Raw genomic sequence first — 144179 nt, forward strand, 5'->3', positions numbered from 1 at the left:
TGTTTGCTTGGCTAGCTGCATTTTGATTGTTGCTTCCTTTTGGAAACATTTCATTTTGATCTGGCTGTTCAATACCTTCTACAGCGTCTTCTGACCTCAACTGTGCTCATGCACTGCTAAACTAGTTGATCTTAGCATCCAAACAATTGTTTAGCAGAACAAAACTTACGCGTTACCCAGATTTGTAAATAAAGAGAAACCTTTAGCGACATGTATGTTTGTGTGTGTGCAAACAGAAGTTTAGCCTTAGTTTTGTAATTGCTAAATCATTCTTCACATACATCTTGTATCATGACTGCATTACCCAAGGAACTACTATTAGCCTGATAAAGTTATCACTTAGTTCTGTGGTGTTACTTTCAAAGTCTTAATGACAACATCAAAAATCATTTGACATAGAAAGCAAACTTTGATAAAAACAAAAACAACAAACGAATTAATTTTTGTCGACTTAACTGAGTTATTCTTACTACAATTTTTTGGACACTCTTTGGTTGATCACTCGCTATTACGGGTTCGTAAATATTAAATAATGTCAAAGTGGCGGTCAAATAGAGGTAGTATTCAATTAAAGGGTAGCACTCTATTTTTCAACATATCTCCTATGTTGGTGGTCAAACAGAGGTGGCGCGCAAATAAAAATAGCGTTCAAATAGAGGTTTTACAGTAATCAAAAAATGAAAACAAAGGTAACACAGAAAATTTAAGAGAAACGTGCCAAACCATGACAACAGTTCCATAATTATTTGGGTCGCTGTATAACTACATGTTGCTAGTAAATGTAACAGATTATTGGTCATCCTTATGCATATGCATAATGCTGATGAAGGCTGATATAATTACAGACAGACGACTTATTAACTTTATTCTAGGTTACTATTCTTATTCATCTTTATGATTTTCATAAACTTAAAATTAACTTGACCTTGACCTTAAATACATCTGTATGACAATAGCAAATATTTTGTATGCAACAGCTAACAGTTTAACAACAATAAAAACTAATTACACTGATCAACTCAGTAGATGCACACCACTCATGTTTATTTAAAATATAAATGTAGGAACAATACATTTCATAAACAATAAAGGTGAGTACTAACACATGTAGATATATAGGGTCCGTTCATATGTAAGTTGATGCCAACATACAGTGTTGAGTTTGACAGATAATCATGTAGTACAGATTAAGGTACAGAGTCATCAGAGAAGGTTATTTGATAATCTACTAACTACTTAATGATGAACATGATAAGTTTATCAGTGGTAATAACATGCCATACAAAGATTCTGTTCCCATAAACCACTGACCTCTTAGCAAATGTTAAATACATGATAATCAGTAAAAGCAGAATATCTAAAAATCTCATGAAGTTTAGTCTGTTTAAACTGTTTTGATAACTAACTCGGTTTGACATACCATATTAGACTCAAGTCAACAAAACCAATTTTAATGTTTTAAGATTATCCAAAAGAGGTAGTTTGGTAGCGCCTTAAGAAACCTTGATAATAACTTAACTGGTTTTCTTATGAACTAAAACCGTTTACATTTATGTAGCTTTCCTTCGATGTGGTGTTAAAATTTCATAAAAATGTAAAAAGGATAAACCATGTGGACTCAATGCTGAATTGTCTAATCATACTAGTAATTATTTCTCACATCTGTTGTTGACAATTTCTTTGTAGAGCCACTTGAACACAAATGGGAAAAAAACTTGTTGCACGACTTGAATATTAGTTCAGAGTCTTTATGGTTGTTTCTATTATACCTGTTTCACATTATTATAGCACTGACCTCAAGTTAAAATATTCAACAGTTCACACACAAAATATCATATGGCAATATGCCTCAGCTTGTTAACATGTCGACCATAAATCATCCTTTTTACAATTGAACTTGTTGACTTGAGCCTAATTTGATGAGATAAGTCACAAAAGAGTTGTTTGAAGTTATCAAAGAGGTTTTCTCATAGCTACTAAAATTTTTAGCGAGTTGGAAAACCTGGAAAGAGATACAGCTTCCTCCTATGAGTGAATGTGCATATCGCTGATGGAACATTTCCACCTAGTGTGTAGTTTGCCGAGCTAAGACTGACTTGCCGTACCCTTTCCTGTATCTATAAACATCATTAAGAAACTCTCAATCAGAGAACTTATCATATAAAGATGATATGTTGTCGATGTATTGCAAATTTAGACATACTCTTACTATAGAAAAATTATACAATCTGTTTAAAAATACAGATTCTTTAACTAATCTTCACATAGCAACAATTCACTTTATAAGCAATCAGATTATGCATCTTGTCAAAGGAAGATGCAGTGTCCTGTAAAGCCCTTGATTATAGTCAGCGGTCATCTCCTGACTACCTTTTTAAAATAGTCAATGTAACCTCAACAAGTGTCAACTTTACTATGTATCATCTGCTAATATATTAGTCACCACTTACATGTAATACAAAGAAATAATATATACTTACTATTTTGAATAGGCTCTCTACATCTCTGTGACATGAGTGCTTGTAGAAAGTGGCCACTAAAACTCTGATGAACCAGGATCCATGAGTATTGGATTTAATTGATGTGTATGCTGTAATATAAATGTAAAATGAACAATCTTAGCACCAAAATCAGACATAATTTTGAGAGGGATAACACATGCATTTTCAGAGAAACAAATTAAAATATTTGTTGTGTGACAGAGTGTTGTTGTGCTACCATAAACAGTCTTTGAGCTAGTAATCTACAAAACACTGAAATAGTTTACAACTCTTTGTTAAAAACTGAATATAGATTAGAAGCCTATAGAGAGCACTTGAACAGCTACTAGCTTTTGACCATGATAATACTCCAGCAAAAATTGTTGTCTGAAAAAAGTAGATTGAATGATAAAGTTATTTATAAATTGAGTCCGACTAACCCATCTTTAATGAGCTGGTGATCTCAGCTGTAAGTCACTGTAGTATAATTACCATAGTATGTACATCATGTCTGAGTACTAACCTTCACAGCTAGACTTCATAATAAGGAAGTCATCTACATTGAGAACAACAGGATGATCTGAAGGAGGTTCATCATCATCTGGCTTGAGGCAAAAAGGAATTTCTGTGATCTCCATTGCAGCAGGCACTGACGGAATGGAGGAAGAGGCCAAATGTTGACCATGGAACTCTGCAGCATTTGGAATGCGACTGATCTCTGAATTAGAAAGTTCTTTCAAGTCACCAAAGTCAGTCCGTCCTATAATAAATATGTGAGAAGAGCAGATGTATACAACCCTGCTGACTAATATAATCTATTACGCTCTGTACATCAAGGATTTATCTTAGATTTTTTTAAATTCATCTGTAGATGTTATAAAAAATCAGAAAAAACTGCAATTAGTACATTTTAAAATATTAAATAATAGACTAAATTATTACTTAGACTGCTGCATGTACCAAATGACAACTAGGATAGTAAGTACTTACCCTACAAGGTTAGTAGAGAAGTGCTAGTGGTCTGATGTACAAGGAAAGAGTTATAATAAACTAGTGAATCTTATGAATGTTAAGTGTAAATTGTATATTAGTAGAGAATAAACACTGCAAAGTGTTTTAGAGTGGTACAAGATGTCAGCAAGCGCTCACTCTGGGTGAAGTCAGATGAAAAGTGCTGAATAACATTGAGTACAAATTATATTTGTTGAGTATATTTTAAGATGCTGTATATAACCAAAGTCTGAATGTATAACATCTCATGAGCTGTATTAAATTCAGTTAGAGTATACAGTAATATATGGAAGGTTTTGTTTAATCAGAACAATATATATTATAAGATCATAAACTAATATGCAACTTTGTATCAAAGGAGGTCTGAAACTCAAAAGTTCCAAACATCTCTAAAGTCTCAAAAAGCAGTTAGCTTAAAATTCCAGCAAAATTTCCTTAAAATGATTTTTGTTAAGTTTTGCGGTTGTCTGAAATTGCAAGGCGTTCTAATTAAATGCTACTTCAATGGACAAAACCTAAGGGAAGCGTTCTTGCTCTTGATAATGCACTTACACGTATACATTTAAAATGACAGTTAAGGTGGTAGAATGGGATCAAGTGATGTTTTAGACATACAGTAAATTAAGCGTTTTCTACTTATTAGGATAAGCCAATGAATGACTCATGTAACCTGAAGAAATACAAACTTATTTAGAAAAAATAACAAATACATAATTTTATGCTTATTTAAATAAGTGTTTATATGGCTGCATAACCAACATGAATCTTATAAGCAGGACAAAATGTTGATACAAATATATGAGAAAAAACTGACGGTTCCGTACAGATAGGAATGTGCAACCAAGTTTACATGGTCACCAGCCTACTACTTCTGAAACAAAGTATAATTTGGTACATGTACTTGAACAAATATATTAATAGTATTTGATGAAACACATATACCACATTATAACCTTGTTTCAGAAGGAATGTTCTAGACTAACAAGGCAAGTTGTGTGGAAACTATACACAATGTATGTAAGTAAAGCTTCTGACACACATCAACATCCCTTTTACCAACCTCCTGAGCAGGCTTGTACAATGATGAGCTTGGGTTTACCAGCCATTGCAGGAAATCTCCTTGGAGACAAGCTGTCTCTGATAGATACCAATGAGAACTTTTTACCATGGCTGTCTAGCAGCATGTCTCTTTCAGTTCCATGGCTCATAATGATAAGTATAAACATTCCGAGTCTCTTGTGCTCTTCTCTGCTTGTTTCCTCTTGTATCTCTCTTAGTATTTCCTTTTACCGGGTTTAAAAAAGCACTTGATGAATTAAAATGATTTTTGTTTTCATTTCATATTAATTTTTTGCTTTAAAAGTATAGAAGTTTTGAAGTGCGAAAAACAAACAGATGAGTATTTTAAAAATTATAACAAAAAAATCCATTAAAAATCCAAGAATGCAAAAATAGTTTAAAAGGAGACGATCTGAGGTTATTTTATACGTATACATTGTATTGTTTTTAGCCTAGACTAGAATATTTGAATAAGGCAATAATTTAACATGGACAATAGAATATTGAGATACAGTACTAATCTAACCTAGACAATAGAATATAGGGATACAGTAATAGTCTAACCTAGACTATAGAATATTGAGATACAGTACTAATCTAACCTAGACAATAGAATATTGGGATACAGTAATAGTCTAACCTAGATTTTGGAATATTTAGTTACAGTAGTAGTCTAACCTAGACTATAGAATATTGAGATACAGTGTTAGTCTAACCTAGACTATAGAATATTGAGATACAGTGTTAGTCTAACCTAGACTATAGAATATTGAGATACAGTACTAGTCTAACCTAGACTAGGGAATATTCAGAAAAAAGTACTAGTCCAACCTAGACTATGGAATATTGAGATACAGTACTAGTCTAACCTAGACTATGGAAAATTGAGATACAGTACTAGTCTAACCTAGACAATGGAATATTGAGATTCAGTACTAGTCTAACCTAGACTATGAAATGTTGAGATAATGTACTAGTCTAACCTAGACTATGGAATATTTAGATACAGTACTACTCTAACCTAGACTATGGAATATTCAGTGACTAGTACATGAATACAACAGTGAATAGTCTAACATATATTATCAGCTAAGTCAGAACTACTAACTACCTCAAAGCTCAAGTCAGTCAGCTCTTTCTGGGTCTTTGCAACATCAAATTTTAGGTCTTTCATCAGCCTCTCCAGGTTTGCATAATCTACTTCAGACCCATGCCTTGTATCATCTGAGTGCTGGAATGTTTTGATATTAAAAATAAGGGCCCTCCCTCTCACTCCCCCACTCATTTCGTAGACCTAAAATCAATTAAGAAATAGAGTAAGCTGTGATTAATGATTGATAATAGCAATTTGCATACAATTGCATGTGTACAGCTGTACCTGGTTTATTACCGGAAAAAACAGAATATAGTAGTTAGAGCTGATGTATGGGTTCTTATTTATTAAACTTAAAACAGCTACCTTCACGCTGAAGACAGCTGAGTACTTGAGACACAAATATAGGAGTCATTTTTCCTTTGATGACAAGCTATGGACAAACTATAGGGCACATAAAAGACCGTAGTAGTTTGTACATCCTTAAATAGAATCAATCAGCAGTTTGAACTCTACTAATATTTACCTACTACATGATTATCGATGTCATAAACACTAAACTGATGGTTGGTATAGTTAGTAAGTTGTGCCTATGTAATAACAACAACAAAGGGTAATCTGTGTTGGTTTTACAAAATAATTGATCAAAATGCAACAATAATAGCGATGGTGAGCTATAGAATGTAAATATTAGAATATAAAATGCCTTTCCTTCATCTACTCTACACGAATCTACTCATGATAAGAATTTATATTTTATGATTTTCATTATTCACCTAGATTCTTTAAATTATCAGCCGCATATTTTACACATTAATGAACAACCAATCATAGTTGTTGTAAAGTTTGCAAAACACAAAATCTACAAAAATAATCCAGTTCTTAGGATGTATACGTACAGCACTTATTATCGCTTGCCATAAAAAATGACTGTAGAACAACTTGATTGACCTGTTTACAAAGACAATAAAACAGCTGCCTTTTCTCACGAGTCGCCAAACATTTAATGAGTTTTCCAGGCCTTTACACTTGCCATGGTGGTCGGTCAATAAACATTTTTTACTCATTTCACCTATAAACTGTCATCAGACATTATTTCGAAAGAACTACACAAAAGACTGTCTGACACCTGGCTCGATCAAGTCAGTTGCGTGTGTGCCATTGACAAACAAACATTATTCTAACGATATTACGGACAAGAAACTTATATGTATATTCTGGAGTATGGCAGAGGTATGTTTTGTGTTCACTTGTATTTTATCTAATATTTCTGGTTATAACATTTAATATTATGTGATTTACGTAACATTTTCTGATTCAGACAGCAATTTTGCTTTAAAGATTGTGAATCAATTTGTTTTTTAAAAACCTTTCAGGTTTCACGGTCGGTTGGAAATAAAGTCACAGTCAACAAAGATCTAACCACCGTTGTACTTTGGGAAGTACTCTAAATACAAATATACACACACGCATGATAAATAACTTCTAAAGTTCAAAGAACTTTATAGTGAAACCTTAAGCATACAACATACTGAGGTGTTCACATCATACAATTCTACGGAGCCTAAGTGCTAATCTACGGTCAATAACCTTCATAGAAACTCATCACGGAAGTTATCAAAATACGGAGCCTAAGTGCTATTTATGGACAATAACCCTCATCTAAAGCCACGGAAGTTATTGAATTCAATACTAAGCCTCAAACAAAACGTCTCGAAGTCTGAAGATTGTGTTTTGCTACACAACTGGTGACAATCGACGAACCGAGTTTGCGTTATAAATACGGACATCATCTGTCAACAAATCAAGGATAAGGAACAGACAGTTGATATAGATTTGGTTACGCAATACTTCACTCACGTTAATCATCAGCACTGCAAGACATCATAACACTTCGAGGTCGAAAGCCTGTCGCTTAGAAAGACTAACCCACACAACAAACATTGCTCGTCACTGTTCACAAATAACAAGCCAAGCAAAAGCGTACCTATTAGCCATCAAGCCGCATATCAGATAGTCAGCAACGAGGAAGTCATCACATTGCATCAGTCAGCTAAGTATACGTACTGTGTTGAAAGGTTTGCTTACTCAATCTAACTGACATTTCCTTGCTCAACCTAGTGTGCGCTATAAACACTATTATAGTAAAGTAAATTTGGAGTTGTCACACATTTTGGATTTTTTCTTTTGCAAACAGTTGTTATCATAATTTTGTTTAAAAATCAAACTGTGTTGTAAAACTGAACCGCGATCGAGCCAATTCAGCCAGACAGCTTTAGTGGTTTAAATAATTGTACTCATATTAAGATTGTAGCAACAATAAGGGTAAAAAGGCCTAAACAAAATTAATAGCAATTATCAGTGATTTAAATTGGTCATCATGGAAAGCGAAAGCCTTGAGCTAAATTCAAATTCCGATTTGAGCGAAAGTAGAGTAGAGGAAGAGCAGCTACAGTTAGATGAGGTAACTGAATCAAACAACCCTAGAACACAACGAGCGCTCGCAAGGAGTCAAAAACTGACTGAGCGCACTATTTTACAACTAGGCAGTGATTTTATCAATGAAATAAGTAGACAGTCTGAGAGTATGATAGATTTCCTAGACAAGTTCACACAAGCTGTTGAAAATGCCACCCATGTCATTGATATACCTGCTGTTGATGCCTTTGTTCACAACCTTGATTTGAAAGTCAAAGATATAGGCAATTTATATAATAAAATTATTGAAACAAATGAAAATGAGAAGAGCCCCACCCATGAACAACTCTTAAATGAATTTCAAGCGGATGTCAAGCCATTCAAAACCCAGATCCAGAAACAGTGCCAAGAAGAGAGTGAAATCCTAGCTGAAGAGAAGGCACTCGAAGATGCTAAAAGGAGAATGGAAGAAGAAATGCGAGCTTACACAGTGAAAAGACAAAATCTCCTGAGAAGGATGGAATCATCATCAGTAAGGGTAAATCGTTTGAGCAGTCCAAGTATCAGGGCTACAGCATCTTCAACTCCAAACACAGACAGATACGAATCGTCCTCAGCACCAAGTGCAATCGATAGCATCAACCTGAGGGTAGCGCAAGCCGAGCAACCACAAGCTCAACAACCACAAGTCGAGCAATCACAAGCCCAACAACCACAAGCCGAACAACCACAAACTGAGGAACCGCAAGTTGGAATTGGCACCCGCCACATCCTCAAAGCCTTCACCGACAACCTAGCAGAATCGTTCAATGCCAAAATGAACTCATTGACAGCTAGTGTGTCGAAGCCAAACAGGAAGTCCGTTGAACCGAGCATCTTTTCTGGCGATACCCTCGAATTTTCAGATTGGGAGGTAGATATGGATGCCTTCGTTTTCGAGGAAGGACTAACAGACAGGGAGGCCCTGCGATACCTGAAGAAATTTGTTGCAGGCGAAGCAAAAAAGGCCATAATCGGTTTATTGACATACAGTAGCGATAACTCCTATCAGGAAGCTCGTGAAAAACTGCGAGATCGATACAGTATGGAAGGCGGCATCGCAAGGATACTGTTGAAGAAGCTGGAAAACTGGCCAAACATACGCTCCGGAGACGGAAAGAAGATGAGAGAGTTCGGCGACTTCTTGGATCAAGTCAGAAGAAGCATGAGCTCCACAGAAGGCCTACAGATCCTCAACACTGAGCTATACAACGAACGCATTTGCCAAAAGCTACCCGACAGTGCCAAGTTCTCTTGGACGCAGAGAGTATGTAGAGCTAAGCGAATGAGGACAGGAAATTTGTCATTTTCTGATTTCACAGAGTTTGTTCTCGAGCAAGCGGACTGCTACATGAGCAACATCATGGCATCACAGAGTAAGGATCAAAAGCATGATCAGCCTAAAAGTAAGGGCAGATATGAAGAGAGGACAAACAGAAGGGCTGCATCATACCAAACTGAACGAACAAGAAGAGAACCATTTTGCTACTTCTGCAACGGCAACGACAAAGGACACTACACAAGGGATTGTAGAAAACTGGCTGAGAAATCACTAAAGGAAAGAAAAGACTTTGTACACAAGAAGGGATTGTGCTTCTCTTGTCTGAACGGTAAACATAGATCAAGCATCTGTAACCGCAAGCAGACATGTTCTAACTGCCATAGAATGCACCCGACTATGTTACATGATCCCGACTGGAAGCCCACAGAAAAATCGGACTCACTACGAAATTTCAGCCAACAACCTACTACCAGCAACCAAGGCAAAGAACAAACAAAAACTAAGACATGCAATTCAACTGGAGTCTACGGACAATCTAGCTTCAGTATGATGGTACCAGTATACGTATCCGCTGGAAACAATGAAAAACTAGTGTATGCCCTCCTCGATACATTGTCCGACATCACCTTCATTGACAAGCAAACCGCAATGGAGATTGGAGCAAGTGGCATCCCCGACACCCTAAACCTAGAAACCATGAACGCCATAAGCCGATCATCCACATTGAGGTATGAAAAACTGCAAATCAGAGGATACCTAACCGATGAAATCTCAACAATTGACGCAGTTGAACGACCAGAAATAAAGTGCCACTCAGACAACATACCGACAGATGAGAAGTGCCGCAAGATACCACATTTAAGATCCCTTGCAAGGCATCTCCCACCAAAGCTGGACATCCCGATCGGACTGATGATAGGTAAAGACAGTCCAGAAATCATCACACCACTCCTGACAAAAAGAGGAGAAGCTGGGGAGACATCAGCTTGTAAGACGATGTTTGGATGGACACTATGCGGGGGTAAACTCAAAACCAAACTGGCAACAAGTTTTAAGACGGACGCCACACTCTTTCCCATAGTGGAACAAGACTTTGAAGACCCTGGAGGTAAGCCCCTGTCACAACAAGACATGCAATTTCTTAAAATCCTTGACAAAGGAATTCACCAAGATCCGGACGGGAGCTACGTCATGCCTCTGCCCTTCAAGTCATCATCAACGCCAATACTGCCAAACTACAGGCATCAAGCAGAGCAGAGACTCGGACTGCTCAAAAACAAACTCTTGAAGGACTCAGCATATGAAGCAGACTATCGAAAATTTATGAACACACTATTCGAAAAGGGATTTGCGGAGGAAGTCCCAGTCTCAGAGATGGTAAGAGAAGATGGTAAGTGCTGGTATATACCACACTTTGGAGTGCTTCATCCAAAGAAAAGGAAATTACGTGTGGTCTTCGACGGGAGTGCAAAATACGCCAACACGTGCCTCAACCATCACCTTCTCACTGGCCCAGATCAGCTCAATGACTTACTTGGTATCTTATGCAGATTTCGCACAGGGAAGGTCGCAGTAACGTGTGATGTAGAATCCATGTTTTATAATTTTCGGGTAAGTCAAAATCATAGGAACTTCCTAAGATTCGTATGGTATAGCGATGACTTATCAACAGTGAAAACCTTTCGCATGAGAGTCCATATATTTGGCGCAACCTCTTCGCCTGGGGTAGCCACCTTTGGTCTGAGGCGTCTGGCTGAAGACAACATAGAAATATCTAAAAGTGCGGCAGAATTCCTCAAAGACAACTTTTACGTGGACGACGGAATATTCAGCGTGGATGACATCAGAACTGCCAAAGACCTGGTGAATTCAGCGAGGGAAATTTGCTCTAAAGGCAACCTTCGCCTACACAAGTATGTCAGTAATGAGCCCGCAGCTCTTGCCGATTTGCCAGAATCCGAGAAAGAGATGGAAGCTATCTCATTCAACAGCATCATGCCGACACAAAGAACACTTGGAGTTAGTTGGTGTCTACAGAGTGACCAGCTCTGCTTCACCAGCAATATCGACGCAAGACCACTCTCAAGACGCGGTATTCTCTCAACCGTAGCCCAGGTACATGATCCGATTGGTCTGGTTTCACCCTTTACCCTAATGGGAAAGAATGTGCTACAAGATGTCTGTCGCAAAGGACTTGACTGGGATGAACAGATCGATCTAGATACTACTTCGTCATGGGAAGCCTGGACGCGACAACTCGCCACTATTCATGATATTAGAGTTGACCGCTGCATAAAGCCAAAGGATTTTGGAACTATCAAACGAGCCGAACTTCATCACTTTGCGGACGCGAGTGAAGATGGTTATGGCGCATGCTCATACATCCGTCTTATCGATACCACAGATCGCATCCACTGCGCACTTGTCCTCTCAAAGGCTAGAGTGGCCCCCCTGAACCGAACGACCATACCTCGTATGGAGCTTCAAGGTGCGGTGCTAGCTACCAAGCTCCAAGGGAAACTGCATGAGGAACTGAGGATGCCAATAGACGGAGTGTTCTTCTGGACAGACAGCATGATCGTACTGGGCTATATCAGAAATGAAACATCAAGATTTTCTCCATTTGTAGCAAACAGAGCAACCCAAATTAGACACAGAACAAAGCCGGCACAATGGAACCACGTTCCTGGAATAGTCAATCCAGCTGATATGGCCTCCAGAGGTGCAACCATACATCAACTGACAAACTCTCACTGGTTTTCAGGCCCAGACTTCCTATGGAAGGAAAATCTTGACGACATCTTGCTCAATCAACCTACGCGCTTCAATGTTCCTGCATCAGATCCAGAACTGAGGAAAACTATTAGGGTAGATATGAACCAGGTTACCTACCCCATCAAAGTCGAAAACTTCTCAAAGTGGGACAATCTCATCAGGGCAACAGCACAACTACGTGCGGTCGCTAAACGAGCCAAGGACAAGCTGAAGCCAATCTGGAAACTTGAAAAAATGTCTAGAGAACATTCTCAAGATGCAGAGGCTCTTCTCATCAGGCTTGATCAACAAAAGTACTTCCATTCAGAAATACTGGACATCCAAGCACACGGAAAGGTAAGCAAGGGAAGTTGTCTCAGACAGCTGTCACCATACTTAGACGATCTAGGAATCCTAAGGATAGGCAGTAGAGCAAAATCCTCAACTATTCTCACAGACAAAGAGCTACGACCCGCAATCATACATAAGCGCAGTCACCTAGCCACAGTACTGATCAGACACTTCCACGAGAAGGTCCACCATCAAGGGAGGATCTTTACACAGTCTGCAATCAGACAATCGGGTTTCTACATTATAGGTGCACAAGGCCTCATCAAATTATTACTCAGAACCTGCGTAGGCTGCAAACGCCTAAGAGGTGCCCCCTTGCGTCAACAGATGGGATCCTTACCCAAAGAAAGAGTGGAACATAGCCCTCCATTCACCCATGTAGGGGTAGATACATTTGGACACTTCCTCGTCAAAGAAGGAAGGAAGGAGATGAAACGCTGGTGTATCATCTTCACCTGTATGTATTCCAGAGCGATCCACATCGAAGTCGTAAGTGACTTATCCACAGAGAGTTTCCTACAAGCGCTAAGGTGTCTTGAAAGCATACGAGGGCCTGTAGTTACAATTTTCTCCGATAACGGAACCAATTTCATGGGTTCTAAGACTATGCTTCAATCAAGAATAACTTTCAAGACAAACACTCCCGGTGCTAGCCACCAGGGCGGCGTATGGGAATGGGGAATAAGAATGATTAGGAATGTATTCAACCAAATGAAAGGCAGGTTTTCCGCGAGGATGGACACCGCCGGACTACGGACCGCCATGTACGAAATCTGCAGCATAATCAATGGGAAACCACTGACCTGTTCAAATCTGAACAATCCCGATGAAGGAGTTATAACCCCACATCATCTGATCACCATGAAGCCTGTGTCAGTACCTACACATCAGGAGATAGGTGAAGTGCCAGACGGCGAGGTATACGGAAAAAACATGTTTGAAAAGACGCAACGTTTCGCCGATGAGTTCTGGCGCCACTGGCAGGACTACCTGACAAAGGTAGAGACCCGACAAAAATGGAGAAATCTTAAAAACCAAAACCTTAAAGTGGGAGACGTTGTCGCAGTTGTTGATGAAAACACTTGGCGTAGTCAGTGGAAGGTGGGAGCCGTCGACTCCGTGAATACAGGTAGAGATGGGTTGGTCAGATCCGCTACTGTCAGAATCTCAAACCCAGAACAGATAACGCGTTCCGGCAAGCGGAAAGGGGAACCTAACATGCTTTACAGACCCATACAGAAACTACTGCTATTGGTTAGCATAAACTCCAAGTACTAACGTGCAGTGTCCTTAACCAAACGTATGTTATTCTCTTCCTGCATAAATATTATCATAGTAGTACCAAATATCAATTATTTAGGTATACACGAATACACTCAGTACAATTACATTATACTAGATTTAGATTTGTTAACTTCATAAAGAACTAGTAAATTTTTTAGAAAAATTTAGGTGGGAGAGTGTAAAGTTTGCAAAACACAAAATCTACAAAAATAATCCAGTTCTTAGGATGTATACGTACAGCACTTATTATCGCTTGCCATAAAAAATGACTGTAGAACAACTTGATTGACCTGTTTACAAAGACAATAAAACAGTTGCCTTTTCTCACGAGTCGCCAAACATTTAATGAGTTTTCCAGGCCTTTACACTTGCCATGGTGGTCGGTCAATAAACATTTTTTACTCATTTCACCTATAAACTGTCATCAGACATTATTTCGAAAGAACTACACAAAAGACTGTCTGACACCTGGCTCGATCAAGTCAGTTGCGTGTGTGCCATTGACAAACAAACATTATTCTAACGATATTACGGACAAGAAACTTATATGTATATTCTGGAGTATGGCAGAGGTATGTTTTGTGTTCACTTGTATTTTATCTAATATTTCTGGTTATAACATTTAATATTATGTGATTTACGTAACATTTTCTGATTCAGACAGCAATTTTGCTTTAAAGATTGTGAATCAATTTGTTTTTTAAAAACCTTTCAGGTTTCACGGTCGGTTGGAAATAAAGTCACAGTCAACAAAGATCTAACCACCGTTGTACTTTGGGAAGTACTCTAAATACAAATATACACACACGCATGATAAATAACTTCTAAAGTTCAAAGAACTTTATAGTTGTAATAATCATTATAGAGAATAATATATTCATATTTCTTCTGACAATAAATGCTCTCTTTTAGTGCTTATAAAAATTTATATTGAATATGATTATTGCTACTGGCCATCTGCCAGCTTCTGAAGAAATTACATTGAAGGCTCTAGAGAAGATGGCGGCAGATTTAAATAGTATGAAACAAGAGATGAGCATCACTGCTTGACACATTACCAGAATAGGAGTTGTACCCTCTTGAGGAATGTGAAGGTAACTGAGAGCATTCAAAGTGACAGCATTAAACATTTTCATTTCTCACTTTCCCTCTTGGAGATGAAGCTACAGAGCGGTCGACCTGCTACAACACACCCTTATATATGCCAGAGTACCTTGTTTACATCGTTGTAAAGAGCTTTCATTCTTATTCAGACTGAGCTACAGAGTGAAGTTTTTACAACACATCATTAAATATGCCTGAGTACCTTCTCTTCATTGTTGTAGAGATCTTTCACTCTCTTTTTATTGACACGACGTAGTCTCAAGATAATATCAGCAGATGATTTATGGTCACAATAACCTTCTTTTTCAACATCAGATAAATCACTGTCTTCATTTAAGGCTGTGAGTGGCACAGGAGAGACGCCTTCATCAACACCCAAATCTACCAACAACAGCCTAAAGTTAGTAAGGTTTGCATTTGAATTATCTGCTATATGAACAGCAGGAGCAACTGACAAGGGAGCAACTAGCAAGGGAGTAACTAGCAAAAAAAAGTTGTTTATTTACTTTGAAAATGTTCATATACTAATAAGGAATAGAATGTCTCATGTGACCTTTTAAGCTGTGCCTTTGCTCATCATCAGTAGAACTGGCCTGGAAAGGCTTTAATGTCTGCAGATATTTATCAAGCTTTGTTATTTCCTTGTCTGTGAGTTGGAAGCCTACAAGGAGAAATTGTGAGTATATAAAGTTAGTATTTTATTCTAACTTATATATAGAAAAGTTTTCGTAAATTAGTAATCTTAGAAAATACTTGAAGAAATCAATGAGAGTAATGAGTCTTACTTAGCAATGCATTGTTAATTACAGGGGGAATAACAGAATTAACGTAATGGAGCACCAGCAAATGTTAACAGAACTAATGTAACTGAGCACCAGGTGTGAGTTAACAAAAATAATGTAACTGTGCACTATTGTTGAATACGCAGAAAGAATGTAACTTACAATTAAAAACAACTTACATGGAAACCTCAACGGTGTTGGCACTTGCACTGGAGAAGGTGAATACCTTTTGCACAAGACTGGCTCTATTCCTGAAAACAAAGAAGGTTCAACTTTGATTTGTCCCCTGTTCAATTCAGGTGTGAGATTTAACCATTCAGGGTTAACCTGGCTGTCTGGCTGATGATCAGCAATGAAGAGGCAGTGAGAGCAGTAGATGCGGAAAGTTACAGAACAAGCCTTCCATGAGTGAGATAACTGATGAACGATGGCTTTTGTTGCATCAATCAGAAGTTGCCAGGATTTGCCAAGCTCTTGTGTTGTAGTTGCAATTTGCAGTGAGGTGACTCTTTTATGCAAATCATGCACAACATTTGTGACAATGTTTCCATGGCTGATGGTTACTCCATTCTTTTGAGCCGAGCTTTCATGAAGGGGGCTCTTGAGCAGATTCAAGACTGTAACGGATATCTGATGATGAACATAATTTGGTACAGCCAGACCTCCAAACATGATGTCTAACTTTAGCTTCAATGGACTTTCCATCTTGAACAAGCTCTTGATAGATTCACAAGCCAATGCTGGAACCAAATATTCTTTATAGGATAACTGCCCAATCGGACCATGCATCATCAAGAAAGAGCGCAGGAGCTCAACCGACACTGCCATTGAAAAGGGGGAGCTTTTGAGAAGATTATGCAGAAGGGCTTCAGCCAGAATGCCATCATGCAGCAGGCGGTGTATCATCTCTTCATACTCAAGCTTATGAATTGCTCTGCCGTTATGAGTGAAAGAAACAAACTTGGAGAGATGATTATCCCAATGCTGCTGTGAAGAATGATGAAACAACATGTTTATCATGGATGTGATTTCCGTAAACTTATGGAAAATAATATGAGAGAGAGCTTCAATATTTTCAAAAAAGAATACCCGACCAGCATTGTGCATGTACCGTAGGATAATCAGTGGTTCATCCACTGGAAACTCTGCTAGCACTGTTGAGACTTCCACATATGGTTGTTCAGAGCATTGTTGGATGAATAGCTCCACAGAATTCCACAGTTTTGGTAGTTCTATGATATGCTGTTTGCATCTATCATTCAGCTTTTCTTTAAGATGTTCAATATTAGATGTCTCATCTAGATCATTCCCAAACTCAAAGATATCACCCGTATCAAACAATGGCAGCTGCCTGTCCGAAAGATGCTGAATGTGTATCAGTGTTTTGGGAAAGAGACTCTCAAGTGAATTCTCTTCATCTGACAGCTTTCCTCTTATAGACTCGCATGTTGTTAGAAGATCTTCCCGTGCCTGACTAAGTTGATCACTTGAGAGCTCATCTGTGTGAGTGAGAACAAGAATCGGAGCACCGAGTTTAGGGGAAGCCAGGTATAGATGAGATAGCCAATCGAAACACACAGTTCTGCATGCTTCTTCTGACCCATCAGCTTGTGCCCTTTTCGCAAAATCTGCCACGTCGACAACTATGAGAGGAACACACCTCTCCTTGCTAAGAATATGATAAGCGAGATGATAAGCATGATTGCCACCGTAATCAAACAGCTTGATTTGTGTGTCCTCAAGAGGCAAATCTTCTACTTTGAAAACTCTCGTTGTCTCATCCTTTTCTGACCTTTCATTGCGAAATGTCAAGGTACGCTTGCCAGCTTTCAATGTTCTGAATAAGCTCGTCTTGCCAGACATCGTGTTTCCAATAACTGCTATGGGAACTTCTACTAACTTTACTGGTTTGTCAGCAGCGAAATCGACAAAGAACTTTTTGATAGCGGCGATTCCTTGTTGACAAACACTGTATGGAGGCTCCTTCAAGTTTTCACACCCTCCACAGTCAAGACGAATAAGACTCTTCATCTCTTGGACTGCACTCTCTATTTTTAAAAGATTATCATTGGAGCGCAGGTCTAGAAACTCTAGCTTTTCTAGCTTGTAGATCCATAATGGGAGAGACTGGATGTTGTTTTGAGATATTTTGAAGTCTCTCAAAGACTGAAGATTGTGGCATCTAAAATAGTAATTTAAGCATCTAAACTTGTATTATTTTCCTCTCAGTATTTGTTTATAAACAAAAATTATTTCATGAAATGATTGAAACTTGGAATGTATTATTTTAGACTTATATGTTATGACTATATGCTGATGAGTAGAAATCTGTGAAGTGATGCAATTTCACCAGATGTTTAGCAACAAAATAAAGTAACATCAAATGCCATATGTCTGTCTTTTACTTCAAATTTTGCAATTGAGATGCATTATAGCATGGCATCATCTTGTGGTGATACTTTTAGGAAGCTGAAAATAACTCGATGTAAGCCACTTTAAAACTTTAACGTTATATAAGATGAGGGTACACTAAACGCTTGACTAGACCTTGAGTCCACTAAACTTGGTTGGTGCAGTCCTAATAAAACTCAATCCAGAGAACCACTACAAAGTATTTATTTCAATGTAAACACAGTTTATTTTTTTTAGAAATGAACCAATCAGCATTTTAATGATTTTCTAAATTTGTTTTTTGTATTTAACAGTTTAAACTTAAATGATCAAAAAGTGTATTTACTAAAACAAGGCTAGTTGATACAGCATCAGTCAGACCTCTGTCTATATAACCAGAATTGTCTCTACTGTGTCATCGCCACCATTCTTCAATAGCAGTGAAAACTTCAACAACTTTACTAGTCTGTAGTGTTCGTACAATGAAAAGATAACTCCCTCTTTTGCAGCTAATTTTTTCATAAGCTGAAAGGAGCCTTTATTAAGTTAACCCGCTAGCCCGGAGCCTCCCACGACTTGTGCAGCTGATAACCATCAGATACTATAGCCAGACTGTTTGCCTTACAATAATTAGATAGCCACCATATGCTATGACCTGATTATCTGACAACCTTACTAATGGCAGAGGTCATGTTTAAAACCACTGAAAATGTTGTACACCTGACTTTATTGAACAGCTACAGTGAATAAAATATTTGTCAAATATAAAAATGGGTTAATAAATATAATAACAGACCTACCATAACTTAAACCTTTTTTTCATCTTTTTTAGTATTTTAACAGCACTTGACACGCATTTCCTTGTGAAAATTTGTAAGAAGCGCTAAAAAACTTAATCAACTTTAGAGCTGAAATAGAATTCATGTAGGTTGATAAAAGTTACATTTCTCACTGAAGATAAACTCAACTTATGATAACTTATAAAATCCTTTTATAGAATACCTAATAAAAACTCCACATTATTTAAAATGTCAAACTAGACACAAAATACTAAACAATTTTATCAGACTGGGAAAGCACAGAAAGTTGTGCACAGGACAGAGAAGTACTTAAAGTTGACGTAAAGCAAACTCAGTGCAACCCTAATTTAATAATTTATAAAAACTATATAATTAACTTTTATAAAACATGATGTAATACTCAAAGATGAATTTTATTGTCACACGCTCAGCCTAAATTGTTAAAAAGCTCAAACTATGTTAAAGCTGCATGTAGATATTTGAGAGTAGCAATAAAAATTAACCCTCTCTTTACCACACAGTTTACTCAAAAGAGTTGTCTGCTCTTAGTGATAGGTCACTGTGGTAACACTTGGGAAAGAAAACTTACAACTTAATTAACTGAATAGTCCGTTTTAACAGTTATCACTATGAACAGTCAGCATCAACATTACAATGCTACTATCATTCCTGAGACAAACTCAGAACCCTATCAAGTGAGTTTTATTAAGTTTGAGATGCATGTTTTCTACAAAGATTATTGTCAAAGATTCAAGAGACAGCGACAATGATATACATTTGTATGGAGTAAACGTGTCAGAGATTTCTCAAGTCACTTTCCTTGCACTTTAACTGTAGAAGGTTATCAAAAGTGACCTGTTTATCAAAAGTGACCTGTTTATCAAAAGTGACCTGTTTATCAAAAGTGACCTGTTTATCAAAAGCCAATTAAATATTGTCACGGCTTTTTTCTAAACATAAAATTTGATCATAGCGGATGTGATCACAATGCCTTTGCATTTAAACTGTTAATAAGTTGTTTGTAATGTTTGTAATTTTAGAGCTGAATATAGAATAGAACACTACAATACTACTATCATTCCTAAAACAACCTCAGAACCTTATCAAGTGAGTTTTATTAAGTTTGAGATGCATGTTTTCTATAAAGATTATTCCCAAAGATTCAGGAGACAGTGAAAATGATATAAACTTGTATGGAGTAAACGTGTTAGAGATTTATCAAGTCACTTTCCTTGAATTTTAACCAGAGAATGAAACCAGAGAATGAAACCAGAGAAGGTTACACAAAGTGACCTGTTTATCAAAAGCCACTTAAATATTGTCACAACTTATTTTCCAAATATAAAATTTGATCATAGCAGATGTGATCACAATACCTTTGCATTTAAACAGTTGATAAGTTGTTTATAATGAATATTAATTCAAATCTAGATTATTATTATTACTAAGAAACCCTTTTGTATCTTTAGTTGGCACCTTTAGTTTTATTAAACTACTAAACTGCTTCAAAAATCTAAGCTTCATAAGGGTTATAACTATAATTCTATATAAATCTATATATATATATATATATCTCAGTTTGTGTATTTGTTTATTCATCTGTAATTGTGATTGTCCAGTTATAACTATTGGTTTAGCCTTTGTTACGAGGCTATTTTTATGTCTATTATACTTGTCTCTGACAAGTATAATAGACAGGTACATATTCAATTGTACGGTGACAATTGAATCAACTTCAACTGCAGATCTTTTTAGATTTTACAAACATAATTTTCAATTTGGTTTTTAGTTTGTTAGAAGACAAAGTCATTAACCTTATCGTTGTACAGCGACTTAGACCTGCTTCCACAGACCAAATTGCTACAAGAAATTAAATATGGCATAGAAAATTTAGATATATATTTGTTAGCAGCACAGAACCAAACTTTACATTCGATCAGGTTAATGGAAAGGGTTTAGAAGCTGTGAATGGTGAGCGTGAGATAATCTTTTTCTTGGATGCTTCTGGTGGAACCGGTTAAACATTCTTGCTCAATCTCATGTTTGCTAAAGTCAGATCTGACCGACAAGTCGCACTGGCAGTCGCAGCTTCAGGTATAGCTGCTACATTGCGAGAAGATGGAAGAACGCCTCATTCCATGTTTAAACTACCATTAGATATAGGACGTCTGGATACTCCTGTTCGCAACGTCCGTAAAGGAACTGGATTGGCTCAACTACTACCAACCATAAAACTAATTGTTTGGAATGATTGCACTATGGTACATAAAGCAACATTGGAAGCTCTGGATTGCACATTTAAAAACCTTTATAACGGTGATAAAGTTATGGGTGGTGTATGTGTACTTCTTGCTGACAACTTTTGTCAAAACCTATCAGTCACACCCAAAGGAACTCTAGCTGATGAACTTAAAGGATGCTTAAATGATTCCTATATATGAAACCATTTAGAAGTGTATAAACTAACCACAGATATGAGGGCACATCTGCGAGGGGATGACTCGTCGGTGGAAATTTCTGCACAAATTTTAAATATCGGTGATGGAAAGCTATCAGTTAACAATGAGCTAATCACTCTTCCTGAAAATTGCGGATTAGTGGTAGACACGGAAGACAATATACTACAAAAGTGTACCCTTATACTCAGAAAAACTATTTTCAGCAGCAATGGCTGAAAGAAAGGGTATTTCTGGCACCTAAAAATGACCTGGTTGACCACATAAATCAACTACTTCTTCAAAAAGTTCCGGGAACAGCGACTAAATTCCTTAGCATAGAGTGTGTTGTTGAAGAGAATGACTCTGTCAATTATCCTACAGAATTCTTGAACTCTTTACAGCCTGCAAGTATGCCTCCTCATAATCTCTAGCTACGCGTTGCTGCCCCAGTAATGTAATACTTTTTCAAAATTTGGAATTACCTAAACTTTGTAATGGAACAAAAAAGATCATCAAAAATCTATCATAAAATCTTTTTTTTGTGCTACAGTGCTTACCGGATCTGTAATCAGGCAAAAGTTTTTTATCATAGAATACCACTGATTTCCACAAATGCCACAAAGGCCATTTCAACTTAAACGTATTCAATTTCCTGTTCGACTTTTATTTGCCTCGACTATCAACAAATTCCAAGGTCAAACACTAAAAACTGTCGGCATTCACATCCTAACACCTTCTTTTTCATACGCAGTTGTATGTTGCACTATCCCGAGTAGATGTTAAAAATGGTCTATACGTAGGTTCTCTTGCCTTTCGGTCAGACAAAAAACGTTGTTCACCCTTCAGTGATATACTAGCGCAATGCCAAGGAAATTTTCAAGGATATCTCCCACAGTATCAATAACCTGTTTCTGTTATTCATTCAATATATTCTTAATTTTGTTTTTTTCATTATGTGTATTGTAATTCTTTTAATTCATATTTTCTGCAATCATTATCGTAGAACAGACTTTATTTAGCCATTGCTTGCCAATTATTTCACTTTTAAACACCATTACTGTGAACTATTTCGATTTGCACAATCCCTTTCTCATAAAACTTTTTAGAGAATTAATATTATCATTGCCATGTAATAATTTTTGTGTACCACAATCAAACTTTTTAAATATGAAATATTTTATACTTCATTGGAGGTGTATATGCCTAATGGGAAACCTGCCATCTTAAAAATGGGTAATGCGCCATTTGTCTACCTCTTCGGTGGTGTGGAAGTGACTTATGTATGCAAATATTCAAATCCATAAATAAACAGCTTCATATAAGTTCAAGTACTGAATGTTGTATGTGTTACATAAAATTAATTTTCTGTGTAAAATCTTTTATTGCTCGAGCAACGCCGGGTACTCATCTAGTTATACTTTATATAATTATACACTGTACTAGAATTATACACTATACTAGAATTATACACAAGACTAGAATTATACACTGTACTATAGGATTATATATTTGGGGTGACAAAAGATTATACATATTACACCAGAAAGTTTAAAGATGATCTTAAAGTAGGTTATTAATTATTTTCTGAGAATGTTTGACAATTAATTGAATAAATATTAATGTGAAACCTTCAGAAGGTAAATTACATCGAAGTCCAGAAGTGAAAATTTTAGTATGATCCAGCGAATTAATGCAGGGGCGGAGAGAAATATATGAAGAAGTCACATATGAAAACCTATGATTATGGTAATTAAGCATATCCTGTCGGTAACTCTATTTTTTTGAATTTTAGTCCTTTTAACTAAATATTGATGAGTTTGGAGCGTAATGAAAAGAATGAAAAGATGAAGAAAACACAACAAGAGAAGAAATTAATGTGAATATTTAATGAAAGCATTTAAAGTAAGTATCTACCAAGATACTTATATTTAAAAACTTACAGCTGAGCTAGATTAGTTCCAAATATCATTTCATGACAGGAGAATCACGACACCTGATCATCAATGTACATACGTAGGAGGGATAAGGTAAGTGATACAATGATGTTTGGTATTGTATTATTTTTAATCTAACAAAATTATTGTTTGAAAAAATATATACATAAGTTTTGTCATGATAAAACAGGTGTGATGAAAAGAACGATGAATATATGAAGAAAGCACAAAAAGGAAATAAAGTGAACATTTAGTAAAAACATTCATAGTAAGTATTTACCAATAGACCTATAATTAGAAACTTATAATTGACCTAGAATAGTTCTAAACATTGTTTCATATCAGGAGCTCATTGTTTACAGAAGTAACTTACACCAGATTGTAAGTATAGGAGGGATGAGACAAGGGAAACAATCATGCCTGACACTGTTTTTTGTCTAATCTTACACAATTATTGCTTGAAGAAATATATACATAAGTTTAGTCATTATGATTCTCCATTTTTATCCATGAACATCAATTTGCTATACTATTTTATATATGGATCATATAACATAAATAGTTTATGACATTTATTTTTAAAGGTTGACTTGCAACAAAATTCACATTACAGTTATTTGGGATCAAAAAGTTCACCATGTCTTACTCTGTTGTGTTGTAATTGCAAAATATGTGGAAATGTTATTAAAGGCTCATAAAAGCTCAAAAACAAACAGTTAATGGCAGCTGTCACGAAAACACCGTAGATTGGAATCATTTTCCAAAACAGCGCACGTGTTCACAGCTGAACACAATAGCTTCAGTTTACACTTTCATGCAACCTCATTCGTCAAAATTAAATGCTTCACGCATTCAACAAAACCATGTATATTGACCTTATGCATATGTTTCATCGTCATTGTAATACTGTCACGTTGAGCACTGCTAGCGTAAAACATACAGTACAATTTCATTTAATTTCTCAACCTTAGCTCGAAAAAGTACATATCATTCTTTGATAAACATGACGAGCCTTTTGGTCACCTGTGATAGTTGAAAAATTGCTGCAAAAATTGTTCACGCTAATTGGGAGGAAGTATGGGTCACATGATCAGATTACGACTAGATGATTAGACCAGGCTGAAACGAAACTGTAAATAGCGAGCATCTTATATTTGTTACAGGCTTTCCGGTAGAACCCAGTGTTTGAGGTGAAATAGCGCTATATACGAGATGTTTTATGTTGAGCTTTTTATTGGCTTTTAATTTCATATGATAACATCATGTGTCAAAACCATAACCAAAATGTTGGAGAACGTCAGCGAAGTTTTGAGTTTCCAATCTACGAAGTTTTCGTGATGGCTGCGATTAACTGTTTGTTTTGGAGCTTTTAAGAACTTGTAATCACATTTCCACATATTTTGCACCTACATTATAGCAGAGTAAGACATAGTGAGCCTTCTGATACCAAATAACTGTAATGTGGATTTTGTTGCAAGAAAACCTTTAAGAAGCTAGAAAAAACGGCCAGCCCCCGGAAAGAGGCAGGAGCTTTCCACATAAAATGACGCCACCAAGCTCAAGCACAGGCAGCAGACAGGAGAAACATAGAGAAGAACAAGTGTGTAAATGCTCATACTTTGAACTGTTAACAATATATTATTTCAAATGTCTATATTCTAAACTCTGAAGTGACCGATTTTAAGTGTCAGTAAAAGGTCACTGCCAGTTTATTACAGTATGTATGAAATATATATATATATATATATATATATATATATATATATATATATATGAAACATAAAAATAACAAAAACACGACATGAATCGAAAACAACGGTCTGATAGTTTAATACTAGCAGCAGAATACCCCTGCTGACAGTTTGATGAAGAACAAACGCAGTCATGAGTGAGCACTAGTAGTAACATCAGCAGCCCACAAGTTCTCTCCCAGCTTCACTTTTATAACACTCAAAGACAAGTCATTAAAGTCTAATAGAGACTCATTAAATAGTTGTGCTGCAGTGAACAACATAGATCCTTTGACCTTTACTAGTTTCAAAGTAGTGGATTTTGAAAGTATTGCTTGATTTTAACCTGGTATACAATAGCTTTTATCAATTAACATATTTTAACCTGGTACAGTAGCTGATATCAATTATCATATTTTAATCTGGTACAGTAGCTGTTATCAGTTAATATATTTTAAAAATAAACATCTTTAAAAACTCTGATAAAACACAGCACGAACCGGAGTTCAAAAAGCATTTTTACAGGCAACATTTTTAATGAAGAAAATGGCCATCTGCAGATATCCATAAAATGGATATCTACAGATAGCCATTTCAGATAGACAAATACTATTAATTACTGATGCTTTTGGTCTAACTTTTAAAATAATTCTTAAAACTTTTTATTCTGTAATAGCTAAATATTTCCCAACTCTGTTTAGTCAGTATGACCCCAGAACTCTAATCTATAATTCATGTGAGAAAGAACAATGTATAGCACAGGTCAATCATTGTTGTTGGTGTTCTTGTATCTTCTCATATGGAGCTTCATCAAAAGTATGCATTGTAATTTACTGACTAATTTTGTATTATAGCTTTGAAATGACATGTTTTCATCATTTGTTATTCCTAAAAAGTTGTGTTCAACCTTTTGCAGTAATTGGCATTTTTCAATAAAAACTAAACCAATTGAATCAAGCAAAGTTTTTTGAGGGTTCTTAAAATTTTGCAAGTATTATTAGTTGGCCATGGAGGAAAAGACTACTTGCAGTTTATTGATGGAGCACGATTCACCAGATGATTAGCAAATATAATGAATAACGGTGGCCCATGATAGAGCATTGTGGAACACCAATTTTTGCGTCATTTAAGAATAAAAAAGTGTTATAGTTGTTACAAGATGTGTATGATTAGGCAAAAAGCTTGTGATTAAAATGCAAGTATGATTAGAAAAGTTGTAAACTTTGAGTTTGTTAATTAGAATTATGTAGTCAACTATATTGAAGGCTTTTGAAAAATCTAAAAACTGGCAGTGTGTAATTGTGCCACTATACAGTGAACTGTAAATTTTAAAGAATTTTGCTAATAGCTCATGTGGTGACGCACTTTTCACGAAATCCATACAGATTATAAACTAACAAGTTTAACTCTTCCATATATGTGTACACTTGTTTTACTATAATTTTTACCCAGCTCATAAAATATTCTCTAAAACTCATGAGCTATTGTGGTAGTTCAGAAAGTTCAATATTCTCATAAAACTCATGAGCTAATGTGGTAGTTAAGAAAGTTCAATATTCTCATAAAACTCATGAGCTGATGTGGTAGTTAATAAAGTTCAATATTCTCAAAAAACTCATGAGCTGATGTGGTAGTTAAGAAAGTTCAATATTCTCATAAAACTCATGAGCTGATGTGGTAGTTAATAAAGTTCAATATTCTCAAAACCCATGAGTTGATACGGTAACTAAAAAAGGTAAATATTCTCATAAACCACAGTCTGTTATGGTAGCTAGAAAAGGTCAATATTCTCATAGATCTCCTAGCTAGAAAGTAGCTAGAAAATGTCCATATTCCAAACAGTTCGTAAATTTTCTCGCTTTTTAACAAAAAATGAGATGAAATAATGGAGCTAAACTCATAACTCCAGTATCCCAATTCATGATGACAGATAGAAGGCAAGTTTTTAAAATCTGCTATTACTGTTGTATATACAGGCAACTCTTGCACGCCTGACTATGTTACAGGAACTTAGGCTAAGGAAGTCAGCTAGGTTTCAACAAGCAAAGCCTCTCACACAGACTTGCAGATTATGTAGCTCTATCAGCTTATTGAGAAAGCTAGGGAAGCTAAGTAATTATGGAAAAGGGTATATAAGAAGGATTTCTCTTTCCTGCTTCTAGCTAGTGAAAATGTGGTGAGCGATTATAAAAAATCACGTCGTAAGCAAACTTGGTTTGCAGAGGACAGTGATAGCGTTGCTAGTGTTTAGTGCTTGGATTGTCACGTGGACACTCGAGAGTGGTGTAAGGAAAAGTGATAGTGTTGACAGTGCGTAGTGCTCGAATTGTCACGTGGACTTTCAAGAGTGGTATAAGGAAAAGTGATACAATGTTCAGCGATTGTACTACAAGAACTAATTATTTATCCGTTTTATGAAGTGCTTGTGTGTTTCCCTTGCGAGGAGGAGGGTAAGTGTTTTGATTACTCTTCTGCAGTCATCGTGGTAGTGGCATTCGTTAATTTTGAACAATAGCCACATTCAGGTTGAACTTCAGAGAGTTTCCCAGGTTAGTTATTGACTCTAAGGATGCAGCTAATTCTTGTATGTATTGGCTATCAGGATTTAATCTATGTGTAGAATTTACCACTATGCAAATTGATAAGGCTGAAGGAGGTCAGGTCAACTGTAGCAGTCGCATTAAACTGCTTGCGCAATTGAGTGCTATAGGTAAGGGTGGCCATGAGGCTTTGCAGTCTGTAGGATTGAGTTTAGAGTCACATGACTCTACTTATGAGCAGGCTATAGAACACCTAAATATAACTGATGCTGGAGAGGAGACCGTATACGTTAGGAGTATAAAATTTGTTGCTTGTTCTAAAGCATGTAATGAAAATGAAAGGGATTATGTGTTAAGAGTTGATAAACTCGGCAGGAATTTAAACCTTGGTGGCAATGTTAACAGGAAAGATTTTGCTTTTGCGATAGATCTTAATGAACTCAGAGAGTCAATGCTACGTAGGCAATTGGTGTGGGAAAGGGATTTAGATTGGGGATGGTTATCGGACACTTTCTGACATGCAGTACTAAAAGATGCTAAGGCTAAAGCTAGTGGTATCGAGGTCTCAGAAGTAGCGGTCGTTGTTTCTAAGCAATCTGAAAATAAAACTAGAAGCACTCGTTGTTACTCTAGTGAAAGTGCAGAAGTTCATAGAATTTATCAGGAGGAGTGTAAAGACTATTTTGATAATAGGGCAAGGAATAGGTACCCTAAGGTTGGGTGAAAAACTTCCGGGCATAAGACGACTAGACATGAATGTAGAAGCCGACATGGAAATTCTAGTCGATTTCCTAGGTATTCTAGTGCTGATAGACATAATTGGCGCAATAGGTCTAAGAGTAAACTTTTACCTAAGAGTGATAAATGTTACAACTGGTAGTCGACAGCACCTACTTTGCAGTTGTCTTGCTGCTAGGTGCTTTACTTGCAATATGAAAAGCTATACTAGTATTGACTGTGCTAGGAAAGGTTCTGAAGACTCGCGGAGACAAGATCGTAACAGGTATTGCTTTGATAGAAGTAACAATAGCGAAAGTGACAGAAATATTGACTGAGGTTCAGGTAGAAAAAACAGGGACTACACATGTTCCTGTCATCTTAGTAGGAATGTGAGGATTTTTCCTCTACTACTAAATGACTAGATGATAAGATAGTAAGAACCTTAAAAGTAAATTATATTGGAGGTTGATTTTGTGCTGCTGGTCATTGTGCTGTGAATTTTGTGCCTATTACTGTTGGTCTATGTTGGCGTCTTTCAGATGATGCCAAGTTGAAAACTGGACAAATTGATCTGATAGAAAAGGTAAAGGTCCGGAGATGGGAAGGACAGGAAGAAAGGTCAATTAGGAAAGTTATCAATGAGGGGTGGTACCAGCTCAGAAGAAGCTGCTCCACAAACAAAGGTGCTTGGTCATAGCACCAGTTACGCAAAGGCAACTCAGGGTCTAGGATAGAGGAGTACAGGAAGGCAATGGCAGTCATAAAGGTTGACAAGCGCCACCCGGAGATCGGGAATGCGCAGGAATGCAAGGCTGCCTTGACGAACTTGGCTACCCTGTTGGACAAGGTTTTTAAGAACGCTAGACTGTGTGCTACCCACGCTAAGGTAAAGCCATATACAGACAACCAGCAGTCTGTCGAGGAAGAGGCCCACTTGGCTCCCCACACCTCAAAACAAAGAGAGGCAGAGGACGCTGTCTTGACAGCAACCTGTATTAGCCACGAGGCTAGCCATGCCGAAACAGGTGGCATGGTAGCCCAGGGAGAGACTTCTTAGACTAAAGCGGTGGAGGAGCAGAAGGCTCTGGTGAAAGATGAGCCAGGCTCTGAGAAAGAGTGTATGATTCATTCTTTTTATGATTCACCTGATCCGATGACATCGGTAAAAGAGGGTGCTCCCGATGCTTAGTCAAAGCATGGGAGCAGGTAAAGAGAGGGACATTTATGTACTCGGGATGTGTATGTTAGAGCTGAAGATGGCGGGTTAGGCTGGCGAGAGCTACTATGACCCAGAGAGTGAGTATGGGTGAAGATGACTCAATCCATACAGGTAAAGCCACTTTTGATTTTAGTATGGGTTAACATTTGGTAATACGAGTTAACACCTGGTTCACAGGCTACTCTCATGCTCATGTACAATTTTTAAGTTCCCGTTTAACACATTGGCAAGCTCATGATGATTCAGACTCTATTAGTGTACCAGAGGATAGTGTACACGCATTTCAGACACCAGGTCTAAAGCTTGTTGCATCCTAACATGATGGGTGGTAAAACCTATGTTTGAACCCCAATAGTAACAGTGGCTATCTTCAGGCTTCAAAAAATGAGGTGTTCTATCTGCAGGCGTCTCTTGTGCGCCTGACTATATTACAGGAACTTATGCTAATGAAGCCAGCTAGGCTTTAGAAAGCAAATTCTCTCACACAGGCTTGCAGGATTATGTAGTTTTCACAGCTTATTTAGAGACTTTAGGAATCTATGTAATTATGGAAAAGGGTATATGGGTCATGATCACAGAAACCATTGTTAAGTCGGGTGTGTAAGATTTGAAGTTGTTTAGATCAGCAAAAGCAGAAACTTCTCACTTATTTCGTCATTAAAAATTTGATTTCAGCTTAATTACAGCAGATTTTATGGTCAATAAACTGAATGAATGTTTACCATTAGTGCGAAAACATAGTTCTGAGAAAACTGGTGTTAAAGTTTGAGAAACGAAAACTAATGCACAACTTTGTTTACATTTCAAAACGTTATAACAACCAATATCAAGGAATTGTGATATTTATCTAGGTTTCTGTATTTAAATATAAAAAGTTATGGTGAATTTAAATATCAAAACGCGTTTCAACTGGCTGTCATGAAAATAGCTGCATATATTTTACAAAATGTGTTACTTATTCCTAATTTTGCAGATAATAAAACAGTGTGCTGTATCGTCAAATTTGGGCCAAAACATAATATCAACGACAGAATCTTTAAGAAAATAATAACAGTAACATATTGCACACCACCGAAACCTATAAACTTCTATCTTATAAAATCAAATAATTAATCTTATAACTGAATTTTTAAATAAGCTTACAAATTTTTATGAATTGAATAATCGATCTTATAATTATATCTTTTTGTTTTTGCTAAATGATTATTGAAAACTTATGTAAAATTCAACTTATTTGCATTATTCTTAATAAAGTATTGTTCAATTAAGCATATATATAACTTTATTCTGCCAGTCTCACAAACGCTGAGTGCATTTAATCAAAATAAAATCTGCTGGGAATAATTCTTTAGCCATGAGTATAAAAATTACTTTGCTCGCGCAACTTATTTATGTAATTTCCGATTGACCATTCTATCTTCATCATAACCACGCAGCAACAAGGCTAAAATTATTAATTAACTAGCATAAGTCACCTGTGATTTTGTAAATCATATTTTGTAACACTTCAGCTTCAAATGTACTTTCTATTTTCAAATAACGGCAAACTGTTTATTTAAAAAATATATATTGGTCAAATTAAAGTTGTGTCAACGTTAAAATGTTTAAACTGTTTGTAATAATGCTACCAACAAATTGTATTGCGTTAAAATTAAATCAAACCTTAAAATTCCAAAAAATATTTAATAAGTTTTCTCATTACCTAATTTCACCGACCATGTTAAAACCTGCTCTATACCAATATATAAGATATCAAGTGTTATTAGATTTTTGATAGTGCTATATAATAATTTCCACTGAACTCGTGAGTTTCTATTGCATCAGATGGTGACTAACAGAGAAATGGAGGTAAATGCATTTTGCGAATTAATAGAATAGCTCTACTAATCTATTGATATACCTCTCCGGGAGTTGTCTTATATTGCATGAGGACAAGTCTAGCAGTTCAAGTGAACTCAGCTCAGTGACAGCCTCAGGAACAACTTCAATGTTGATGTTGTCAGAAAGTGTCAAAACTCTCAGTGACTTCATATTCTCCAACCTGAAATAATATTAACATAATAATTTCCATTGAACTTGTGAGTTTTTATTGTATCAGATTTTGAATAACAGATGAATCAAGGCAGTTGCACTTCACGAATTAATTGCGTAGCTCTACTAATATATTGACATACTTATCTGGGAGTTGTCTTATATTGCACGAGGACATGTTTAGCACTTGAAGTGAACTCAGCTCAGTGACAGCCTCCGGAACCACTTCAATTTTGTTGTTGTCAGAAAGTCCCAATATTCTCAGTGACTTCATATTCCGCAACCTGAAATAATATTAATATAATACTTTTTACTGAACTCGTGAGTTTCTATTACATCAGATGTTGAATAACAGATGAATGGAGGTAGTTGCATTTCAAGAATTAATAGAGTAGCTCTACTAACATATTGGCATACCTATCTGGGAGTTGTCTTATATTGCATGAAGACATGCCTAGCATTTGCAGTGAGCTCAGCTCAGTGACAGCCTCAGGAAAAACTTCAATTTTCTTGTTGTCAGAAAGTCTCAATGTTCTTAGTGACTTCATATTCCGCAACCTGAAATAATAATTTTAACATAATTGTTTTAACTGAACTCGATTGTTTTTATTGCATCCGATGATGAATAACAGAGGAATTGAGGTAGTTGCATTTCACGAATTAATAGAGTAGCTCTACTAATGTATTGACATACCTCTCTGGGAGTTGTCTTATATTGCATGAAGACATGTCTAGCACTTCAAGTGAACTCAGCTCAGTGACAGCTTCAGGAAAAACTTCAATTTTCTTGTTGTCAGAAAGTTTCAATGTTCTTAGTGACTTCATATTCTCCAACCTGAAATAATAATATATTGAACATAATAATTTTTACCGACTTCGTGAGTTTGTATTGCATGAGATGTTGAATAACAGAGGAATAAAGGTAGTTGCATTTGACGAATTATTAGAGTAGCTCTAATAGTATATTGATATACCTCTCTGGGAGTTGTCTTATATTGCACGAGGACATGTTTAGCTCTTCAAGTGAACTCAGCTCAGTGACAGCTTCAGGAACAACTTGAATGATGTTGTGAGAAAGTTTCAATACTTTCAGTGACTTCATATTCCTTAAACTGAAATAATAATAATTTTAACATAACTAGAAATCCCCCTGTCATACAGCCCATGACCAAAGTGATAATGAAAAAGGAAAGGGTACTGCCGGTTGAGAAATGCTATATTAGCAGTCAAATGGCACTGCACTGCAATAAGAGAACTGCAATAGGAGAACTGCAATGGTAGCTGTAATGTACTGAATGTTATTATATACAACAAACAGCAACAATGAAAGGAAAAGATTATATGTTTATAATATATCTCCGCTGCAATAGGAGAAATGCAATATTGGAAGTAAAATGGCAAGCTGCTGTGTTATATACACACGCTGGGGGTGCTGTATATCATTGGTCATAGCAACCAATATTAATATGTTGTGATATTTATCTACATTTCTGTGTTTATATGTAAAATCTAAAAAATTATGCTGAATTTAAAAATCTACACAGAATTTAGCTGGTTTTCATAGAAATAGATATATATCTATAAAAAATCTATGCCTATTACTTAATTTTTAAGATATGAAAAACTGCTTTGCAGTACCGCGATATTGGGCACAGCCGGGGTATCATTAACAAAATCTTTAGAAAAATAATAACAGTAACATATCATCATTATCATTATCATCAAATATCATCATCATTTCCTTTACTTTTATCACTTTGGACATCAGTTGGAATACCAAAGTACTCATTATAAGTGTCGGAAATGTCAGAGTCCGGTAGAATCGGCAAAAAATTGATTACAGTTCAGCACTTCTACGTTAATATCAAAAACCTTAGGCAATTGGACAATGCCATAGACTGGTGAAAGGTGCACGTTTTTTTCATGAAATGCGCACAACTTAATGGTTCTACTCTTTGTCACGCGGCCTTATCGGCGTTCCGACGGTCGGTCTTAATTTTGATTAAAAAAGGCTTGTTAAGTTATTATTGCGATTTTAGGCCAAATTAATCTGTCTATTTATGTATAATCTAATCAGATTAAATAGTTTTATGATACTGCGTCAACTTTTCAAAGAATTTGCAACATATTTAATATGTTTATATGTGTTTTGTATCATTATTATACTTAAACGACTCTACACAAAAATGGTTAAAATATTTGATGGGATTTTGATACAAGGGTTTGGTAATGGCCGTTGATGGATAATTCTTTGAGAGTTGTGTGCGCATATGCATTCATCATGAAGCTCCTAAACAATCGCTTTGCTTGTGTTTGGTCGTGGGATCATTTTTACTGAGCTCGTGTGTTTGTATTGCATCAGATGTTGAATAACAAATGAATTGGGGTAGTTGCATTTCAAGAATTAAGAGAGTAGCTCCACTAATATATTGACATACTTTTCTGGGAGTTGTTGTATATGGCATGACGACATGTCTAGCTCTTCAAGTGATCTCAGCTCAGTGACAGCTTCAGAAACAACTTTAATGTAGTCGTTGCAAGAAAGTTTCAATACTCTCAGTGACTTCATATTCCCCAACCTGAAATAATATTAACATTATAATTTTTACTAAACTCATGAGTTTCTATCACATCGGATGTTGAATACCAAAGGAATGGAAGTAGTTGCATTTCAAGAATTAATAGAGTAGCCCTACTAATATATTGACATACGTATCTGGTAGTTGCGTTATCCCGCATGAGGACATGTCGAGCTCTTCAAGTGAATTCAGCATAGCGATAGTCCTAGGAACATTTTTAATGTTGTTGCGAGAAAGTTTCAATACTCTCAGTGACTTCATATTCCTCAACCTGAAATAATATTAACATTATAATTTTTACTAAACTCGTGAGTTTCTATTGTATCAGATGTTGAATAACAGAAGAATGGAAGTAGTTGCATTTCAAGAATTAATAGAGTAGCCCTACTAATATATTGACATACCTTCCTGGTAGTTGCGTTATCCCGCATGAGGACATGTCTAGCTCTTCAAGTGAACGCAGCTCAGTGACAGCCTCAGGAACAACTTCAAACGTGTTGCCAGAAATTTTCAGTATTTTCAATGATTCCATATTCCCCAACCTAAAATAATAGTAGTTTTAGCATAATATTTTTTACCGATCTCATGAGTTTCTTATGCATCAGATGTTAAATAACAGAGGAGTGGAGGTAGTTGCATTTCAAGAATTAATAGAGTAGCTCTATTAATATATTGACATGCCTCTCTGGGAGTTGTCTTATATGGCATGAGGACATGTCTAGCTCTTCAAGTGAACGCAGCTCAGTGACAGCTTCAGAAACAACTTCAATGTTGTTGCAAGAAAGTTTCAATATTCTCAGTGACTTCATATACCTCAACCTGAAATAATATTAACATTATAATTTTTACTAAACTCGTGAGTTTCTATTGCGTCAGATGTTGAATAACAGAAGAATGGAGGTAGTTGCATTTCACGAATTAATAGAGTAGCTCTATTAATCTATTGACATACCTCTCTGGTAGTTGTCTTATATGGCATGAGGACATGTCTAGCTCTTCAAGTGAACGCAGCTCAGTGACAGCTTCAGGAACAACTTCAATGTTGTTGCAAGAAAGTTTCAATATTCTCAGTGACTTCATATACCTCAACCTGAAATAATATTAACATTATAATTTTTACTAAACTCGTGAGTTTCTATTACATCAGATGTTGAATAACAGAAGAATGGAAGTAGTTGCATTTCAAGAATTAATAGAGTAGCTCTACTAATCTATTGACATACGTATCTGGTAGATGCGTTATCCCGCATGAGGACATGTCTAGCTCTTCAAGTGAACGCAGCTCAGTGACAGCCTCAGGAACAACTTCAATGTTGTTGCAAGAAAGTTTCAATATTCTCAGTGACTTCATATACCACCACCTGAAATAATATTAACATTATAATTTTTACTAAACTCGTGAGTTTCTATTACATCAGATGTTGAATAACAGAAGAATGGAAGTAGTTGCATTTCAAGAATTAATAGAGTAGCTCTACTAATCTATTGACATACCTATTTGGGAGATGCGTTATCCCGCATGAGGACATGTCTAGCTCTTCAAGTGAACGCAGCTCAGTGACAGCCTCAGGAACAACTTCAAACGTGTTGCCAGAAATTTTCAGTATTTTCAATGATTCCATATTCCCCAACCTAAAATAATAGTAGTTTTAGCATAATATTTTTTACTGATCTCATGAGTTTCTTATGCATCAGATGTTAAATAACAGAGGAGTGGAGGTAGTTGCATTTCAAGAATTAATAGACTAGCCCTACTAATATATTGACATACCTCTCTGGGAGTTGTCTTATATGGCATGAGGACATGTCTAGCTCTTCAAGTGAACTCAGCTCAGTGACAGCTTCAGGAACAACGCTAATCGTGTTGCCAAAAAGTTTCAATATTTTCAGTGACTTCATATTGCCCAACCTAAAATAAATTAGCATGAACAAGTACTTACTGAGTATAGTTTATCTTTATATTGAACTAGCTAGGGTCAGGACTTGAAAATGCCAAAACAACGGAGGAGTCATCCCCTTTTACAGACTCCTTTCCAGCCAGCAAATATGTGGTATAAATTCAGAAGAAGTGGGAGGTAGTGCAGGTTGCCCTTCAGCAGCGCTAGTTGGATATTCGGCAAAAAGGAGTGAGAAGAGCCACCTATGTATGCTCTAGGAGACTATGCATGGGTGTTGAACAATGGAAGAAGGAAGGGGACAACCCAAAGCTGCAAGGCAAGTTTTTGATGTCATATTAAATTCTGAGACACTTGTTCAACCACACATTTCGTAGAGTGGCAAGGACAGTCCTCCGTTCAGAATGAAAATCATCTCAAGCCAAATTGAGCATTCCAAGTAAATCTGAGTCAGCCTTCCGCTTCCGGAACCTAGATGGGGATCCAACATGAAATGAGCAAAGTTACCCAGCCCAGAACAGAATAATAAAATTATATCCAATCTGGTTAGCCCCTTGGCCTCCTACGATGCCTTCCAGCGTCGAGTCTACAAGAGAATCTAAGAGAAGAAAAAACAAATTGTCAGACTCTGAGGACGGGGTATTTCAAATCAACATTAAATTAACGAATCCTACAAAAAAATGCAGCCACTCGTCCCGATTCAAGTTCCACCTGTAAAAATAGTAAAAAGGAATAGCAACTCGTTGGCTACTGAACTAGAGAAAACAAGAGTTCAGTATCAATAGCTATTTGGTACCAGCCCCCCACAAATGTAGACAGAGTAGCAGATTCCAGCTTAATTACAGCAGATTTTATGGTCAATAAACTGAATGAATGTTTACCATTAGTGCAAAAACATAGTTCTGAGAAAACTGGTGTTAAAGTTTAAGAAACGAAAACTAATGCAAAATTTTGTTTACATTTCAAAACGTTATAACAACCAATATCAAGGAATTGTGATATTTATCTAAGTTTCTGCATTTAAATATAAAAAGCTATGGTGAATTCAAATATCAAAACGCGTTTCAACTGGCTGTCATGAAAATAGCTGCATATATTTTACAAAATGTGTTACTTATTCCTAATTTTGCAGATAATAAAAACAGTGTGGCTGTATCATCAAATTTGGGCCAAAACATAATATCGACGACAGAATCTTTAAGAAAATAATAACAGTAACATATTGCACACCATCGAAACCTATAAACTTCTATCTTATAAAATCAAATAATTAATCTTATAACTGAATTTTTAAATAAGCTTACAAATTTTTATGAATTGAATAATCGATCTTATAATTATATCTTTTTGTTTTTGCTAAATGATTATTGAAAACTTATGTAAAATTCAACTTATTTGCATTATTCTTAATAAAGTATTGTTCAATTAAGCATATATATAACTTTATTCTGCCAGTCTCACAAACGCTGAGTGCATTTAATCAAAATAAAATCTACTGGGAATAATTCTTTAGCCATGAGTATAAAAATTACTTTGCTCGCGCAACTTATTTATGTAATTTCCGATTGACCATTCTATCTTCATCATAACCACGCAGCAACAAGGCTAAAATTATTAATTAACTAGCATAAGTCACCTGTGATTTTGTAAATCATATTTTGTAACACTTCAGCTTCAAATGTACTTTCTATTTTCAAATAACGGCAAACTGTTTATTTAAAAAATATATATTGGTCAAATTAAAGTTGTGTCAACGTTAAAATATCTAAACTGTTTGTAATAATGCTACCAACAAATTGTATTGCGTTAAAATTAAGTCAAACCTTAAAATTCCAAAAAATATTTAATAAGTTTTCTCATTACCTAATTTCACCGACCATGTTAAAACCTGCTCTATACCAATATATAAGATATCAAGTGTTATTAGATTTTTGATAGTGCTATATAATAATTTCCACTGAACTTGTGAGTTTTTATTGCATCAGATGTTGACTAACAGAGGAATGGAGGTGGTTGCATTTCGCGAATTAATAGAATAGCTCTACTAATCTATTGATATACCTCTCCGGGAGTTGTCTTATATTGCATGAGGACAAGTCTAGCAGTTCAAGTGAACTCAGCTCAGTGACAGCCTCAGGAACAACTTCAATGTTGATGTTGTCAGAAAGTGTCAAAACTCTCAGTAACTTCATATTCCCCAACCTGAAATAATATTAATATAATAATTTCCATTGAACTTGTGAGTTTTTATTGTATCAGATTTTGAATAACAGATGAATCAAGGCAGTTGCACTTCACGAATTAATTGCGTAGCTCTACTAATATATTGACATACTTCTCTGGGAGTTGTCTTATATTGCACGAGGACATGTTTAACACTTGAAGTGAACTCAGCTCAGTGACAGCCTCCGGAACCACTTCAATTTTCTTGTTGTCAGAAAGTCCCAATATTCTCAGTGACTTCATATTCCGCAACCTGAAACAATATTAATATAATAATTTTTACTGAACTCGTGAGTTTCTATTGCATCAGATGTTGAATAACAGAGGAGTGGAGGTAGTTGCATTTCACGAAATATTAGAGTAACTCTACTAATGTATTGACATACTTATCTGGTAGTTGTCTTATATTGCATGAGGACATGTCTAGCACTTCAAGTGAACTCAGCTCAGTGACAGCTTCAGGAAAAACTTCAATATTCTTGTTGTCAGAAAGTCTCAATGTTTTCAGTGACTTCATATTCCCCAACCTGAAATAATAATTTTAACATAATAGTTTTAACTGAACTTGAGTGTTTTTATTGCGTCCGATGTTGAATAACAGAGGAATAGAGGTAGTTGCATTTCACGAAATAATAGAGTAACTCTACTAATGTATTGACATACTTTTCTGGTAGTTGTCTTATATTGCATGAGGACATGTCTAGCAGTTCAAGTGAACTCAGCTCAGTGACAGCTTCAGGAACAACTTGAATGATGTTGTGAGAAAGTTTCAATACTTTCAGTGACTTCATATTCCTTAAACTGAAATAATAATAATTTTAACATAACTAGAAATCCCCCTGTCATACAGCCCATGACCAAAGTGATAATGAAAAAGGAAAGGGTACTGCCGGTTGAGAAATGCTATATTAGCAGTCAAATGGCACTGCACTGCAATAAGAGAACTGCAATAGGAGAACTGCAATGGTAGCAGTAATGTACTGAATGTTATTATATACAACAAACAGCAACAATGAAAGGAAAAGATTATATGTTTATAATATATCTCCGCTGCAATAGGAGAAATGCAATATTGGAAGTAAAATGGCAAGCTGCTGTGTTATATACACACGCTGGGGGTGCTGTATATCATTGGTCATAGCAACCAATATCAATATGTTGTGATATTTATCTACATTTCTGTGTTTATATGTAAAATCTAAAAATTTATGCTGAATTTAAAAATCTACACAGAATTTAGCTGATTTTCATAGAAATAGATATATATCTATAAAAAATCTATGCCTATTACTTAATTTTTAAGATATGAAAAACTGCTTTGCAGTACCGCGATATTGGGCACAGCCGGGGTATCATTAACAAAATCTTTAGAAAAATAATAACAGTAACATATCATCATTATCATTATCATTATCATCAAATATCATCATCATTTCCTTTACTTTTATCACTTTGGACATCAGTTGGAAAACCAAAGTACTCATTATAAGTGTCGGAAATGTCAGAGTCCGGTAGAATCGGCAAAAAATTGATTACGTTTCAGCACTTCTACGTTAATACCAAAAACCTTAGGCAATTGGACAATGCCATAGACTGGTGAAAGGTGCCTGTTTTTTTCGTGAAATGCGCACAACTTAATGGTTCTACTCTTTGTCACGCGGCCTTATCGGCGTTTCGACGGTCGGTCTTAATTTTGATTAAAAAAGGCTTGTTAAGTTATTATTGCGATTTTAGGCCAAATTAATCTGTCTATTTATGTATAATCTAATCAGATTGAATACTTTTATGATACTGCGTCAACTTTTCAAAGAATTGGTAACATATTTAATATGTTTATATGTGTTTTGTATCATTATTATACTTAAACGACTCTACACAAAAATGGTTAAAATATTTGATGGGATTTTGATACAAGGGTTTGGTAATGGCCGTTGATGGATAATTCTTTGAGAGTTGTGTGCGCATATGCATTCATCATGAAGCTCCTAAACAATTGCTTTGCTCGTGTTTGGTCGTGGGATCATTTTTACTGAGCTCGTGTGTTTGTATTGCATCAGATGTTGAATAACAAATGAATTGGGGTGGTTGCATTTCAAGAATTAAGAGAGTAGCTCTACTAATATATTGACATACCTTTCTGGTAGTTGGTGTATATGGCATGACGACATGTCTAGCTCTTCAAGTGATCTCAGCTCAGTGACAGCTTCAGAAACAACCTTAATGTAATTGTTGCAAGAAAGTTTCAATACTCTCAGTGACTTCATATTCCTCAACCTGAAATAATATTAACATTATAATTTTTACTAAACTCGTGAGTTTCTATTGTATCAGATGTTGAATAACAGAAGAATGGAAGTAGTTGCATTTAAAGAATTAATAGAGTAGCCCTACTAATATATTGACATACGTATCTGGTAGATGCGTTATCCCACATGAGGACATGTCTAGCTCTTCAAGTGAACTCAGCTCAGTGACAGCTTCAGAAACAACTTCAAGGTTGTTGCAAGAAAGTTTCAATACTCTCAGTGACTTCATATTCCCCAACCTGAAATAATATTAACATTATAATTTTTACTAAACTCGTGAGTTTCTATTGTATCAGATGTTGAATACCAAAGGAATGGAAGTAGTTGCATTTCAAGAATTAATAGAGTAGCCCTACTAATATATTGACATACCTATCTGGTAGATGCGTTATCCCACATGAGGACATGTCTAGCTCTTCAAGTGAATTCAGCTCAGTGACAGCTTCAGAAACAACTTCAAGGTTGTTGCAAGAAAGTTTCAATACTCTCAGTGACTTCATATTCCCCAACCTGAAATAATATTAACATTATAATTTTTACTAAACTCGTGAGTTTCTATTGTATCAGATGTTGAATACCAAAGGAATGGAAGTAGTTGCATTTCAAGAATTAATAGAGTAGCCCTACTAATATATTGACATACGTATCTGGTAGATGCGTTATCCCGCATGAGGACATGTCGAGCTCTTCAAGTGAATTCAGCATAGCGATAGTCCTAGGAACATTTTTAATGTTGTTGCAAGAAAGTTTCAATACTCTCAGTGACTTCATATTCCCCAACCTGAAATAATATTAACATGATAATTTTTACTAAACTCGTGAGTTTCTATTGTATCAGATGTTGAATAACAGAAGAATGGAAGTAGTTGCATTTAAAGAATTAATAGAGTAGCCCTACTAATATATTGACATACCTATTTGGCTGATGCGTTATCCCGCATGAGGACATGTCAAGCTCTTCAAGTGAATTCAGCTCAGTGATAGTCCAAGGAACATTTTCAATGTTGTTGCAAGAAAGTTTCAATACTCTCAGTGACTTCATATTCCCCAACCTGAAATAATATTAACATGATAATTTTTACTAAACTCGTGAGTTTCTATTGTATCAGATGTTGAATAACAGAAGAATGGAGGTAGTTGCATTTCAAGAATTAATAGAGTAGCCCTACTAATATATTGACATACCTATTTGGCTGATGCGTTATCCCGCATGAGGACATGTCAAGCTCTTCAAGTGAATTCAGCTCAGTGATAGTCCAAGGAACATTTTCAATGTTGTTGCAAGAAAGTTTCAATACTCTCAGTGACTTCATATTCCCCAACCTGAAATAATATTAACATGATAATTTTTACTAAACTCGTGAGTTTCTATTACATCAGATGTTGAATAACAGAAGAATGGAGGTAGCTGCATTTCAAGAATTAATAGACTAGCCCTGCTAATCTATTGACATACCTCTGTGGGAGTTGTCTTATATTGCATGAGGACATGTCTAGCTCTTCAAGTGAACTCAGCTCAGTGACAGCTTCAGGAACAACGCTAATCGTGTTGCCAAGAAGTTTCAATTTTTTCAGTGACTTCATATTGCCCAACCTAAAATAAATTAGCATGAACAAGTACTTACTGAGTATAGTTCATCTTTATATTGAACTAGCTAGGGTCAGGACTTGAAAATGCCAAAACAACGGAGGAGTCATCCCCTTTTACAGACTCCTTTCCAGCCAGCAAATATGTGGTATAAATTCAGAAGAAGTGGGAGGTAGTGCAGGTTGCCCTTCAGCAGCGCTAGTTGAATATTCGGCAAAAAGGAGTGAGAAGAGCCACCTATGTATGCTCTAGGAGACTATGCGTGGGTGTTGAACAATGGAAGAAGGAAGGGGACAACCCAAAGCTGCAAGGCAAGTTTTTGATGTCATATTAAATTCTGAGACACTTGTTCAACCACACATTTCGTAGAGTGGCAAGGACAGTCCCCCGTTCAGAATGAAAATCATCTCAAGCCAAACTGAGCATTCCAAGTAAATCTGAGTCAGCCTTCCGCTTCCGGAACCTAGATGGGGGATCCAACATGAAATGAGCAAAGTTACCCAGCCCAGAACAGAATAATAAAATTATATCCAATCTGGTTAGCCCCTTGGCCTCCTACGATGCCTTCCAGCGTCGAGTCTACAAGAGAATCTAAGAGAAGAAAAAACAAATTGTCAGACTCTGAGGACGGGGTATTTCAAATCAACATTAAATTAACGAATCCTACAAAAAAATGCAGCCACTCGTCCCAATTCAAGTTCCACCTGTAAAAATAGTAAAAAGGAATAGCAACTCGTTGGCTACTAACTAGAGAAAACAAGAGTTCAGTATCAATAGCTATTTGGTACCAGCCCCCCACAAATGTAGACAGAGTAGCAGATTCCCTGCAAGAGTGGAAATGATGGTATGAAAGACGCAGCTACACCATGAGCCACCACAGATTTCACTTAATCAATCATTCTGCAACGTTTTTATGCGCTTGCTCTTGGCAGAATGCACAGAGAGACCAGGAACTGTGACATCAAACAAGCCAGTCTACAAAACAAGATAAACTATGGTTGTTTACTTGGTGGAAAACCCTGAGTGGAAGAGATTCATTGCTGATAGAAGATGGGACCAACAAACAAAAATAACCCCATGTAGCCCAACGCTCACAACGCAGGACCGTCTGCAGCGCAGCCAGAAATGCCAGCACTCGCCATCCAATGAACAAGCCAACAGCACACAATAGCCCCGACATTCCCACCACCAGGTTTCACTCCCTCAAAGCTCTGTCAACTAGGATACCCATTGGCAACGCCAACCTCTAGAACAATGACAGAACTGATAGGAAGGAGCTCAAATAGCCAGTCTCTGAGTGAGCAAATGAATAGACGAGGCAATTAAACAAATACATGTATTTCTACAACTGAGAGACGGTAATCAAAGAAACCCAAAGAGCCATGACTAGAGGCAAAATTGATACAAGGGAGAAATGGCTATTGCATAGGGAACTTTGGAAGCTGGAACATGGAGCCCGGCAGTTCAGAGCTTGGGCTTAATTGGCCCTTCTCCTGCTTTCGAATTAGAAACTGACGCTACCAATGGGGCAGTGCGTGGTGGAAGGTAGGCCAGTAAACACACCGATGACTGACTCAACTCATGTCAGCACCGCTCAACATTCAATCTGGATCTGACTAGAAAAGTGGTTGAGCCGAAGCCTTTGACAGACTGTATAAAAGCCAGGCATAGGCACAGAGACTCAGAGTTGTTTAGCGTCTTGTTGCTAATGCATGTTCTCTACTGTATTTCACGTGAAGCGAAATACATACTGTTTTGAAACATACTGCGTTGTTTCGACTAGCTTGGGTGCCAAGCTAGTAAGGCGCCCCACAGGCAACCTTTACAGGTAGCTAAATTTAACATCAACATGAGTGTGTTATAGTGCTGGGCACGAGTACTTCTTGGTCAACGGGTTTAGACCCGCTCCCTTCTGTTCGGGTTTTTCGAGTATCGGGTAGCTAGTAGTGCTAGGCTCGGGTATTTCTTTGCCTACGGGTTTTTCGGGTATCGGGTTTGTTGATATGGATTTTATGTTTAAATTTTCTAAACAGATATATCTTCAAATTTACAAAGCAATTATATTTCTTTTCATTTTATTTATCATTTTTCAGTTGTTATCGACTGACATTCGTACTCGCAGCGTTAACCGGTGGATTGTTAAACAGTCAAGATAGTCTGGGGCTACAGGGCATTTTCGTGTCAACAGGTGGCAGAAGATAGGGTCTATGGTAGCTTAATACTTAAGCATGTTCTATGTACCTCTCTGACTTTTTGTAGATGGTGCTCCAAATCTCATAAAAAACTACATTATCGGCTTTTTCCGTTAGTAAGGCGTGTTGGCTTAGTAAAACTTGGTTATAATGAATTATGTAATCCATAATAGCTAGCTGTGGTAATCAATTTAAACAGAGTTATTAAATTCTCACTGCTACTAGTATACTACCAACGCTGATGGCTGTTTCCAACAAGGCGATAGCAGAAACAGACTAAGGACCTGTGTTATCGGTGATAGCGAACACGTGCCGTATTAAAAAAGGCATAGATTTGTTTACGAAGCCGATTTGGCTAATTGCGCAAATAAAATTTGATGTACATGTAAGTATTTCTTCTCACTTTTTAATGACAAATAATCACTGCTTGATTACAATATTTCTAGTAGGTATAGTAAATAAGGTATGATATGTTTCATTCTATCTATTAAATTAAAAACTCGTTAAACCCCATTGTCATGCCTCCTTAGCAAAAATGACACAGAAATGCCCTGTAGTCCCAGACTAAGAGCGCAGGGTGCAATAGACCGAGTTTTTGTTAAAACTACCCGACGGATCCGTGTACCAAAGCCCGAACTTGAATGTCAAAACCCGAATCCGAAGGACCGGAATACCCGAAATTTCTATTACCCGATACTCGAGAGAAGATAAACCAGCGAGTTCAACGAGTATCACTACCCGTGCCCAGCACTAGTGTGTTATATTAAAGTATCAACAAAGTTTTTATGTAAAAAATCAGTTATATGCAAGGAACTAAATTAAGTAATAATAAATAAAATAATATTGTTTGTCACAATTCCTTTATGTTAAATACAGGTAAATTACAGGTTTAGACTAGGTAATACTGGAAACAGTGTGTAGGTAAAGAAAGTGACAAAGAATTTTTGCTCATAAAGCTAAAGTTTTGTTTAGCTTTATAAATAAATAACTTATTGTTATATCTATTTTTCAATTATATTATGCATATATAAGTGCACACATAAATGCATGTATATATAACTCAATAATAAATAATAGTTTGTTTTTTATTTAATTTTTGATAAAAATTTAATTTTTGTCATCATAATCAGCCTATCTAACTTGACTAGTTGCTGTCTTTCTTCCGCATCACTTTCACATTTACTCTAGGATATTAATAGATGAATTCAGAGTTTATAAACAATTAATTCAAAGATATCTGAATGTGTTTTGTACTATTCATTGTTTTTATTATAAAAAAACATCACCTTTGAAACTCATGATATTAAAATGAAAAAACTAGAAACACTGTATAACATAATTAAAACTACAAAGACGCTAAACAAGTGAAGAATCGTGCGCATACGGACTGACTTACAAAACTGCAATGTGGTGAGTAACCTTGATCAAGAAATTTTGGACACTGCTAAACTTGTCAAGTTAAATGCGCATTTCGAATCAAACATTTGCTCAAATTATATGTCATTTGTAAAAAAGTTAGGATGCAGAAGTGATCATAAATAAAGTTTTACTTGTATGCGGGAAAGTATTCATGTTTTATCCTTGCTCATGACAAAATTATACCTTTCTATTTGCGAAGTGTCAGATAGGCAAAAATGAGTGACACGAGGAGCTATGTCAGGTAGTGACAGGTGATTGTCTCCTCTAATATATAGGTGAGTTATATGATGTCCTTCCAAGTCTGCTCTAATCTCCCTCTCATCATCCACTCTCTTTATAGTAAGCGTATTAAGTTCACCCTTCCACTCTGGCTGACCAGAATGTCTGTAACCTACTGTAGTAGCTAAAAGTAATAATAGAAACAATGGTAATAGATCTAATATATATAGGTGAGTTATTTGATGTCCTTCCAAGTCTGCTCTAATCTCCCTCTCATCATGCACTATCTTTATAGTAAGCTTACCAAGTTCACCCTTCCACTCTGGCTGACCAGAATGTCTGTAACCTACTGTAGTAGCTAAAAGTAATAACATAAATAATTATAATAATATAAAGTGCATATAATTAAATGTCTAGCAATCACATTGTAAATTAAAACTTATGAGTAGTGGCACAAAATAAGGGCACAAAATGGTTGACACAGAATTTAAAAGTTCAGGCTATTACATATTACAATATTTCATTTGAAGAATGCTCTAATGACTCCGTTTATTTTCCACATGCACGGCATTAACTAGTCAGTACATAATAAGTTAATACTAGTTAGTACATAATATTATTAACTTGATAGCCGTAAAATATTGGACCAATCTCATGCTAGTAGACATTGGTGACAGCAACTTAACCAATTAATGGAGATACAGTTCTATACAGAAACAGAATATAATGTAGCCTTTGAATAAATCTTGCGGTCCAATTTAGGTCTGTAGCCTATTTGTTGTTATTCGTTTGTTATTGTTTGTTCCATAATAATAATTGTTTTGTTTTTGGTGACTCAGGAATGTTTGTTGCCACAGGGAACTGGTAAAAGGTTAATCAATTAACCAAGATACATACTGGTTACGGTTTGACTACACTAGCTGATTAAATTGAACATTTTAGTAACTAACAAAGCTGACTGCTCTAGTATCAACATGTGTAAAGGAATGTGTTGGACTACACGTCAGTAAATAATAAACTGACACTTATGTGATTGACCAAAGGAGTGTTAGGAAGGCTACAGGGTGTCCATTTACTGTTTATAAAACACTTTAAAATAAAAACTTACATGATTAAACAATAACAACAACCAATAAAAACTCACTAGTAGATTGAATGTTTAATTGAATGTTATTGAATTTAATCAATGAACTTTAAGTATGTATGTGGTGTGTGGTGTGTGGTATGTTGTGTGTGGTGTAAGGTGTGTGGTGTGTGGTGAGTGGTGTGTGATATGTGGTGTGGTGTGTGGTATGTGGTGTGTGGTGCAGGTGCGTGCGTGTGTGTGTATGTTATTTCATCAGTTATTAGAAATATAACACTAAACCAAAAATAAAATATATAGTTATAATATTGATTAAGTTAAACAAAATAAATGAAAGCTTAGTTCTTACTTGTAAATGTGTGATAAGGCCCACATGTACAGAAACTCTGCAGCTAGTCGAGACGCTGGGCCCACAAGAATTGGCAAACTCAAACAGAAGGTCTGAATTAATCTAGGCCTAACAAATGGCTTTTAACATTAACTCCTAAACTATTAAATGCAGAGGTTTTGGCGCAAGTCTATTAGAAAAACTGTTTCATTGTGATGGTACTCTGCATTCGATTGCTTTCTGACCCGAAGCAGTATAAAATATCGGTAAGGATAGATTGGTTTTGAAAAAAATCTGGTGCTATATCATGGTGTCATTTGGTGGTTAACAGATTTTCATTACAAACAAAGTGTTTTGTCTTAATCAAAAATAGAACAGTGCAAATAAATTGCTCTAATTTTATTACCATCGCAAAGGGTGATTGTCCATAATAAATTAACATGCTGACAAACTTTAAATAGAGACATGAATATCCAGCAAGGGTGACATAGCCTTCACCTATCATTGTTCAAGGTATTTGTGCATGTGATGCATCTTTTAGGGGTATAGGTATGTGTGGCCTAAGTTCTGTAGTCTACTGTCGTGTGCATGTGGGTAGACAAGACCTTAGAAAGTATTTCAGATGTATAGAGTGTCACATATGTTTATACTAGTTAATGTCCGGAGTTGCATGGGTATTAAAAGTCAGCTTATAAACAGTGAGAGGTAATGTAGGTGACTTTCAGTTCCCATTAGCCTGGCACATTGCCGATGGCCAATTTTAGTAAGCTAGTTACTAAATTTATTATTACGGTTACTAATGAAAGCGAGAGAGCAAGCTGTAACGACTTGCGTAACACAAGTAATATATGTAGCAACATATATTACCCAATGTATCCATCAATCTCATGTAGCTTAAATAACAAAAGACTTTTTCATTGCTCGTGCAATGCAAGGCATCCAGCTAGTATGCATATCTATATATACTTCTCAAAGTATGTCATCATCATATATCTGGATTCCGGCTATAAATATTGCTATGGCGCATGTTGATTATTTTACCAATGTAGCCTGTCTTGACAAACTGTTGTTTTTGCAGAGTTGTCCCCCATCGAGCGGGCGAGCAACACAACAGCTTGCCACGAGACGTACTGCACCTGATGCATCAGCTGCACTGAAAGGGAGTTGTTCTTTTCTGTCTATGCGGCTTGGCTGCAATGATATGGCTATCGCTCTATTGGTAATCATAACGGATTTCAATCTTTGCTGGGCCACAAAGTAAACCAGGACAGAGTCTCTACAGACCCCGACAAGGTGAAGGCAGTCACGGAATGGCCAAGCCCGCGCAGAGTGAAAGAACTCCATGGATTCCTCGAGACGGTCGGCTACTACCAACAATATATCCCGAAGTTTGCCATTATAGCGCATCCCTTGCACCAACTGACTGCAGAAGAAGAGCCCTGGAGATGGACAGAAAGGGAACAGATTGCCTTCAATGCACTGAAAGATAGCATTAGCATCGCCTCGATCTTGGGCTAGCCGGATCCCCGGAGGCAGTACATCCTGGACACAGATGCCAGCGGATGTGGGGAGGGAGCCATGCTGTCCCAAGTACAGGAGGGCTGCGAGAGAGTCATTGCCTACTACAGCAAGACCCTTATCTCCTCGGAACGCAATTACTGCGTCACTCGACGGGAGTTGCTTGCGGTGGTAAAGGCGGTGAAGCACTTTCAGCCATATTTGTATGGCCAGGAGTTCCTCCTACGGACGGACCACGTGTCACTTCGGTGGCGATGCAGGAGAAGGGAACTCTCGAACCAGGTAGCCCAGTGGCTAGAGATCCTGGCTGAGTTCCGCTACGCCCTGCAGCATCGGTCAGGGACTCGCCACGGGAATGCAGATGGGTTGAGCAGGCAAACCTGGCAATGCGCGAGCATTGAGCAGAGGGGCGGGGCCCCTCACGGAAGGAGTTGGCAAAAGAACAAGGCTCGTTAGCCGTGTGGGTACCGACCTGTTGCCTGGATGGGACTCCCGCTCTCGACCCTGGGCAACGTCGCATACCCCGAAGGGCCGGCCGGCAACTCGCACAGGACTCCCGTCCCAACAGTGGCGGGATTGAATCTGGGTGCCGGAGGTTCCTCCGAGGGGCTACCGGCCACACCAGAGATAACAGGACCAAAGGGCGAGCTGGCAAGGACACAGGCCACTGGACAACGACCCGTGGCCATCATGTATCCTGCCATCACCTCAGGGGACGAAGTGCCAGCGGAACACCTGGAAGTCGGGAGCAGAGAGCTGGATACCCTGCATCACATGTGAGGCTCTCCGCGCATACGACATGACGGCATGCTGGAAGCACACGTGGCTTTGCAGGGCCACGCCAGATGGTGCGCCATCTGCCCCCCGGCCATGCGGGAGACTACGGTGTGGCAAAACTCACACCCTGGCTCAATCTGGGGTTAGAAGAACAATAAGCGGCCTCCAGCTGACTTGGTAGTGGCACGGACTGACGACCACTGTCAGACGGTTTATCAAGAGTTGTGAGGTGTCTCAGGCCACAAAGCATGGAGAGACAAAGGCAGCCGAAGGTCGTATACGCCGGACGACCATGGCAGAAATTGGCCGTGGACCTGGTGGGGCCATTTCTGGTCACGCCTAGGGGGAACAAGTGAGTGCTGGTTCTCACCGGCTACTTCACCCGATGGTAGGACGCACTGGCACTACTTGACGCCACGGCTCCAGTGGTTGCAAATGCACTGGATGAGCGGGTCTTCTGCTACCTGGGGTTATTCAAGCAGATCCACACGAACCAGGGAGCACAGTTTGAGAGCCAACTGATGACCAAACTGTGCCAACTCTGGAATGTGGGAAAACCCCATACGCCTCCTTACCAACCACAGGCCAACGGAATCGTTGAACGGAACAATCGGGGACTCGGGGACTCCTTGAGGGCACTACTTTTGACCCGAGGACAGAACAAGTGGGACCTTCTGTTTCCCCAGCTGATAAAGGCATACCGAAGCACCCTCACTCCGCAACCGGAGAGACAGCCAACGTGTTCATGTTGGGATGGGAGCTGAGATTGCAGGACCAGCTGGAAAGCCACCCACCACCGACCGAGTGCTTTTCTGCCCACGAGCACGTCCTTAAGGTGCAGTGGAGGCTGCAGACGGCGCACGAGGCGCTACGACAAAATCAGATAGAGGTGATACAGGAGGACCAGGGGAGCAACCGATGTATGTCCCAGGCGACTGGGTATGGCACACGAATAAACGCCGGAGACGGGAAAAAAATCCCAAGCTGCAGACGAAGTGCGTGGGACCATACCAAGTCCTGAAGGCTTGGAGGAACCACACATATCTGGTGGCATGACAGGGTCAGTCTTCCATTCAGAGCGAAGGAAGGCTGCAACTTTATCATGCTTACCCAGAAAGGTTGGGGCAAGCCCGGCCACCTTGGAGTCAAGGAGGGTCCTAACATGAAAGGAGCTTGACCCAGCAGGCAAGAGAAGAGGCAGGAGGAGGTCAGAATAGACCCTGTACCCATAATGCCACCCTCCACCTGGGAAACGTTGCTTGGGAAAAAGACGAGGGGAGGAAATAATTCCGAGAGAAAATTCGACCGGACCGGAGGAAGGAGAAAGCCAAAGACGCCCTCCGAGCTCCGAGAAAATCAATCTGGTCACACGGGAAAAGTTCCGAGAGAACCTGAAGCAAACCTGGTGGAGACCGAAGAAACCACAACATAATTCAATCAAACACAATCTGAGGTCAGCCCGGACCACCAGAATGCCAGAACGATACGGAGATAGGGTATGCTACTCCATGGAATTGTTGGAAAACGGACCGGAGGTCGAACAGGAAGGCAGCAAAACGATCCTCACGGGCGCGACCAAAGCTTTCTTTTTAAAACACTCATTTTCTCTGGACGACATTAGAGCACTCGAGAAAATGGGTAGAAAAGGTAACACCTCGCTACAGGATTTATTGACTTCGGTCACAACTAGCTTGATAGAAGCTGAGGAAGCACTGGGTGCACCGGAGCCGGTAGTTGTGGCAGCACCCAAGGGAGATTAGGAGTGGGAGGAGGCAACTGCCAAGGCCAGCACGAGCTGCCCCAGAGAAGCTGCCTCCGAAGCAGATGACGAGGACCTGGACAAAACCCTGACAGGAGAGGAGGAGGTCTGCCGAGTGGCTACCATAAGCTCTTTCCCAAGGTCTAGATTGGAGACCCTGGTCACCAATGGAGGGAGAGTGTTGTGGAATGTGATCCACTGAGAGCTGAGCCTAGGGCTAAGCTAAGCCAAGCCAGGCTGTGCTCAGTCAGGCAGAATGACGAGGTCAGAGTTTAGCCAAGCCAGAGCCATGCCAAGTCAAGACCGAGCTGAGCCGAGCCATGCCGGGTCCAGTCAAATAGAATGGAGGCGGAGCTTACTAGCTATATAATCTTGAACATTTGTGTAGAAAAGCAGAGCTGCTTTGGGCCTGTTCATTGCCTGTTACTTGATCATTTTTGTACAACTTATGAACTAAGCAGAAAATATATGTATAAACTCATGCACCGAGTCTTGTGCTAGTGGAGGAAAGTGAAGGTCGCACAAACCTTTACAATAATATTGTAAAGGTTTTGTGCGACCTTCACTTTCTATATACATACCTTCACACCTATATATATATATATTTAACATATTATGTTAAATATATATATAGGTATATATACATGTATATAGATATATATATAGGTATATATATAAGTATATATAAATACATATATATATTTATATACATATATATACATATGTATATATATACTATATATATATATATATATATATATATATATATATATATATATATACAGTCAAACATGGATAACTCGTCCACGGATAGCTCGAACACATGGTTAATTCGAACATTTCCTTTGGTCCGTTCCCACGTAATGATAAATTGCTATAGATAACTCGAACTCAACACTGTTAATTTGAACTGTTTTTTTGCCCAACAGCTACCGAAACGGTTGTTTTCGCTTTAGAAAATCACTTTATTCAAAGCCATAGAGGTGAACTTCATCTTTTCGTAATTCATAAGCGTCGTTATTACCACCATCGGCAAAATATTTTTGTCAACGACTTTTCTAAAAGTTTGGTGAAATTTGATTCATACTGCGATACGATTAATAGCACGGGCTAGCCGGGTCACGCGCGCAAGAATTTCCGCCACGCACATACAAAACAAAAATCGCATGTTGTTTTGTATGTGCGTGGCAAAAATCCTTGAGTGCGTGACTCGGCTAGCCCGTGAAGAATAGTTTTCCGACGTTGATTCCGTGTTGAATCAACGTCGGAATGTTGAATGTTTAAAACGTCTTAAAAAATGTTGTAATTAAACGTATACGTTGTCTGAGCTACAAAAAACTATTCATCGTTTGACCTAAACACAGAAAACGTGTGTACATTCAATAAGTATCTATTAAAAAAGCGTGAGTGATATAGAATATACCGTAAAACCTCGTAAAACTTCTAATTGAACTGCCTCGGAGTGTTGCTCTTGACGAATCCCAGGTAAAGTAAGGTAATCTGCATAAACTTCAAGAAAAAACGGCAAAATTGATCGTGGGTAAAACCCCAAAAGAAAAAATGGTCTTTTCTTTTGAGCATTTCAACAACGATCAAGTTTTGCCAATGTCAATCTGAAAAAGTCCTGGCAATAACATCACCTCAAACAACAAACCAATCTCAAGTGATAGAAAAATCTCTATACTTTTTCATGAAAACGTTTTAAACTTTACATTAGAAGCATTTAATTTGAAACAAGCCATTTGTGCTTTTGATTTATATTATAGTTTGTATATGTACATGTATCTACTAATAAATAAGTAAATATATGGACTTGTGACAGTGCTCTGATAACTTGAATGCTCTGATAATTCGAACACTTTTGCTCGGTCCCTTGAAGTTCGAGTTATCCATGTTTGACTGTATATATATATATATATATATATATACATACATATATATATATATATATACTAATATATCTAGTGGAAATCTTCTGACTAAAAAGTGCTCAATGCCATAAAGGCAGTGCATATAGAATAATTTAAAAGAAGATAAAAATTTTGACTATTATATTTACACTACTAATAGTTTCGTGTTAAAAATGATGAGTGTTTTTAACACGAAACTATTAGTAGTGTAAATATAATAGTCAAAATTTTTATCTTCTTTTAAATTATTATATATATATATACATATATATATATGTATATATATATATATATATATAGTATATATATACATATGCAGGGCTGTATTGTCCAAAGAAAAAGTGGTCAGGAGACTGTCAATTAGTAGTTACCAGAGGCCTGAATCGGTCGTGCGGATAGGGTCAGGGAGTGGGGCTGAAGTGCCCTCCCAAAGAAGGGGGGTTCGGGGGCCCTCCCCCGAGAGAATTTTGAGAATTAAGAGCAAAATTAGAGCATTTTAAAGCGTATCTCATATTATTTAAGATGGATATCCAGGTCCTGCCAAGATGAGTCATTTCAAGTCTTGCAAAGAGCTACAGAATTACAGTCAAACATGGATAACTCGAACTTCAAGGGACCGAGCAAAAGTGTTCAAATTATCAGAGCATTCAAGTTATCAGAGCATTGTCACAAGTCCATATACAGTCAAACATGGATAACTCGAACTTCAAGGGATCGAGCAAAAGTGTTCGAATTATCAGAGCATTCAAGTTATCAGAGCATTGTCACAAGTCCATATATTTACTTATTTATTAGTAGATACATGTACATATACTAACTATAATATAAATCAAAAGCACAAATGGCTTGTTTCAAATTAAATGCTTCTAATGTAAAGTTTAAAACGTTTTCATGAAAAAGTATAGATATTTTTCTATCACTTGAGATTGGTTTGTTGTTTGAGGTGATGTTATTGCCAGGACGTTTTTCAGATTGACATCGGCAAAACTTGATCGTTGTTGAAATGCTCAAAAGAAAAGACATTTTTTTCTTTTGGGGTTTTACCCACGATCAATTTTGCCGTTTTTTCTTGAAGTTTATGCAGATTACCTTACTTTACCTGGGATTCGTTAAGAGCAACACTCCAAGGCAGTTCAATTAGAAGTTTTACGAGGTTTTACGGTACATTCTATATCACTCACGCTTTTTAATAGATACTTATTGAATGTACACACGTATTCTGTGTTTAGGTCAAACGATGAATAGTTTTTTGTAGCTCAGACAACGTATACGTTTAATTACAACATTTTTTAAGACGTTTTAAACATTCAACATTCCGACGTTGATTCAACACGGAATCAACGTCGGAAAACTATTCATCACGGGCTAGCCGAGTCACGCACTCAAGGATTTTCGCCACGCACATACAAAACAACATGCGATTTTTGTTTTGTATGCGCGTGGCGAAAATTCTTGCGCGCGTGACCCGGCTAACCCGTGCTATTCATCGTATCGCAGTATAAATCAAATTTCACCAAACTTTTAGAAAAGTCGTTGACAAAACTATTTTGCCGATGGTGGTAATAACGACGCTTATGAATTACGAAAAGATGAAGTTTACCTCTATGGCTTTGAATAAAGTGATTTTCTAAAGCGAAAACAACCGTTTCGGTAGCTGTTGGGCAAAAAACAGTTCGAATTAACAGTGTTGAGTTCGAGTTATCTATAGCAATTTATCATTACGTGGGAACGGACCAAAGGAGATGTTCGAATTAACCATGTGTTCGAGCTATCCGTGGACGAGTTATCCATGTTTGACTGTACATGGTTTTGAGTTGTAACCATATATGTATATTTACATTTATGTTCATAAATATACATACATGTACATTTGTATATAAAATATTGATTGTTATAGCTTGACACTTGTCTTTTAAAAAGCTCTTCTTCCGTCAATGAGTTCCATGGCAGAAATCTTTCACAACTGATTCTGTATCTATATCAACATCTTTATATATGTGTAATATTAGAAGATTATTTAGACAATCTGCCCTATGGTGTTCCTCATCGATGTTTGGATTCGCTTCAATGCAGAAAAGTATCTCTCGCCTACCGCATTGGTGGCAGGCAAAGCCAATACTAGATTAGTCAGCCTCTCTACTTCATCGCTAGAGCGCTAAGTAATTAGTTGTTGGAAATTCCAAGCGAATGAGCTTAGACTGAAATTCTTACTAATTAGCCGCCGAAGATCACTAAAAGGTTGGGGCGACTCAGCTGCCCAGCCGCCTCAGGGAATACGGACCTGAGAATTTTAGTGTCACGTAATGACTTCCATCGTTTACACTATGCCGTGTTCACAATTTCCGAGATTTTGACAGAAGAAAAGTACTCCGGATGGTTCCGGAGTCTCCTAATAGGACAATACAGTACTGTACATATGTATATATGTATATAAATATATATATATGTATTTATATATACTTATATATATATACCTATATATATCTATATACATGTATGAATACCTATATATATATTTAACATAATATGTTAAATATATATAACATATATATTTATAATATACATATAATATATATAATTGCAATAATTGCTATTATTAATTCTCCATATTCACAACTTTTATTTTGTTTTCTAAGTTCATAGTAATTATATCCTTACTGTAGCAAAACCTACTAAGTTTATTTGGTTATATATATATACATATATATATATATATATAAAAAATTGTTTCCTCACCCCGGATACCCCGTATGGGTGGTAAATTCTGCTCTAACTCGGGTCTCCTACCAGAGACCTGGGAGTTTGAGCACTCGTCTCAAGATCTTAGCTGTTCCCAATAGCGCACTTTTCTGCAACTCACCTGAGTTGATTGTTGTTGGTATTTGGGCAAGCCACATTTTATGCGCCGGTGTTATTGCGCCCAGTGCCCCAATGACTACTGGGATTACGGTTGTTCTTACATTCCAGCATTTTTCAATTTCTTCTCCAAGAGGGAGATATTTTTCTATCTTTTCCTTTTCTTTGCTGGCTATATGGTAGTCATTGGGTACTGCTATATCTATTATAGTAGCCCTCTTGTTCTCCTTGTCTACCACCACTATACCTGGTTGGTTTGCTAGGACATGCTTGTCAGTTTGGATGTAGAAGTCCCAGAGGATCTTAGCGCGGTCATTTTCATTGACCTTACCAGGAGCTTCCCACCAGTGTTGTGGTTTATTAAGGCCATACTCATCACATAGACTTCTATACACAATACCTGCGACATGATTGTGCCGCTCAGTGTATGCGTTCCCTGCTAGCTGTCTGCATCCACTGATGATGTGTTGGATGGTCTCAGGTGCATCTTTGCACAGTCTGCATCTAGGATCGTCTCTAGTGTGATAGATTTTCGTTTGGAGTTGCCTTGTTGGGAGCACTTGCTCCTGGGCTGCCATGATTAGCGACTCTGTATTGGCCGTTAGGTTTCCTTTGTTCAGCCACATATATGTCTGGTGAAGATCGCCAACCTTAGATATTTGTTGGTGGTAAGCACCATGAAGAGGTTTCGTATGCCAGTCAATTTCCTCATCATCAGGGCTGTAGTAAAATTAGATAGCACTCATCACATTGGCTGCAATTAACCATTCACATACAATTACTAAAACGCATCTTGTTTATTTAAACTGTCTATTAATGGGGTTGACCTCAGCGGCTGCACTGGAATCCTGACGCCACCTCTGTGATGTAACCGGATGGGTAGGATTAGTCATGCTGTCCTTAGGATGTGGATGTGGATGGCCAGTATTTTTTGCACTAATTACCCTAATGTCCTTAGTTGACCTCCACGTGTATATATATATATATATAGCTTCACAGTTTATCTTCAAGTCAGACTAGTTGGAATTGTAGAAAGAAGAACAGGTCAGTGAATTACACCATATTTTTCTGTCAAATTTGAAGAATGAACTATGCTTTATTATTGCTTTGTTTTTGCTTGTTATATAACTATTCAAATATGGATTTTGTCTAATTAGTACTATGTAATTGCAGGCTTCACGGTACTGGATAATGCCTTACTTATTGCTAATAAATCAGTTATGAGGCAAACTTCCAGATCAGTAAAGTCTCCTTAATTACGCAATTCCAAATAACAATCCGAGTTTTCGGGGGTTTTTTACAAAACCCTACAGTGAAGCCTTAGCTCTATGTTAAGGAGGAGAATTAGTAGCAACGTACCGCTACACCAACAGAAGCATTAGTAGCAACGTACCGCTACACCAACAGAAGCATTAGTAGCAACGTACCGCTACACCAACAGAAGCTTTAGTAGCAACTTATCGCTACACCAACATAAGCATTAGTAGCAACGTACCGCTACACCAACAGACAGACAGCAGATTGAGAAAGTCACAGAACGACTAAATAACATTAGTAGCAACGTACCGCTACACCAACAGACAATCAATTGAGAAAATCATCAGAATACTTTCAACAGCTTAAACCGTTGTCAGCAACCGACGTATACATCATAAAACTGCACAACAAACATTTGCCATATTGATCTACAAGAGACATCTACTAGCAGCGAGGACAGATCAAGCACTATCACCAGAAGCCGTGCCAGCAACACCACGGAACTCCAGATAAGTCTCAAGCATAAACATATTGGACATTTTTAGTCATTTAGTAACGTTTTACATTAATTGTCTAGAGAATTTTTACAGTATTACTTTGTTGCAAACTTACTAAGAGTTTTTGAAAAGTTTTTTTAAAAGAAGGTAGTTATTTTGATTTCGTTAACGCTTTTGTAAGCCAATCACATCCACTTTAAGGGCATCCTACTTGGTGTTAAACTTAATCAGTTTGTAAACATGTCCCAGGGACAGGGGTCGACCTCCAGTGCTGAGGAGAGCCTTGTTGATAGCCAATCTGGTCAGGACAAATCAGTTTTAAATAACTCAGTAACAGAGCAGCCCGCAGATGTGAATGCTTCTAGCGCAAACCTTAGTCATAATATCGTAAGCTCAGATGATGATGATTTAAAAAGTGATAGCAGCAGTCGAGTTAGTGTAGAAAGCAAACCAGTTAAAAACTCTAGTAACGAACCTAGCACAAGGCCGGTCAGAACTACTAGCCTCAGTTTAAAAGGAAGGGAAAGTAAGATTAGCTTCTTAAATTTGGATTTAGGTAGAAAAATAAATTCTCACATCAGGTATTTCAATCAGATACAGTTAGATATGGCTGAGGGAATAGCTCTTGATGACCTAACTACCTTGAGTGATGAAATGAATGCCGAAGCATTGGTTGTGTCAAACATGTACAATGACCTCTGCAGGCTGTGTGACAACAAGCCTAGTGCACAAATAGAAAAGATGTTCCAATTTCATGATGCTGCTGTCTCCAATTTCAACGAACTAGTAGACAAGCAGGTACAAGACTTAGAACTGCAAGAGTTGGAAGAGGTAGAAAACTCTATCCAGCAAGCAAATGAAGAGATGGAGGAAGAAACAAGACTTTTTGAAGAGTACATGAATAAAATGGTACAAAAACCTCTCCAGATCTCTTTGACTGCAAAAGAAAAGGTTAAGGCCGGCCAAGTGATCTCAACACGAGGGAGCACAGAAGCCAAGGCAAGGAGCTCCAGAGAGGCAACGGCATCTGCTCCAACACAGAGATCCACCAATATGTTACAAACATCTAGATCGACAAGCTACAATGAGCCCTTTAAAGATGGCTCACACCCCCTACCATTGAAAAGATCAGAGCAGGTGTCAGAAGTTAGCTCCCCCTTGCCAACCGTACACAGCGAAAGGCAAGAACTGGATGCGGTCAAACACCTCGCAGAAAGTTTAGCTGCAGCCATAAACTGCAGCAAGAAGTCTGTAGAGCCTTCCACCTTTGAAGGAGATGTGTTGCAATTTTCCGATTGGGAAGTGGACTTAGATACATATTTGCGTACAGAAAGAATCAAAGGTCATGAAAGACTGAGACATCTCAAAAAGTTTATCAACGGTGAAGCTAGGAAGTGTATAGAAGGATACTTCACCACTAACACAGATGATGCCTACCTCGCAGCTAGAGCTGCGTTAAAGGATCGCTATGGTAATGAACAAACTATTGCCAGAACATTTCGGCACAAGCTAGATGCATGGCCCAAGGTTCCACCAAGAGATTCGAAAGCACTAACTGAATTCAGCGACTTTCTGTGTCACTTGAATAGAGCAATGGTAACGATCAAGCCCTTAAAGGTTCTGAACGACTGTGTTGAAAATGAGAAAATCTTGGAAAAGGTACCAGACTGGCTTAGAATCAAGTGGGCCCATATTGTAGCCAAGGCAGTGAGGTGTGAACAACGTGGTGACGACAGGTACCCAAACTTTCAAGAGTTTTCAGATTTCATTAAAGATGAGGCATATGTCATGTCACTTCCCATATCACAAGCTGCTACTCCCAGGATAAAAGATAACAAACTCAAAGCAACAAGAACTTATTTCTCCGCAACTACAGAAAGAGAGGATGCATGCCTTTTCTGCAACCTCAAAAATCACAAGACAACTGATTGCCGACGGCTACAAGACAAGTCAAAAGAAGATAAGAACAAATTTGTGCGAGAGAAGGGTTTATGTTTCCGGTGTTTCTCCAGTGGTCATAGATCGAAGGGCTGTAAAGCAACACTAACTTGCAACATATGTCACAAGCACCACGCCAGTGCCAATCATGATCTCAATTGGAATGAACACCGTGAAAACACCGTTTATTTCAAGAGATGTCATACGTACTCTAAAACCCAAAGTAACCGAAGTAGAACCTGTAAAAATTTGTACCTTAAATGGTGAGAAGGAAACAGATCTTAACCGCTATGACTCGATCAGATTAAGAGGCTACTCTACAGACTATCACACCGTCATCAGTGTGTTTGAACAACCAAAAATTGCCTTAGACAGGGAGCAACTGCCGACACCTGAAAAGGCAGAAAAGGTGAATCACCTGCGCTCAATAGCTAATCAAATGCCTCCACTACTTGACATACCTATTGGGCTACTGCTTGGAATGAATTACCCGGAGCTAATACAACCTCTAGAAATCAAGCCAGCACCTGACAATGCACCTGGCAAACCCTTTGGCGTTCGCACAACATTTGGTTGGACAATGTGTGGTGGATCATCTTCAAGCAGAGCAACAAGAAACAAAACTGTATTCAAGATCAACCTAAAATCGGACACAGAAATACTCAGGGTCTTGGAGCGTGACTTTCAAGACATTGAACAAGACAAATCCATGTCGCAAGAAGATATCAAATTTCTTCAAACGCTTGAATCCGGAACTACACAAAGTCAGCAGGGCAATTACATCTTGCCACTGCCATTCAAAAGGAACCCTGACCTACCAAACAACAGAAGTCAGGCCGAGAAGCGTCTAACTTTGCTGATGAAAAAGCTACAAGCTGACAAAGGGTATAGCCAGGAGTATGTAAAATTCATGAATGATCTTATTCTTGCTGGACACGCAGAGCAAGTGCCACAAGATGAGTTAGCAAAACATGTAGGTGTATGGTACCTGCCACATTTTGGGGTTCGTCACCCTCAAAAAAAGAAGTTAAGAGTGATCTTCGATGCTAGTGCACGGTTCAAAGGAGCTGCACTAAATGATTTCCTTCACACTGGACCAGATCACATGAACTCCTTGTTAGGCATACTACTGCGATTCAGAAGAGAGCCAATTGCGTTCACCTGTGACATACAACAAATGTTCCATAACTTTTTAGTAACACCTCAACATCGAGATTATCTAAGATTTCTTTGGACCAATGATGACCCAAAAATTATACAAGAATTCCGCATGAAAGTGCACTTATTTGGGGCAACTTCTTCACCTGGTGTAGCTACTTTTGGATTACGAAAAGTGGCAGAGGACTACCGCAACATCTCAACTGAAGCAACAAGGTTCCTAAAAGACGATTTTTACGTAGATGATGGGGTTACTTCAGTGTCTACTCCACAGGAAGCAAAAGAGTTGATCAAGGCAGCTACAACCATCTGCACAAAGGCAAACATCAGACTGCACAAGTTCACATGCAACAATGAAGAGGTATTGAGCACTGTTCCAATTTCTGAAAGAAAAAAGGTCAGTAAAAGTATTGACATCTTTAAGGACAGTTTGTATTGTGAACGAACACTTGGGATGGAATGGAACATATGTTCAGACACATTTCACTATACAACACCTACATCGGCTAAACCAGCTACAAGGCGCGGCATACTTTCTACAATCGCTAGAATCTATGACCCCATTGGATTTGTCAGCCCAATTGTTCTCAGAGGCAAGCAAATACTTCAACAAATTACAATGGCCAACCAATCTTGGGATCAGCTGTTGAACCCAAGTGTGAAATTAGAGTAGTTTTAGAATTGTCTCAAAAAAGCATATGGTTTGACGGACCAACTTACCTACAACAAACCGATATTACAGACTATATAGTCAAGACTTCAACAGAAAGAAAGGTTGATGAGAAAGATCCTGAAGTTAGGAAACTAGCAGCCTTCTCTACAAAGACAACTACTAAAGTGAAGCTTACATACAGGTTCGCCAAATTCAGTAATTGGAAGTCACTGATACGCAGCATAGCACTTCTAAAAAACTGCGCAAAAGCCAAGAGCTGGAAAATCACCAAACCAAGTTTAGCAAACTTGAATGACGCAGAAAACTTCATCATCAAGAAGGTTCAGCAGGAGAAATTCCTAAAAATGGAAAAAGATAAGACACTGGTCAAACTAAACCCTGTACTCGATGAGAATGGTATGACCCGCATTGGTGGGAGAGCTGAAAGGGCTTCTGGGTTGCATCATTTACAGAAGCATCCATTGATCATCCCTAAAGCATCTCACATTGGCCACCTATTAAGCAAGCATTACCATGAGAAGATTTATCATCTGGGTCAGAGGAGTACCTTAGCAATGATAAGAGATGCAGGATTTTGGATCCTCAATGGAACAGGGCAAGTGAAGTCACTAATTAGAAAGTGTGTTGGCTGTGCAAGACTTCGCAAACCACCACAATCTCAGTTAATGGGTCAACTGCCAAAAGAGAGAGTAGAACAAACTCCACCATTCACGCATGTGGGAATGGATGTATTTGGTCACTTCAATGTTCGAGACAGGCGCACCGAGTTGAAACGATGGGGTTTACTGTTGACCTGTATGTATTCACGGGCTATACACATCGAATTGCTTGAAGACCTCAGTTCCGATGCTTTGATAAATGCTTTGAGGTGTTTCATGGCAGTTCGAGGTCCAGTTAATACAATCCATTGCGATAATGGAACCAACTTCGTCGGCGCCAAAAATGAACTTTACAGACACTCTCAAATTGCAAACAGGGAACTCCAAAATTACTTAGAGGACAACAGCATTACTTTCAAGTTTAACTCTCCAGACGCCAGCCATCAAGGAGGATCTTGGGAGCGATTAATAAGATCAGTAAGAGCTGTCTTGAATGGCATGTCCCTAAAATACAGTAAGAGACTGGACTCGCAAACCTTGAGAACTGCCTTTTTTGAAGCAGCAAGCATTATCAACAGTCGTCCAATAACAGCAATGGGCATAAACAATCCAGAAGAGCATATCTTAACACCAAACCATTTATTGACAATGAAAACGAAACAGCTTCTTGCCCCACCCCCGAGAAACTTCTCCCCAGATGAAATATATGGAAGGAAACGTTGGAAGATGGCCCAACAATTTGCGGAAGAATTCTGGACTATATGGAAAGCAGAGTACTTACAACAAATGCAGATAAGGCAGAAGTGGACCAACATTCAGCGAAACATTAAAACAGAGGATATTGTTTTAGTCAAAGACGAAAATGCCCCTCGATGTGACTGGAGAATCAGAATAATTACTGACACTATTTCCGATGCGGACGGGCTTGTGAGGAACGTGAAAGTACGTCTAGGTAACAAATACCTCGACAAAACCGGAAGACCTTTGGAACCACCCGTTACCCTAAGCAGACCAATACAAAAGAACGTGCTCCTTGAATTTAACTAGATTTAACTCTTGGCCACTCAATCTACATATAACCATTCAGCTATTTAGGTATACACCAAGTCGCATATTTAGTTCATGTTAAACAACCATATCATATCACACAATTATAAAAAGCCAATGTAATAAATTTCATTTCCATTAAATTTAGGTGGGAGTGTAGTAAAATTAGATAGCACTCATCACATTGGCTGCAATTAACCATTCACATACAATTACTAAAACGCATCTTGTTTATTTAAACTGTCTATTAATGGGGTTGACCTCAGCGGCTGCACTGGAATCCTGACGCCACCTCTGTGATGTAACCGGATGGGTAGGATTAGTCATGCTGTCCTTAGGATGTGGATGTGGATGGCCAGTATTTTTGCACTAATTACCCTAATGTCCTTAGTTGACCTCCACGTGTATATATATATATAGCTTCACAGTTTATCTTCAAGTCAGACTAGTTGGAATTGTAGTAGAAAGAAGAACAGGTCAGTGAATTACACCATATTTTTCTGTCAAATTTGAAGAATGAACTATGCTTTATTATTGCTTTGTTTTTGCTTGTTATATAACTATTCAAATATGGATTTTGTCTAATTAGTACTATGTAATTGCAGGCTTCACGGTACTGGATAATGCCTTACTTATTGCTAATAAATCAGTTATGAGGCAAACTTCCAGATCAGTAAAGTCTCCTTAATTACGCAATTCCAAATAACAATCCGAGTTTTCGGGGGTTTTTTACAAAACCCTACAAGGGCGTAGGTCCGTTGTGAGAGCAGCCGATTGAAATTCAGCTAGCAAATTATCTGAGATGGCCATGGAGGCTGCATATGCTTTGATGCTTTGCTCCTCCTCTTTTACTGTCTGCTGTACACTTTTGAGTCCCCTACCGCCATCTTTCCTATCAAGATACAATCTAATAGTATCAGATTTTGGGTGGAGTGCTCCATGCATGGTCAGCAGTTTACGAGTTGCTATATCTGTTTCTTTGATGGCTTCCTCAGTCCACTTTATTATGCCTGCTGGATATCTTATTACTGGCAGTGCGTAGGTATTTATTGCCATGATTTGGTTCTTGGCATTGAGCTGGCTCCGTAAGACCTGCCGAAGGCGTTTCTTATATTCGGTAATGGCTTTGTGACGTATCTCGGCTTCGTGGTTGATGTTGCTTTGCATAATCCCCAAGTACTTGTACCCTTCTTCTATATCTTTGATGGTACCATTTGGCATTCTTAGGCTATCTGTGAGCATAGAATGGCCTTTCTTAAGAATTAGCCTTCCACATTTCTCAATACCGAAGGTCATTCCGATGTCCTTGCTGTATACCTGAGTGAAGTGTATTAGCGAATCAATGTCCCTTTCTTTGTTAGCGTACAGCTTGATGTCATCCATGTAGAAGAGGTGGTTTATCTTGGTGCCACTCTTAAACTGGTACCCATATTGAGTCTCCTCCAGCATATTGCTTAGAGGGTTTAGGCATATGCAGAAGAGCAGCGGTGATAAGGAGTCACCTTGATAGATGCCTCGCTTAATTTGTACACTCGCCAGCTTTTTTCCATTAGCCTCCAGTTCCGTCTTCCATTTGGTCATTGACATCTTGATGAATGCCACAAGAGCAGGGTGAACATTGTACATACTGAGGCACTCAAGTATCCAACTATGGGGAATTGAGTCATAGGCCTTTCTGTAGTCAATCCAAGCCATGGCAAGATTGGTTTGCCTTCTCCTGCTGTCTTGACAGACCGTCCGATCCACCAGTAACTGATTTTTAGCTCCTCGGGTGTTGCGCCCAATTCCTTTCTGAGCACTGGTCATATAGTGACTCATGTGCTCTTCCAGTTTGTCTGCAACTATTCCTGAGAGCAGTTTCCAAGTGGTGGGCAAGCACATTATTGGTCGATAGTTTTTGGGAATCGGCCCCTGCTTTGGATCTTTTATCAGAAGCACAGTTCGTCCTTTGGTCAGCCATTCTGGATGGTCACCTTGTTCTATTAGGTATTCCATCTGCTTAGCCATTCTAGTGTGAAGTGATGTCAATTTCTTTAACCAGAAGGCTTGAATCATGTCATGGCCAGGTGCTGCCCAGTTCTTCATACGCTGCACTCTGCACTTAATGTCGTCTTTGCTGATGGTGAGTCCTTGCTGAGCCACAGTGTGTTGATGGTTCTCTTTAAGCCTCTTCAGCCAATTTGCAGTGGTGTTATGAGTGGTCTCTTTCTCCCAGATGTCCTTCCAGAACTTTGAAGTGCTAGATCGGGGAGGCTCAGACATTGGCCTCTGCAGTTCACCTTTGAACTGGGAATACACTCTAGATGGATTATTGATGAACAGTTTGTTCATTCTCTTGTTATCTCGCTCTTTGGTGTACCGCTTCAGTCGCGCCGAGAGTGCTACTAGCCGCTGTTTGGCAGATTCTAGAGCTTCTATTGTGGCTTCCCTTTTTGGACGCTCCAAACTGTGGTTAGATCTCTCACTGAGCCTACTAACTTTCTTGCGCAAGTCCTTGATCTTACTTTGTAGCCTCAGCTGCCAGGATGGAATGGCTTGAAGCCTTGTTGGCATTGGCTTAATATCCATCTCCAAGATGACGGTTGCTGTATTGTAGATTAAGGCATTAGTCTCACTGATTGATCCAGTTGAGATCGACTCCAGTGCCATGTTAATGTCTTCTAACAGCTTCTTAGGTATGGCCTTGCTAACTCTTCGTAGTGGTACCCTGCTTCCATAATCATTAGCAGCTGACATCTTGTTGATGATATTTTCCGCAAGCTCTTTCACCCTTGGGTCAAGGTCCAAGTGCATGTCTTCTTCAGCCCGTGAGTCAACACATGATCGTGTATGCATGACAGTGTGTGTTGATATGCACTCCTCGTTGGTTGAGGTTACTTGGGTGAACTGTTTCCTAATTTCATCTACCTCAAGTTCCGATATGAGGTGCCGCTTGATAATGTTACTCCTCTGAGCTACAATTTGCTTAGCGGTTAGTGGCAATTCAGGGCGCATGTTTATCCACAGTTGCCGCATCCTTCCCATATAGCCCCACTTCTGAGGTTCACTCATAAAGTAGCACTGCATGAGGTCCGTGTTATCAGTCCGAGTCCATCTCATCCGTTTTGAACCAGTAGCCCATTTTTCACTGCCTTGTCCTGGTTCAGCTACAGGCAGCGCGGACCTTGTTTGATCGGGCGACGTCCGAGCCGGCATGGCTTTGGTTATTGCACTCATCATAGAGGTTGTAGACATTATACAAGCAAGGGTCTTGTCCAAGGACCACCAGAAAAGTGCAGTTGTTGGGGTTTGAACCGAGGACCTAATGATCACGGTCCCGATACCTTACCAACTGCGCTCTCTGTCCTGTATATAGATTGACATATACAGGACAGATATATATATATCTGTCCTGTATATATATATAACCAAATAAACTTAGTAGGTACAGTAAGGATATAATTAATATGAACTTAGAAAACAAAATAAAAGTTGTGAATATGGAGAATTAATAATAGCAATTATTGCATAGAAGTGCCTGTGTTTAACAAAGGTTACTGTGCCACCACTAGCCATCCATCAAAACTTTGAATACGGAGACACTCCTACTCTACGAACACTTTTTCCTCATAGACAATGTAATGGTCTGTGTGGGAAGAATTGGCCTTGACTCCAGATATAGTAGTTGAACCTTACGAAAAATAGTTTTTAACAGGGGAGTCGTAACAGAGTCCCCTGTTAAAAACTCTGTTACGACTCCCCTGTTTTGAACAGAGGAGTCGTAACAGAGTTTTACAGACTCTTTTACGACTTTAACTCTGTTACTATTTTTAACAATGCAGCCACACGGCTGCATTGTTAAAATAATCAGCGTGCACTATACAGTGCACCCTCAGGATACGATGTTGATCCGTTCCACGGTTGGCACTGTATGGTGAAAAAATTGTATATATGGGTATAGAACCTTTGTAATTATACAGTGAAAACATTCCCTGGTAGAAATCATCAAAATTTCATAAAAATGTGTACATATTGAAGATTAGTAACAGAATAGTGTGTTAACTTTAGTGATTAAAGTTACCTACAATAACTGTATTGTATTTAGTGTATTTTAATGGTTGGTATCTGCAATAAAATGCAACATTATAATATGTGTAAAAAATGCAGTACGTAGGATAAGGAGTTCTTTCCGTTGGGTAAACATAAACTTTGAATTCCCTTCAAATAAGTTAGGTCTTCAATCGTAAGCTCTTCATTGTGCTTGCTTTAATGAATTTTTGTTTGTAATAATATTTGCAATTATTGAGTGGTTGTGACCATATTCCTTGGCAGTATTAACAATACGGGCTCCTTTTTCCCATTTATTTATGACTTCCAACTTGATTGTTATAGAAATAATATTTTCATTCGTTTTCTAACGTTAGTATCGGTCTCACGTTCCGTAGCTAACAAATTAAATATAGATTTTTGTAATTATATATAATCAACTTCACTCAAACACATGTTGTTGTAATGCTGGTTGACTTTGGTTGGCATATGCTAACCATTCACTTGATTCAGTATGGTGACAGAGTTTGGGATTAAAAGCACTGAATATCCTTGTAAGTAGCTTTAGAAAAAAGCATTTCAATCACCGGAGATACCCGCAGTAAACGACAATTAGTCTGTCAGCAATTGGACTTACATAGAATGGTATTAGAAATCAGATATTTGCATAGACATTGGCCAAGCCTACTCATGGTAGGAGCTTTACAGAAAATGTTTTATATTGGAAGCCCAACCTACATAGAACCCATGACTAAGGCAAACTAAAAAACTCCGCTGAACCCGCATAGCAGAAACCGCACTTCTCTGCTCCCATGATCCATCTCCGCTTTTTGGCTCATGACAAACAGATTTTGTTACCACATTTTTATATTTTTATTATGAAACCCTTTTCTCTTCAGCTTGATGCTAGCCAATAGAATTACAAGCTAATTTTACAAACTTTTTATACAGAGAATATATATCATTATTAAAAAAGCGAGAAGTTTATCATCTTTCTACACCCGTAACCTAAGACGCACCCTCGCCGGCACACTTACACTCATATCCGTATTTACCCTTGCCCACTCTTCGACTCTTTACCAGAGCGATTCGCTGTTCAAGCAAGTAACTTTTTGTGTGACACAGCCTATGAACAGAGTTGTTTTTCTAGAATGTTGGAAATATTCTTCTATATTGTATGTGATGCGTTACAACAGGTTTAGTGTATCTTGTAAATTTTGTTCTCTGCTGTAATAGATGAAATTTGATAGGTGGGCGTGTGCCACCAACCTCATCTGGTTTAGTCATTTAGCATAGCGAACAGTTAAAAGTCTTTGTTGAAGAAGCACCTCCATTTGTTAGAATTTGTCAAAAGTTGACTTAGCATACCTAGCCAAAGTGATTGACTAATTAAAAAGTGGAAATATCACATCGCTCAGCATTGCCTCGCAAACTAACCTGCGTGATTTGAACCCAAGTTCGCTTTTCAGTGCACCATGGTCAAAACTTGACAAATTGGGCGCCAGACAATTGAGCAAAATAATTCTATTGGTGTGATGGAGACAAATCTGAAGTGAAAATTTTTTACCTTTACCTATGCTGAATAAAGGTTTATAGTAAAAGAGAGTATAACGCTAAAAATGAATATTTGCTCTTGCTTACATGCTTTTCACAAAAATTCCCACGCGGAATGCTGACCTGAGATAAGTCAGCCATAGTCTCTCTTCTAAACGTTGTGGAAATGTTTTCGGTGAACTGCATTCCGCCGTTTTTGTTATTTCGACATATGTGATAAGTCCACCGCCTGCCAAATTTGAAGTTGGGCAAAGGTTTTCTTGCATTTTTATCGTGAAATAAAAGTTGTATGGTGAGATGAAAACTTCAACATTCTCAACTTGGTATGTTGAAAAAATTGTGTATCAAGGTAATCGTATCATGAGGGTGCACTGTAGCTATATCTATAGCTGGAATGTAGACATACGACGACAGCATTATTTGAGAAATATATATATATAGATCTACCCCTGGTATGGGTACATAAATATTTAAATGAATATAGCCACACTCGCAGTTGGTCGTCAATTTGGTCCCAGTTAAATATAATATGAGGAGTTAGTCAGGAATAATACCAACAATTCATGGCTATTATTACCTACTCATAGTCACAAATCCGAAGAGTTGAGTCTTCTTTTCACACGAATTATTTGCATCTGGTAAAGCATGGTACAATACAACATGGCATATTTTTAGCAAAAGCTGGTAGGTACTAAACATCTGGTTGACATTAGGTTTGTAACTATAAATGGTCGATCATTATTGAAGTTATAAAGTGAATCAAAGGAACTTAGCAACTGACACAAAGCATCTCATTTGTGGAGACTAAATAATCATTTTTGCCGTGTGTCTGTGTTTAGAGATGAACTTACAGGAAACTTTAGCAGAGTTTATCAAAAGTATCAATATTTTTTATCCTTCGTGAATGTTTTTTCTGTTGGAGGTGATCCGACTGCCAGGATGTTTAAAGATTAAAATTAACAAAACTTGATTGTAGCTAAAACACTCAGATTCAAACGAATATCTGATTACGACGTCTATAGTTGCACTTCGGCATAAAGACTGACAGAACAGTAAGGAACAGACGTCTATAGTTGCACTTTGGCATAAAGACTGACAGAACAGTAAGGAACAGACGTCTATAGTTGCACTTTGGCATAAAGACTGACAGAACAGTAAGGAACAGACGTCTATAGTTGCACTTTGGCATAAAGACTGACAGAACAGTGAGGAACAGACGTCTATAGTTGCACTTCGGCATAAAGACTGACAGAACAGTAAGGAGCAGACGTCTATAGTTGCACTTTGGCATAAAGACTGACAGAACAGTAAGGAACAAACGTCTATAGTTGCACTTCAGCATAAAGACTGACAGAACAGTAAGGAGCAGACGTCTATAGTTGCACTTTGGCATAAAGACTGACAGAACAGTAAGGAACAAACGTCTATAGTTGCACTTCGGCATAAAGACTGACAGAACAGTAAGGAACAGACGTCTATAGTTGCACTTCGGCATAAAGACTGACAGAACAGTAAGGAACAGATGTCTATAGTTGCACTTCGGCATAGAGACTGACAGAACAGTAAGGAACAGACGTCTATAGTTGCACTTCGACATAAAGACTGACAGAACAGTAAGGAACAGACGTTTATAGTTGCACTTCGACATAAAGACTGACAGAACAGTAAGGAACAGACGTCTATAGTTGCACTTCGACATAAAGACTGACAGAACAGTAAGGAACAGACGTCTATAGTTGCACTTCGACATAAAGACTGCCAGAACAGTAAGGAACAGACGTCTATAGTTGCACTTCGGCATAAAGACTGACAGAACAGTAAGGAACAGATGTCTATAGTTGCACTTCGGCATAGAGACTGACAGAACAGTAAGGAACAGACGTCTATAGTTGCACTTCGACATAAAGACTGACAGAACAATAAGGAACAGACGTTTATAGTTGCACTTCGACATAAAGACTGACAGAACAGTAAGGAACAGACGTTTATAGTTGCACTTCAACATAAAGACTGACAGAACAGTAAGGAACAGACGTCTATAGTTGCACTTCGACATAAAGACTGACAGAACAGTAAGGAACAGACGTCTATAGTTGCACTTTGGCATAAAGACTGACAGAACAGTAAGGAACAGACGTCTATAGTTGCACTTTGGCATAAAGACTGACAGAACAGTAAGGAACAGACGTCTATAGTTGCACTTCGACATAAAGACTGCCAGAACAGCGAGGCATAATAATGCAACTCGAACGAAGTAGCTGATATTAACAATGAGAGAAACAGGCAGCCATGCAATAAGTGACATAATTTTGACACATACTTTTTATCTGATTACTGTAACCGCACTAAAGTTTGTCAATTTTAATCGTTAAACATCTTGGCAGTCAGATCACATCAAAAACAATTGCAAATGATAAAAAATGCAGAAACCTTCCGATACATTTTACTAAAATTTTGTTCAAGTTCATATTTAAGACATGATCACCTACCAGACACAGGTACACTAGTAATACTATCTGAAGGTTCTGTGTAAGTTCATATATAAGCCATGATCACCTACCAGACACAGGTACAGTAATAATACTATCTGAAGATTCTGTGTAAGTTCATCTATAAGCCATGATCACCTACCAGACACAGGTACACTAATAATACTATCTGAAGATTCTGTATAAGTTCATCTATAAGGCATGGTCACCTACCAGACACAAGTACACTAATAATACTATCTGAAGATTCTGTGTAAGTTCATCTATAAGACATGATCACCTACCAGACACAGGTACACTAATAATACTATCTGATGATTCTATGTAAGTTCATCTATAAGACATGATCACCTACCAGACACAGCTACACTAATAATACTATCTGATAATTCTGTGTAAGTTCATCTATAAGACATGATCACCTACCAGACACAGCTACACTAATAATACTATCTGATAATTCTGTGTAAGTTCATCTATAAGACATGATCACCTACCAGACACAGGTACACTAGTAATACTATCTGATGATTCTATGTAAGTTCATCTATAAGCCATGGTCACCTACCAGACACAGGTACACTAATAATACTATCTGAAGATTCTGTGTAAGTTCATCTATAAGACATGATCACCTACCAGACACAGGTACACTAATAATACTATCTGATGATTCTATGTAAGTTCATCTATAAGCCATGGTCACCTACCAGACACAGGTACACTAATAATACTATCTGAAGATTCTGTGTAAGTTCATCTATAAGACATGATCACCTACCAGACACAGGTACACTAATAATACTATCTGAAGATTCTATGTAAGTTCATCTATAAGCCATGATCACCTACCAGACACAGGTACACTAATAATACTATCTGAAGATTCTGTGTAAGTTCATCTATAAGCCATGATCACCTACCAGACACAGGTACACTAATAATACTATCTGAAGATTCTATGTAAGTTCATCTATAAGCCATGATCACCTACCAGACACAGGTACACTAATAATACTATCTGAAGATTCTATGTAAGTTCATCTATAAGCCATGGTCACCTACCAGACACAGGTACACTAATAATACTATCTGAAGATTCTGTATAAGTTCATCTATAAGGCATGGTCACCTACCAGACACAAGTACACTAATAATACTATCTGAAGATTCTGTGTAAGTTCATCTATAAGACATGATCACCTACCAGACACAGCTACACTAATAATACTATCTGATAATTCTGTGTAAGTTCATCTATAAGACATGATCACCTACCAGACACAGGTACACTAATAATACTATCTGAATGAGGCTTCTGTACATTTGGTCTGTTTAACTACTACTAACAATAGTATTTGATTACTAAACTCAGGGTTACCACACCAACAACAAGAGAGTTTAGAATTCTCATGTGACTCCTGGACTGCTGCTTAAACAGAAGCAACTATTCTGACATGTTCCTATAAACTACCCTAGAGAACTTGCCACAAAACCTCAAATGTATTCACTAGCATATGAGTGAGAATAGACAGTACAAGAAGAGAGACATTTAACATAAACAAACCAAGCTAGAACAATAAATATACTCTAACAATATGTGAACTAGAGTAGGAGGGGTTACTATATGCACTACTTGGATATGATGTCTGTTGATTATGGTTCAACTCTAGTATGTTGTGGAGTTACTAGTATACCAGCTTTAAGTAACAAAACATTCGGGAAATAGTTTTTGTTCCTCTCTTCCCAACCAGTAAACCAAATAGCAAAGCAAGGTTGGAGGATATAAAATAACAAAAATAATTTGTGGGAGTTGTGACAACTTACATACACTGGGTCATTTTTGAGAAAAAATTTAGTTTGAATCTCATCCTGCGCTGATAGCCATGTTGGCACATTTATTATTTCAGCCAATCCCTGCATAGGGATAAGCTAAATATACACAGTAGAAGTTCCTATAACTCCTATAGCATATAGCATAAATTCCACATACCGTAAAAAAATTATATAAAATTTTTGCTTCGTACTACATCAAAAATCCCATATAACGTGGCGTGTCACGTTGGTTCAAGTTCTCAAAATCAATTTAAAGGTTGACTTGCAACAAAATTCACATTACAGGGATTTGATATGAAAAGATTCATCATGTCTTACTCTGTTGTGTTGTAGGTGCAAAATATGTGGGGATGTGATTACAAGCTTTTAAAAGCTCAAAAACGAACAGATAATCGCAGCCACACGAGACCGCCGTAGTTTGAATTTTCTTTCCAAAACGGCTCAAATGTGACATAGCTGTGTTAGATGGTTTCTGTTTACACTTTCATGCAACCGTATTCGTCGAAATATTTCACAAATATCCTTCACGAATTCAATAAAACTATGTCTATTGTTCTTACGAGTCTGTTTTATCGTCATCGTAATGCTGTCACTTTTAGCAGTGATATCTTATAACTTACCGTAAAAATTTGTTTAATTTTTTAGCCTTAGCTTGAAGGAGTACATATCATTGTCTGATAATCATGATGAACCTGTTGGTCATTTGTGATAATCGAAAAGTGCTGCAGAAATTATTTGCGAAGTATTGGGTCACATGATCAGATTACGACTTGCCGATTAGACCAAACCGAAACAAAACTGTAAAGTAGCGAGCATCTATATTTGATGCGGGGTCTTCGGTAAAACCCGAAGCGTTTGTCATAAACTAGTACTACGATAAGTTTTATGTTGAGCTTTTTATTGCCCTTTCAATTCACAGGAGAACATCACGTGACAAGACGATAACCAAATTTCATGACAACATCAGAGAAATAAAGAGATTCCAATCTATGGCGGCTTTTCGTTTTTGAGGTTTTAAGAGCTTGTAATCACATTTCCACACATTTGGCACCTACCACACAACAGAGTAAGACATGGTGAATCTTTTGATATCAAATATCTGTAATGTGAATTTTGTTGCAAGTCAACCTTTAAATAAAGTGAATCTCGTGGTTAGTCTTAAAACTATCGCTTTCTTATTTCCTACACTTGGAAATGAAAAAGACATATAAGGTCATCTCTATATATACTAGGGATGGACGATGAATACTGATATGCTAACATCATATCTTTGGGAGTTATCTTCTCGATATATTGAGTTACCTATAACTAACGGATATTGGTGATGCAATCAACTACCTACTGAAATAAAATAACTATCGACCTATTGGTCAAATAAAACATTGAGTTGACATAAAAGGATTTAAAAAATCTCAATAATTATTAAGGGAACAAGGATTGTCATGCCATAAGATCTACTGAGATGATGAGATTGTGTGGGTGCAAAAATAGTCTTCAAAAGATTCAGTTAGGTGCTCAGGCTTCAGTCAGCATTTATTAGAATAAATAAAATACCTTTGATTCAGCAACAAAATCACAGCCTCAACAATCGTGATATCGTAATCTATGAATAAAAAAAATAAACTGCAGAAAAAAAACAATATGCAGCAAAAAATTGAACAACAATATACTGAGGTGTGAACTATCAATGAGAAAAAAAAACTACCGCTTAGATCGATAACACGATAGAGCAGTTTCACTTCGATATATATGATCGAGAAGACAACTAACGAATATCGCTATCGTTTATCGTTATCTTGTCCATCTCTAATATATACTAGCACCCTTGCAGACTACCGTCAGGTGTGTCGATAAAGCACAGAGAAGAAGTAGCTGCGCAATTATTTAGGCGATCAATTGGGGCAGGTGTTAGAATGTCGGTATACTAATCTCAATGTAACAAGTTAGAGTATCATAAAAGTTACCTTTTATCATAACCATGAAACCTGACGATGAGTAGACAGACGGACAGATAAACACTGCTCTTATTATAGTAAATATATATTGCTGTTTCCCTTTATGTTAGACAGATAGACATTTTTTATTGTTTTCCTTTTTCAAAATACAGAGCTTTTGCTGTCTAGGAAAAATGGAAAAGTTGATGTAAATTGACATTGAAGATGAGCACTCCCCTTAACTTATCGTAAAATTAGTTATAGGACTGCAGTTACATTAGTTACTGCAATCATAGACCATAAACTGAGTGAAAGATGAGAAAATTATAGAAGCGGTCGATACAAACTAATAATACTAGAAGTAAGTAAAGTCAGTAGATTGAAAATTTGTCTAGTCTTTTTATTGTTGGAAGGGCCAAAAGGGTAGCATAAACTTACATACTGTAGGTATAAACTAAATACAATGTATATACTACATAAATGATACTGGTAGATAGTAACTAGTAACATATGAAGATAATGCAGCAAATAATCAACTTAACTAACATAGTGGTAATTAGATCAATAAACTCCAACATATCATGAGAGAGAAACTTCAAATTACAACTAATTATAAATAGACCAAATCTGCTCATGTATAGGCACCACGCTTCACAGTATCAGCATTTCTTGGATTCAGATTTTAGATATGCTATCAACTATTTGACTTGACCTCATTTTATATAGTGTAAATCCTGACATCTAATATACTAGAAATTCCCCTGTCATATACAGCCCACAACCAAAGTGATAATGGAAAAAAGAAAGGGTACTGCTGGTTGTTGAAAAAGTAGTTGTCAGCAGGAATTGACAGACTATAGTGTAAATGAGAGTTGTTTGAGATGATATAAAATAAATTTGAGGGAGGACGACTCCAAAAAGGTGCAACTAACCGTTTATTTTGGAGGTAAAGTTGGATTGAAACCAGGTATATGAGTAATTGGTTAATTGTTGATATTACAGTTGCATTTGGTAATGTAATATAAATAGATATATAAAGATGGAAAAGTTCTATTTTAGAAGGGTAAGTATAGAAAAATGTTAGGAATGTTGTGAATGAAAAGTATATGGGGAATGTAAAGTTGTATATAAAGTAATAGAAATGGAATAATGGTATATGATATAGAATAATGTTGTAAATAGATTTATATGTAGGCCTTATATAAGTATATGTAAAGTATTTTGTATACGAACTAATAACAAAGGAAATATATAGTAGAAATACAGAAAAGGAGACATATAAAGTGTTTAGAAAAAGTTCATATAGAAAATAATAGAAATAGTTTTGTTAGATATGCGCAGTGTTCTGTTATAGGTCGCGAAGTCTAGTCTCCTCTCTTTTACGTTGTAGGATTTGGTCATTGATAGCTGTTCGAGTGATGCACTCCCTAGCGAAGTTGTTAACAAGTAAGTCATTGATGTTTTGAGCTCGAAAGAGGGAAGAGTATAGTTCATATTGGAAAAAAGTTTTTTTCCTGTTACAACGGTAAAATATTGAGAATTGGTTTGTGTGAGCCGATGAATAGGAACTTTAAGATCTTGAAATTGGATTTTAGGCCTACTGAAGGTGCGCAAATTTTTCAGTTTCCCTAATAATAGGGAAAATTATAGTTCAGTAAAATCTAATCTCAAGATCTTAAAGTTACTATTCAATGATAGCTGATCGAGTGATGCGCTTCCTAGTGAAGTTGTTAACAAGTCATTAATGTTTCGAACTCGAGAGAGAGCAACAAACGATATTCCAGCGGTAATTTCGTCATAGACTGGTGAAATGTGCACGTTTTTCTCATAAAATGAGCGCGGCTTTATGGTTCTACTATTTGTCCCATATCGTGATGGGAGTTTTGTTGGCCAGTCTTCATTTTGATTAAAAAGGCTTGTCAGGTTTTATTGGCGATTTTAGGCAAAATTAATCTGTCTAGTTATGTATAATCCGATCAGATGGGTAAGTCTTAGGATATTGTCTACAATTTTCAAAGACTTGGTAACACATTTAAATAGGTATATATGTGTTTTGTATTATTATTATACTTAACCGACTTCACAAAAAAATGGTTAATTTTTTTTATGGGATTTCGGTACAAGGGTTTGGGTATGGCCGTTGGTCAATACTTTTCGGGGGTTGTGTGCACATATGCATTTATCATAAAGCTCCCAAACACTCGCTTCACACGTGTTTGGTCTTGGGATAAACATTGGGTCTTATTTGTACCCACCCCGCATATATACCCTAGTTAGGATAGCTATTCTCTGATATAAATCTTTTTATCTAGATGACCTCGAAGAAACCATTGTTTTACTCACCAGGTCTCTTGGAAGATGCATTCTCTTCCTTTAAGATACCATCTTCCATCGTAAGTTCAGAAGAAGCCATATACTTGCTGGAAGGATTAGCACTTCTTTAGAAAATGGTTGTCCAGTATTGCTCAGTTACATTCCAGAATAACAGTCAAAGGTTAGTGAAGCTGATCCTCTTCATGAAGTTAATTACTGGGTAGTGGAAGGACTGTTAAAATAGATGTGAGAAGCAACAGTTTAATGGCACAAAAAACGTTCACTACATTTGTGTGCAGTTGTATCTGTTTAGAGCTCCAATGAGTTGTAATATGAAAATGAATAGAATTTTGGTTTTATATCATTAGAATAGACTTTGCTTGGTGATTGTTGGCAAAACCATTTTGTTGGGATTCAGTGGATTGAATAGGTGTAAAAATTGCTTTGATGCAACTTACAGAATAGCCATGTTTACTTATAAATATTTAGAAACTGGGCAGCATTGAGGTAGATGGTGCAGTTGTACATGTGAATGCTGGCATTGTTCATGTTGCTTAGTTTTTCAATATCTCGCTGACTCCATTATTGCATTCAAACGCTGCATCGGTTACAACAATATTTTTATGAGAAACTGTATTAAGTGTTCAATCATGGCACTATATAATATGACCACCCTCAGATCACTGTCACTGTTACTATAATAGTTTCTTGAGGAAATTGTTTAGGTATTTGGGTGAGAGACTATATAATATCGCTGCCCTCACATCACTACCACTGTTATAATAATAGTTTTATGAGGAAATTGTTCAAGTATTTGGGTAAGACACTTTATAATATCGCTGTCCTCACATCACTACGACTGTTATAATACTAGTTTTATTAGGAAATTGTTTAGGTATTTGGGTAAGACACTATAAAATATGGCTGCTCTTACACCTCTACCACTGCTACAGTAATTGTATGTTTTTAATTTTGGTCTAAATGTTTGCAAACAGATGACAGCCTCTACTTGGATACATTTGTTAGAAAACAAAAACATTAGAATTAACATGCTTTCGTTTTAGTGCAGTGACAAGAAGCAAATTATGCAAGCATAGACAGTTTTCAGCAAGCAAAATGATCGCCCTTCTAAAACAAACTAACGTGTAGAAAAAGTTGGGACATCTTTCACTTCAGAGTTTGGTAATTTAATATCTCATTATTACACGCTGTAACCAACAGAATGTACTGCACACAATTTGCTGGACCCAGCAAAAGGAAAATGACACAACACATTATACTCTATTAAAACCAACAGAGTATGCTGTACCCAACGCTTCCTGAAATAAAACCTGGTGGATCTTACAGGAGGGTCCCTAAACACTCTATAAGAATAATGTTTATATCTTAACTAGTTAGTATTTGTTATGATATACTAAAGCTCCAACATTCTTCTGACAAGGCTGTAAAAATACAAAAGAGTTTTCAGTAAATAAAATGATTCATGGAAGCTTGTGAGTTGAGTGTCTCTGATCAGTGCGAAACACTAACTGAATTACCATGGTAATTTCGGCAAAATTGATCATATAAATTTTCTATTCACAACACTCTACAAACTAGTTATTATGTAAAAAAATTCTCAGTGAAAAATAAAAAACTATTAAATAACCATTAAACTAAGTTATCCTAAAACTTTGTTTGGTGCCTGTGATGTAACTAGAGTAACTAACTATAGATATGAACCGATTGTACAAAGTAAAGTATGATAAAACCCAAATAAATGCCAAATATATAAAAGTTCTATTAGTTATTATCTACTGTGATGAATACCTCTAATATTCTAATAAACACAATATATCAATTGAATTTTAGCAACACGATAACACTAGGATATAATTTATTGCTATGAATCGTTAGAATCGTGATTATCTTTATTATTGAATTTCCCACCAACACCACACTTAGCGAGTCTGTAAAAGAGTGTGGAAACACAATATCTTAGTACAGCAGGCACCCCTACAACGTAAATAACCTGTTTCAGGAATGTTTACATAATAGGGAATTTATGTAATAAGAACAGTAAAATACATGTAAATTGCCTAATGAGTTCCAAGATTTTTCCAAAGTCACTCCTTTAGCCATGCAAAAGCAAATGGCTAAAGGAGAATTAAGTTAAAAACTTAACTTAATTCTTCTACTTTGTGGGCTGTACTGTAACTGCAGTATTGTTGGTTTGCATCGAAAACCTTTCTCCCATTTCTGATCAATCTTACAGGTTTTATAGACTGTGATTGCGGTAACTTTTGTAATAAGTTGATGGGGAGCGAACTTCTTTGACGTTCATTTACAACGATTTGCTTATTTTATCTAAACGACAAAGTAAAACTAATGACAAATATTTTATACGTCTACAATAAAGCAAAGTAACAAAATATTTTTATTATAAAAAAGCGGTACTACCTGTTTTCTGTTTATCTGTACCCAGGGATCAAGGTTAGGATAAAGGAGAATTCGTCACATTCAGATTGGTAGACCGACGCTGTAACACCTGCATCAAGCGATCGGCGTTGTATTTTTGAACACTTGCTCAGCAACTGTTCTCTGTTTTGTCGACACATCTGACTATTTATCCCGACGAATTAGAATGTCGCAAAAGTTGTACATATAGTAAATATAGCTTTATACGCTTGTCGATTTTCTCTAACAAGTGCGGCAAGATTGAGTATGATTCAAATCAAATTTGAGAAGTCACCCAGCTTTTCACTACGCTTCCGTAGTAGGAAGTAAAAACTTCACATATATTCTTTACGTTACACGAGCGTCTACCGTCATTAAGAAAAGGTGCTCCCAATAAGAATTTTGTTTAGATGTGGCTATGATTTTTCGTTGTTGGAAACTGTATCTGCATGTGTTTAATACTTTTCCAGATTATAACCCCCTTAGCGTATGAGTCCAAAAAGACTGATAAAACAGATTGGCTCTTATATACTTTTAATATTTACTGGCTGAGCGGAGAGAAAATGTAGATGCCATTCTTACTTCAAATAACTCCACATACAACTGAAATTGTGAATCATGTGAAAAATTTTGTGATTTATAATTTTTAGTGGTTGATCTTAAGATTTGTTGAATTCGAAAATCTAATGAGTGAAAATCAAACCAGAAAATGAAGGCGTGTAAATTGAAACTTGCAAAAAAAACAAATGTTTAGTTGGTTATAAAGTGAGTTAGTTTTAATCAAAATCATTACACAAATCGAATTTTATACCACCCTTGCTTTACTAATTACTTTCCACTTAACGGCTTATATTCTTAATTCAACAAGCCAGGTAGGAGTTTCCCGTTTCCCTTTTTTTTATTCGCATTATGCTTGTTTCCATTTAGAACTTCTCTAAAAACAGCTCAACTCAGTAGTTGTACCTGAAAACACAGCATTTTTTGCTTGATGCTCTCTTTCTCTCCACTGTTTGACTACAATTTCCACCAACTGTTGCTGGTTGAGTGTTGGACTTTGTAGCCAATGCATCAACTTTTTTACTCAAATCAGACAGTTGCATTGTGACAGGTTTGAGCCTTTTGTCTAGTATTAACATTTGTAATAAGTTTTATGCTGCCTTTCCACAGGTTTAACAGTGCTAGTGAACACTGCTCTCCTGTCCTGTAGATGGTTTAAAAAAATCCAGTACAACCAGCCAACTGACAATACTACAGTTGGAGTGAAACCAAAACTTGCACAAGTCACAGAGTATTTCACCAGGGTCATTAGACTCAACTTTTTATTGTAACCGCCACAACTTCCATTCAAGTTGGATTTAATTTAGCAGAAGTGTTCGTGATGAAATGTGAATAGCAAAATGCAATATGAAATGTCAATAGTACCCTGTCCAAAAACAAAGAAGAACAGAACAGGCATCTGAATAAATATATAAACCAAAATCAATTTAAGAATAAAAACAACAGAACGAGAAATGAAAAAATGTGCCAAAACGCAAGAAAAAGGCTTCAACCAATGATGGCTGCAACAAATGGGACAACACACTCAACTCAATTGCTATGCAGTGGGGAGAGCAAATTAAAATGAAAAATGACAGCAAGAATAAGAAAATGAAAATACCCCTGCGCAAAGGAAGACAAGAAAAGGCTTCAATCAAAAACAAAGCAACAAAATGGTGTCAAAATGTTGTATAGAAGTAAGAACGAACCCAGATAGCATAATGGAGAAATAACTAAACATGAAGCCAGACGCAATATTACAATGAACCTAATACATTTGGGGATGAGCAATAAAGACAGTCATCATATACTGATCTACAAGCAGCTTAGAAACCTCCTGTGGAAGTAGCACATGAGAGAGACATCAATTGACATGCCAGAAAACCATTAAAAGATGTCAGACCCGTCAATGACATGACCAAAACAATTGGAATTAGTCATCATTTCCAATCAATACACTCCCATGACGTACTTAAGACAAGTTCAGTTAGTTCACTCAATTGCTAACCCTCTGCAACATAAGGAGCAGAGCCTGATTGCCTAAACACCTTTTCACAGACTAACAGAGACATCTATAAAAAAAAAACATTTCAACAAATCAGCGTCAACCGATCTATCTCTCTTTTTCTCTAGAACCTGCTGAGGCTCCCTCTGCCTGCTGATGCGCGTTCTTCTGTTTTGAGAGCTTCACTCTCTCTTCTCTCTGTCTCTGGAGCCTCTATCTTTTCCCTACCTATAGAGCCTCCTTCTCCATCATCAGCTGATCTTTTTCTACTTCTCTATCCCAACCACCGAGCCTTCATATATAAGCACTGCCATGACTCTCATCTGACTGTTGAGACTCGCAGCAGTACGGACCGAGCAAGCAAACATGGACGACCGTTCGAGTAAGGGTGTAACTTTTATTGGCTATTTTAACCTTTTGTCATTACTATATTTTAGCACTTTGTTGGTTGTGTATTTTAATTGTTGGACTTATAGAATAAAGAAGTACATTTTACTGGTAAATATTAGTATTGCTTACAATAGCGTAACACCTTCACTTCTACCTGAATCGGTAATAATCAAATTGGTTTCCACATGACAAAGCAAAAGTACACAAACTGAACATAGTCAAGGTTGAATGAAATGACAAAGCAAATTCAACACTGATGTTGTGTGTGGATTCGGATTAGTTATGCATAACATAATTTCTCCACATCCACCCATGACAAACTAAAGAAGACAAACACACACAAATAAACAATGACTATGGACAAAACAATTATGAATAGTAATATACAATAGATAGAAGATCATTTGTAGCTACATGTATATAACAAGGTAGCAATGCGCTAATAAGTTACTAGTAGGCCTTATTTGTTGTATAATCGTAATACTCTTTTGGAGATCAATACTTATGTAGTATTGTTTCCTTATTCTCGTAATGCTATTATATAAACGTATCGACATATCAGTCAGTTTCCAGTTAAATAAATGTTTACCGAAATATTCATTTCTAAGTTACATCCTTCGCATCAGTATGCTAAAACACAACATGGTGCCCAGTACATGCTAATTATAGATGCACAAACATTTATTGCATACATTTAGATACGTTCTCTAACATATAATGCCAAAATTTAATCCTCCAAAGGAGTTTGACTTTGACCCCGCAAACTGCACAGAATGGTTTGCTCGTTAAAACCGCTATCATGCAGAAGGGAAGCTCAATGAAGATGAAAAGCAGTTACAGATAGACAGTTTCTTATACTGCCTAGGAAGTAAGAGTGAAGGCATATTTAATGGCCTAAGTCTGTCCACTGACGATGCAAAAAGCTACAAAAAAGTTACTGAAGCTTTTCAGAAATATTTTACCCCACGTAAATACATTATTTATGAAAGGGCTAGGTTCTTCAGACGAGGTCAACAGCCAGGAGAAACAGTTGAGCAATATATCTAAGCCCTTAATGACATTGCAGACAGGTGTGAGTTTTCAAACAGGTCTGAGCAAATGCGAGACCGCATAGATGTTGGCATCCTCGACACTGACTGCAGCCGTGAAATGCAAAAGATGAATGTGGACCAGCTAACAAAAGGAGTTGCCATTAACATGGCTCGACAATCAGAAGAAGTGGACAAACACATGAAAGACTTGGCTGGGCATGGAGGGGCTGCGGAAAACAAATCTGACACTGTCGACGCTGTTTCAAGAGTTCAAAGCAGCAGCAGACCCAAATCTAGGAGCAACCACCTAGCGAGTAGTAACGTCAGCAAGCAGAGTAATAACATTCCGTGCAGCAGATGTGGATATTTGATGCATACAAGAGGAACATGCCCTGCCAAAGATGTTAGCTGTAAATCTTGTGGAAAGGTCGGTCACTATGCTAAAGTGTGTAGATCTGAATCTGCACCCAACATCAGCCAAGTGGAAGAAGAATGCATATTGCTTGGTGAAATAACCGACACCAGTGTGGGCGTGTGGACAAAAACCATCACTGTCGATAAGCTCGATGTGCCCGTTCAGTTCAAGTTAGACACCGGCACAGACGTCTCCATACTACATTACCTAGTACACTCTGGGTACATGTAGCCCTTGAAAAAACGAAGAAACAGTTTGTAATCCCGTGTAACATTAAGATACCAGTGCTAGGATCATTTAGGGCTGTACTTACTGTCAATAGCGTTAATCATAGTGAAGCAATGTATGTTGTAAATTAAACCAAAGCGTTACTTAGTCGCAGTGCATGTGTTAAACTAGGTTTGATATTTTGTGAATGTGTGTAGACTCTGTTTACAATACTACTGAACCTTATGTATTTTGTAGTGAGTTTCCTAAACCTTTTCAAGCCTTAGGTAAGATGAAACAGGAAGTAAGCATAGAATTACACCCTGACTGCAGACCTTTTGCTATCAACACCCCTCGGTCCGTGCCCTATCCGTTGTTGCCTAATGTTAAACAAGAGCTAGCTGATATGGTTACCAAAGGTGTCGTGTCCCCCGTCAGTGAGCCTACCAATTGGTGCGCCCCTATAGTTGTTGTTCCCAAAGCCAACAAAAAAGTCTGAATTTGTGTCGACTGCACAGAATTAAACAAAGTTGTTCGTCGAGAGATTCACCCAATGGCTCACGTTGAGTCAAGTCTTGCCAAACTCAGAAATGGTACCGTTTTTACTGTCCTTGATGCCAATTCCGGTTTTACCAAATTCCCCTCTCCCCTAAAGCAAAAATGTTAACCACGTTTTTGTCTCCATTTGGTAGGTTTGCTTTTAATCGGTTGCCTTTCGGTCTGTCATCTAGCCCAGAGTTGTATTCCAAAATTGTGTCTCAAGTTCTGGATGGCCTCGGAGGCATAATAGGCCATATGGATGACGTACGCATATGGAGAAAATCCACTGCATGATGCCAGAGCTCATGCTGTGTTGAGTAGGATGATTGAGGCTGGTATGACTTTAAATTTTGATAAGTGCAAGTTCTCCCGCAGCAGCATAAAACTTCTCGGTCATGTCATATCTGCTTCTGGTATTCGCGCTAACCATGAGGCTATTCAAGGCATTGAAAATTTTGCCACACCAACCATTGTTAAAGATGTCCGTAGTCTCTTAGGTATGGCAAACCAGCTCAGCAAGTTCACCACCAAGCTTGGTGAACTCAGTGCTCCGTTGCGAGAGTTACTTCACAAAAATTCTGTGTGAATTTGGGATAAAGCTCAGGAGCAAGCGTTCAATGATGTCAAGGAAGAGTTGAAGCGCTCAGTAGAACTTGCACCATATAGCCCACAACGTGAAACAGTTAGACACACAGACGCCTCTCGAGGTGGCATCAGTGCTGCCTTGTTTCAAGTGCAAGAATGGGAAGTTGCGACTAGTCAGTGCAGCTTCTCGAACGCTGAGTGAAACTGAGAAATGGTATGCCACTATTGAGCAGGAAGCTTTAGGTGTTGTCTGGGCATGCAAAAAGTTTTGATATTATATCATAGGCCTGAAAGTAGGGATAAAAATCGATCACAAGTCCTTGGTCCCGCTACTGAATGACATAGAATTAGACAAAAACCCAGCCCGTATCCAGAGGTTTCGAATGCGTCTCATGAGGTTTCACCATCGTGTTGAACACATCTCAGGAAAGAATAACGTTATTGCTGACGCGTTGTCACATTCTCTTGGTCCGATCAGTGAAGATGATGTGATGTTAATGGAGGATGTTAAGTTGTTTGCTATGTCAGCACTCTATTGTACTGCCTCATCACCTCGTTTACAGGAGTTAAAAGTTCAACAAGAGCATGATGAGGTCACCTCCCGCGTTCTCAGTTATGTGAGGTCTGGCTGGCCTACGTACCTCCCTTCTCATGTGATTTTACTACGTCCCTATTTTGAGTGCCACTCTAGGCTTTCTATGGTTGATGGTGTCCTGGTTTTTGATGATCGTATCGTAATCCCCAAATTGAGCGTCTCTCGGTCCTTGAAAAAATTCACAGTGACCATCTTGGTATTGTAAAGTGTCAAGCTAGAGCGGCCCAATCAGTATGGTGGCCTAGCATGTCCCAACAGATAGCTGAAATGGTGCGTAGGTGTGAATCGTGCAGGAAGGAGTCTAATGTTCAGCAAGCTCCTCTTCTCCGTTCAAAATTCCCCAAACGTCCTTGGGTAAAACTAGGCAGTGACTTGTTTTTTTTACAGCAAATGGTATTTGCTAAAAGTGGATTATCATTCTCGATTTATCGAAGTTGCATTGTTAGAAGAGACCACTAGTTCCAAAGTGATCTTACACATGAAGAGTATTTTTGCCCGCCATGGAGTCCCCAAGGTTTTAATTTTGGACAATAGCCCTCAGTACGCCTCAGATGAGTTCAGGTCTTTTATTAAGGCGTACGGGTTCACACATATCACCAGTTCTCCCAAACACCCACAAGGAAACGGTGCCGCTTAACAGGCAGTCCAGACCATGAAGAAAATCCTCAAGAAAGAGCCAGATCTTTACTTAGGTCTGATGGCATACTGGTCTTCCCTACTAGAAAATGGTCTCTCCCCGTCTGAACTGCTAATGAGTCGCAAAATTCGCACAACACTACCCTCTCTGCCTTCAGTTCTAACTCCCAAACAGCCGGATCTGGAAGCTGTCCGTTCCAAAGAGTCCCTCAGTCGAATTCAGTGTAAAGCTAACTTTGATGAAAGACGCCGTGTTGTAGTCCCGCTTTGCCTTAGTCCAAGCAGTAATGTTCATGTTCGGGACTTGAAACGAGACGCTGAAGTTGTTGGTTGTTCCCCCACAGCGCCCCGTTCAGTGGTAGTGTAGGATAGCAGGGGGGAGTGTAGTCAGGCGGAATATCACTAACATAGATCCATTAGAACCAACCAATTCTCCCAAAGTAAATGATAGTGCAAAGCAGTCTAGTTTTGGCCGAACTATTAGGCCACGTAAAATTTTAGATCTATAGTAAATTGCATATAGTACGCCATGCTTTCGACAATCATGTCAACATTACTAAATTGAATAATGGTTTTATTCGTATATTGCTTTACGTAGTTTGTAGTAGTAGTTTTATCCATTCGTGTTTTGTGGCCTGCTATTTAGCTGTTTTATTTTATCAACCCGGGAAAGGGAGATGTTGTATAATCGTAATACTCTTTTGGAAATCAATACTTATGTAGTATTGTTTCCTCATTCTTGCAATGCTATTATATAAACGTATCGACATATCAGTCAGTTTCCGGTTAAATAAATGTTTACCGAAATATTCATTTCCAAGTTACATCCTTCACATCAGTATGCTAAAACACAATATTAATCGCAATCGAAAGCACCGAAAAAAGCACGTCCACGAGTAACGAGATCCAGCGGTCAAACCCCATTTGGTTAGTGAGCATTAGCTACATGCAAAATTGTTTTCATCTTTTCTACGGCAATAACAGTCAATATGACCATTTAGATGTAGACCTATATAGCGGCTGTCTCTTAAGAGCCATCCCAAATCAATTGCTAAAACTTAGAGGAAGCCATTACTTGGCTAAAATTAATTTAATGCTGAGATTTGGCTTTTATTGCAGTATTACTACGTTGATTGAGTATATTATGGAATTAGATTTTGTATGAAAAACAGTGTAACAATTTCCAAAGGTGTTAGGTGAAAAAATCATAAACCAAACGTTGTACCGCATACAAAAACCTACCATTGTCACGCCTAAATAGCTATCTATTAGTAGAAGGTATGAATGCTGAAATGGAACTACAGTACTATCGAGCTCCTAGTCTTCAAATTCTCCATAGTCTCATCCCTTTCGTTCCTTATGTTTTGCCTAGAAAATTCTCTAACCCATCTATCTCCTATCCTGAGCAATTATCTTCGGTTCGCTAACGCTATTAATCGCGTCGCTATGGTTGCGCTACAGTTTCTCTCCGATATGAAAAGAAACCTGCCTTTTTTGCTTAATCCGTCCTCATCCGGATCGTGAATAGTTGATTAGCTGAGCAGTAGGATTAGCTGGACTTGATAGCGAAAGGCTATGGTGGCTGATTAACGGCTGATTGCAGATATGTTTCCGCACCGAAATTGGCTTACAGACTTTTTAACAGACTTTTGTATGATCTCTATTTATATTAGTATATTTTGCTTTTTTTAAACATTTAATGATTAAAGAAGTCAATTGTGAATAGCTGAAATAGGTATTTATTAAAAAATAATGACGTTTTTGGTTGTTTTCTGATTTCTAGTTAGGCATATTTGGTGCGTAAAAATACCTCCTGATTGCGGTCATTTGAAATCGTGGCTTGGCGACGCGAGATTATTAAAACTTCGCCCGCGGTTTTCATAATCTCGGGGTCACGAACCCGTGGTTTCTAAGAAAAGGCGACGTCGACTAGACACCGGGGCTGTACGGCTTGCCCTTGTTTTGTTAAATAATATACTATTAAAAACTTAAAACTACTCAGTGACCAATGACATGCGTTGTTTAATATTGGTTTTTCCTGTCTGAATAAGCGGTATATGGCTGGTAGAAATTGTGACTTCGTGTTAAAACTAATAACATATTATTTAATTAGTTGCCAACGGCAGAGCTTTTCTGAGGATTTGTAGGGTGTATGGATGGGCGTTAATAGAAAAAATACAATTATTTGGTACTTATGGGTGGGTATTAAATACCCATGAAAATGTGTACTAAATAAACGGTCCCGTCATACTTTACATTTTCATTTTTTGTTTTATTTTTATTATTTATTAATACTATAGTATGACAGAATCGTTTGATATGATATAGTTTTGGTCTGGTATTAGTCGGCTGAAATTATGAAAAGTTTTTTCTAAGACAGCCGGCTACCCACAGGCTGACTGCTAAATCACCGAAATTAATCTTGTGTGGTTTCGTATGCCTTTTGTAGTTTTCTTTTTCTTATCTTCTTAATTAACTTTATCTACTGTTTTAGGAGGTTCTTCCAGATCTTCTGCTGATGTAACTTTATCTACTGTTCCAGGAGGCTCTTCCAGATCTTCTGCTGATGTAACTTTATCTACCGTTCCAGGAGGCTCTTCCAGATCTTCTGCTGATGTAACTTTATCTACTGTTCCAGGAGGCTCTTCCAGATCTTCTGCTGATATAACTTTATCTACTGTTCCAGGAGGCTCTTCCAGATCTTCTGCTGATGTAACTTTATCTACTGTTCCAGGAGGCTCTTCCAGATCTTCTGCTGATGTAACTTTATCTACTGTTCCAGGAGGCTCTTCCAGATCTTCTGCTGATGTAACTTTATCTACTGTTCTAGGAGATTTTTCCAGATCTTCTGCTGATGTAACTTTATCTACTGTTCCAGGAGATTCTTCCAGATCTTCTGCCGATGTAACTTTATTTACTGTTTCAGGAAACTTTTCCAGATCTTCTGCTGATGGACGGTATAGGTACGGTGTGAACATGTTTAGTAGTTAATTTATGCTTGCTTAAAAATTCATTTAAATGGCTATCTGATTTATACATACAACAAGAATTATTGCAAGACATATACATATGTTTTGTGGTCAGTAGCTGATATGTATTTGGTCTCAAGCCTTTGGTTAGAAAATTGAGTAGATTAATGAACCTGCTCATTATTTGGTTGAATTTTTTTACGTTCAATTTTTATTGTAGATCTCGAAGAATTGAGGTTGCTGTTAAGCCGATATGTTTCTCAGGGTCTGACCAATGTTCAGTTAGTGGAAGTACTTAAAAACAGGCACGGGGTTGGAATTAGGTAGGAGAGAGTTGAAAGTTAGTACCGCTTTGTTATTGTATATGATGGTAATTGCTGCTTTTAAAATTATATCAGTGGCAGTCCTTTTAAAAGCCAATGTGTTCTGTATATTTGGTAGCAATTGTCAAAAATCCACCAAAAAGCTAGGCTATGTATCTAGCAAGTGTTTGGGGATTGGGTGGTGAGATAATGGGATTCAATGTTTTTTACAATTTTATGTTTTTCTATAATTACAAATACCACCCAGGCTTGCGGTGTTTAAAAAGGCTTGAGGAAAGCTTTTTGTTGACCCAGGTTCCGATACCCATTGATGCCAATCTTCAAACACTTGCTAGATACACAGGATACATCGGTTAGCATTTTAGTAGATTTTTGACAATTGCTATATGGTGTCTGTTTTTGGAACAAAAGTGCCAACTTTGACTGTTAAACGCTATTAAATGCAGGTGAAGCTATTTTATAGTTTTAATTTACAACATGTTTTGTTGAGTATGACAGCATAATCCGGAAATGTCAAGACTATGCACTGCTTGTTCCTGTTTTCTGTTGCAACTTAAACTGAGGTTGTTGGTCTTTCTACAAAATGTGGTTGTCCAGTTAAATTGCATTCATTATCACCAAATGACATCATATTTCATGCTTTGGATTTTTTCTGTTTAAAGCATCTGTCTTCAATGATTATAAAATATAAAGGAAAGTTGTACAGCTAGTGAGCACAATAATGGTGCTACAGTAATACGATCATAAATTAAGTCACATTGCCTATGTGTTTTTGATGTTCGTGTGTTACATGTGTTTTGTTTGTTGACTTTATTTGGGGCTGTAACTGTAAATAACATTGTAATCATTTGGTTTAGTGAAAGAACACTAAGGCGGAGGTTAACTGATTTCAATATTTGCCGAAGGAATATACCTTATGGCGCTCAGGAGCTTAGATATGCCATTGAGGTAGGTTTGTATAAAATGCCATTTTCTCACCTGTCTTTGCTTCTGTTTCATTTGGCACCCTGTATGAGAGGAGCTAGATTTTAGAGAAAGAGCTCAACTCTCACCACAATCCTCAGCTAGGTGTTTAACCCTAAACCTTTCAGGTGCGTAAGGTCAAGGTAAGCGCTCCCCAACTCCGACATATATGACAAATTCTGCAAGCTAATAGTGACTGCTTTTTTTATAGCATGAGGTTGATACAACTGGAGCGGATATAGGTTACAGGGCTATGCAAGTGAGATGTCAGCTATCCTATGGCATAACAGTTTCAAGGTAAACCAACGCAAATTTAATTGGTAAACTGTACTGTAGGCTGTAAGAATGTTGGCAGTGCCAGCAGATATATAACATGTTATGTGGTTTAATCTATAGGGAGGTAGTTCGGCAACAATTGCTGGAAGTGGATCCACAAGGTGTTGAGCTTCGAAGACGGGGAACCCTGTATCGTAGGGTATATGTCAACAAAGGCCCCAACTACTTAATTCACGTAGATGGCTATGACAAGTTGAAACGCTATGGACTTTGCATTCATGGTGCTATAGACGAGTAATATTTCTAAATTTAAGTACCACTAGATCAAAAAAAAATCCTTTTTACGTCAACAAAACTATATAAGATAAGCATTTGCATATAAGCAAGCCCTGATTGCTTTTTCATATGCTAATGAACTTTGAAAGGTTACTATGGATTATCTGGCACAATACTATTAGCAATGGTAGAGTCGGTGTCACCTGTAATTGCATTTCATTTTTTCAAAACATCTAAATTTTAAAGATCTTTTACTGATCCCTCAAGTTGTAGTTACCTAAAGTTTTTATTGTAGCTATCTTTTAGTAAAATATGTCTCATTCGTAATAAAATAAAGTTTACAAACATAACATTTGTTCTGTCATGTATTAAATATGAAAATAACAGTTGCATTTTGCGTCATTGGTTAAATTACATAGTCATATAGGCTGTCTATAACGGTCTTTTGCGATCCCTTCCCTTTGTTATATATATATATATATATATATGTATTTGTTACTCTATTTCCTGTGCTTCCACATAGATATTTTGGCATATGTTTTGATGAAAGACGAAGAAAGTAAATTAATTAGCAGGTACATGCCTACCAGAAAAGGGAGTAAGTCGTATGAAATTTTATTGGTATAGAAGGAAATCAGTTGTCGTTATTGGGTTTATCTGACGCGAATAGTGTGTTACTCGCTAAGGGGCAACAAAAATGTTACTGGTTGTGGTATTATTTTACAAATATTCTAAGAAGCTTCCCTGGCTGGACGTGGGACATTCAAATAATGATCCTAAATATGTAGCTTACCACTTTACCCAATACATCAACTGCATCAAAGGTAGTAATTGGTAAAAGGTATAATTGGTTCTTAGCAGATTGTGTGATCTTTATGTAGTCACTCTAGCAGCCATAATTGATTGTCTAAGTAGATTGCTTGAACCTATCACTAGCACAATGTTTTACCAAAAATATTCTAAAACCTATTACCGTTTTACAAATTTCATTTATAATAGTCACTTGGCAACAATGAAATATATTAACTAGTTTTGTTTTGCTGTAAATAGAGCATCTTTTCATCTTATATCTATGTGCTAGGTGTTCCAAGGTGTATTAGAATGGATCGAAGAACAGAAAATACCTTAATTGAAGACATTCAGGCCACTATTAAAGAATGTCATACCGATGATATGGCCAGGAACTCAGTATTGTACGGTTCTTCTACACATCACCAGGTACATTGGAGAAATTGTTAAAACTACTTAAATGTTATTATCAGTGCTAATTTGTTTTTTATTCAGTGCTAGAAACTACGTCTTCGCATAAACATCCTTAGAATGTTATAGGATTTTATTGCATTGTAATAAAATTATGGATTCTGCAAAATACATGTATATGCTTGTTGTTTTCTAGCCTATAGAAAGGTGGTGGCGAAGTGCTCGCCAGCTTGGCCTGCAATATTACCTCAATTACTTCAAAGAATTAGAGATGGCTGGGGACTTCGAGACTGGCAATCGTACAGATGTGTACGTTAGACATGCTATATTATAGAGCCTTTAAACTTAATTAGCTTAACATAGAACTACGCAAACAAAACATACAACCTCTACTCATGGTCATTTTTAAAATACGCTATGACTAAGTCTGTATAGTCGAGTTATTTTTTACATGTTGTGTTTCTTTACGTACTCCATTAATTCATAGTTTATTAGATCTATGCTAGCGGTCAGTAGCAAAGTATAAGAACAGATAGAGTGCAATTGCTTTGCTAACGCAAGCGTTTTGTTATAACTGTTGGTTTCCTCCGCTAAAGCAACCGTTTTGTTATAAACTATGTTTCTCTGTTTTCAATGCTATTATTAGCACTATTATTGAGCATTAAGAAATAGACTCACGCTACGGAACTTTTATCAAATTTGCAACTCAATTCTAGTCATAAGATGGTTATAAATTTTAAAAGATATTTTGTTCTAAAACTTTTATTTGGTGACAAAACATAAATTATAGAAATGTTGAGGAGAGAAGACAACTTTACTGTATTTGTTGTACTTTGTAGAATGTGTCCCAAATATTGCTTTGTGCATATTGTCAAACAAAAACTTCATGAAACCATGTTGGAGTGGAATCAACATACAAGAAGATCGACTGGCGATAGTTTAGGTGGCATCCTAATGTCTTGTGCGGGCATTCCGAACTGCAAGGTAATTCTCCAAATATTTTAGTGTCATATGTTAGCCCCGATAACCAGGGAAGAGTATACAGTTCCCATTGGAAAAGAGTTCGTTTCTCATTACAAAGGTTTATTAGTTGACTCGTTGCACCGCCCAGTTGTTATAGATGAAAGATCTAAAAAATATAGGTAATGATTTGCAAGTTTCTAGCCTGCAGTTCCTAACTTGGTTTGATAAAATGTGTAGCTGTGTTGGCGATTATATAGAATCATTAGTACTATGGACGACGAATAGAGTTTTGTAAAACTTTTAAAAGAAACCTTTGACATCAGTATTAGACATCCTGTTCTACCGTGCAATATTTGTTTCGTTTTTGCATTTCTAAAATGTGCAGCATTGTGGGACCAGCATCGTGCTGCATGCTTGCAGTCAAAACTTTTCTTCTTGAAAATAAAGAATGATTACTGGCATCAAAGAATAATTACTGGTGTTTTGCATACAGTACCATTATTTTAGATACCACACAAATTGAATTATTTGTTTGGTCAACTTTTTGGTATTGGATGAGATGGGATTGGTAGTGCACGTGCTCCTGGTTCCCTAGAGGCTAATATCCTCCAACACGGGCAAGCCTAGCAATACAGCAAAGAAGGATAGATTTCAGTCAGGATTACAGTCCATGATTGGCGCACTGGCTCTTCTTCTTTCGGACACACTAGAGCAGGAACAAGTGGTGCGCCACATAAATTTAAGTCATTAGCCAGCATTTGTCGGTAGTGTTTTACTATGTCACGACTATATGTTATAGCAGCATGTTAGAGGTATCGGTATGTTACGAGAGCAGTTAGCAAGCAATCTTTGATTTCAGTTCTCTGACAGTTCGTGATAAGAAGCTGTTATGGTACACTGATTTGTTGGCGAATATTGTAGGAGGCTCTCCGCTTGCCGCAGCCCTAGTTGTCGCCATTTCAGTAGGATGGTCTTGTATAAGTTCATTATATGAGCTTGATAAAGCATTATTGTTTCCTTCATTAACCAAAATGCGGTATAAGAGAGTAGGCCTATGTCTTATTTTCATACGTCTATCTGCAAGTGTGTCAATCTCGAGCTTTTCTCGAGCAGCAGTAATGTTTTCTCTTGATGTTGGCAATATATCTTATGGCTTTGTTCTGCACATCTCAATATTTTGAATTAACTTGTTGATGGGCGTGTCCCAAACTGAGCTGGCATATTCAATATGGGGTCTACAAAGGCTTGTGTACGCTAGAAGTCTGGTTTTCTCTGGAGCATGGTGGAGCGCACGTTTGATCATGCCAAGTTGACGATTTGCTTTGGATATTTTATCCTGTATATGCGAGTTAAATTTTAGGTCTGATTGTAGTATCACGCCAAGATATCTAGTTTCAGTAATGATCTCAAGAGGATTGTTGTCTAGATGGTAGTCTGGCGGAGAAGATGCCACTGTAGGGTTAAATGCGATTATCGAGTATTTGCTTACATTAAATGACATACACCATTTGGATGACCAGGCTTGTAAGGCGTCTATGTTGCATTGGAACTTTGTTTTATTGATGGCAGTATTGACTGACTGGTATATTAGAGTATCGTCAGCAAACAGCCTGGTTGACAACATATGGTCCTGGCATATGCTGTGACACCAGGTCTTACAACAATCACATTGTATCATGAGATGGCATCTCTGTTCCTCTGGTTTTTTAAGCAGGTTGCACAGTTGTCCACTTTTGGTGGCATTATAGCTATTCCTGGTTAGTTATTTTGTTATTTTTGGTTAGCTTGCTGGCTAATGAACCCAAACACTATTAGGATAGGCTGGATTATTACTCAAAGCTTCACGCGAGAAATTCTATGCGTCCATGATAACCGGAACTTACCTTTGTTTTCCCTTTGGCTTTGTTTTCAACTGACATTGTTTTTCACTGAAGCAGTAAGTGTGATGTTAAATATTTTTATCCTGGATTATTTAGAGGTAAAATTGCATTCATAGCTGGAAATGCCTAGATTTCTTCTAGATACTAGAAATATAAGGTATATAAAAGAGTGATAAAAACATAATTCATGAAAAAATACTAACAAAGTTTACTGATTTTAATAAAATGTTATGCTGCTAAAAAATAGATCCTAGACAGACGGTCAATAAGCAACTATGTTCTTGATGACAGTTTGTGTTGCAACAGTGTCTTCTAGTGCAGTGATTTCCAAGTCAAAATCAACAATCAAGGCATGTATTTTTGAGGTTGTGATCTAAAGTTGATGTGATGCTGTCAAAATATCTCTATTTCATTTATTCAGCGGTAAAAGTTCATCATAGGATTAATTTTATCACAATTTTTGTTACATCAACAAAATATATATTTTATAAATTTATTATGCAACGCTTATCGAAGCAGAAAAGATAGATCTTGCCATATTGTATTATTCTTAAAGGTTGACTTGCGACAAAATTCACATTACAGTTATTTGGTATCAAAAGATTCACTATGTCTTACTCTGTTGTATTGTAAGTGCCAAATATGTGGAAATGTGATTACCAGCTCTTAAAAGCTCAGAAACGAAAAGCCGCCGTAGATTGGAATCTCTTTATTTCGATGACGTAGCCACGAAATTTGATTATCGTCTTGTCACGTATGTTCTCACGTGGATTGAAAGGCTAATACAAAGCTCAATGTAAAACTTATCATAGTACTAGTTTATGACAAACACTTCGGGCTTTACCGAAGACCCAGTATCAAATATAGATGCTCGCTACTTTACAGTTTTGTTTCGGCATTATTCAATCGTCAAGTCGTTCTCTGATCATGTGACCCAATACTTCGCAAATAATTTTTGCAGCACTTTTTGATTATTACCGGTGACCAACAGGCTCGTCATAATTATCAGACAATGATATGTACTCCTTCGAGCTAAGGTTAAAAAGTTTAACGATTTTTTACGGTAAGTTATAAGATATCAGTGTTAAAAGTGACAGCATTACAATGACGATAAAACAGACGCATAAGAACAGTAGACATAGTTTTATTGAGTGCGTTAAGTATATATTTAAAAATATTTCGACGAATAAGGTTGCAAGAAAGTGTAAACAGAAACCATCTCTCTCAACTACATCACATTTGAGCCGTTTTGGAAAGGGAATCCAAACTACAGCGGTCTGTTCGTTTTTTCTGTTCGTTTTTGAGCTTTTAAGAGCTTGTAATTAACTTTCCACATATTTTGCACCTACAACACAACAGAGTAAGACATGGTGAATCTTTTCATATCAAATAACGGTAATGTGAATTTTGTTGCAAGTCAACCTTTAAGAAAATTCATTTAATGGACTCTCTTTCTTAGGACAACAGACCATTGATAAAAGGTGAGCATGAAATAATTCACTAGGTTTGTCAGTAAATCTTACAAAAAGCAACAGTTATAGCCTTTGCATTCTAGCACAAATGGTTTAATCCAAAAACTCACTGTTAGCAACAATATTTGCAGGAAGCTTGTTTCTGTTGATGAGAGGTTTGCTGATTATGCTGTGAAAGATAATGAGATGGCGGCCATGCAACAGAAAGATTGTGTAAGCTGTGGACTGTACGTTATTAAGGTGAGTGACAACCTCATTCGTAGAGGTCTCAAGACTTCAACAATAATCAGTAGGAAACGTCTGGTTGGATTATTTATCCACACATTAACTATTATTAAGGAACCTAGTCCTATTCTGTCAATTTTCACTGTTAACTACAATGGTTTGTCAGCAAAATTAGTGTGATTCCTTATAGGGGGTTATGCAATAATCTTGAACTTTCTAGATATTCGGCACATTTTTTTGTAAACTTATCAAAGAGTAATTCTAAGAATCTCTATTTTTATAATGTTATTAATATTTTCAGCATGCGCAACGATATGTTGAATCATTTGAGCTTGAAAATAGAAAAGATGGTGATGTTTACATGTCTTTAAATCCTTCCACATACCGTAAAGAATTATTGGCATGTATAAAGGTATGTGAAACAATACCTATTCCCAGCAGATTTAGCACATCTGTTACAGTATATCTTGTATGAAAATATATGTAAATATACTTCCTCACTTATTTGGTTTAATCTTTTCAACCTGAACTAACAACTTTTTAACATTTTTGCATTGAATTTCGTTTTAACCAGTTGTCTTTATTTATGTTAGGAAGATGGTTGAGCATTGGCGGTTATCAAGCTCTCTATTGAAGCAGGTAGGTTGAATATGTAAGCCACATACAAGCTAACAAGTTTTATATTTATATACTAGAAATTCCACTGTCATACAACCCTCGACCAAAGAGATGGCCAGAGATATTGGCAAAAAAATAAAGGGTACTGATGGTTGAGAAATGCAATATTAGCAATCAAATGGCTCTGCAGTGCAATAGGATAACTACAATGGTAGCTGTAATGTACTGGGTGTGGGTGTTATTATATACAACAATAAGCAATAATGAATGGAAAAGATGTTTATATTTTCTCTCTGCAACAGGAGAAATGCAATATTGGCCAATATTAGAACTACAACGCCCCTTCATGGCGAGAACATTTTTTATTTTGCTACATTTTTATACGCGTGAATGCTCCTACCCGCTTTCTGTTAAAGATCGCTTATCAAAACCATTCTACATTCAACGCAACCAACTTTCAAACTGTGTATAGTACACAGTAGCTTGCCATTTTACTTCTAATTTTGCATTTCAGAGTTATAATAAACATATTTCTTTATTGTTGTTGAATTACATACATTACAGTAAATAATGTTAATGGAATTTCTAGTTTAATAATGTAACTTAACAACAATTCGCAATAAGGAAATATGTTTATTATACATGTAACTCTGAAATGCAAAATTAGAAGTAAAATGGCAAGCTACTGTGTACTATACACAGTTTGAAAGTTGGTTGTGTTGAATGTAGAATGGTACTGATAGCGATCTTTAACAGAAAGCAAATATGAGCTTTGACGCGTCTGCAAGTTTTCTGCAAACTGCAGAAAATGAAAGCTGTTATAAAAGTGTTATAAAGCTGTAGGCCTAATCTACTGTATTGTATGTAATTTAACAACAACAATAAGGAAATATGTTTATTATAACTCTGAAATGCAAAATTAAAAGTAAAATAACAAGCTACTGTGTACTATACACAGTTTGAAAGTTGGTTGTGTTGAATGTAGAATGGTACTGATAGCAATCTTTAACAGAAAGCAAGTATGAGCTTTGACGCGTCTGCAAGTTTTCTGCAAACTGCAGAAAATAAAAGCTGTTATAAAAGTGTTATAAAGCTGTAGGCCTAATCTACTGTATTGTATGTAATTTAACAACAATAATAAGGAAATATGTTTATTATAACTCTGCATTGCAAAATCAAAAGTAAAATGACAAGCTACTGTGTACTATACACAGTTTGAAAGTTGGTTGCGTTGAATGTAGAATGGTTTTGATAGCGATCTTTAACAGAAAGCAAGTATGAGCGTTCACACTTCTAAAAGTTTTCTGCAAACTGCAGCAAAATAAAAAAAATGTTATCGTCATAAACGGGCGTTGTAGTTCGGCCCTAGCTGGTACGTAAGTTGTAAAGAATTTCGGCTAACGTTTTAAATAATGAAACCTTCGGTGATTGGACAACAAACATAGGCTGATAAACGGTGTACCACAATTTCGTACCTGTAAATCGGTCTACGCCTCAAACGGTCTACGTTTATTACAAAAACCTTTGAATAAATTCGATTACAAGTAAACAGCACCATAGACTGGTAAAATGAACACGGTTTTCTCGTGAAATACGCACTACTAAATAGTTCTACAATCGGTCGCACGGCTTTATTGGCGTTTCAATTTTCGGTCTTAACTTTTATTAAACCGAGATTTTCAAGCTTTTTGTGGCAATTTTCGTTCAAATAAATCTGTCTATTTGTGTATAATCCGATCAGATGGGTAAGTTTAAAGATAATACCGACGGTTTACAAAGACTCGGTAACATATTTAAATAGGTTTAAATGTGTTTTGTATCGTTATTATACTTTAACGACTTTACATTCCGATGCTTAAATTTCTTGATGAAATTTCTAGCCAAAGGTTCGTCTCATTGTTGATGAATAATTTTCGTAAGTTGTGTGCACATGCATTTATCATAAAAACTCCCACACTTCGCTCCGCTCGTTTGCTCGTGGGATCATGTTAATACATAAATATTATTTTACTGTGTTCACCAATCTAGAGCATGGGAATACTATTTTGATATATTTTAAATATTATAGTGTTGGTATCTACAGACATTACCTGCTCTGCATATATCTAATGCATGTTCTTAACTAGATCAAACCTTTGTGAACTAGTCTAACATTTTCTATTTCTTTGTGTAATAGCCAAGGAAGAATCCACAAGAGAAGGAGCAGTGAAGTGTTTCACGACAGCTGAAGATCATGAAGCTACCAACTGGAATGGCAAGGAGCTTACAGAAAACCCTGTGAAATTTCCTGTTGTATTACTAAATATCCAGCTGATGTATTATAAAATTAAGTACCTGAAGGGCTATAAAACACACTATACTAGTTATGGTGTATTTAATGTAGTTCCAGCCGAACATTATGAACATTGTTGACAGGAGCATATATCTGGAATGTATGATGGTAAATGAGACCATTTTTATATTATCTTCAAAAGAGTAACTCTGACTATCAGGTCATTAGTCGGCGACTTATTAGATTGAGTCCAGCTGTACTAAAAGCTTACGAGTCATGGTGTAAAAAGTTGACTGCAGAAGATGACAATAGTAGGCCTACTGCAGTATATTATGGTATAAAAAAATCTATTCCGCATAGCTAAACATATGTTTTTCTGTTATGCTTTCCAATGTACACATGTATGCGGATAACTGGCATATCTTCAATATTTTTTGAAACACAATTTTATTGTTTGTTCACATCGGACTATTATACTGTATTACCTGTCACGTTAATAACTATTTGATGCACTGATCCAGTAGTAACTACTGTTTTATTAATTTTTATGTTGCATAAATTTATATAGTTTAGCCATCCTGTATTTCTAGTCAGTTTGTTTGCATTAGTGGAATATACATCAAGGCAGTGTGTACTCAGCTGTACTCAGTGTGTACTTTTTCTTTATACAATTTTGCAACTTGGTGTATTTATTTTTTTAAACGGTTTTTCTGTTTGGTGCATATTATGTGTTGTTGAGAGCTGTAATGTAAATCTAAATAATATATAACTTTTACATACAACATACAATGATAATACCTTCCCAGAACTCTAAGCTTTAGTTTGTATGAAATCATAAAACTTTTACGTAGCCAGGCTAATACTTGCTGTTCAAGTCCATGAAGTTCAAATAAGAACTTTTTTGTAGCTAGGCTGATAATTGCTGCCAAGTCAGGATGTAACATGTATTTGTTAGAAATATAACTGTTTTGTAGCCAGGCGATGCTTGCTGCCAGGTCAGGTACTAATTTGTCTAGTAATTTGAAGAAAAAGTATAACTGTTTTGTAGGCAAGCTAAAACCTGCTGTAGTCATGAAATAACAGTTTTGTTATGTAGTACATATGTAATGGTCTGTAATAATGGTAGTATCATTGTGCAAGCCCCATTCAAGAGTATACTAAAAACATCTACAACAACAGCCTACTACAACTTCGCAGTACAACTAGCATTAGCAGTTTTGTAGTTCCTGTATAAACGACCTTGTCAACATGCAGTTATATTGTTGGCCCCAAAATATATTTCTGTGTACATTCCGCAAACGAGTTAGGAACTGCGGCTAGAAACTCACAAACCGTTATCTTTTTTAGCTCTCACCAGATAGCTGTAGTCGTTACCAGCCCAAAAAGCTAGCTGAATTCAAATTCGCTGTTACCAAGGACATAAACCCCCGGGATAGGCAACGGCTATCATATGGGCGAGGTTTGTTGATTGAGCTCTGTTAGGATTGTGCTAGCCTGGGCTTCGGGGCTAACACAGTTCTCTCGGGGCAGTCATGTTGCCTTGTTAGGTCTTTGGGTCTAGTTTTTTATTGCCTATGTGCGTCGATCGCGGATAATAACTTATTTCCGGGTAGTAATAGAAAACCTGTAACCAGCAAACACGTATTTCTCTTTTTCCCTCTTCAATTTTAGCAATACACTAGGATCCATGGAAAATAAAACAATTCAAATTACCTATTTTTCTTAATTTTGAAATTTTTAGGAGTCATAGTATATGCTTAAAAGTTAAATATAATTTACCCAAAATCACCCGAATGACGTCCTTATTTCTCTAGTTTTTTAATAATATTTTGCTACCCCTAATATAAAATGATAGTCTTCCATCGTTGTCATATTGTTTGACCTGGCCATTAAGATGGGACAGCAGGAAAAGCTGTGCAGTGTAGCTTTCATACTCAAAATTTAAATATAAAACCAAATTTGGGTTATTTCACATTGGCGACTATTAATATCACGAATGCTTGTAAATGGCAACTGACCGATCATAACAGTGACAATATTGGGCAACTATGTTTATTTGACAACAAAATGAAACCAACAGATTAGTAAAATAACCGCTATTGTTCATAATATTTGTAAATTGGCAAGTGCTTCAATCAGCATATTTGTTTGTTTGGGTGCCGTGTTCGGTTCATCCCAACAGAGCTCCATCATTAAACCCCACCCACATGATGCCCATCGCCTATCCTTGTGGGCTTATATATCATTGCTGTTACTAATCTTTTCTTATGGTGGTAACTGATTGCTGTTTTTTATAGCAGAAACTACTCTTGTTACGACGGCCTTTTTAGAAAAGGTGTTTAAAAATTAAACTAAAATGTGCGCCTGGCGCTTTGTATTGGTCTAAACAATAAGTGTAACAAGTTTCTGAAAACAAAAGCGCTCTCTTCATTTTGTAACACGAAACTACTATGTACGCTATACTTACTGCAGTAGTTGTTAACTTATTACTAAACAGTAGGTGTAAAACAATACAAAGTATGTGATAGAAATTCAAAATTTTGATTCAACACACGAAAGCAACATTTTGTAACCCTTTCCATGCGAAAGATTCGTTTGTTATGTGAGAAATTCAGTCAAGAGTGCTACCTTACACAACATTACAGAGAACCACACAAAAACACGATTGCATTTTTATAGGTTACTTTTTATTAAATTCTCAAACATAAATTTATTGTGAAAGTCAGCGCTGATTAGCCAATTGTAAATGGGTTCTGCGTACAAGCTGTCTTACACCGAATGAGTAATAACTCTCATGCACAACTTCAACTGTTTCAAGCAAGGTGACTGGTGAATGAGTATGCCTCTTGATTACACTAACTCTATAAGCATGAAAAGATAGAACAATTAGATACAATTCAATACAATCAAGCGTAATACTGAAATGAGTTACAAATAATAAATACTTAAAACAGTTACACTTGTAAATGTAAAAATGTCGAGATATATACTTATATATACACAGAGCTACACAGAGCTGCACAGAGCTGCACAAAGGTAAGTTAATGTTACCACGTTGTTTTTAATCATGATCAAGACCGTAATTCTCAATCATGTAGTTTTGTAGCTCTTAGTCCATACTCCTTGTTCTGTGCTGTTTGTTCTTCCCCCTAACAATGGAGCACCTTTGTTTATATAGCAAGGGCTGGGTGTTAATTTATGGGCTTTTCACGCAAGCTGCTTTTGAATTACAGGGCTAACCTGAGAATAGCTGAACACTTATGGTATTATTAAAGCAGATTAGCTTAGTAAATCCATCACAAATTTATAGTTTAAATAATTCTTTATCTATATTTAAAATATTTCAAATATAGTTTATTATCATTTTATTTATTACTCTCACGTGACAAAGCTTTAGCTTTGCTCCGTAACACTACTTGAATATATTATATTAAACATTTATATAATTTAAATATATTGATCATTATTTTAATTTTTTTCACGTGACAATATTCATCGGTTTACACAAACCAACTCTCAATATTTTATTAGACGCAACAACATACATGTATGGCATACTATAAATACTAACGCAATCAAAAATAGATTTTCAATCAAAGTATTAAGGTTTCACAATTTATTTAACTTTGTTTCTTTAATTTCCTAGAGTTAAACCCTTTTATCTACACAAGCTAACCACGCCACAGGAGATACCCTACAGAGATAGACAAACTTCTAGTATCTACAACACTATTCGCTCATCATCCCTTCTTATTGATTTCTCCTTTACCTACCAGACTTTCTCCATCATCCCTTATGCTGATTATGTTGAAAGATTTTACCAGGTTTCTATTTTATAGTTTCCAGATACTTACACGGTAACTTAGGTTCACTACTCAGGCAAATATTTTAGATTTCCTGACAAGAAGCGAGTCAACTAAGGAATCGTTTTCATGGGAAACGAACTTTTTCCAGTAAGAACTATATACTCTTCGTGAATGCATAGACTGTATGTCGGCAACCATATGGTGCTGATATGACAAGAACATAGCTTTTATGTAAATACTAGTAATGAGATGATCACTTTCTTACTTGACTGCATGACAACTGAGAGTAGAGTGGCAATTCAAAACAGCATCAAACATCATCACATCAGACTAGGGATCGCAAAAGCTAAGGCCTTTCATATGTTTTATGTATTTGTTTGGTCTATTAGCTATTTACTACCGTAAAACCTCTAATTGAACGCCATGGCGCTCTATTTTTCAACCCTTTTTCTATAGTGGCAGTCAACTAGAGGCAGGGTTCAAATAGAGACTGGGGGTATATTTTTAAATGGCTCGTCAGAATTTACAGGAAAATAAATTTAGCTCTATTACGGGCAAAGCTAAAGTAGCTTATATTTTGCTCTCTTTCTCCGGTAGAGCGATATTAAACATTTTGGATGCAATAAATGTGCTAACTTACCTCCAACTTGTCAAAGATCTCTTAATAAATATGCATCGAGAAACTGAGAAATATTTCTACCAGTTGATATCTATTGCTTGCAATTGACTTGTGATGATACTATAGCCTTTGTCCTTCTTTGCAATTTGTTGGCATCTTTATTTCATTCTAAATTTTAAGACACATTTTTATTTTATATCGATATTTAACAATGTCTCGTAAAAGCTCATTGCACTCATCATTATGTTTGTTACAGTTTGCAGCAAAAACTAGCTTTTTATGTGCAATAGTAATGGAGTCATTAGCATCGATCCATTGTAAGCTGTGTTAAAATAGCAGCAAGGATGCTATTAAATAATATGCTATAAATTTGCATATTTATATAGTTATATACATAGTTATATAATGATAATATATCAAATGATACAAAGATACATTCATAAACAAGTGACATAAACGAACTATACTTATATTACATGCAGAAACAAAAATTAACATTTTTAAAACAAAAATATTTCCATCGTTTGCTTGGATAGCTGCGTTTTGATAGTTGCTTTCGATGGAACAAACGTCTTCTAGTTGTCCAATAACTTCCACAATATTCTTTTTCCTCAACTCTTCTTCTGCACTGCTGAACTAGTTGATATTATCGTCCAAACAATTTTTTGACAGAGCAAAACTTTTACGTGCTGCATTTAGCACAAACGCAACGCGTAAAAATATGTTTGCTAAACGTGACCTTTGGCTCAAAACTTGCAAACCGTTTTTATGCATGTTTTTTTAAGTATTTAGACCGCGGTAAACAAGGAACTACTATTAGCCTGCGACAGTTAGTATATATTTCTATGGCATTGTTTTCAAAGTTCATTTAGCATCGTAAATCTAAACCGTTTTTCATATATGTACATGTTCTTCAAAGTAGAAAAGCCGCATTAAACATGAAACTACTATTAGCCTGAGACAGATATTAATTATTTCAAAGGTGTTGCTTTCGAAGTTTTAACAAACAAAGCGGAAAGCTTTAGAGTTGGACAACGAGAGAATTGATTGTTATTAATGTAAACGATTCATTATTAATGCGATTTTGTGGACACTGTTCTACTGATCACTTGATATTATGAGTTCATAAAGATCAAAAATAGTCAAAGTGGCGGTCAAATGGAGGGTGGTGCTCTATTTTTCAACTCTTCTCTCGTAGTGGCGGTCAAATAGAGGTGGCATTCAAATTGAGGTGGTGTTCAATTAGAGGTTTTACGGTATCTAATTTGTTTTTTATGCTATTTGACCAGAGCACTAAAGTAGATATGACCAGCCTCCAAAGTCTACCCATGCAGGTTAGTAGAACAATTTAACTTATTTATTACTAAATTATTTTGACTGGTGCTTGCTATCTGATATACTGATTTATTATTTGTGTGCTTGAATATTTATAGCTCAACATGACGTCAGTAGGCAGCAAAAATACATACTTTGTTTTTTTCACAATTCCCTATATTAGCTCAATTGAAATAGCTTCACAACATTCACCGTATCTCCAGTGCTTAAAGATGTAGTTGCGTCAAAAAAGTCAATTAGGACCCATAAAAGGCTAAAACATCAGCTACAATTTGATGCCATTTTTGTCTTTGTAGACCAACCCTGTCCAGAGATATATGCGTTTGAATGAGGCCCTCTTTTAAAAAGCTCACGTTCCAGCGGGTGCCTATTTCGTGACGTCACAAGCAAGGTATCTGAAACGAAACCACGAGCAACAAATATGAGGTCGATTCGTTAGCCAATCATGCGTGCGAAATTTTTATATAGGCCGTAATAAATGTTATCACTCGTAAAACGCGTTGTCTGTGATCTCGAAGATTCGCCTAATTAGAGAATTCATTCTTATTACGCGTTACAGATTCAACGCGTTTCAACAATTACTAAGTTATACATAGTTTTAAGATGGCTTCAAGTTCGAGCGACCGCTACTCAGAGTTATCTGAGCAACTTTTAGTAAAAGATTAGAGTAGATAGCCTATGGCCAAAGCTGACAGGCGTCAGCAGCGTTTTGCTGCAGAAGAAGACAGAATGGAGGTAAATAAACTTAGAGTCTTCTATACTTGAGTAAATGTAATATTTTTATAGTCATAAATACATATACTAATTAATAAAATGATAATTCTTTGCTATCTCCAATCATCGTTTCATAGCTTATCTGCCGTTTTACCTAGCTATAATTTTTTTTTTTCGAATTTTCTTTGGTAAATTAGAGTCATGATTACAAATTATTTTCACTCGTAGGAAGTGGGTAAAATCGATTGATCATTGTAAATCTTTAGTTTCCAGAACCAAAGCTTCGAATCGTTGGCTTGGCGTATTTGTGCCTTTATTAAATGTTTATTCGTTTTTAAAATTACACTCGCAATCTATTTAACTCTCAATTTGGAAGCTGTCAATAGATACGCTTTAGAATGACATATCTATGAATGACATATTTATTGCATCTACTTTGTTTACATTTACTTGTTTTACTGATTACAGAATGTTTATGTCGTCCCACCAGCCAAAGAAACTTTGTCAGTGCGGAAACTGCCATAAAGGAGAAAGCGAGACTTGAATGCGTGCTGGATAAGCCATGATGTTTTGTTTGAGTTTGTTGCAGTAGATGAATTTGTCTTATTGTATCAGCTAATACTATGTGAGTGGCCACGACTTGATGAATATTTTTAATAAAAGCTTTATGCCGAGATGAAAATATTTTTGCTTGTAAAAATTATATAATAAAATAATATTGTTGAAGATAATGCAAAACATGATTTGCAGAATATTGTAGTGAATCGGATATGGTATATGGGTGTCCGCAGAACTGGAGAATGTGAGTTCAAATCCAGTTTGCAGCAGACTTCTCATCCTTAAAACTCTATCCCTGTCTATATTCTTTTCAAAGAGGTGGATTGCTTATTTCATTTATCTAGTATTCGGTAAGAATACTACTAGTAAGAAACTAGTACGTAGGTAATAGGCGACATAATGTGGGCGGGGCTTATGGGAGGCTGTATATCGTTTGTATGGGTAGCTGCAGATTTGTGTTGATACAAAGACCGCGTTCTACAAAAATGACTTGACAGAATTACCGTAGACCGGTAGAATTGGTAGTCGCTACCCAAATGTTTACACAACATTTGGAGAAAGTGAGTAGAACAAATTTTCAATTTTTGTTATTTGAGGCCTTTGAAACATTTATAATAATGCATCTGTAGCAGGATTTAAAATTTTATTCTAGCCAACATGAGCAAATACAAAATAAGATATATGCCAATAGAGCCGCGTAAGACTAGACTTTTATCGCAAATAGCCGATGTGAATACGAGAGATAGAGACAGGTTACCAAACGCGTGACATCATTTTGGGCAAGTCTGGGCACATTTTGGTGGCCTGAGCATTTTTACGGCGATCAGATATTTTCGGTTTTAATCTTCAAATATCTTAGCAATGCGATCGCGTAACACAACAAACAACATATCAACTGGTAGAGAAAAAAAAATGCTTTCTTTTAAGATCAACTTAAATTTGACGCAACTACATCTTTAAAGGGCTAAATGCAGCTAGATGTCTTGCACATCTTTATCTACTATATAAACGGCAATCGTTGTGTATCTGTCTGTCCGCGTTATAGAGTACCGTACTTTTCCGACTATTAGCCGCTACTTTTTATATAAGGGCGTGTCTATTCTGTGGTTTTTTCACCGCTAGGGCGCATTAACGGGAGTCTCCGGTTAGTACACGCCTCTATTATAATACGTAACCTGCTATTCATCGTAGGATGGACGATAAATACTGATATGCTAATAGTATGAGTTGTCTTCTCGATATATTGAGTCACCGATATGAGCAGTATATGAGCAGTATAAATATGAGCAGTATAAATAAATTATATGGCGGTCTTTTTTTTCGATTCGATCGTTAGTTAGTTAGTAATCTTTTATTTTGCTGATAACAAAATAACAAAAAGCCTCTATTTGCAGGCATATTATCCAATAAAACGGAAACTGTAGAAGAATCCTGAATGCAAGATAGTAGTGAACAATTCATATTTAGTTTGAGATTATTTGTGTAAAAGTTAAAAGAAAATTTACATGAGAGGATGACTTCAAATAAGTAATGCAGGATAGCTTATACAAAGATAAATTGATTGATATGTACTATATACAAGGGTTCAGGACTGAAGAATAGATCCTCTATGAGTATTGATTGTGGCAAGATTGTAACAGATTCGATCGTACGAAGCAAACTTAATTAATATGAGTAAGTAGTAAAATTAAATTAGTAGTAAATATTAGTAGTGAATTAAATAAAATTTACTACTCTTTAAATAAATTAATGAGTAGTAAATTACATCTAATTAATATTTACTGCCAACGTGTACCGGGAAGGTCATGTGAACATTTGTTTCTTGCAACCACTAAAAAAAACGCTGTTCTCTATCTACTATATAAACGGCAATCGTTGTCTCTCTGTTTGATTGAGTGTCCGCCTTATAGAGCGGTCTTTCCTTTTATCATCGTACGAATTTCGGTCGTACGAAGCAAACTGAATTAATATGTGTAGTAACAGTAAATAAATTATAGAGCGGTCTTTCTTTTTCCATTCGGTCAAACGAAGCCAACCGAACTAATATGAATATTAAATATCGTAACTTCGTAATATGGACTATTAGCTGCTACTTTTCTCTGACGATTTGAGCCAAGCGGCTTATATAAAGGTGTGGCGATTCTGTTGTTTTTCTTTCACCGCTCGGGCGCATTAATCAAAATCCCCGGTTAGCACGCTTTTTAAACAGTAAATTTTCTGCGGTGTTAAAAGCGCCTTCCTGAGTTCTGCGGCCTATACAAAGGTGTCTATACAGCTATACAAATGTACTATTTATTAAATAAAATAAATTAACGAGTAGTTATTTACATGCAATTAATATTTACTGCCAACGTGTACCGAGAAGGTCACGTAAACGTTTGTTTCTTGGAGCCACTGGAAAAACGCATTTCTCACCTACTAAATTTCCACATCAAAAAGGTAAGTGTTTCTTATACGATGTTGTATTGTATATGAATTGCCACATATCCACTACTTAATAACGTTGGATTTGCCGCTGTTCGTGATAGTGGGTCATGTTCATTTCCTTCAGCAGCCGAGTTACTAATTTTTTTCCAGCTACGAGTAGGCCTACTGTAACTTACTATTAAAGAACTTTCACGAGTACTCCGAGGGTTGCGATACGCTATTGTGAAAAGAAAGAGAGCAGCTGCTATCGACTTACTGTTACCCTGCATCAGCCATGACCAGCTATACGTCGCCTGCTCAAAAGTAGGCACACGCCGAAAACTGTTTCTTCATACGCCCGACAGAAAAACCAAAAATGTTGTCTATCCGCAAGTGTTTCGTTGAACTAAGGGAGAGAGAGAGAGGGAGAGAAAGGGAGAGAGAAGAGGGGGGAGAAAGGAAGAGAGAGAGGGGGAGAGAGGGAGAGGGGGGAGAGGAAAAGAGAGGGAGGGAGAGAAGGGGAGAGAGAGGGAGAGAGCGAGGAGGAGAGGGGGAGAGAGAGAGGAAGAGAGAGGGAGAGGGAAGAGAGAGGGAGAGAGAAAGGGGGGAGAGAGAGAGAGAGAGAGGGAGAGAGAGGGAGGGAGAGAAGGGGAGAGAGAGGGAGAGCGGGGAGGAGAGGGGGAGAGAGAGAGGGAGAGAAAGAGGGAGAGAAAGAGGGAGAGAGAGAGGGAGAGAGAGGGGGAGAGAGAGGGGGAGGGGGAAGAGGGAGGGAGAGAGAGAGAGAGGGGAGAGAGGGAGAGGGGAGAGAGAGAGAGGGGAGAGACGGAAAGAGGGGAAAGAGGGAGAGAGGGAGAGAAGGAGAGAGGCAGATGTAACTGCATATTTGGAGTTGTTTTACAGTATGAAAGCCAACTCTCAATAAACCTTATGCTGCCCGTGAATCTGTTACTGTAGGCGGGTAATGCAGCTAGTACATGTATAAAAATCTCAATTTTTGTCCATCCGTCTGTCTGTTCTTCTGTCTGTCCAGCTATAGCATAAAATTTAAAGAATGAGAAATTTACTGTGAACTGGATTTGAACTCCTAACCCCCAGTGCTGCAGACATCTATTTAGCCAATGCACTACACTGTCCAACTGGCTATGCCGTGGAATAAATTTGACACATATTTGGAACACTTGCCAATCTTTCATGACTTCTCGTTAAACACTGCAGCTAGCTTTATGTGTAAAGACGAACCAGAAGAAACATCTGTGAAGACATACTGCAAGAGAAATCCATGCTCATAAGTGAAAAAAAATGCCTAACCTCATATAGCCAACAAGACTATTGCAATCAGTTTAGATCTGTAGTAGGTACTGCAGTACTTTATGAATTACACAGAAATAAACACAGTAAACATAAATAGCACAGTACACAGAAATAAAAAACCATCCTTATTTAAAAATTAAAATGGTAAATGTTGACATTGAATATGTTAATTAAAAGTTAATTTTCTTTTCCAAAACATTTTTATTATCCAGCTAGTATGGGCTATTATCCGGGCATCCAGCTAGTCTAATGATAAAGTCTCTCTAAATCAGAGAGTTGTCTTCTTACCTATTAAAAAGGTTTTCAAAAATACCTAGTATACAATTAAATTGTTCGGTACCTTCGGCAACCAAATTCCAAAATATTTTTAAAGATTTAAACCAAGGACTAAAGGACAGAACGATTTACATTATTCAACATTGCAGTCGGCTCCAAAGCTGTTATAACAACAATCGCTGTATTTTAATTGTTAGTATAGCTACAGTGAGTAGCTTTCCTATCTTGACATCATAAATTTGATCATTAATATGTATTTTAGCACACTGACTATACATGTATATGAATCAGTTCGTCTCATATTAATCTCAGTACATCATCTACAGGGCAGCTCTCTAGTTTTAGTTTTGTATTATACTCAGTATGAGCAATCAATAGCTGATAATTGCTTTTTGGTAGTTTATAAATTACATCCATAGTAAAGTTAGTTTACTTCAAGCATTATAATGTAGCATGTGGCACCCATCATGGCCCTCAACATTAGCAACAGAAGCTCCAAAATAATTCATCACTATAATGTCGTATTTCATTGCACTATAAAATAAACAGAAGGAATAACGATACTACTTCCTAAAATAATAGAACATTTATGAACAATGCAGTATTATACATTTATCCGCTATTCACAAAATACTTCAGATGTGAAGATTGTAGGACTACAACTTGTGAGAAATACTGGAGTTGTCTACACTACCCAATACAGCTTACAAAGTGGACACGCAATAAATACTGGAGTTATCTACACCATCAAACACAGCCAAAGAGTAGACAAGTGAGCATTAGCCTGTGAGGGGCATGGCTCTCTTTCTCCCCCACCCCAAGAGAGCCATGCCCCAAGAGAGCCATACCCAGGCTAAGTGAACATTAGATAAAGTGTAGTAAATTATAACTTTTTATGTTCAACAAAGAAATAAAATATGGCCAAACTTTGTCAAGCTGAACAGCTGATATGTGAAAAGTCAAATAAGAAAGCACAATGATACATATTGTTAAATAGTTAAATTTATACAATTTATTATATCAATAGTTAAGATAAAAATTGATATTTATGCTACCAGAGATCTATCGGCCTAGATTAGACTAAAAGTGAAATTTGGATAAATGCAATTGTATTTTGTAATAATAGATATTTTAAGTGTGGTTATGTGGTTGTGGTTATTTTATGGATGTTGATTTGCAGGAAAAGAAAACTTACATTTCCAGCGGTTACATTCCAGTTACATTGTTAGTCATATTTGTTACCGTCTGAATAATTAAATTTTAGTTTTGAACTTTAGTTGTGACTTCCTATTAGCTATCTTCTAGTTATTTATATCACTTGACCTATTTCATTTTATTAGTTATCTCCCCGTGCAAGTTACCTTACATGGGTTAATATTGCATTTTATGGCTATTGTTCTACGCCGTTCAGTATCCTTCCTGTCGTATCACTTGCTCTATGATCAAGGTCATCTAAAGTTCGCAAGACACCACAACATTACATCTGCAGTGAATAATGCTAAACCTACATACATGTAACTTATCTGCAGTGTTCGAAATGGGGGGGGTGCGCAGGGGTACGGCATACCCCTAAGAAGAATTAGTGGGGGTACTCCCTAGGACGCGTACCCCCTCCTATAAGGTGGCTCATATCTTATTAAATGCGGTAAAACCGGAATGAAGTGAAATATTCACACAACGTTTTTTCCTTTTCTTTCTGAACTTATATTAGCTCGAGTTCATTACACCGAAAACAGTGCGCGTGTTTGGGACGAAAGAATCATACTACTAATCTTTAATTTCTTCAGTCAATTTTTTGCTATTATAGCGGATCAACTAGATTGTTTTGTTAAAAACCTGAGAACCGATCAGTTTTCTATCAACCAACACAATCGACGGGACCCTGTGTCGGCCGCCCTGTGGAACCCTCAAATAGCTTAAGATTAATCATTGCTTAGATTTTTCTCTTGTGTTTTGGATGGTAGTTTTGAATAAATTCTTGTTTATTATACTAGTTTCTTCGTTTCTTTCAATTCATAATGAAACAGCATGGGCCAATAGATAACTTCTTTAAAGGTGAGTAAGAATTAGTGACTGTCATGAATTTAGAGTCTATATTTAAAAAAATAGTGAGTGACTGAGCTTATCATATAATAATATTCATGGTGGCTTGTAGATGGGACTGTCTTGTGTCTGATGTCTATGTGGACTGTCCATAGGGTTTTTGACTCACTTACATCACAACCTAGAGTCTCCATATAGTCATAGAGCACACAGGTTGTGCAGCTAAGCCCATTTTTAATTTCTTACTGAACACAACACAGGGTTTTAATTTATGGAAAACAGCATAATTTAGGGGCATTCATGCTAAAAAAAATATCCGGGGGAGTACCTCCAGAGCCCCCTCTACTGAGAGGGTGCAGCGCCCTTTTCAGACTCACTCTGTGAGCGGCGAGCAGGGCCGTTGGCCCTGGACACTACCCTCCTGGCATGACAGAGAGTACCACCAATAATCTCTCTCCACTTCAGACACTGCCTATTTGTATGCTTTAAGTTAATAATGCAAAGTACAGCACATTCCTTTGCTGAGAAACCTGCGTCTGATCTTCACCTGATTTAAGAATCTCTATGTGATGTTTCAAATAGAGGCAATCGGAGCAACCCGTGACAAGCCTTAGCAGGTGATAAGGAATAGTAAAACAGCTTACTTTTAACAGCAAAACAGTAAAACAGCAATTACTTAGAGCACATGGAACAACAAGGATAAACAGGTACTTTGGCAAGAGTAGAGAGGTAATCAATACACTGACTACCTTTATGCTTATCTCCTCTAAGCGTGTTAATAAATGAACAAGCAAGCGTGTGCTCGCTACCTTTCTACTATTTACACGGGTGGCACTAAAAAGGGACGACCTTTGACTGTCCTTACCCTTATGACAGTAGTAATTGTCATAAGGGTAAGGAGTAAGCTCTTATTGTCCCTGCAACAAATAGTTGACCGCTCAGCTGCTATGCATTTGCTACAGTCTTTCTATTGGCTAAGCTATTGAAAAGAATGTCAATATAGATGTGATTAGCCAATCACGAACCCCTGGCCACGTATTATGAACTTTGTAATGCAAGCTGGCTATAGCAAGCGCTCGGTGAGCTAGTACTGGTTTCAGTCGGTTTCTTCATCGTCGTCTGAGACTTTTTCGGTTTTTAGTTTCACCACCATAAGTACTTTTTAAAGTATATGTTAGAGGATAACCAGCACTGCTGCTACAATACTCACAGGTTGGTCTAATAGTTGCTCTTTCTAAACAATCTAGCAAAATCTTCCATGCATTTTGTCTTGGCTGGTCTCACAGCATGTTGCATGAAAGCATGTTGCAGCAGCACCTGATCATCTTTAAGCCGATGATATGATTTCTAGCAAGTTACCTCAAAAGAGAGGAAGACATAACCGGTAGCAGAGACTAGATAGCAAAGCAAAAACATTTGGTTTTGTTTTAAAAAGAAATTAAAACTCGTGCGAATATAGCAACTATTTGCTTTCAATAAGCTGGGTTTTAGCCCCCGTACCAACCAATATAGCAGATCAGTAGACGCTGCCTCAACTAATGTTTTGACCAACTTTCATGTCATTGCGCTTGAAATGAAAGAAGCGAATAGCCAATATCTGAGGGTTTATTCTAAATGGCCATCTTTCCTGTTGTTTCAGACTCAAATCAAGAATATCTCCAAGTAATGACAAGCCGCATCAGCTCTGCCTTTTCCTCATGTGCAATTAAGGTAAGTCACAGCATGCACGCGCCAAGGTAAGTTACTGTATCCGACCATCAGAATAAGTGACTATATATATATATAAAGTTACATCATATAATGCAGCTATTAGGATGGATTACAGCATGCAAATGTCAAAGTAAGTAACAGAGTGGAGTCAATGCATGCATTAAGGTAAGTCGCAGTGTGTAAGTATTTAGGTAGGTTTCTGCCTCCCGACATCAAAGTAAGTTATGCACATCCTCATTAGTGTAAGTTACAACATAGAGTCAATGCATACATCAAGGTAAGTCTCAATGTGTAAATATTAAGGTAAATTTCTGCCTCCCAACATCAAGATAAGTTATGCATACCTTCATTAGTATAAGTCAAAGCATGCATACATTTAGGTAAGTGATGTATACAAACATCAGGGTAAGTTGCAGCGTGCAGTCACTAAGGTAAGTCAGAGGTTTATGCACGGCGAGTCTAGATGTAGCCTACATGTAAGTGCTAGAAAAAGTAAACATATTTACAAGTTAAGAGAGCGGAGTAATCCCACAAACACTCATATAAGCTGAGCCTTGGATGAGTGAGAATGCAATTTGCATAACATTAAATGAAGTTTTTATTCAGAAGGAATAGGCACGGCACATCTATGTTATGATACTGACAGAGAAGACGCCTTTACCTGTCAACTTCAAATGATAAAGTGGCATAAGCTGGCTAGATTTCCCAGACTGCACCGATAAGATTACTGTAACGCTTGCACGCTAGCAGGCTTGTTTGTAATTAACTCAGTGTCTTCACTGTCATTGCTGAACATCATATCAGATTCTTCGTAGCGAATAAACCAAGCACTAGAGATCAATGTTTGTACCCTTATACGCTACTCTGTACTACTGCACTAGGCTCCTATTATGGCAAAGAAAGTAAGGGTAAACACAATTGAACTTTATTCTTACAAATTCCACAAAAGGTCAAATATCTGTGATGACATGCCATCAACCCTGAACTAGCACATCCTGTGATACAACTGTTTTTCCTCCTTTGTGAAACTGCCTTCAATTGATACTTTGAATCCTCATACTGTAGATTCAAGCAGGTCCCCTGATACTAGGCACTATCAACAGCTTTCCATCGACTATGAACACACTTAGAATGGCACAATCCCTTTTGAACTGAATACCATTTAGAAACTCCGTGTAAAACTCGATGAAATAAACAAAAATAAAGTAAATAGTTTTTTACACTCTTTCAAATAAAATAAATATTGTTAACACTTTGAAACCTAATCATGTATATAAAAACAAATCTCTGATACTAAACCATATTAACAACATTCAACTTGACTGAAAGCATTTAGGATAGCACAACTTCTTGTGAACTGAATATCGTTTTCAAGCTCTAAGCTTGTTTGTAGAAATTGATGATAACTTCAATTGACTATAAAAACGCTTAGAGTAGCCCTACTCTTTTGTAAATTCATAGCATACTGAAGATGCATGCTTGCAGAACCCAATTACACAAACTGACATTAAATAAAGTGAACAGATTTTTATATTCTTTTAAAGGAGTTATAATTTAGAGGTAGCTGAAGAGACAGTGATTGAAGTACGCCGAGTCTGATAGAGTCTGTATATTTGGAAATGATTGGAAAACAATTAGTTTTAGGGTGAAGTTCTTGTTGCTGAGGAAAAGAAGATTTCTAGTTCTGTCTAAATTGGATTCTTCATTATCAAGAGTTTCCATCAATGGGTTACTAGAAATGTATGCTCTGTCTGCTGCCAGTTTTCATTTCTCAGTAGACTATAAAGGTAGGGCCACACGTATCATGTAATTTCAACTAATCTGGGAAATTCCATTCGTACGAAATTTCTGACCTGCCACACGGAGTTTCCCCACCACGGATTCGTACGAAACTAACTTTCAACTAGCCAATTAGAACGCGGTGATAAATTGAAGCCGATTCCGTTTTAATCTTTCTGGATATGCGCCAAAGAAAATGACCTTCAACATTCAACTAACCTTTTCAACCGACCAATCAAACAACGATTCGTAGGAATTTCTGACGTTTCGTCCAGTTCAGGATTCGTTCATCGTGCGCAACCAACGATGGACGAATTCGTCCAAATGTCAATTCGTACGAATCGTTTCGTCCAAATTTCGCTGATTTCGTGAGAATTTTGTCTCGTGTGGCCTTACCTAAGTGACCTCGGTCTATTACCGATATCTCAAGAACTTATAGGTCAATCGATTTGAAACCTTGGAATTGAACTAAGAACGTGTCTCATACATAATCCTACATGAACTAGAAGTGCGAAAAAAAAGCGAATTTACTCAATCGAGTTTACTCAGGCGTAGGATCAGGTAGAAAAGCATAGGCCTATTCCTCGAATTATCTTAGTCTCAGGCTATAAAGTGTTGACCTTTCTAAGTTTTATAGTCAAAGTCTTGCAATAAGTTTGGCAGTGGTTCCAACGTAGGTTACGTTACGCAAAACCTAAAAGAACTTGGGCTATGTTTAAAGTGGAGACATATCACGCAGTATGTTAAACCATCTCGTGTAAGAATGCCCAAGCTTTTCTTTTAAATTGTTAACTATGTACCTTACCATTGTCTCCCTTTTCAAGCAATCATAAAGTATCACTTTTAATCTCTCTGTTGGGTTGGCTCCAAACACGCGAAGCCAGGTGCTTTTGAGCATGTTTGTAGCCGATCCGACAGAAAGATTGCATAGTATTTTACAGCAGCTGCTATATATTGAATTCCAATATATAAAGGTCTACAATTGACTTTCTCTTCTGCCCACTACCAGTTTTTAATAGTTGTGTTCCATTGAAAGAGTTGGGTGTTCTGAGTGGGTAAAGTTTGAGTTTTTAGGTTATTTGAGGTCTACTATATGTTGAGGGCATTTGCAAGAGTGAACGGGACAGTGTGATTTTTTGTAATATACTCTTATCTCTTTCTTTGTATTGCCGCTTTTCCGCAGCACATAAACCTGTATTAAGAATATATTTTTCCAGCTACGGATTAAGAAGGTTTAATATTTGCCTTTCAGAACCAGTCGGAGTCGGTCGAGGTGATAACTCCAGACAGTCTAGAGGAGACTATGGACGATAGACTAGGGGAGGGAGAGACAACCCCTCAAACTACAGGTTAGTTGTGGAGCTGAATACTAGTGCAGACTGTCGTTGTTGGAGATTACAAACTGGACCTTGGTCAATGATTTTAAGCATATGATATGTGATCTCACAAGCATTGATAATCAATAGATGGACTATAAGATGAGTGCTTCTTTAGTAATCCCTTCAATACTAGCACATTTGCTAACTAAAAAGACACAATTGCGATAATCACTAGGTTTCCGTGTCGCAATTAATCCTCAACTTTGCATCATCCACACGATGAAAATGGCAAAAACTCGCAAGTCAAGCGAGTTTTTTTATCTGAAAATTCATATCGAATGTTTCATGTTTACGAAAGATGGCACTTGTGAATGATTCACAAGAAAATGCCACCCAAGCGAGACAAGCATGTGCGCAGCTGTGACCTTTGGGTGAAATCCCTTATCTGTTTTTACATGCTAATTTCCATTGAAACACTTATTGCACTACAATTCAAGGTGCGCACAATTCCAAATCCTTAAAATGGAAACATTGTAAGGATTTGACAACATTGTAGCTACAGTAGACACTCTATTAACATATACTTCCTATAATATAGATTCCACATAACGTAAAAAACTTACGTCTAGTCTCTGCTTCATACTACTTAACAATTTTATACAATGTAGTGTCAAGTAGGTGCAAGTTTTCAAATTCAATTTAAATAACAAAAATATAGTAGTTGACCGAAAATATTGCTTTCTCTTTTGTCGCACTTCAGAGAGAAAGCGGCATATCTCTCTATTTTATATACTAGTGCCCTGGCAGTCTGGTTCACCGTGAGACAACATCTGGTGTGTCAATCACTATGTTTCCATGGTGCGCAGTACTGCGAAGCAAGCCCCCTCCGAAGTCGAGGGGATTGTACGTTTCCATGCTGCGCAGTGGTTTTCAGCAAATACCGCAAATTAGCCAGAGAAGAGAAATTGTATAAATCGAATCGCCTGATGGAGAAATAGAATCGATCACGGATACTGAACGTCATAAACGGTCTTTTTATGATTCTGTCGTCATTATACTTTTATTTACAATAAACATTCACAAGGTTTACAAACCTTAACAGACTTTTTATATAGTAATATATTTTTAATAAGTATTTTAAGTAATATATTATTTAAACGTTAATTTAGGACTTGCCACCTATTTTTCGAAAAGCGTTGGCATTGATAACAAAGTCCAGGAAAGTAATCACTTCATCATCCTCGTGAATGCAGACCATAATTAAATTTAGGTGAAAGAAGATCGGAAGAATAGTAAAAAAAAACAAGATTAGCAGGACACCCTTTGTACTAGTTTATGGCCCTCGAAGAATCCGTCTCCACGGCAGGAGAGCTATGCGCAGCCACTGCGCAGTCGCTGTTTCCTTGCTGCGAATTTGCACTGGCTTCGCACTGATCAGTGCGCAGTGATTTCAGTGCGAAGACGCCGTTTCCATGATTCGGAGATAGCGCAATTTCGAAGCACTGCGCATCATGGAAACATAGTGTATAAAGTGCAGAGAATAAGTAGCTGAACAAATATTCATAAATACTTAATGACGGTCGATTGGTGCAGATGTTAGAGTGTTGGCCTACCATCCTGAAAGCTATATTTTATACTAACCTTGAACCCTGAACGAATAGACCCTGGACAGCTAGACATGAATCTTATTATAATAAAAATATTTCTCCATTTACTGTCGTAGATGTATAAAATATTTTTTTTTTTTGCGATTAAGCCCTTTAGCTTAAAAAAATGAACAAACAGTTGTAAATTGACGTTAGAGGTGAGCGTTTCCCTTTACTTATTGTAAAAATTACCGCAATCATCGACCATAAACCGACTGAAAGTTATGAGATAAAAGAAAAAAGTTGTCGATACAAACCAATGATACTACAGTTACAGGACAGCCAATAAATAAAAATGTTGAGTCCAATTTTCTCCTTTTTGTATGGCCAAAAGGGTAAATTTGGCAAGATCTTTGGAACGGATTAGACAATTCACATGTATTTTACTGTTCATATAACGTAAAATCCCTATAATGTAAATGTTTCTGGATTCCTGCATCTACTGTATTTGCTGATTTTTATGAATTCCCTAAAACTGGCTAATTCAGTATTTTTGAAATGCCATTTAGCTACTGGTAGACATTTCCGTCAATTACTTCTGGCATCCTTAGCAGTAAAACTCACTCTTCAAAATGATATAAAGTTTGTGCCATCACTTATGTTAGAACTATTGACACCTTCGATAGTCTACACATATGTAGCAGCATAAACAGTAGCGAGCATGTTTCTTTCATTTATTAGATCACAAAATAAATTTACATTCATGCTGCTCTCGCATCATTGCTTTGCAAAAAAGTACTTTGAGCGGTCAGATTTGATTGGCTGATGGGAAATTAAATTTGAAATGCTGAGGCTAGTTGGTTTATTAAAAGACTAGTTGCTCAAATTCTGACTCCTCAGTGTCAACAAGTTGGTAAAAATTAGTTTCTATCTAAAAAATATTTGTATATCATTAATCAAATATAGTTTTGTGTTATTGTCTTTAAAATGTTCACTAGTAGGGCCACAGGCCAGGATATAACAAATAGTTCCCAGAAGGTAATGCTACTGAAGGGCTGCATCCAGCGCCAATGGTTTCTTGGACTATTTTCTGTTATGTAAATCTTGAAGTTGTTTTGGCTAAATGAGGTGGGGCAATATTTATAGCACTTATTTTTTGCTCTTTCCTGGAGGCAGCAGCTACGAAGACAGTTTGTTTTACCTTTGTTTGACCTTTGTGCATCAACATCCTGCTCCTCAGGCTGGTCTAGAGTGATTTACTAATCCCGTTCCATAGAGTATAATAAAGGTTGCTCAATGGTCCGCTGTCTATGAAGCAAATTTAATCAGCAAAATATTAATATGGAAGTTCTGTAGAAAGTAGCCATGAACCGCGATCACACCAGCAACGATTGATAAAAATTTGGTTGACACAGTTGTAAGGATTTATTCCTTCCAAAAGAGATCGCCTTGAAAGAAAGCCCTCCCTAAAAGATTTATCCAACATGACTCATTGAGCCTCAAAGCAATAAGTATCTTATTTAAAATTTGAGATAAGAACATACTTGTCTAAATTATAAAATTGAATAGCAAAAAAAAATCTTGACAGAAGTGCACTTTGAGAATTCTGCAATTTATGTTGATGACCTTGACATGGCCTTGACAAAACTGCTATTACTTTGGCGACCATCAGTGCCTAGAATGATATGCAATAGAGCTGATTAAAAATGTCAACCTTGGGAAGTGTCATAGACTAACGGACAAATATCACAGTTTTACATTTTATCAGTGTCGGTCTTTCAGAAAACTGACCTACATACATAATATAGGTCATCAGCGAAGACCTGCAGTTTGTTATTACTTTATATAATTGGAGTAGCAACTGAAGCAGAGGTTGGTAGTGTATGGTAAATAGGCTTTGTGCTTTGTTTTACTTGCTGTCCTGGCAGGGGTACAGTCTAGACCAGCCATGTCGAAATTGCAAATCTCTCTAATTTTCGTATTAACTTTCAAGTGTAATTTTCAATTTTTTTAAACATGTTGGCATTCTCTTCTCTTTAATGATGGACTTTTAGTAGATTTTATTAGAATATATCAGTATTTTTTCTATCTTTGGCGATGTTCTTTATGTTTGAGGCGGTTTGATGGCTTTTTAGAGATTAAAATTGACAACTTGATTGTGATTAAAACGCTCGGAGGAAAAATACGTGTGAAATGACATCACTAGTTTTTATCATTGCTATAGTTGATATCAGTTATTACGTTTAAGTTAAAACGTTACCCGTCTCTATTCTGTCATCTCTTTACGACTATAGACATCATAATCGCACGTTCAATTGACTTGAGTGTTTTAATAGCGATCAAGTTTTAACTATTTTAGTCTAGAAACATTCTGGCAATCAGATCACCTCAAACAACAAAATCAATCGCAAGTGATAAAAAATGCCGAAACTTTCTGATAAAACCTACAACAAAATTTGTGTAAAAAAAGCGCAATAACAACGCTAGCTTGTGATAAAATCGCTTTTTTTGAGCTCATTTTTCTCAACATCCATCCTATTGAACATCCTGTAACAAGCTACAAGCAATGTTAAATAGCTTATCTACCTTTCATAAAAAACTGATATTATTGTTTGAAAGCTGAATATAGAGAATAATGGGTTTTAAAACACCCATGTCTATAATTCTAGATCGGACTAAACATCCCAACTTCCGTCTCTGAAAAGCTAGGTTACGTCACATATTTATGGGCGGGGCTTGTGTCGTTTGCAGCACCGATATTGAATCGCTGTTAAAAAAAAACTTTAAAAACAAAAATTATTTTGAAAAATATTAGACCTATCTTTATTTTGAGTACAAAATCGGAATCAGCGTGTCTGATTTACCTATGTCAAAAAGATAAACGCTGCTTGTGACAGTTATTTTTTAATGTTGTCTGCCTGATGACAGCAGTAAAAAGATTTCTGGTTTACTTTGCATGTCATTATTGAATTAAGGTCGTCACAACATAATGCAGAGCAGCGCTAGTGCAGGTCAGCAGTACTTTAAGCTGATTGGTATAAAATGCACAGGTTCACGTTGTGTACAGACTTGTGTACAGACTTGTGTACAGGCTTGTGTACAGCCTTTACAGTAAAACTGGCCATTCAAAAAGTTGATTTGTAAACAAACCCTATCTAATCAGCCACTACAAAGTTTCTTGTATGTCACGACTCATGACCCTAGTCTAGACATCATAAATACCTACTTGCTACTAACCCACTTTAGTAAATGGACTGTTTACATATGACCTTTGATAAGATCGGCAGCCTCCAGCTGATGGGCGACATAAACTATTACTTAACGCAGCAGGGTGAGACACCTTTTTATGTGAATTTCAAACACCTGCTACAAGTTGAATGAACTTTCAATTACAAGACAGTGTTAACCAGCCAGTGTACACTTGTTACCAGGCAGCTCCACTATTGTCAGCAAATGTTCATGAGCTTTATCCAAAATATTGGTTTCCCTGAAATCAGCAGTACAGTATCCTACAAACATACGCTAGAGGTGAAACAGCATTTTGGGAGTAAATCCTTGGTAATAATAAAGATTACAATAATTTTAAAAGAATTAATCATATAGTATTAATAATAAGCATTATTACGTTAATACTATTATGTAATCATACAAGATTGTCCATTTTATTCAATGTATTGTACTAGTTTTATAAATATAATAGTTTTATAAGAAGCTTACATGAATTATATTGTCTATTCTGGCATACGTTGCTCTTAGCTGATATTCTTCGTATCAGAGACTGATAAAGAAAAGTTAGAGCTTTCAAACATATTGTTTTAGGGTTATGCTACCTGATATAGACGGTAATGATCAGCATCTAAATGCTCTTAATGCTGATGAGCCAACTGTGTTATTGATTATTTGCTGTCTAGATTGCATACTATGGGATAATTGTATACATACTTATCCAGCACTTGTGAATGTACTATTTGGTACTACAAGCACACTTGAAGACGCGTAACATAACGATTATAAGCATAATTATAAGCAGAAGATGGCTCCAGACAGTTTCGAACATGGCACTTATCATAGTAAAGATTTAGACTAGCTTAAGTTACTAGCTTTAGTTACTAGCTTTAGTTACTAGCTTTAGTTACTAGCTTTAGTTACTAGCTTTAGTTACTAGCTTTAGTTACTAGCTTTAGTTACTAGCTTAAGTTACTAGCTTAAAGGTTGACTTGCAACAAAATTCACATTACAGTTATTTGGTATCAAATAACTGTAATTAAGTTACTCAAATTTATTGTGTAAAGAAACTTAGCAAATGGTAACTAAGTTACCTGCCACTGTTTATAAGCTGTTTTAAATCTTGAGCGAATATGTGGTATAAGTGAGAAACGGTTTTTCAACAATTTGTTGTAGCTATGCCTTGAGCTTTCAAATATTCCAAGCATGCATTGGTTAGACACACACAGAAATAAAGTAACATCTTCATTTAAAAGTTAGAATGGTAGATGTTGTATATATGTTAATTAAAAATAAATTTTCTGTTCATAACCTTTTTTGTTACTAATAAATAGTAATAGATAAGTAGCTAGTAATAAATAAAACCTTGTTGTTGCTATTTTAGCATGATGTATAGTAATGCTGTTATTCAAATTTTTGCATGTATCAGTTTTGAGCAGGATGCTGTTAATTGTCATTTTGGAAATTGTTTCGATATGTTGCATCTAGCGGAAGTGTGTGTCCACTTTTTAGACCTCAGAAAACATTCTGCTACTGCTTACTACACATATTCATTACAGAAAGTCAAGCTCAACCAAGCTTCTTATGGCGAGTGTCAAGTAGTGCATTAGGAGGAGCATACAATGCTGCCAGTGGAGCTGCCGGAATGGGCTACAATAGTACTAAATGGGTTCTTGGTAAGCTGATAGTGTGCGCGTGTGTGTATATATATGTACACATAGTATATATATTATTAAATTTAAATTATTATTTTTAAATATTATTATTGTTATTAAAAATTATTATTATTAAATATATTATATTATGTACTATATATATATAGGCTACATAGTATATATACATAATATATACATTGCCTATATTGGGTTTTAGGTCTTCAGAGTGTAGCCTATGTTGTACACAGGCCGACCACGCCTGGTAAGGTGTGAAAGCTTTTGTAATAATTAGTTCGTTACTTTGAGATATATTTTTCGAAAAGGAGAGATACATTGTAAGATGTTTTGTGTTTCTTTGCTGCAGCAAGCCTAGTGTAAGTATTTATATATATACTCATACAAGTTGATGACCTTGATCTGATTCTTAGTATTGAGAGTATTGAGTCAGCTTCACACTAAAAACCAGGTCAAGGCCATAAACTGGTATGGGGAGATAGCGGGCTGGCAATATAAGGTGGACAAAGGATAAAGATACAGTAAATATACAGCTACTAACCATGTATAAGGCTTCCCATACAAAGCCCAATACTCTTAGTTATATAAAGGAAATAAGATGGAAGAAGGAGAAAGGGTCTCATTAGTGCAGAAGTTGTTAAAAGCGAAGATCAAGGTTTAAGATCTTACATGGCCTCAACAGCAGGCTTTGAGAAGTTGCTAGCTGAATTTTACTATGTTGCTGATGCATGATAGTTAACATTCACAGATAAGGATAAAATCAAATGGCATTACAACCCTCGTGATGGCCAGGTCCATCGGGAGGTGTCAATGGTAAGAGTCTTTGTCAAAACATATCAGGGGCTAAACGTTTGTGATATCATGGCCAGTGTTGAATCACTAATCTGACTGCTCAAAAACAGGTGCTGCCTACTAGACAGCTTTAAGCACAGATTTAATACACCAGGGATGACCTTGGATGCAGTCCAACATCAGACTTTCAATGCAGTCTAACATCAGACCTTCGTTGCACGGCTCAGTCTTTGAGGATTGTTAACTCCTTACTGCACCATCTAAAGAATAGCCTTCCTGTTAAGGTTAAATGCCATGCAGTCTTCCACAGTTCCGTCTACTAAGGATGCTAAGAAAAGCCAACCTTCCATGAATGAAAACGCAACGTTTACAAGAGACAAAGTCTACCTACTAGTAGAAAGTTGACAATCAGCAACTGAGCAGCATCAGCGTATTACGTTGAGAGCTGGAGGCATTCATTAAGTAATGCCTAGTAATTGCTGTCAGGCAGGCATTCAACCATCATATTCGCTTCACCAGATGTCGTTTACATAATTGGCTGGCTAATTTCTACCAGCACCTGCAATGTGTTGTCACCAGCTTTGTGACATGAGCTCGATGACCGTGAAAAGCAATCGAGCGTCGTCTTGCAAGTTTATCATAGAATCATTCTGTTTGAATTTTTGATGTGTACTATTTTTATTAAAATAAAATTTGATGCCAAGAAATCATTACCATATATTCTTTCCAATACACCAAGTTTAATACTAAAAAGGTTAACAAACTATGGGGTCAGCTCATACGCGTATAGTTCTGTCTGCACTGAAATGAAATGACATTACGCTAACTTAATTTCAAGTACAACATGAACCATGCTAAGCATGCGGCTTGTAACCTGTTACCAGTTTGTTCTCCACAATACCAAGGGTTTTCACTTGAAGAAAAGCTGTATGTGAAGGTTTCTTGAAAAAAATTCAATGAAACAAGCGCATTTTGTCTTTTTTGCGTTAATAGTACTGCTGCTACAATTAACAAAATTTGCTTTTATTGATAAATGTAAAACCTTTCTTCTGCTGTGATAGGTGCATATGCCATGTTACAATTTGTAGGAACGGCTTGTATATGAATTTTCATAAGTTCATTTCTTTAGGGCTGCTTTTTAGGGTTGACTTAGGTGAAAAATAGGCTAATACACAATGATACGCGGTACATAGTCGATCACCATTTTGCTGCCAATACAGTAAAGTCGGCAGTATGACAACTATTGTAATTTCTTGCAGCTTTTTTATTCTCGCTACTCATGTCAGCAGTGTGAACATGGTTTGGCACAGAAACATTGACTCATCAAATCTGTTTGTGTCATCTAATAAAATTTGTAACGCTGCCAACTTTTGTAGGAAAGGGAGTTGAACTTGGTTCCACGGTGGCTGTCAAGTCTAAGGATGTCTCAGGCAGCGTCATAAGCAAGACGGCTGACTTAGGAGCAACTGTAGTCAATAAAATGCCTGTACCAAGCAGATTCAAAGCAAAAGACAAAAAGGAGTAGTTATTTTGTAAAAACTTAAAAGTGAAGCATATTTATGTAATAGTATTATCTCTTATTTATGCAGAATCAGTAGTAGAACTTCTTGCGCAATTTCTGTCCGTATCTTGATCTGAGCTAGTCCTTGATATATAAGATTATTTTTATACCATGTGTAGGAGCAATATGGTCACACAATGGTGGTTTTTAACTGGTGCTGTTTTCTATCCTATTTGCACGAATATTGTTAAACATATAGCGATTGAGTATATGCAACAACTGCAATAGCTGTGTTCGTCTCATATAGTGTTAGCTATAATCATAGCTTTTATTGTAACATCAATAGTAAAATATATGTCATTATACTACAGCTGAAAAATTATTTCTTGTAAACGAAACGGCATCAGTCTTTTGTCAACTATACTCGGGTCATTATATCTTACAAAGATCTTAAATGTGTTTCTGTTACGTATTAATAGCACCCTGTCAGTCTAGCTTGTCCTGAGAGATTATCAGGTGTAATAGCTGTACATACAATTATTCTGCAATGTTAGTAATAATTGGAGTATTATTGTTATTATTATAGTTATTATATATTTATTACATTATTTAAATTATATAGTTATTATATCATTATTATAGTTATTATTGGAGTGATTATTGTTAGTATTATTGGAGTGTTGGTGTGCCATGCTGAAAGTTGATAGTTCAAATCCTGTACGATGTGATCTTTTTTTCCCCAAACTGTCAGCTGCGGTTTCGAATATAGGGCATCTTTTATCATAGTGGAGATCTATTATAGTAAGGGCGGTGATCATCTGTTTGTCTGTCCAAACCCGCAGCTGGATGTTTGAAAAACGATTTCATCTTATAGGATTTGAACTTACAACTTTCAGCATGGTAGACCGTGTCATGATAACTGTGTCACTTGACCTCACATTTGCGCTGCAGAGTAACTTGGCAGATATTTATTATAGGTAATAATCTCTCACGGCACACTAGACCGCCAGGGTACCTGTATTTATAATTTTAACATAGCATTAAGTAAAGATAGCTGTCAAGACTTGGTGGTCTTCGTGGACCATTTTAGTATGTCAAGCCTGGTGACAAGGAAAAGATCCACACTAAAGTGCTCACCACTGACAAATAAACAATGCAGATTACTTGGCTGTGACCACCCTAGAAGGCATTAGATAAACCTGTTGGCATCACTTGACCCCTAAACTAGTATTAGACTCTACTAGCTGTTGAAAAAAATACATGCAGCTTTTAATCTAGTGTAAGTGGCTGTAACACCTCTTAACAATGACAGTGGGAGTGGGACAAAGCCTGTAAGCGCTACTAAATGATTGGACTTGGTATGTTACATGTTTAGTGTTACTCATTTTAGTATTACACTGTCACCTACTTACTTGACAGTAAATCAATGCAACTGCATACCTTCACTTCTCGGTGCCTGCATGTGTTACAAAACCTGCGGTTGATATGCACAATGTCTTACAACTCAAATGTTGAACTGAAAGTATTGTGAAATGCTGGCTCTATGGTTTATTTCATAATCAAATGAGATGCAATCTGCAACCATGCCAGGTTGGTATGCAGCTATTGATAACACTCTGCACTGTATAAATTACACACGGCATGCATTCAAGTCCTTATATGTGAGAAAAAGTTAGAAATGTTGGTTTTAGCCAGTGTGCATTTAGTCTGGAGGAGCATAGTTACAGCCATCCGTCTTACAGCAGTAGATATTAATTCCTGCTAGGGGAGTTTGGGATTCTAGGCAATATTGAGAACATCCTTTTTCCAAGTAATAGATCTTTGATAGCGAGTGTGGTCGAATCAGCATCAACTACAAAGTCATAAACAGACTTATACCCCAGGAGCTACTGTTGTGACAACCAGGAAAGAAGGTTATGGTCAAGGTCAAGTACATTGCTTGCTCCTAGGTCATACTAAGCAAACATACTCGGATTTCTTGTATATGTATTTTACAGATGGTTTGAAGGTAATATTACTTTTTGCTGCAAAGCATGTAAATGGTAATCCTAAAGAGTAGCTTTAGGAGTTGTCTTCTACTGGTAATCAGACATGGAAGAGTTGTAAGATAATATGTAGCACATCATTAAGGTAAAAGCAGGATGTAATCATGTTCTGCATGTATATATCACCTATTTTTGCCGGGCACTAAATAAATACCAAGATTGGAGTTGTCTTAGTTTGCATATTATTTAATTGTGGAGAGATAACCCTCCTTATTATGTTTTTTCCTATTTAAGCCTGGGTGCTTTAGAAAATCTGTCGAAGTTATTGAACATAGGTATCTTAAACTCAACCTTTGGAAAATTAAGCCAATCACAGAATAGAAAATTTTCGAAAGCATTTAAGGAATGCAGGCGGCCCGCCCCTTGGGTTCAAAAAATTAAGCGAAGGCTAGGTTTTTCTCATTAGTTGCTTTCTATTGTCATTTAGCCACAGTGACCAGTGACAGAATTTGGCACCAAGGCTTAGGTGCAGCAACCAAACGCAGCACATACATGCTGACAGCAACAATAGTGAAATGTGTTTCATAATTATTCTTACTTTTCTTCTTTTTGTTTCATTTAGCCTGTGATCTGAGAGGTAACAGACTCAAAACTTTAAAAAAATGTGATTGTTGAAGTACTTGGAAAAGAACAAGAACCTTTCTGATAATAAAATATCAGTAGAATTACACAGTATGCTACATGTGTAACAATGGATTGTTTATAAGCTGATATACCACAAGAAAAATAGCACCAGAAAGTTTTACTGAACAAAAAATTATATATTTTTCTCCCTGATCATTTTAGCTGCATTACTAGTAAGTGCATCACAGTTTAATAAATTATATATTTTTAGATTAGAGATTATTTATAATCTTTCGCAAGAAATAATCCATCAATACAATTTCAAGTACACTTTTTGTTAAGCCAGCAGTTTATGATGCCGTGTTAGAAATGCAACAAATGGCCTCGCTGTGTTTAGAACATATTTTTAAGAAGGTCAATGAGTAGAAGTTGCTAACTGATGTTTTCTAAAGAATATTGATCAACATGTTAGAATTTTACAAAGCAATGGGTGTGATGCTGCTTTACGAATTCATCTTATTATCACCTCGGCTATAAATTTTTTAATATCTGCAGAATTTATCATAGTTATTGATTTCTTCGAATACTGGAAGTTGTCTGCTGATTATTATCATGTTATGAGTTTCTGCATGTACTATACATAAAGAAGCGCAACAATAAAATCAGTGTCTTACATATATTTCGTACAAATAAAACCCTCACACAACCTTTTACCATTGGCAAATCAAAGCAGGTGCTTTCATCTAAATTGAACGAATTCTCTAGTCTGATAGCTAGACTGACCTACCGAGCAGAATCCATATTGCGGCGGACAGACCTCAGGTTCTTGTTCCTCTGAGCACTCTTCATCACTTATTGTAGCATGAGTAGAACATTGGTAACACCTCAAGTTGCCTTTAGCTCTGTCTAAAAGAGAAGTAAGTCTTATTTTATAAACTTGCATAATATCTAGTAACCAAAGACTTTTACAGAGCGCTGCATTAAATTATATCCAACTTCATGTTTTAATTTTAATAAAAAACTTTAGTTATATTCTAGTTATTAATAATGTTTGTAATTGACCTTTAACGACTTTCCTCAACTACTGGCTAATTGATTTGCTGCCGTGTTGCTGCCGTGTTGCTGCTGTGTTGTGGATAAACATTAATACTGAAAAGAATATAAAATAATATCTTGATATTTTTTTCTGTTAACAAGTAGAGTTCTCGCTGTCAAAGAGACAGTTGAAAGTTTTTGAATTTGACTGGCTTGACAGTCAAATTTATATAAAGAAATTTATCAACCCAAAATTGAACTAGCTTTATTAATAAAAAATGAAAAGTTGAAAAATCCTTTTCAGCAAATTTCATTGGGTTTTAACAAGGAATTGATTACAAAGTTTAGATGGTCGCAAGCAAGGGGACAACTCCTACAGTATAACCAGACATCCCCTAATATGACTTTTTGATTGGGCCAAAAAGATATCATACTTTTATTACAACTTCATATAGTATTTAGTGAACGGCTGTTAAATGATTTGCTGGTATCAGAGTATTTCAACTTGTTTGTTGTTCTTATGTCAGGCTTTACCTTGAGAGAGAAAGGCTAAAACTACAACTAGCTGCATTGCTGCCACTGTTGCTGACATGTTGTACTTACTACTAGCAGTAGTCAGAAGAACCAATGATAGAGAATTTAATCTATTCAAATTGGAATGTCAGCTATCTCAATTTTCATCTCAACTTCTCTGTATGTATATGTTATATTACATATGTAGCCAAACGCTTGGCGTTGCACGGGTATTGAAAAAACAACTTATAAACAGTGGCAGGTAATTTAGTTGCAATTGGCTAATTTGAGTAAGCTACAATCCGTATTGCTAAACTTAGTAATAAGAGCCGTGAGAGCAAGCTTTAGGGAAATTGCGCGTAATGTATAGTCGCTATGCATAATTTAACCCAGATAATGACTATTTTCACCCAATAAATCCATTGCATCCCGTATAGCTTAATGGGTTAGCTTGTTGCCTTATAAATGAGAGGTTCCAAGATCAAATCTTCTGCGACACAGATTTATCGTTACTAGAATTAAATCGCTGTAATTGGACGGATGCCGAATGATGACAGGTGATGACAACCTCTTTTATTTATGTATGTAAGATAAAGATATATATTTATAAATTGTGAGGAGCAAAAAAAGTGTTAAAAACTGCACGCGCTCATTCAAATTCAATTGATTTATTTTAAGAAACAAATCTGAAGCTCAGCTTTTAAACTCACGCATAAAATTCATACTGGAGAAATTATTGAGTTGTCTGTCATTGTCATTGTTGGACAACTCTAGCACTACTTTGTTGTCAGACATTCAAAACAGCAAATTTTTTGCCCTGCATTACTAAAAAATACGAAACATTTGATTTAGTTGGTAACTACACTAAGCTGCTGGCACGGTGACAAGCTTTCAACTTGGTTGGTGAATCAATTATGGGCACTAAACTACTCACCAGCAGCAAAAAGAACATTCATTTGACAGAAATCTATACTAAGGCTTCCGTACTACCAATCACGTATTCCAGCTCACCACACTTCCACCAATCACGTAGTCCAGCCCACCACACTTCTACCAATCACGTAGTCCAGCCCACCACACTTCTACCAATCACGTATTCTAGCCCACCACACTTCCACCAATCACGTATTCTAGCTCACCACACTTCCACCAATCACGTATTCCAGCTCACCACACTTCCACCAATCACGTAGTCCAGCCCACCACACTTTCACCAATCACGTATTCCAGCCCACCACACTTCCACCAATCACGTATTCCAGCTCACCACACTTCCACCAATCACGTAGTCCAGCCCACCACACTTTCACCAATCACGTATTCCAGCCCACCACACTTCCACCAATCACGTATTCCAGCTCACCACACTTCCACCAATCACGTAGTCCAGCTCATCACACTTCCACCAATCACGTATTCTAGCTCACCACACTTCTACCAATCACGTCACAAAATCATTGAACATATTACCTTATCCCAAACTTGTTCATTTCGGCATTTCTGTTAAAGATTTCAAAATCCTGCATAAACTACACCCAGAATATTTGTATTTATCCTTTCACACATATGACAAAAATTGTCTTCCAACTTGCAACACCAATATATTACATCCACCATTGTATGTTTCAGTAAATGAACTTTTTGCGACTACAGCCTACAATTTAGTCTCAAAGCTTTGGCAGGACTATTAGATTACCATTTGTTAAAGCGTTTTAGTTCAACTCACTTAATAATTCCTGATTTCTGTCTTTTCATTTTCCTTTTGGCATGTGACCAAAAATGTCACTTTTTGATAATCACTAATGTCAATAGATAGTTATACATTTATTCAAACCGATTGCCAACGTGTTGTTAATGTTTCTGATCGCTTGTGTTGAAACTCCTAATAACGTCAATAAAATCAAAATTTCAAGATGAAAAAAATTCCTTTTTTTGCTATTGAACTTTTATTCCCACTTGTACAAAAATGATAAGATCTTTGCCCAACCACAAAAGAGCATTACAGCCTCTTTTAAATTGTCATAGACTTCAGTGTAACGGCATTAGCTTTGGTTTTTGCTGATTTGTGCCAACAAATAGTTGGCTATCAAATACTCAATGATAACATGACTTATCATGGAGCAGCCAGATGCCAATAGAAGGTAAACCGATTCATGTAGATCTTTTTTTGCTTCAAACCCCTACATGTATTTGTATAATTGTAATGAAATATAAAATAAAAATTCTTATAAACCTTTTGTTGATAGCAATTTTTAGTTTTTAGTACACTACCTGAATAAACTCAAAAAACAATGAAAAGTAATTTGAGACAATGAAAAACACTGCATTTAAATAATTCTTAAATATCAGACTGACAGGTTTAGTAATATATACATGCATAAGTTATCCTGTCAGGTACTTCTGAGATACCCTCTTATATCAGATCTTTTGTTGTAACATGAGTTTTTATGCCGTTATTTTCTCTTAAAACAGATTTATATTTACCATGAAGTTATTTATGGAGAAATGTGGAATAGAAGATCGAACACAATTTTTTGTAAGCTGGAAACAATTGTAGCACAAGAACATTATCATTTTGTTTATTTTATGATCTTCATTTCATTGCATTGCTGGAGAGGCACCTGAAAACCAGTAATAGCAACAATAACAGCAACATTACCAGTAACAATAGCAGTAACAGTAGCAGAAACAGCAACAGCAACAGTACAAGAAGCAGTAACAGCAACCTTAACAGTAACACTAACAATAGCAGTAACAGCAGCAGCAACAGCAATAGCAACAGTAACATGATGCTCATTGATTGAACTTATCAAAAGTTAAACAGAAATCTTTCGTTGTTCAGTATGGCAAGCTTGTGTGAATGCATCACTTTTACAAGTTGCTTTGTCTCTGATCTTTTTTAATGCTTACGAATGTGATAGGATTGTTTCTAGTATTAATAATTAGTTCTACTGTAGAATACTTGAAGGTGTTATTTCAAGGCATTATTCTACTGTAGAATACTTGAAGGTGTTATTTCAAGGCATAATTCTACTGTAGAATACTTGAAGGTGTTATTTCAAGGCATAATTCTACTGTAGAATACTTGAAGGTGTTATTTCAAGGCATAATTCTACTGTAGAATACTTGAAGGTGTTATTTCAAGGCATAATTCTACTGTAGAATACTTGAAGGTGTTATTTCAAGGCATTATTCTACTGTAGAATACTTGAAGGTGTTATTTCAAGGCATTATTCTACTGTAGAATACTTGAAGGTGTTATTTCAAGGCATTATTCTACTGTAGAATACTTGAAGGTGTTATTTCAAGGCATAATTCTACTGTAGAATACTTGAAGGTGTTATTTCAAGGCATTATTCTACTGTAGAATACTTGAAGGTGTTATTTCAAGGCATAATAAAATGTATATGAAATAATAAACGATGAAAGTTTATGAAAGCCAAGAGCTGGGCTCGAAGCATTGCAGCCATCCGCGGTACAGCAATAGACTTGGACACCAGGAAATACACTGTTTGAGGTCACACAGTATCTTGAACACATTCTATACACATGAGCTGGTCTGACGGAGAGAAGAGCGCTTGTCACCTCTATTTTCTATAATCATAGAGTTACTCATTTTTACAATCATAGAATTCTGTAATGCTGTAATCAGAGAGTTATCTTTTCCCATTATAGATTTATTCAGATCTGCAGTTATAGGATAACGCACTTTGTAATTATGGAATTACTCGTTTCATATCACTGCCATCATAGAATTACTTTTTTGTGCAATCATAGACTTATCTTATCCTATTATTACCAAGTTTTAACAGAGAATCTACAAGTTGAAAAATGTAAAAATTTGTTTCAAAAAAGCCGCACTAGCTTTTTTTTAAATTAGCTTTTATTCCCATTTAGCATAAAATTATTTTCGCAATGTCTAAGCGTCTTCAACATTACTAAACATACTTCAACATGTTGCCAAAATTAACTTAAGCTTTACAAATAGCTTTTACAAAAATTGATGTGAACAAGTCCTATTAATTGAGAGATACAAGAGAAACAAACTCCAAATAGACGCCGAATTTACTCCTTCAGATTTTTGTTATAAAAGACAGACACATATATACATGTACATGCAGATATGAACTTTATTCATACCGGTCAACGCCATTCAACGTAAATTAGACAATACGGCATGAAATGAAGATTAGTAAAGTAATATTATTCCTTCTATTATGCTGACTGTCTGGTACATCCTGAGGGATTGGCAGGTGTAATAACTATGTGCACAATTCTTTGTAGATGTGGAAAGGTGATTGAGTGACGTGGTGGTAATAGGCTTTGTTTGTATCAAAATATCTGGGTTCAAACCTATGTGAGGAAGTATTTTTTCTTAATGCTCTTAGGGTGGCTTTAGAAAGCAGACAGATACGGCTCTTATTATAGAAAAGACTAGCTAAATGCCTGGCGTTGCACGAGTAATAAAAAAGTCTTTGTACAGAAAATTTACTTTCAATCAACATATTCAGCATCAACATCTAACATTCGAACTTTCAAATCATGATGTATATTTATTTCTGTAAACTGTGCTATTTATGTTTACTGTGTCTGTTTCTGTGTAATTCATACCGTAGTGTAGTGTATAGGATCAATGAATGTCTGCAGAACTGGAGGTTGTGAGTTCTAATCTAGTTCGCAGCAGATTGTCCATTCTTAAACTTTATTGCTATAGTTGGACAGACAGAAGTACGGACATACAGATGGACAAACATTGAGATTTAAACATATGTAAAATCAATGTTCCAATCTGTATATATATATAGATTGGAAAAAAGTTCTTTTTGCATAATGTCGCTCTTAATGCAGATTGGCAAGGTGTTAACGTCTAGAATAAGGTGAAGAGGATTTTCTGGGAAAGTGTGAATGCAATGGATGGTCATGCAGACTGAAATGTAGGAATGTAATGGCTTATTGGCTGTCATTACAACTATTGCATTAATAACTGTCGTAGTATAACGCTACAATTTTTGAGATATTAGGAGGCGGATGTCGACTGCTTATTACCGTCTCTACAGGAGACCATTTAACGCAAACAAATAGTGCTGAGAGACTAAAGGAGAGTATCCTTTTTCAATTGAGTTTTTGGAAATAGAAGAATGCGAGTACTGCTAAAGTACGCAGCTATTAACTCAATAAAGTTGCGATGTAATTAAAAACGCATGAAAGAGAGACAGATGGCTTTGAGTAAGTTGAGAAGAATTCTTGGTAATTGAGATAAATACTGGAGAGTTTTATCGGAAGAGAAACAAGCAGTCGAGCCTGGGAATGATTAACGTAACATGTGCACATTTTGAAATTAAAGTTGATAGCCACGAGGAATGAGAGAATGTCAATGCTAGAGATCACATTTCTATCGCAAACTTTCACTGATTGAAAACTAGTGCAAATTTCAAACTTGACTTATACTATCCCAGTGTTTTATGTACTGCTTTGTGTTTTCACATTTGTTTGACGAGTGTATTTGTTGAATTTATATGATGTAAAAGTTCGAAGATGCATAGTTTGAAAAATGCGCGCAAGTAATTAGACTTATATGTTTTTGTTCAAATTCTTTTAGGCACATTTTATTTTTCAATAACATTATATTAAGTTTGTGAGCTTTAGCAATTCATATAATATACATCCTTGCATATCTTGCATATCTTACGATGGTCAATACTGCCTTAGTCTGGTTAATGCTGCCTTACCCTGGTCAATGCTGCCTCATTCTAGTCAATGCTGCCTCAGTCTGGTCAATGCAGCCTCAGTCTGGTCAATGCTGCCGCAGTCTGGTCAATGCTGCCTTAGTCCAGTCAATGCTGCCTTACCCTGGTCAAAGCAGCCTCAGTTTGGTCAATGCTGCCTTAGTCCAGTCAATGCTGCCTTACCCTGGTCAATGCTGCCTCAGTCTGGTCAATGCTGCCTTATCCTACCCAAAGTTACTTTAGACTTTGAGTAGGATAAGTTTTTATTTTATAAGTTTTGATAGGATTTTAGTTTTTTATTCATAGATTCAACAATAGAGCAGTCAATCTGGTTTAAAATAGCCAGGAGCACTCAACCTTAATTGCACCAAATTAGTCAATAGTCATGACCAATATTCTACCAATTTTCTAGAAGATTAATTTATGTAAAATGCACAGTTATAATATTCCTCTATTGTTCACTAGATCGATCCATCAAACTTCACGAGATCGATTTCTTTAATCTATTCCAAGACATACTATTCTACACCTTGCTGAATGTCAAAGCAATAATTGTAGTCATCCCGCGAGTGATGTGTCAACAATACCAACAATACAGACTCGCCCTTATGCATATGCAAATTGTTGACCATATTTATTACTTCTCAACAAAATGGCTACTTCGTGGCACCAGCTGGTCAACATTTTGGGTTGACTATTCTCTACATGCAATATTTTTGCGACAAGATAGATCGTTCAAATTGTACCAATCTAATGGTGTTGATCTGATTGTGACAATCTAGTTCTTACCACTCTTTGCTGGTACGGTAACGGTCTATTGTTATACTTTATTTATTTTCTCGTGTATCGACCTTTTGTCAACCTTTCTGCAAAGGTTAATCAGGAAAAGTACTTTCTAATATGAACGTAAAACAGTCGGATTGCAGTATGAAAATTCCGCTTCGCACTGGATATAAACTCAGGACCTCCTGGATTTAACCTCAGGAACTCCTGGATTTAAACTCAGGACCTCCTGGATTTAAACTCAGGACCTCTAGGTCTAGAAATAGGCGTGTCTATCTACTAGGCGAAGCTGCTATACAATTGCTACACAATGGAATAATTGTAGTCATACTCATTACAGCTGCCAATTTTCAATGTCATATTTCAATCAGGCTTGGTAGCATATCTTTTTTGGTTGTTTAATTTGTCCATACTACAGCATATCAGCATCAGAGCACACTTCCCATGCCATTATAACACTCCTCTTTACTATTTTTTGCACATCACCATGAGATTCATCTGCTCTCATTTTCACGCAGCAAGCGTATCGCGCAGCTCAGTTACCTCCTATTCCAACTTTCCAAGCCCCAGACATGCATTTAACGGGGGTACAGACATCAACGCAGCACCCTAAAAGCTCTGAACCACGTCAGGCACATTTGGGCCATTTAACTACTCTATACTTTGTTGAATGACATGTTGATCTGTAGCTTTCCCCATGTTTTCCTAACATACAAAGCTACAGAGGCTTATTTCAAATAAGGAAAAAAATTCCACTACCTAACATCTACTGAGGCAGAAGATTTGATTGTCTCCGCTCTCCTTTGCTTTGTAGATTTGTTCCTTTACCTTCAAGGGTAACCATTTGAGAAGTCTTCAACTCAGTTCATGTTTAAACAGGTATTTTGACTTGAGTTTTTTTAATAATAGTTTTTAAGAAAAATTGTAACAAGATCTGACATTCACCTTCATACATTTGTTCAAGCAACTTGTAGTGAGTATCGTGCGAACCCTTGGATGGCTCTTGGTCATAAGACTTAAAATGGATGTTTAGAGCTTGCTTGTAAAATAGAAAGCGTACTTGAATTAAAGCTGGCATAGAATTGTTGTTATAAAGGGGACATATTTATTTCTGTAAAGGCAGCACTATCTTCTATTAGTCAACTGACAGGAACAAGCTGCTTGAAATGCACTCAGTTGATGTTTACATTTGAGATTAATGTAATAGATGACATCTGATTGTGTAAATTGCCTAGTCTAAGCCTCTTTTATCAGAAAACAGCACTTCCAGTCGTCTAGCAAGACATACATTTATAAGATAAGACACCTTACGCGACAAAAGTCATATCCATAGGGGCAGTCGACAGGTACAAGTCCTTCTGATATGGGGCTAGCAGCAAGGCATATGGAGTCACTTGGCACATTTTGTGACGCACACTCATAGCATCTTCGACCTTTTATTAAAAAGTTACATGCAAGAAATTAGTGTTAATACTTTGTATTTATATAAATATATATATAAATGCGTAAACATATATAAAAATTTATATATTATAATCTATATATATATATATATATAAATCGCAGTGTTTGTCATTTGTCATCTGTATCTCCAGTTATACCTAGCGATAAAGTTTTAGAAACGATAAGTGTTCTTTGCAGTGTGTTTGAACTCAGAACCTTTAGCTCCGCAGAGAGGTGTGCATATACTGCATAATTGTGCACACACTTATTACACCAGTTAAAATGTGCTTGTTTGAAGTGCTGGCAAAGATAATATGGGTTACCACTTGCACATGTGAACATCATGATTGCATGAGAGATCATGACACGTAATGATTATAAGCACACTTACGTATAAGCACAAGCTAGCATCAGACGAATGGCCACGGCTCTTATTATAGTAAAGATTTAGACTACCTTAAGTTACACAAATAAATTAAGAAATAAACAAACACCTCGTTTAAAAGTTAGAGCGGTAGATGTTGTATATGTTGATAAAAAATAAATTTTCTGTATAAAAATCTTTTTATTATCCGTGCAACACCAGGCATTCACCTAGTATATATACATATACTACCCGGCGTTGCCTGGGTAATAAAAAGGCTTTGGTCAGAAAATTGATTTGTATTTAACATATAACAACATTTGTCATTCTAACCTTCAAACTACATATCATGAGCAAAGTGTTTTGCGTAATAAAAATAAATTAAGAGAGAAAATAAAAACCACTGTAAAGGTTTTCAAACTTTGTCAAACGACTTTTAAACTTCATATCAGGAGGAAAATGTTTTGTGCGGGTCAAATAAATTTTAAAAAATAAAACGACTATAAAAAGTTTTAGATGTAAATGTGAAATAATTAGCAGGTAATAGCTAAATTAAGTCTGTTTTGCTACGATTACAATAAAAAATGATTCGGTAATGATACAATTAATACGAACTGAAAGAAAAAACAAAATAAAAATCCTGAATATGTTGAATCAATAATAAAATATTTTGCATAGAAGTGTGTGCATATAAAAAAGGTTACTGCTTCACCAGAAGCTATCCATCAAAACTTTGAATACGACGATACTTTTACTTCTTGACACTGGTAAAAATGTAAAAATGAGCTATCAGACTGTTTTTGTCTGACCGAAAGGAGAGAGGAAGTAAAGGCTCTTCCACGGAGACGATTATAATTGTCCGCATGAGAAGAATTGGCCTTGACCCAGATATACTAATTGAACCTTAAAAAAAATATCGTAATGGGGCATCGTAATGCGTGGACGCATTGGTAAAATAATCAGCGTACGCTATAGCTATATCTATAGCCGGAGTGACAGACAGACATACTTTGAGAAATATATATATATATGCATATATATATATATACCTACATATATATATACTTGAACTTTCATTTTACTTAATTCGGTATGTGTATACCAGTACATTATATATACACATGTATATATGCATGTGTATGTATATATACAGGTATACGCATATAGAATTAAGTTAAGTGAAATTGTAAGTTAAGATTAAAATATTTTTATTACTGATAGTTTCATATTGCAAAGCAACAGTAACCATAAGATAAAATTGTTAGCATTAAAAATGTTCTATATAGAGATGGGAATAAAATCATAGGTTTTAAAATACCTAATAGCACCACTGATATTTAGGATTGAAATATATTGTACATATGTGCATTATATTGTACATATGTACAATATATTGCACATATGTATACAGTGTATAATGTATATACAATGTAAAATTATACAATGTGCTAGACAATGTACGTACATAAAATATGCACATACATATATATGCTAAGCTTTTAAACTGCAATGTGTCAAATCTCTTGATAAGCAGAAATGTTACTAGAGCAGCATAATATGGTTGAACTCTGACATAGATGCTACATATATTTTAACTGAAAAAAGGAAGCGGCAGAGACATCTTTAATCAGACATATATGTCAGTCAGCAGAGACAATTTTAATCAGACGTATGTGTCAGTGAGCAGGTGGGTTCAGTGGTTGGAGTGCTGTCTTATCTTCAGTAGGTTGGTCGTTTGAGATATACAGGTTTGAGTCACACCAGTACCTTTGGTGGTGTTAATAAGGACAACCAACCACAATTGTTCTTGTGCTCGGTACATCATTGCCAAGTTTGTAGACACTCCATTCTCTTTTCCCACTGATAAAGGTTCAGGTGGCTTTCTCACAGAGCATCAGGCTATAGACCATCCGTGTGTTTTTATTTGTAGATGTGTAGACATGTAGCTAGCTTCACCAAAGTGTCATAAAGCAATCCTAAAACAGAATGCCTTATCCAGAATAGGTTTGTCCGGCGAAGTGCTCACCATCACAGATGAATAGTAGGTTTGGGGAGAAGACACAGGCCCCTTGCAGCAAGTGTTACTCAAGAGACAGTACTATTGACCAGCAAGCCAATAACGATCCTTAAAAACATTTCAACAAAACAAAGATGACAATGTGACACTAAGGCTATTGGTAACTTTTGGAAAGTTACTAATAATTATTAAAAAAAATTTACCAACACGAAAATGAAGCAAAGAAATAACGGATAGCAGTATAGACCATTTTGTTGTTGTCTCCTCATGTCTCTATTGTTTTCTCCTCATGTCTCTGTGTTTTTATCTTCTTATGTCTTCGTTGTTATCTCTTCATGTCTTTGTTGTTATCTCCTCATGTCTTTATTGTTATATCCTTTCGTTTTGTTGTTATCTCCTCATGTATTTGTTGATATTTCATCATGCTTTTGACGTATGGGAACATAAACACTTAACAACCAGACTGTAAAATCATACAGTGATATATCCATGTAACTTCACGAATATTTCAATAAATCGTGCTTGACCATTTGTCCGTAGAGACACAAACCATGCTCTAATGGTTCTAGACACGCGTAAATATGATTCACAGCGAGTTAAAATGATATTTCCACAGATCCAGATATAAACATACATTGACATAACGGAACAAGCTAGCTTGGATCGTAGGCAGGTATGTTGATTCATACACAAATAGAAGTATACATAATCAGAGAAAGTTATTCCTTGATAGGCACGCAGTAGACAAAGACAGACACTGATATCTTTAAACAGACATAGAAATGATTCACTGATAGAAATTTAAACCCTTAACAAACATACAGGTAGTTATGTGTGAAAGATTCCTTGAAGATTATGGCTGCTTTGTTTGCTGCAGGCAGACGCTATGCATGTTTTTATGAGTGTTGATGCACAAACAATGGTTGGTGATCTTGGCTAAATGTGTCCGCTCCAGTAGCAAACGAACCTCGATTATTGGAGACATACTCAGTTGCAAGAAGCAATTTAAAATTGGGTGCAATTCCTGTTATCACCGAAGACATTCTCTGGGAATTGAACTTTAATCTCCTGACGTCGTACATTACCCAACGCATACATATTTAATTTTATCCTCCATGCGAAGAATTTACTAAACTTAGATATAATAATGTACAGTTTAGTTTACATTTGACTACAAACTAAAATCAAAGCAAGCAGTTACACGAATTATAGAATAGTACAAACCGGGTTTGGTAAGCACTTATTAGTGCTATAGAGCCACTAAATACACTTAAATTTAAATAGCATGATTAAACCAGTTATTAAACAATTAATAGACTCGAGGAAGTTGCTGTTACAAGATGCTTTATAGCGCAAACAAAACACTTATGTATACAGATGCGTCTATATATTATGTGCTCGGCTAAGTTTGAAAGCGTAAGAGGGTGTACTGACCACTGACCAGAGGAGCAGTGGTCAGTAGCCCAGACTATGAAGTGGCAGGTCAGAGGCTCGATTCCCACCACGGCGTATCAATAAGAATACCTGGCTTCAAATTACATTAGCAAGACACCTATTGCCAGACTCGAGTCTGACCAGCATTACCATCACACGAAAATCATATCCAACTACTAAATGGCTTAGAATTATTTATCAACTCTAGTTCTCTCACCAATGAGTGTTTTCTAGAAAAAAAAAATTTTTTTCAATTCTGTTTTGTGATAATTTCGATGTCATTAAATTGTGGGTGGTCAACTGCTTCTGTTCTGCATCAGAAATTGAGAAAAGGTCGTTCACAATACTAGAACTAGTTTGAATGAACAAAAAATAAACTTCTTTCAGTTCTCCCGTCGAGTAAGTACTTTTGATTTGTTTGAGTTTAAAATCTCTCTATGCTCTGTTCAACCTCTGATTGTACTCTTTTCATTGCAATCTGTAATGCACTTTCCACTCTCCATCCTTCAGCCCACATACTAGTCAAAACTCTCTTACACATTTTACTTTACTCTCTGGTCTATGCACTAGACCACATTGTACTCTGTCGTTTAGCCTTTGGTCCACTCAATTGACCATACGCTATTCTTCAGTGTAGCCTTTGGTTTACTAACTAGACCACACTCACTACTTCTGTTCATACTTCACGCTTTGGCCTAAGTTCCAGTCCATTCTGTAGTCTGGATTCTACTTTAGACCACACTTTGTACTTGTGGTCAGGCCTCAGATTATTAACAAAGTGTATTGAATGCTGACACACACACTATGTTTCCATGACACGGTTTATCTGGAAGTTTCTGTCATCCACAAGATGGAAACCGCAAAGGTCAGCAAGTCAAGCGAGTTTTGTTACAAATTTTTACCGAACGTTTCATGATTGAGAAAGATGGAAACAGTACTTATGAATGATGCTCAAGAAGATGTGTCACAAGCTATTCCATTTTAAACATTTTCTATACTTTGGTCGTTCTTATTTCGATTTGACAATAAAGGCATGCGCCGCTACGACCTTTAAAGTAGAATTTTTTATTTTTTGTAACAAAGTACCCGCATTAATCTGCAACACGTGACTATTTATTGAAACACTCGACACAAGGTAGTTCAATGTGCACACAACTCCAAATCTACATCATTTGCGAAATGAAAACATAGTGACATATGTGTTCTTGTCGTAAAACCTTTCTGCAAGCCGTCTTTTCTCTTTGACCTTGACTTTAAATCACAACACATCACCGCCCTCCTATTCCAAACAATGTGTTGATAGGCCAGAGCAACTCTCCAACAGACTCATAATATTTACCTATGGTGTAATTTCCAAAGGTCTACTTGTAAGAAAACAAGCAAATATCTGTCAGCGTCTACCCTGACTGTTGTTCTTGGCCAACCCTGTAACTAACATAAACTGTCTTAAGGACAACTTGCATCATTACTAGCGTCATTGGTGGTCAGCAAAGTACTTTGCCTTAAAATGATAGTTGTTTGCAACGTGCGTGTGGAAGATGGCAGTCATCTTGTCAACAGAACTACCTAGCAGCGCTATCACACCATCTCTTAATTGGCAGCAAATAATACGTACCAAGGGTGAAGGTCGCTAGGTAAAGTATTAGGCAGCTGTACCGACAGACAAAAATCATATCCAAGTTATGTCCTGCATTTTTTGCTGCATGCCTAACTCAGATGCTTGAAATGTTTCCAGTCAGGTTACTGTAGCTGGGTTGTATTAAATCATATCGCAACACACTATTGACTTTTTCGCTGCCCTGCTGGATACAATCCGTGCTTTGCGTGTTTGATAGCTCTGATATCATCGAAATGGGTC

At 36.9% G+C, this 144179-nt stretch overlaps 7 protein-coding genes across 7 annotated transcripts; 3 read left to right on the forward strand and 4 right to left on the reverse strand.

Annotated features, from left to right (window-relative positions):
• Nucleotides 1-1985: 1985 nt before the first annotated feature.
• On the reverse strand, nucleotides 1986-6058 carry LOC137390516 (caspase a-like). Its single transcript, XM_068076845.1, has 6 exons — nucleotides 6035-6058; nucleotides 5662-5844; nucleotides 4552-4774; nucleotides 3004-3240; nucleotides 2481-2590; nucleotides 1986-2117 (listed from the first exon to the last, which is right to left on the reverse strand). Exons 1-6 carry the CDS (start codon nucleotides 6056-6058, stop codon nucleotides 1986-1988), a joined length of 909 nt encoding a protein of 302 aa, XP_067932946.1.
• Nucleotides 6059-8230: 2172 nt separating this feature from the next.
• Nucleotides 8231-13765, forward strand: LOC137390517 (uncharacterized). The gene is made up of 5 exons (XM_068076846.1): nucleotides 8231-8710; nucleotides 8801-10772; nucleotides 11142-11560; nucleotides 11681-12489; nucleotides 13219-13765. Exons 1-5 carry the CDS (start codon nucleotides 8231-8233, stop codon nucleotides 13763-13765), a joined length of 4227 nt encoding a protein of 1408 aa, XP_067932947.1.
• Nucleotides 13766-15059: 1294 nt separating this feature from the next.
• Nucleotides 15060-27431, reverse strand: LOC137390518 (malignant fibrous histiocytoma-amplified sequence 1 homolog). Its single transcript, XM_068076847.1, has 4 exons — nucleotides 27418-27431; nucleotides 15837-17839; nucleotides 15429-15536; nucleotides 15060-15256 (listed from the first exon to the last, which is right to left on the reverse strand). The coding sequence occupies exons 1-4, from the start codon at nucleotides 27429-27431 to the stop codon at nucleotides 15060-15062; spliced, it is 2322 nt and encodes a 773-aa protein (XP_067932948.1).
• Nucleotides 27432-31295: 3864 nt separating this feature from the next.
• LOC137390519 (leucine-rich repeat and death domain-containing protein 1-like) lies at nucleotides 31296-43193 on the reverse strand. Its single transcript, XM_068076848.1, has 25 exons — nucleotides 43147-43193; nucleotides 41920-42057; nucleotides 41649-41786; nucleotides 41378-41515; nucleotides 41107-41244; nucleotides 40836-40973; nucleotides 40565-40702; nucleotides 40291-40431; nucleotides 38821-38958; nucleotides 38544-38684; nucleotides 38270-38410; nucleotides 37996-38136; nucleotides 35811-35948; nucleotides 35534-35671; nucleotides 35263-35400; nucleotides 34992-35129; nucleotides 34721-34858; nucleotides 34444-34581; nucleotides 34173-34310; nucleotides 33899-34039; nucleotides 32435-32572; nucleotides 32155-32295; nucleotides 31878-32018; nucleotides 31604-31744; nucleotides 31296-31470 (listed from the first exon to the last, which is right to left on the reverse strand). Exons 1-25 carry the CDS (start codon nucleotides 43191-43193, stop codon nucleotides 31296-31298), a joined length of 3420 nt encoding a protein of 1139 aa, XP_067932949.1.
• Nucleotides 43194-61417: 18224 nt separating this feature from the next.
• On the forward strand, nucleotides 61418-63282 carry LOC137390520 (uncharacterized). The gene is made up of 2 exons (XM_068076849.1): nucleotides 61418-61546; nucleotides 62089-63282. Exons 1-2 carry the CDS (start codon nucleotides 61418-61420, stop codon nucleotides 63280-63282), a joined length of 1323 nt encoding a protein of 440 aa, XP_067932950.1.
• Nucleotides 63283-88778: 25496 nt separating this feature from the next.
• Nucleotides 88779-89288, reverse strand: LOC137390521 (S-antigen protein-like). The gene has a single exon (XM_068076850.1). It carries the CDS (start codon nucleotides 89286-89288, stop codon nucleotides 88779-88781), a length of 510 nt encoding a protein of 169 aa, XP_067932951.1.
• Nucleotides 89289-113875: 24587 nt separating this feature from the next.
• Nucleotides 113876-126767, forward strand: LOC137391311 (uncharacterized). Its single transcript, XM_068077740.1, has 5 exons — nucleotides 113876-114027; nucleotides 114455-114525; nucleotides 117557-117653; nucleotides 123994-124110; nucleotides 126273-126767. Exons 2-5 carry the CDS (start codon nucleotides 114481-114483, stop codon nucleotides 126419-126421), a joined length of 408 nt encoding a protein of 135 aa, XP_067933841.1. The 5' UTR covers nucleotides 113876-114027; nucleotides 114455-114480; the 3' UTR covers nucleotides 126422-126767.
• Nucleotides 126768-144179: the final 17412 nt, after the last annotated feature.

The sequence above is a fragment of the Watersipora subatra genome, chromosome 3 (genome assembly GCF_963576615.1).
Source record: "Watersipora subatra chromosome 3, tzWatSuba1.1, whole genome shotgun sequence".
NCBI lineage: Eukaryota > Metazoa > Bryozoa > Gymnolaemata > Cheilostomatida > Watersiporidae > Watersipora > Watersipora subatra.

Bases quoted from the DNA above. Each gene is read 5' to 3' on its own strand.
- LOC137390516 (XM_068076845.1), bottom strand. From the start codon at position 6,058: ATGACTCCTATATTTGTGTCTCAA. The intron at 2,591-3,003 runs GTTAGTACTCAG...TTTATATTACAG, and splicing joins TATGAAGTCTAGCTGTGAAG to CATACACATCAATTAAATCC. The intron at 2,118-2,480 runs GTAAGTATATAT...TGATGTTTATAG, and splicing joins TAGAGAGCCTATTCAAAATA to ATACAGGAAAGGGTACGGCA.
- LOC137390517 (XM_068076846.1), top strand. From the start codon at position 8,231: ATGATAGATTTCCTAGACAAGTTCACACAAGCTGTTGAAAATGCCACC. The intron at 8,711-8,800 runs GTAGCGCAAGCC...CCACAAACTGAG, and splicing joins TCGATAGCATCAACCTGAGG to GAACCGCAAGTTGGAATTGG. The intron at 11,561-11,680 runs GTCTGTCGCAAA...CGCTGCATAAAG, and splicing joins GAAAGAATGTGCTACAAGAT to CCAAAGGATTTTGGAACTAT.
- LOC137390518 (XM_068076847.1), bottom strand. The intron at 15,537-15,836 runs GTAAGTTGTTTT...TTCTCCTTGTAG, and splicing joins AACACCGTTGAGGTTTCCAT to GCTTCCAACTCACAGACAAG. The intron at 15,257-15,428 runs GTCACATGAGAC...TGTTGTTGGTAG, and splicing joins GCAAAGGCACAGCTTAAAAG to ATTTGGGTGTTGATGAAGGC.
- LOC137390519 (XM_068076848.1), bottom strand. From the start codon at position 43,193: ATGGCGAGTGCTGGCATTTCTGGCTGCGCTGCAGACGGTCCTGCGTT. The intron at 35,949-37,995 runs GTATATCAATAG...AATTTATTTTAG, and splicing joins ATAAGACAACTCCCGGAGAG to GTTGGGCAATATGAAGTCAC. The intron at 34,040-34,172 runs GTATGTCAATAT...ATATTATTTCAG, and splicing joins ATAACGCAACTACCAGATAC to GTTGGGGAATATGAAGTCAC.
- LOC137390520 (XM_068076849.1), top strand. From the start codon at position 61,418: ATGGAATGGAACATATGTTCAGACACATTTCACTATACAACACCTACA. The intron at 61,547-62,088 runs GTTCTCAGAGGC...CATCATTTACAG, and splicing joins TTGGATTTGTCAGCCCAATT to AAGCATCCATTGATCATCCC.
- LOC137390521 (XM_068076850.1), bottom strand. From the start codon at position 89,288: ATGTTCACACCGTACCTATACCGTCCATCAGCAGAAGATCTGGAAAAG.
- LOC137391311 (XM_068077740.1), top strand. From the start codon at position 114,481: ATGACAAGCCGCATCAGCTCTGCCTTTTCCTCATGTGCAATTAAG. The intron at 114,526-117,556 runs GTAAGTCACAGC...TTTGCCTTTCAG, and splicing joins TTTCCTCATGTGCAATTAAG to AACCAGTCGGAGTCGGTCGA. The intron at 124,111-126,272 runs GTAAGCTGATAG...CAACTTTTGTAG, and splicing joins TAGTACTAAATGGGTTCTTG to GAAAGGGAGTTGAACTTGGT.